This window comes from Mytilus edulis, chromosome 1, assembly GCF_963676685.1.
Source record: "Mytilus edulis chromosome 1, xbMytEdul2.2, whole genome shotgun sequence".
Classification (NCBI taxonomy): Eukaryota; Metazoa; Mollusca; class Bivalvia; order Mytilida; family Mytilidae; genus Mytilus; species Mytilus edulis.
In genome coordinates this window covers 108696005-108840183 of record NC_092344.1, presented here as the reverse complement: position 1 = coordinate 108840183, position 144179 = coordinate 108696005, and the positions used below count along the sequence as shown (strand labels likewise).

General features: G+C 32.0%; 7 protein-coding genes across 13 annotated transcripts in view; 3 read left to right on the top strand and 4 right to left on the bottom strand.

Annotated features, from left to right (window-relative positions):
* LOC139520429 (doublesex- and mab-3-related transcription factor dmd-4-like) overlaps positions 1-453 on the bottom strand; it is a 1920-nt gene extending 1467 nt beyond the window's left edge. The window contains exon 1 of the mRNA XM_071313032.1: positions 51-453. Coding sequence (XP_071169133.1) covers positions 51-402 — 352 coding nt within the window. The 5' untranslated portion in view covers positions 403-453. The remainder of the gene's footprint in view (positions 1-50) is intronic.
* Positions 454-31773: 31320 nt separating this feature from the next.
* On the bottom strand, positions 31774-52317 carry LOC139499309 (glucosidase 2 subunit beta-like). 4 transcript variants are annotated; one of them, XM_071287977.1, is made up of 17 exons: positions 52141-52316; positions 47568-47690; positions 47058-47153; positions 46276-46333; positions 45804-45921; positions 45290-45353; positions 44854-44919; positions 44146-44230; positions 43291-43369; positions 42469-42627; positions 40597-40719; positions 39979-40056; positions 38285-38339; positions 37858-37927; positions 34361-34525; positions 33115-33214; positions 31774-32481 (listed from the first exon to the last, which is right to left on the bottom strand). In XM_071287977.1, exons 1-17 carry the CDS (start codon positions 52238-52240, stop codon positions 32341-32343), a joined length of 1680 nt encoding a protein of 559 aa, XP_071144078.1. In that variant the 5' UTR covers positions 52241-52316; the 3' UTR covers positions 31774-32340. The 4 variants fall into 4 exon arrangements, with proteins under 4 accessions (XP_071144078.1, XP_071144093.1, XP_071144086.1 ...); XM_071287992.1 differs by lacking the exon at positions 40597-40719 and having other exon boundaries at positions 52141-52317; XM_071287985.1 differs by lacking the exon at positions 39979-40056.
* Positions 52318-53897: 1580 nt separating this feature from the next.
* On the top strand, positions 53898-55879 carry LOC139520421 (uncharacterized). The gene is made up of 2 exons (XM_071313019.1): positions 53898-54427; positions 55064-55879. Exons 1-2 carry the CDS (start codon positions 54076-54078, stop codon positions 55519-55521), a joined length of 810 nt encoding a protein of 269 aa, XP_071169120.1. The 5' UTR covers positions 53898-54075; the 3' UTR covers positions 55522-55879.
* Positions 55880-60102: 4223 nt separating this feature from the next.
* LOC139517439 (intraflagellar transport protein 25 homolog) lies at positions 60103-62738 on the bottom strand. The gene is made up of 4 exons (XM_071308471.1): positions 62571-62738; positions 62117-62223; positions 61708-61776; positions 60103-60330 (listed from the first exon to the last, which is right to left on the bottom strand). The coding sequence occupies exons 1-4, from the start codon at positions 62660-62662 to the stop codon at positions 60182-60184; spliced, it is 417 nt and encodes a 138-aa protein (XP_071164572.1). The 5' UTR covers positions 62663-62738; the 3' UTR covers positions 60103-60181.
* Positions 62739-62916: 178 nt separating this feature from the next.
* On the top strand, positions 62917-71619 carry LOC139517434 (leucine-rich repeat-containing protein 42-like). The gene is made up of 6 exons (XM_071308457.1): positions 62917-62994; positions 64541-64983; positions 66489-66607; positions 67609-67697; positions 69763-69940; positions 71206-71619. Exons 2-6 carry the CDS (start codon positions 64583-64585, stop codon positions 71532-71534), a joined length of 1116 nt encoding a protein of 371 aa, XP_071164558.1. The 5' UTR covers positions 62917-62994; positions 64541-64582; the 3' UTR covers positions 71535-71619.
* Positions 71620-77089: 5470 nt separating this feature from the next.
* LOC139499301 (zinc finger Ran-binding domain-containing protein 2-like) lies at positions 77090-97683 on the bottom strand. Its single transcript, XM_071287972.1, has 9 exons — positions 97550-97683; positions 88063-88115; positions 87230-87335; positions 85062-85144; positions 84436-84521; positions 83411-83572; positions 81761-81987; positions 80764-80853; positions 77090-80094 (listed from the first exon to the last, which is right to left on the bottom strand). Exons 1-8 carry the CDS (start codon positions 97600-97602, stop codon positions 80766-80768), a joined length of 858 nt encoding a protein of 285 aa, XP_071144073.1. The 5' UTR covers positions 97603-97683; the 3' UTR covers positions 77090-80094; positions 80764-80765.
* Positions 97684-104215: 6532 nt separating this feature from the next.
* On the top strand, positions 104216-143483 carry LOC139517422 (endoplasmic reticulum metallopeptidase 1-like). Of its 4 annotated transcripts, XM_071308435.1 has the most exons (15): positions 104218-104281; positions 104594-105218; positions 108130-108257; positions 109409-109514; positions 109988-110134; positions 112657-112749; positions 113040-113261; positions 113523-113749; positions 114362-114545; positions 114896-115086; positions 116737-116892; positions 123066-123265; positions 132149-132270; positions 137317-137504; positions 141274-143483. In XM_071308435.1, the coding sequence occupies exons 2-15, from the start codon at positions 104621-104623 to the stop codon at positions 141442-141444; spliced, it is 2733 nt and encodes a 910-aa protein (XP_071164536.1). In that variant the 5' UTR covers positions 104218-104281; positions 104594-104620; the 3' UTR covers positions 141445-143483. The 4 variants fall into 4 exon arrangements, 2 of the variants coding, with proteins under 2 accessions (XP_071164527.1, XP_071164536.1); XM_071308426.1 differs by having other exon boundaries at positions 104216-105218; XR_011663142.1 differs by lacking the exon at positions 141274-143483 and having other exon boundaries at positions 104216-105218; positions 123066-123204; positions 137317-137453.
* Positions 143484-144179: the final 696 nt, after the last annotated feature.

Genomic DNA, 144179 nt, shown 5'->3' with positions numbered 1-144179 from the left:
ATCTTTTCGTATTTAACAAACATGAACAAAATAAACTGATTAAATTTTACCTTTTTCCTGTTTTTCCTCATCTGTTTTTGATTTCTCAGGAGGAGTAATAGCTGAAGATCCCCATAAAGGTCCTTGTGTCATAACTGGTATGCCATGCTCACTTGTGCATGCCCTTAAACCCAAGGCGATGGCATCTTCAGCGGCCTGTTGTCTCTTCAGTGCTACCTGCGCTGCCATAACTCGCTGTCGCTCGGCAATTAGATTACATTTGGCACAAGCACATTCCTTGTATTTACAATGTCGTTTGTGTCCTTTAAGCCATGATACCATACCATGATTCCTACATCGGGCACACTTGGGCTTTCTCGTCCCTTTTTCTGTTACAGGGTACAATGCTGTTATCGGATTCATTATCGTTTCCTATCAACAGCTTCACACGTTTTTAATTTTATCATTCAGCACTGAGATGTTATAACCAAAAGTATAACTCCGCCCAAGTTAGAATTATATCATTAGATTTGTGTTAAATATTTACTTTAGAACTAAGACGGGCTGTAATGTAAACACTTGAGATTCACTGGAAGTGTTTTGGTATTGGTTAGAATATTTTGACGAACCTCCCTGATAGTAATTATAGAACCATATTGAACACACTTGTCATAATAGTCTAATCATTTCTACCCTCTATACACTTCATTTATTTACATTTCTTCTCCTTTGACAGAGTTACAGTGCGCTATTTCACATAATTTGCATTAACTCCAATCTTTTAATCAAACCGAGGAATAAAGATATTCATAACAAATATTAATTAGGTAAATAAACCTTAATTTTCTCAAAAGAATCCGTTAAACATACCTGGTGTTTCATAATAATTTATTTTCAAATATCGAATAACTTCTTTTTAACAACGAATATAAAACTTACTCTTCAGGAATCAAAATGTTACTATTCTTTTCGTCGTAACTTTTTTTAATTGTTTTTTCGTTTCACTGTGTCCCCTTAGTTTTTCTCTTCTAGAAATATTTTTTTGAAAAAGGAGAGGAAAAACGCCTTATTTCAATGAACTTATCTGCAAGCAAGATTAGATTCAAATAATTGGCATTATGGTGATATAAAAATGGAGAAATAAAATTGAGAATGGAAATGGGGAATGTGTCAAAGAGACAACAACCCGACCAAATAAAAAACAAACCATTCCAACTTTTTTTTCCTCCTGTGTGGATTTGATTTAACAGAATTATAAGTCATTTGATATTATTTCTAGCCTTTCTTTATTGACCCGAATATGTTGCTTCAACTTCCGAAAATTTTGTCATTTACGTAAAATATATTGCTTACTTAGAATTTAACAAATAGATTTTTCTTTGGGATTTCTTTTAGTATTACGGAAAGTAAAAAAATATAGCTCGGAATAATTAAATTGAATACCGATATTTTTTCAAATTAGAAGAAGTGATTGCCTCTTTGGGTCTTCTTATTGGTGTTTTTTTCAAATGGATTAAATCGTCTTGTATTATTTTTCATCAAACTTAAAATTTGATTGTGTTTTAATTATTTGAAGCAGTAACAAGCTATCATGCAGCTGATAAAAGTCTCGAATTTGCATATACCGGTTGTGCGAAAATTGCTTATTTCAAAGGTCTTTGACAGTATATTGTTAAATGAGTTTGGATTACTAGTAACAGTCTATAAACTCTGATAGACTACTACAATACAGAATTTACTGTTATCACATGGTCCTCGGAATAAGATAAACGACATGCAAGATTGTTATTCCACCAATTATTTCTAGAATCGTTCAGATTCGTCGGAAACCTATGTTGTAGTAAAGCCGTCATGCATGCCAACATAAGGATCTCACAATTATAATACCACCTACTAATATAAGATTCAACCAATATGTTATTTTCATTCTAAGGCGACATAATATGTCAATTAACCACTAAGTACATTGCCTCTATATCTAGCCGGCTATTTGTCTTATTGGAACACAACGGGAAGGTTTTAAAAAAAATAAATTCATGCAGTAATCAAACTATAACGGGTTTCGAATCGGTCAAAAAATACAATTCCTCTAACGATGCTATCGCACCATCCAGAAGCAAAGAAAATTTGTAAATGCTTTGTAAATTATTATGTGATAGATGCCGTTACATGCTTATAATCAAGTAAGGCGAAATTTAATAAAAAAAAAGGATAAAATTTCCTCTGATGGCAAAATATCTTATTGGTACAAAACGAAAAATAATGTTTAATTTATAAGAACAATCTTCCGATGCTCATCATTGCTAAATTTATAGAATGGCTAAGCAGTTACGAAAGATGTTGCCCCCTCCCCCTTAACATGTTAAAGGTCATAATGATTATGTATTTGGACTTAAAGTTCAGTGGCAAATATACGATACATTTCAGAACAAGAAAATGTCAGAGATATGATTATGAACCCTAACTTTGTATTAGACATTTGTAACTTGAGTCAGATAGTAAACGTGCTAGTTCACACTGTAACAGTTCCCATGAAGGAAGACATATGTCACCCTACCCGAATATATCATTTCGATTCCCAGCCGACTAGTCTTTGCTCTTACTGCTATTTGGCGCGAGACCAACGAGATGATGGGCTGAAGGGAAACCTTAAACTCTTTAACACCATTGATAACTTGCAAACCATCAAATTAATACGACTTAAAATCTCTTTCAGAATACCTCATTCATCCTAAATTTTCGTTGTGTCTAGTAGGGTATGAAATTTATTACATATTCGTAACCATATTTTTACTCCATTGAAAGTCAATGAAAGCATTCAAAAACAGTAGTCCTGTTGAACTTTGTCAAGTATTTTCGAAAAATAAAATTGAGAATGGAAATCGGGAATGTGTCAAAGAGACAACAACCCAACTTGGCCCAATGGCAGTAAACAGCCCAAGGCCACTGAGGCTTCAGCACAGCGAGAAAATCCCATAACCATTTTGTTTTCCATTTGTAAGATACTTGCATTGGAATAGACCAACTACACATATTCATTTCGATATTGCAATTTACAGTTAAGAGCATTCTGTTGCATGCACTGTTTTGTTCTAAAGTGTTTTTAAAAGTTAAGCATTTGTGTTTTCAGTAAATGCCGATAGTCATTTGGGAGCGCTTAAAACAAGAGTCGATTTGATTAGAGTTTACAGAATTATTAACCGTGTAGATTTGAAATTCAGTAAATTTTTCACGTTTTTCCTTACAGAGAGTGCAATACAACTGACACCAAAAAAAGTTAAGCAAATTATAGAGTGTCAATTGAGTATTTAAATAAGTAATACTTTGCGACAGGATACTTTTTATTACTTTATTCATTTTTCACACATCCTAAATACACTGGGCTTGGTTGGGCGGATCGAGTACAATAACCTGTTAGAATGGCGATTCAATACCGTACAATCAGTATTCCAATAAGACAGGGCAGACTTACAAGAGGTTTCAATGTGCAGTTTGTCGTGTATCAATAAATTTCTAAAACGGTTAACAAATTCTCAATGGAGTTTTAAAGAGTAAAATTAAATCTTTTCTTACACGTTTTCTTAATAAAGGGAAGCTTAATTAGATTCTGTGATATCAAATGAGGATGATTATAGTTTTTAGCATTGTGTCATTTTATGTCAAAAATATAATTTTATTTTAATTTAAACACCTGAGCAGGGTTTTAATTCGAATGCAAGATAAACGACAAAGACACAAAAAGTGAAAAAGAACAAAATGCTGAACTTATAGAAGGCGGAGTTTTTCTTAAATTGAGATGTCATTTTGTGTAATTTTGAATATCATATTTTATGTAAAATTTCATATTTGATTTGTTAAATCTAATTAATTTTATCAAATTACAGACTAATGGAACGGTCGCCGGGTGTAACATTAGTCAAAATTATACATTTGATAAATTGAATTAAATAAAAGTGAATTGAATTATAATTTTTCAGAATATATATTATCAAATAAGTCGTTAATTTGATTAAAATAGTACATTTGACATTGTTCAATTTAATTATGAATTATAAAAGGCATTCCTTTGCTTTTATATTATAACCTGTATGCATGTAATACGCCATGACCAATCAGTGGGGATAAAGGTATGATGCACCTTTTACGTTAGTCCACATAATTCATCAAAGGATCGTTCGAGTCTCCTCTTGATTGATGTTGATATCATTACACTAAAACTTTTACACCTTGTATCATAATCAATTTGTATAAATTGTGTAAAATAGGTTGTAATATGAGTGCATATTTGAATTTTTCATAACAACACCGAGGAAAAAAACACCAAAAAAAATGTACCACCTATTTCAATTTCCATATATACGCCAGTTTATTTTCAAAAAGCTTTTGAATATTTTAGTTACATTAACACTGTTAAAGTTTCATACGAATCTTTGATTTTCTGACACGTTTCTGAATTATAGTTATATCAATGTGTTTATTTAATAAATGCACATTTGTACCCAAATGGGATTGAAGACATGCATAAACCAACATAATAATTTTACAATACATCATATAAAAAGAACAAAAGAACAAAACATTATATACATATATGTATCTATCATGCAGTTGTTGAGTCCATAACTGTTTATTGACCGCTAAAAAGTGGTTTCGTGTACTATAGAAATGCCTTTTACTAAAATTCCCAGTATTTCAGTATACTCTGAGATCTTAACATCATTGTGAAGTATACCTTAATATTTGGCTTGACAGTCTGCAGACTCAATAATAAGGATTTATATATTTTTTAATAAGAATAATGTTTCTATCCATAGTAAGGTAATACATTATAAGACGAGAAGAACGACAACCAAGAGGGCGATAACAAACAGTATGTTTAACAAAAATCATCTTTCAGATAAAAAAAATAATGCATTTTGATTAGGTATGAACTTTGCTACAAATTTAAGAAAAGTCCTGTAAAATTTGCAATATCGTATAAAATGTATTCACGTCGCTGTGATGTGTTGAATAACATTTCAATTTCATGGAAATATATGTATATAATTGTTGAGAATCCATTAAATGTTTTGTACAAAGATTCTTCAACATAAGGAAGACACCCTGAATATGCATGAAATGTTTGTCGCTGGACGTTAAGCAATCAACAATTAATCAATCTTAAACATAACATCTGATACTTGTTGAAAGCCATTATTTCACCATTTCTTCAATAGAAAAACTGTTAATGTCTCCGAGTTAAAGTAATACATTGGGACGAGGATGTAATTTTTCTCTGAAAGAAAATAAACCTACATATTTCATACACGGTCATGTATGTACAAGGTGTATAAAAAACATTTTCTATTCATTTATTTTTTAACTACTTTTTACAAATTCATGTTATATATATAAACTTAGACAAAATGTCTCTTTTAAAAAAATAACCTGGAAGTATTTGATATAATCCTTTCCGTTGATATTTAATCTGATACAACATAATGAAATAATACACCTTACTATTTACTTTTATTATATCTTATGCGAATAAACTAATAGTATCAGTATACTGTATGCAGAATTTTCATTTCTTCAGTTTACTTTCAGATCAATTTAATTGATTTAGTGCTAATTTTCTATGTATATAATCTAGGTATCTTTTGTTAAATATTGGTGATTTGATAAATAAATGAGCAGTTTTGGCGCCAGAGAGTTGTCAAACATTTGAAACGCCATTTTAAACAGAATCGGCAAATATTTGCTCATCTTGAACACCATATAGACCAGTTGTAATATAATGGTTGCACAGCTAATTAAAAAACTTGTATCCTACTTAATTATTGGTTCCATTGTCGAGATCTATAAATTGATACAAAAATTAAACATTTAGTATGTTGGTGGCATACTCAATTTCTCGGCTAGAAAATTCTACTAAAATATTGTGATTTAATGACCATGCATATTATTAGAAAATAAATAACTGCTTTTTATAGTAATTTTTTTTTAATGGAAATGTCTTGTCTTTTGAGATATTTTATGTTGTTGAGAAAATACCTAAAAGTGATAAAATAAGATATAGACAAAATTATGTCAAAACACAATTTAAATTATATAATTCAAACTTGAAAAGTAAAAAGAAATTACGGATTATTCTGGGATCCATTGAAGATATTGAGGATTCATATGCCATCGAAATTATTGGAGGACCTATATTATAATATTCTATAATATTATATGAAAGACATTATCAAACAAAGTCATTATTCAAAAAAAGTTTTAGATTGTATCCTTGTGTTTCCGATTGTTTTCCGTAGTATTTTGTTACATTTTTCTTGTTGTTTGTTAAATTATGAGAAGCAAACTTTTACAACTGAGATCTGTGAAAACATGGACAAAAACTGTGGTGAAAACGTGGACAAAAACTGCGGTGAAAACATGGACAAAAACTGCGGTGAAAATTTAAGAAAACAAATGAAATTACAAGAAAAAGATACTGTAAGCTTCCTATGTGTTCCCTGCCGGTAATACAGAAACAAAAACAACAAATTTCGTGAGAATCATATGTGCAATATGTGTGGCCATTTTATGGAAACTTGTTTGGTTCTAATTGAAGTCAATATTTATAGATTGCTGACATGTTTCAATTCTTGAAGACCTATAGGTGAGATTGATTTGAGCCACATGTCCATGTATAAGTATATTGATATATACAGATACAAGAGTTGGATTAAACACATATGAAAACTGACATTTCATCTGATAACATCTCATAAACCGTCTTTATTTACATATTCTTACACCTTTTCAACATTTAATTTTGACAAATAAAAGGGAAAGTGGGTAATATAGATCAAACTAGATTATTAAACACACTTGTGCATATAAAATTTCTCTGACAGGTTTGCTAATTGAGAGATTCTACTTTTAAAAGTAAAACCGTCTTATTCAAGATGTATCATTTAATAAATTAAGTCCTATGATTCAAACCTAAGGTAATATTTTTCATTTTTCATTTGAAATGATACGATGATTGTGCTTATGTTGGTGTCTTTAAATCTAGTTACTTTTTACAGTAAAAAAAGGCTTCACAACATGAATAAAGTCGCTGTATGTAATGGTCTGTGATACATCAACCTTAAAATACAATAAAAACAAAAACAAAAAATTAAGACAGAGGTTAGCATAAGATCTCTGACAGTAGACTATTGTCTTATAATATGTCAAGTCCTATATCAGAACAGTCCAGACAAGTCTGAATTCTAATATTTTTTAAATCGCCATCAATTTCGAGGACAAAAACACAGTTCACTATCGTTTTACATGACGCTGGAATAAACTGACTCTTTTTTTACAGTCACTATGGTTTATATTGACCGATAGATATATCTGTCTATTATGGTTGTCTCTAGATATATCTGGATGTTTAGTCATTTCGGAGGAGATTAGGTGTTGATGGAGTCTTTTAAATTAACACAGAACTTGTAAGGATACGGACGGATAAGGGTGATTTATCACATATAATTAAGTATATTGTTGAAACCTGTGTGTTCACTTCTAGATATCTTTTGTTGTTTTGTCGTTTGGTTTCTGTCTATAGTTGACATTTACCCCATATCTCCTATCATTCATATAGTGTATACTTTAAGACACAAAATTCCAACACGCCCTCGCAACTTATCAAAAGACAAAACATTGAATTGTCGCTTTTCCTGAGGTCAATGTTGCAAAGAAATTTCTTTTGCTATGTGTCTCGCTGTCAAATAGTTGTTTATATTTAGCCAATATACTTTTTTCTTGAAAATTTTATTTGGCTTACTTTTCTTAATAGATTATTCACAAAGGTGATTATTATAATTATTATAATAAATTTTTAACCATCCGATGTTCGTTTTAAACTATCCGTCCAATAATATCTCAAATACATGTATAAACATGGTTACTAACGACACGATTGTTTCTAGATGAACGTCAGTTTTGTGGTATCCACTTATTTTGATTCATTGGGATAGATGCTATACACGAGTAGGTATTTGTTTAATAGTAACTATATGAAGCTCAACTTTATTGCTGATATTGTCTGGGGCTTTGTCCACAGGGACATCAACATTCTTGAAATGAAGTTAATACAGGTTTTCAGCGCTGTTTGGGAAGAGATGGATGATCATAGAAATATCGCACTAAATTCGAATGTATGCATCCGCGACCATAACCCAATCGGAAAGAGAATATTCGTTTTCTTTTTCAAGTTCTGCTCACTATCTTCAACTGCATCCATTTTATGAATTCATGTTGTTCTGTCTTTGATTCGACAAATTTCGTAGATACATTGTTATTGGCACAAGTTAAACCGTTGCTAGTTGGATATTTTTATGAATAGGATACTCGCACTGGTATATTCAGAAGATTTAAACTCGAGACTGTCAAGGCAAAACGTGTTTTTTAGCAATCTTTTGTCTCGTTTCTACAACCAAATTATGACGATAATAAAAGCTTATGTAACTTGGTAAAAAACAAATTCGAGCAATTTGATACCTTCGGTTTCCAAATCCATCTTAGAAACAAAGGAGTTTGATCTTGCATGGAAGGATTTGTTTAACACTGTTTACATAAGCTATGATTGTTGTTTTATCATACGAATCAAACATTTGTAAAAATATTTATTTACTATATCAAAGCAGACTATGATTTTTTTTACATGCAACTTATAGTTTGTATTTAAGCACAATTGGTGTGAATCTTAAGTTAAATAACACTGTTTTTTTCATTGTCATAGTCAAAAATGAAAGCTAATTGTTTTCTCGAAACCCTAAAAACTTGACTTTGTTTTAGATATTGTCGTTCAGTTATTTATTTGTTTCAGCTTGTGTAGATAATACAATTTTCTTGAATTGTTAAATCTGCAAATGGATGGATTTGTTAATAGATAAAACGATATTGTTCCTGTATCGGCTAATAAAATAATAGAACTTCGTCATATGTAAACAAAAACGGAGAAGTAAGGAAATCGTTAATTGATCAGCGGAATGGTGCTTTAGTACATATAGCTTTCTTAATCTTTACAGCTGCTCGTAAATCGAGTCGGATTCTTGTTAGCTATTGAGTAGTCTCGGGGTTTTGTTTACAGATAAAGAAAATTACCTGCTTTAGCCAACTTTAAAATACATTTTTGCTTTATATGCTAAATAAAGTCTCCTGTTATCCCGCTACCATGTTGAGAAACCAGTAATGTCAATATTTCTTTTTGTGTGCCACTTCATTTTGGGGTACTCTTCATGGTCGATTTCTTTGAAAAATCATAGACAAAAATTTGTATTTAAGCAAATAAAGTTACAAGTACCGTTTGTAAACTAAAGGATAAAAACAATGCATGTATATTTTCGGAAATATAAATTTATTTTAGTTTCAAATGACAGTCTTGTGTTATATTGACTTTTTATAATGACCAAACGGTGTGAGCAAAAATAAATTAAAACAACAAATGAATTAATTTAATTTTAAATTCATATTAATGAACTGAGCATTTTGTAGAATATTGTTGAAAACCTTTTAAACGTGTTTGTCATCTTGCCATCCTTATAGACCTACTTGTGGACTTTCACATATAATTCAGTCAGCCCTTGTTTTCCGATTAAAATCTGACTACAGCAGTTGAAATTTTTCTAAGTTGCAGTTATTGGTCAGTACTCCTTGATGACTTACGTTGTTTTCTGTCTTTCTTTGTTGTAGTTAAAAAAATGTGTTTACGCCTGATAGTGAATCTGTTCCTAGATGAGGTTTCATTATGACATTTATGATTGATGTTTTACAATATAAATATCACCTACCACCGTCATTATAATACGCAAGGTGTAGAAATATGTCTATTCTGGTGCTATTTTATTACACTAAGTGATTTTTTATGTTTCAAAACATTCCCCCAGTTTGTAAACTTTCAGTCGCTATCATATACCTGAAAAATGACACAGAGCGATCAAAAGTACTAACTGATGGTGTTCTGTTCACAGTATGAACCTTTTACATTTAAAACATATACAGAAATCAATTGTTTTATATTGAACAGCCATGAAGTTTACTAGTGATAATTAGTATTATTTAAAATATTTACAATTGTATGGTTTAGCAGCTTATCATTTAAGTGTGCAACAATAAACAACTTATCCTAGTTCGTAATGGATTAACGTTGTCATAGAATGATAAAAGATCGCCTACTTTTCATCTTATGTGCATTTAAGATTTCAAGCTATTTGTTTGTTCAATTGCACCTGTACCATTGCTTTAATACTATGGTTCAAATGATATGATGGTTTGCTTGTACTTTTTCATTGTTTCAATTGAACAACCCCAAGGTGGTCTTTTGTTCCTTTTATCATCATACGCTTCTACGGAGAATAGCTTTCATTGTTATAAAATATCTTTTTGACCCTATGGAATAAAGTAAAAAGAAGTGCCAATAAAAAATAGTTTGTTACAATTTTCAAAAAAGGAACCATGTCAAAAAAAATAATAACCTTTTTAATCATATATTTTCAAATATAATTTACAATAGTATCCAAATCGTGTTAATTTTCTAGATAAATTCACTTAACTTTATCTTTATTTATACCGAAAAACATCTGTTATTCTTGATTTACCAACTAGTATCTAATAAAAAAAAAAAAAAACATAAAATTTTGAAATAGTTATTAATATTGCTGAAAAAATTTGTTTTAGCTTTATGAAAATTGTCAGAATTAAATTTCATGTTGCATCTTTTAATTGTGATGATACTTTTATTATCTATAAATGTAAGTCGTCAAAAATGAATAACTTAATAAATTATAAATCAATCAATCAAATCAATCAATCAATATAAAATAAATAAATAAATTATTGAAATTAAAATTGAAATAAAATAAAACAATGAAGATTTCAAAACAGCTTAATGAATGAAACATGTTTTACTACTCATATTTATTGTTCTATTCCTACTTATGAAAACCATTGACCACACCCACTTATTCTGTTCAGTAATTACATTTTGGTTGTTTCAAAAAAGAGGCGGAGGTTATAATTAAAATTCTTAAAACGGAGTCAAACCGACAATGACAAAAGCAGAGAACGATTAAAAGACAATCTACAAACACTACATAGAAAACGAAAGATTGAGCAGCACAAACCCCTCCGAAAACTCGTTTATAAATTCCAACGGTCCGAAAATATAACTCATTTTACTCTATAATTTCTTTAGAATTCGTCATGTTTAACGCAAAACACTTCATGACCATGCAATAAGATAATATTTCATTGCTTCGCAAACGAATGGTTATAAAAAGGAAATAATGAAAACGAATCAATATTTATTATTAATATCACTATAACAATTTATATAGATATATTTGTCGTTATAGACGTATTGTATAAAATATTGACATTGTAGAGCATATTCTATACATTGTTACTGTATTTATTTTCCCCACTGAAATTCATGACAAAAATGACTTGATATAGATATAATAATTGAGGCAATATTTATATAATAACCGGTAAGCTTAATATTAAAAGTCACAGCACGTCAGTCGTTACAGACATATTTACAAAATTGTAGTCATTAAGTCTGTTTGATATTACCCGCCAGAATCTGTTTCCTCACACTATTTCTATAAAACACTTTCCTAACATACAAAAACATGTAACTCGAAACAATGTTCAATCAGATTTTGCATACTAATTTTTGACAAAATAAACTGTCGGTCAAGTGATAGCCAGGCAGACTGAGAACGTGTTGATTTAATGGTAGATAGATACAAAAACAAACACGTTACCTGATATCACTTTGATATGATTTAGACAAAATCACCGGGTTAATCTTTGACGAGTGTATGAAGAACGGATTATAATTTGTCCCATCTTTGACATATAAATAGATATTATGTTTTTGTAATATTGGTAGTTTACATAGCTTTTATATACTGCTGTTTACTGTCATGGTTTCTTTTCAACTGATTTCACTTTGAAGAGGTTGATATTTGGATATAGTACTTATTTAGAGCTACTTCAGAAACAAAATCTGGAAACAGAGGTGACACGACTTATAAACTACACAAATAACTATTATACAATGTCATCTTTGGTATACAATGTCATCATTAGTTCTGTGAGTGGTAAATCTTTGTTCAAACTATCTCCTGTAGAAAATGAATATATTAAGTATAATTCATTCTTATCACAGTAGTTGTTTAAACACTACCATCGTATCTTCAATATATAAAGTTAAGTTCAAGATGTATAAGTTTGTCATGAATATTCTTTCTTATGAGCTATATACGAATAAAAACATGTGAGGTATACTTCATTGGACAGTCACCAAACTCTACTCTACAATAAATCTAAAGAGATATCTAGCGATCAACAACAGTTATTTAAGATAAACACATGTTTGCAACACATGTAAAGGTCTAAAACACTCTGGGTATACACAAATCATCAAGATATTTCGCACATACAATCAGTTTACAGATCTTCTTTTCAACAACAAAATGCAGGGTGTAAACAATAAAAAAATCGTGTCAATCTTTTATTAAAATTCACATTATTACAGATTCATATGAGTTCGTTATGTTCTTTACAACTTTGTTTTGTATTTCCGAACAAGTCATTACATCATATACTTGACTAAAAAAAACTTATATTGGCATTTCGGGGCCTTTTATAGCTGACTAAGAAGTATGAGGTTTATTCATTGTTGAAGGCCGTACGGTGACCTATAGTTGTTAATTTCTGAGCCATTTAGTTTCTTGTGGAGAACTGTCTCACTGGTAGTCATACTACATCTTCTTTTTCCTATTTGATATTTTTTTGGAATATTTTAGCTACTAGTATCATGAAGAAAATGTAGAATAAGGACCTTTTCTCAAAACCGAAATTCCATTTGAAGCAATTATGAATTCTAGTAAATTGTCTTTTAGATACAGTTTTGTTATACATATTTTTCAATGAATAAATTTTCAAAAACTTGTATAATTTGCAAAATATTCCTAAACAGTAATATGAAGCGCAAAGATATATTGATTTTTAAAATGAAAATGTGTAAAGTTGTTTAAAAATGTTATATTTCATTTTGCTAATATACTTTGTCTATATACCTTTTTGTGTTTCTCTGATACATATGACGTGGCTTTGTACTTTAATTACACCTTATGTAGGAATTCTGGGTTTTGATTGGTTGATAGCCAGTGTATTTTTCACCCTTTTTACTGCTATCAAATGAATATCGTTCATTTTTAACGTTGCCGGGGTATATGCAAAAAGGATATGCCTTTTTTACCCTCTCTGCCGTTGTATTTGCAAAAAAATACTCTATCCGACTGGACGCTTGTAACGTCACGATCATCAATGTGTTTTAGACATACATTGTACGGTGTAATTAAACAGATATAGCTTGTTCATGAGGGGTATTTGCGAAAAATACCAGTCTTGAGAATGAATTTCCCTCGCCTTACGGCTCGAGAAATTTAACATTCTCTCGACTGGTATTTTTCGCAAATACCCCCTCCTTAACATGATATATCTGTTCAATACATCCCGTCATTATGTTATTGTGCCAATGTTCTTTTTTACATGAATGTTTGATTTTATAGTGATTAAGATAATAACACAATGTTAACTTCTGTAACCCTATTTTTTACATTTTTTTTCTATTATGTATGTTTGGTATGTTCACATATCGTTGTCAAAATGATGGCATTTTATGCGACAGTCATACAAGTGAGAGGTTTAGCAAGCTACAAATCCAGGTTTGATCCACCTTTTCTACTTTAGAAATTGCCTGTACCAAATCTGGCTATTACTGTTGTTATCCATTCGTTTGATTTGTTTGAGCTTTTGATTTTGCCTTTTGATTAGTGACTGTCCGTTTTGAATTTTCCTCGGAGTCCAGTATTTTTTATCTTACTTTTTATCATATAGACTATTTAGTACATATTCTATATGTTTTAACAAATCTGAGTTCATCCTTGTTTGTTAAACAAAATTGCTAAAATCTATGTCATTTGGGATCATACAGATATTTGTCCCATAGTCCTTCAAACCACATCTTATTTTCATAAAGGAGAAATTTCTCTTCCTGTGTATGTTTGTTAAAGTTATGTATTCTAGAATAAAGATAATCTTTTGTATATGTTGACCAATTAAATGAAAAAGCAGTGATGACAACAATATCAAAAAGTAGCAACAAAACACTATCTCTCAGAATACATGGTAAATGACAAAACAACGAAAAAATCATCGAATTAGGTACATACTGAAAAATCCGTAAAATTGACACATATTTGTGTAAAGACGATGAGGAAACTTAGGCATCAACTGACTTACGAAAGCTATAGTTTCTGTGTTGAGAATGTACTATCATTGACATTGTCATATTTTTTAGATTAACTCTTTGAATTGTTTGTCATACTCAGGATTTTTTTTAATTGTAGAAAAAGATTACATTAGCTGTTCATCAAAACCTTTCCGAATTTTGAGTCCTTAATGCTCATTAACATCGTACTTTCTTTCGCTTTTTTTTTACCTTTTTGATTTAGGCGTCACTGATGAATCTTTTGAAGACGAAACGCGCGTCTAATGCGTCTTGCGTTCACAATTATAAGCCTAGTATCTTACATGAGTTTTTATATAGCCTATCTGACCAAAAGGCCTAATTGGTTGGACACATGACTGGATTTTTCTCACAATGTCACAGAAACATAGTTATAAATTTGCTCTTTAACACTGTTGGGCTAAAATTGAGATTTTGTATTTAAAATTTGTATTGAGATTGGATATGTAATGATTTGAGATTTTATCAGTGGTCCTGTTGAATCAGCTATCAGTGATGTGTTCAGATTGTCACATTTCAAGTTATACTCGTTTGTTTCCTTTACAGGATTTATTGGAATTTTAAGAACGATGAAATGCAATTGTATTATTGTTACGGCGCCAATCTCACAGTTAAATCCTTTAATCTAGACCCTGAAACCTCATTCACCATTAACAGAAGTGGATTGCGGTCACGTGTCTCGACCTATGACATCTGTCAAAGACACTTCATCAGCGCTTACGGTAATCCCCACAGACGATAGGGATAAATGATAACCTCCACTTTGTTAGAATTCAATAAACACAACACTTTTTAAGGCAAACACGCTTGTTTCGAGTGGACTTCACGTCATAATAAAGTCATTATAATCATATCAAGAATTTAAACTGTCACATTGTGTATCGCTTAATGTCTGAAATTCCTTAATTGCGTGTAATCTTCTGTTGATAGTTTCATATGTTTCTATTTGCTCGACTAAATCCTTCAGCACGAAGCTACTTAACGTCAGTTTTCTCTCGATTCTTGCAGAGAAAAGCTAATTCTTTCGCCACGATGACTTTTTCCAATAGTTTATGTTTTGGGGCATCGTGAGAACTGTCTAGATATTCCATTAAAAGGTATGCACTTTTGACACAAAGTATCGTTGTTATCATTATATACCTCCCAAGTAGTAACGCTTTCTGGTAACTATACTACCTAGTGTTATTACAGGAATTAATTCATTTTTTCACCTATTGTAATTGTCAAAAGTCAATTTAAATACTTCTTCATTTGTTTAATCTTTTTATCTACTGTCTTTACTTGAAAGGTTTTCTTTCTTCAATATTGTACGCTCAATTTAGTATATAATATATTGTAGATCATAATGCATCCCAAATTTTGATTAAATGATGTTTCTCTTTTTTTAATGTTTGGATCATTTAAAATCAGTTGTATGTTGAAAGAAGAATAACAGCGACCTTCATATGAATAAGAACTAACAAGACCGATTAACTTTTAGACTCTTTAAGATGTGTGTTGTCGTAACTCTGCTGTAAGATTTATTTACGTATTTTATGAATTCTCATGTTGCTAAATAAGTAAGTCGTTATCTAACACGAGAACCACGAAACTAATGAACAACATTTACTGCATGTATTAGATGTATAGTCTTCTCATTTTGAGGGGAACCAGCCCCGAAGATATAGACGACAGCATAAAATTTTCATACGAGTAACAAATAACTTTTTTTAATCTTTTCTCTTGTTCTAAAAAGAAATAAAATAGTTTTGATTTGGTAGGATGTGTGTCATTATCTCAAATTTGCCACATGCAGTAACACTTTCAGAAGATAACTCATTGTTAAGGATTTGGTAGAAAATCAAAAGCTGATAAAGGATAACAGTTCTTTGTAAATTTAAATACATGTATTGGTAGTAATATGCAACCTTCATTTTTCATTTCTTTTTAAATAAAAAATGTAAATACCGAACTCCAAAGAGCATTCAAAACCAAAAACAAAGTCCCTTATCAAATAACAAAATCAAACGCCATATTTGTTTTGAAGAAGTCTGTCGTCAATTTCCGGGTTGCAATCGGCGGCGTTTCTTTCAAATGTTTTAGTTATGTTTTCTTTGGGTAGCATAAAAATTAGTTTTACCGTATAAGAAGATCTGTCACCGTTGACTTCTCTTTGGGATTTGACGGTCGCCAGTAAAAATTATATTTGCGATCGTCAAATTCACTGTTGACTATGACGAAGTCTTCAAATGTAGTACCGTTATTCTTCATACATGAAACTAAATACTGATATTTATAGTAAAAGAACAAATGTATTAAATGCATCCAGGCAAATAGGTTATGATACCATGGGAAACATTTTCTTTTAAAATAAATTTTAATTATATACAGTTTCAAATATTTAGATTTCCAAGAGGATCAAGGACAGTCAATATCAAAACGTGGATGTGATTTATGTTTATGAAAGTTTAAAAAAAAGTGATATTTTTTTTTATTGCGAATCCAATTTAATTCCAGGTAGTTTACTGTCGATACATTTTCATCTGTCTTTAACATCTTCTGTTTTATTGATTCATTGCTGCTTCAAATTAACAAAATCAGAAAGAAACTGAATGCAAAAAAATGAAACAAAATAAGCAAATTAATAATTATAACACAATAAATTGGCGTGTGTGGTCTTTGATTCAAACTAAGCGAGCATATTGAGAGGAAACAGTATATAAACATGAATATTATGGAATTCATTATCTCAAAATCTGGCAGCTATTGTATGATCGAAACATCCAGGAATATCAAATAAAAAATCTTAGCTTAAAGCTACATGTAGGCTGATGAAACAGTGACATTTTTGTGGAATACAATATGTTTTACACTGCAGACAAACATATGGTAGGAGCTTGATACTGTAAATCAAAATATTTCTTATAGTGGTGATTTGATAAGAGCAATTAGAAAGTTTTGTTTATACATCATTGTATCTGCATTGTTTTATTTTCACAGAATATCCTTTGCTCCGGGTATCCTTTTCGCAGTGCTAAAATTAAGAATAACGGATGTTTATTTTGACTTTAGGCAACTGCTTTCATGTTAGAATTTTAGAAAGCAAAGTGCATCAACCGACTTTGCAATTTCCTGCCACTGGCTTCTGCTTTGTAACGTTTGCCTTGGATAAGTTTTAAATTTTTGTCTACAATATTTATATAAAACTAATAATTGTTAGTGACTGTAATAAAAACATTTTTTTGCTGCAACACATTGATTAAAACAACTAATTAGGTATTTTTTTTCGAAATTTGAAGTTCTATACAAGATCTTTGTATTGTCCTTAACTTTGTAACAATTTTCTCATTCGTAGACAACCTCTTTGACAATATAGTACAATATAATTGAGGGAACTGTGTATAATAATTCGAAGCAGAGACCATTTTAAGATTTATTATACAACGTAGATTTTTAATTCAGATCATGAAAAAAAACAGACTATAAAAATATCAAAATATTAAATATTACAAGCGTTCAAAAGTACAGATTCACAAGTTATATCGGGGAAAATCAACTCATCATAGATACTAGGATTGAAATCTTGTATTTGCGCCAGACGCGTGTTAAGTCTGCTCATCGAATAAAAAGGGTTTAAAAGGTCAAATAAGGTACTATGAGCGCTGAAGACCAAAAATTCTTAATTGTTTTGCTAAATACAGCTAAGGTAATGTATTCTTGAGGTAAGATAAGGCCCAAGTATTTCAAAAATTCAAATTTTTGTAAACATTTAATTTATTATTATGATCATATTAATGATAATTCATGTCAACACAGAAGTACTGACTACTGAGCTGGTGAAACCCTGCGGAATAAAAACTCCACCAGTAGCGGCGTCGACCCAGTGGTTGTAAATTAACTCAGCGTAGATACCAGGATTATAATTTTGTATTTCCAGACGCGCGTTTCTTTTACAAAGACTCAATAGTTATAAACTGCATAGCACTTACTGATGAAAAATTGTTAGTGACTGTAATAAAAATATCTTACATTTTTTGCTGCAACACATTGATAACAAAAAAAAATTAGGTATTTTCTCAAAATTTGAAGTTCTATACAATATCTTTGTATTGTCCTTAACTTTGTAACAATTTTCTCATTCATAGACAACCTCTTTGACAATATCTGAATGACTCAATACGAGATAAATGGTATCCACGAAATTTCTTGCATAAAAGAGTCATACAAATCCGAGAACAAATAAATGATATGCTTCCTCAGTAACAGTTTAAAATTTTCATTTAATTTAAGAAAGAATATAAAGTTTAACATTGGATTGAATTATTTTCATGCTGATGAATCTAATTTTACACTGAAAATAGTTTTGATAACCTTGTGTCTTGTCCCTTTTGATTTTGCCATGTGATTAGGGACTTTCCGATTTGATTTTCCTCGGAGTTCAGTATTTTTTTGTGATTTTACTTTTTTTTTATGTTTTTTCCCTTCAAATTGACATACGTTCAAACTTGTTCGATTTTTTAAAATTCAAATACATGCAGTATCATATAGTACTAATTCATAACTTTTTATACTTAATTTTTAATATTAAAACTATGATTAGATGTGTAGCCGTGAAATATTTCATTCTGTAATGTTTTGGATCAATTTGTAGAATATAGTTGTAATGAGGTTAGATTAACACATTTTTCCGAAAGTAGCTACACTAAAACACAGACTGTATCTTCACATGAATTTTGAAAGATAAGACTTTAGCATAATAATTAAAACACATAAAAACATGATTTTTCAATATTTGCCATTTCTTCATTATTTATAGATATCTAATTTTGCTGACAATCTCCCACAGAGAACTGAGTTTTCACCTTTCCCCCACGTAAAATTATTATGAATCACTCCCAGTATTTACTCAATTGACAGTTGTCTTTTTACAAATGAAAAGTGATATTTTGTATTGATAATGGTCTTGTATTATTACGAGATAGATTTAATGATTGAAGGATACTTAGGCTAAGAACACTTAATGCACAAACGAGCAATTGACACGAAGACCACACAGTAATATGCTATTATCATGTTTTGTGAAATTGATAATATGATATTGATATTGAAATAAAGGCAGTTTTCAATCAGAAAGATCTTTGTGAGTTTATATCGACATTTTTAGTTTATTTATTTGGGATAATAAATTCACTTTTCTTTTTACACCAGAAAAAATAGGAAAATTTGAAAAAAATTAGGATAATTGAAAATTGTTTTATGATTGAAAATTATAAAAACGGATAGGTTTTGTTTTTTTTGTTTTTTTTAAAGTATCCCATTGAAGGCATAACATTACTTTCAAAATGCCACTCATTTTTCTACAAACGAAGAAAACAGACAAATTTAAAAAAAAAAAAGTAAAATAACAAAAACACCGAACTATATGGAAAATTCGAAACGGAAAGTCCTTTATGAAAAGGAAAAATCAAAAGGTCAAACAGATCTATAACGAATGGTAAACAATCGTCGTATTCCTGACTTGGTACAAGCATTTCCTAAAGTGGAAAATAGTGGATTGAACCTGGATTTATAGGCCGATAAACCTCTCGCTTGTATGACAGTCGCAAATAATTCCATTATATTGACAACAATGTATGAGCAAAACAAACAGACATAATGGGTAAAAACGACAAAAATTTGGAAAGTGAGTGAACAGCATATTAATATAATCATAAGAGACAATATAAGAAAAAAAATCTAACTTCACTGGCAATTATTTTTAAATCCATTATCTCCTTGGAAAATGTTTAGATTCAGTAGTAAATATAGTATTTAATGCACCAACTATTGCCATTTTTACACTCCTTCCAATACCACTACGCGAGTAAACAGATTTACAGTAATTCTGTAGACCATCATTGCCTGCGATCAGAATTCATTTTGTCAATTTAATGGACAAGTCAAAATGCCTGTACCAAGTCAGGAATATGTCAGTTGTTGTCCATTCGTTTGATGTGTTCGGTGTGTTTGAGCTTTTGATTTTGCTATTTGATAAGGGACTTTCCGTTTTAAATTTTCCCCGAAGTTCAGTATTTTTGTGATTTTACTTTTTGTAGATCATGCAGTTGAGCTGGCGATGTATCATTGTTTGTACGGAAATTTTTTAAGCTTGGGAACTCAATACAAAAACGGTAAGTACTCAGATTTGCTGTTCAATATAATGTTCAATGAAGCAATAAAGGACTTATGATATGTTTTTTTATGTAGGATTATCTCCCTGCTCATTTATTCCTTATTCAAATACAAGACACTCATAGTAGTAATAAGATTTACTCACAAAAACAGTATCATTTGAAGCTTTGTCCGCAGGAAATAATATATATATCGTGAAGAGATGATAGACATTTTACAGCTCCTTTGTCTTTGGACACAGACTTTGGCCGATCATTCATACGGTCTTTTAACTTGCGAAATGGACGTTTTATCAGAGAACCCATTATGAGAATGTTTCTAGATCAACTTCTCGTTTATCCCATTTTCTGACGTAGTCTTCAATGAGTCCATAATCCTTAATATATTTAAAGTTAAGTTTCCAGTCCTTGTGTACCTTGATGAAAATTGTTGTTGTCTATTTCAACAGCTTATCAGATAGTTTGTTTTTTTTAAATCTCTTTTTATATAAAAACCAGTTCAGTCATTTTGATTCTTTAAAAGCCAACCTATTCTTAATCTAGATTTTGCATCTGATTCTAATAATGACTTTGAAATAACGTCTTCAAAGACAAAACGGAAAATCATTGGGACAAGTTCTTCGATTTCATTTACACTACAGATGTATTGTCCTATCACTCAAATGCCCACATATTTTCAATTGTTTGCGACTCATATATCCCAGTAAACCTAAAATTAAGGGTAGGACCGAAATTATAAAAGGTCGGCTTCATATATTTATCGTTTCTTGATAATTGACAAATATGGACGACTTCAAAAATTAAAACACGATTAATACATTTCGTGCGTCCAAACATCTTTTCTTGATAAACCTTTACCAGCAACGTTTATAGCCAAATATTTGAAAGCCAAGGATTTAAAAAAAAAAAAAGCCAACCAAATCATTTGAATAGCTATTTGACCAAAACGGACCTTAAAATAATAGTTATATCCGTCTTAGGTCAACGTTGCCTGAGGAAGAACCTCTTCGGAGCAGATCGGTTGTTAATGTTAAGTTTCATTTGTTCCATCTTTAAATTAATTTTTCACATTTATCTATTTGCTTCTCTGTGTTAAATTTTTGAAAATCTTCATTAATGTATCCGAAATATATTCCTAGACTTTTAATGTGTTGTTAGTGGGATTCGTTTTGCTTAGTCTTTAGTTTTATTATGTTGTGTTTGTATACTTGTGTTTTTCTTTTTTGGTCTTTTTCCTTTTTTTTTGCCATGGCGTTGTCTGATTATTTTCGACTTATGAGTTTGAATTTCCCTTTAATATTTTCGCCTTTCTCTCTCATAAACTAAATTTAAGTTATAAACGGACAATGGAAGAAAAATGTGTTTTTTTTAAATCATGTCATTACAAACTATGAACGTAATGTTGTCATCTTAGCGTTTTTTAAACATTGCCATATAAGCGGAAGATTTGGCTAGCTGTAAAGCCAGCTTCAACCAAACATAATTTTCTTAAAATGTCCTGTACCAAGTCAAGAATATGGCAGTTATTACAAATAGTCCGTTTCTATGTGTGTTGGCGTTTGTTTTTGTAGCAGTTCAGTGTTTCTGTTGTTCCGTTGTTTTCCTATTATGGTTGGTGTTTTCCCTCGGATTTTGGTTTGTAACTCAGATTTGTTTCAGTTACATCGATTTGTGACTGTTTAAGTGCGGTATACTAGTATTGCCTTCCTTGTATCAAACTTAGACCTATGACATACGTGACGATTTGAGCATGCGCATTGTAAATTACCATTTCTCAGCAGTAACTGTCTCTATTATATTACCCTCTGACCCATCGTATATTGTGTTCACATTATTAATTGATAATGCGCTTGCATGTTTACATGTTTTGGACCTCATTAACACGGTTGGACTTCTTTACAAAATGATGCTTCAGCAGGGTTCAGCATGACTAAAATCGATACAACATAAAATTAACGGTCACCATTCCAAAAAGTAAAATAACAAAAATACCGAACTCCAAGGAAAATTCAAAACGGAAGGTCCCTTAAATTAAATGCAAAATCAAAAGCTCAAATACATCAACCGCATGGATAACAACTGTCATATTCCTGATCTGTTACAGGCATTTTCTAATGTAGAAATGGTGGAATAAAGCTGTTTTTATATCTAGCTTAACCTCTCACTTGTATGGCAGTCGCATAAAACTCAATTATTATACTGACAACAATGTGTGAACAACACGAAGTCACAAAAGAAAAAAATGTCAAAATTAGGGATACAGCGGTAAACATAAGCTTGGTTGTCATATGTCTTAAATCACTAGCGACATGTTTTAGCAGTTAAAGATCTTTATATCTTCCAGTTGACACGACATTTCAAGGCTTTCATTTCTTATAATGATTTCCTTGAAAAGGAGTTGCTGCTCAAAGGAAGCTATATATTAAAGCAAGAGTTCCAAGTGGTGAAGTTGAAATCATCCGTTCGTAAATTTTACGGACGCCATCATGAGTTGATTGACCGTTATGGAATATCGATTTCACAGATGATAAAGAATATCTGTGACCTACCGAATTATACAAACACGAGAAACTCGACGGGTGAAACATGTGGAACAAGATCTGCCTACCATTCAAGATTTCGTGAGATCACTCCCATTTTTGGTTGGGTTTGTGTTGTTTAGTTTATAGTTTTCTATTTTGTGATCTGCGTACAGTTGTTTACATTTGAAGCATTCGTTCTAGCACGTGTGGAGTTCATGCGATTTCTTGATATTATATTTTCCTATTTACAAAATAAAGAAATTATTAAAATTTATTTTCAAATTGGATTTAAACATTGAACTACTGCTGCCTGAAATATATCAGTGTACTAAAGGCTATTTATATTATTAGATGTATTTAGTTCATTTCCATAAAATTTCAACTATCTCTTGAACAACATAATGCTCAATAACAAATAACCCTTATGTTTTGATAGGTGGCGATACCGACATGAAACATGGTTTCAAAGTCAGCCAGGGTTGTGTTTAATTGCTCATCCCATTGTTTGAACTCATGGTATAAAACACATATATCTCGTGTAATCACTCATATGAAATAGTCCGCCTTGGATATTGTCTGTCATTCGATACATATGGTAACTATATCAGATGTTTTTCTATATACGGATGTGTGTTTCGATTGCGGTAAAATGAAGTACACAAAATATCTTTAATTTATCTATGCAATTAAGACACTCAAAAATGCGAGCATACGTCAGTTATGACTTTCGAACGAATTTTTTTCAAATAACATCATAATTTCTTAACTTTTTTTGTTGATGAAATAACGAAGACAATTAAGAATATGAAATTACAAAGTAGCTTCGTACCTGTAAATTATTTGGAAGGTTGTTTCTCTTGAACAACTTGAAAGAAATTCATTCAAATCAAGTCATACGTTTACTCGTATGGCGATTGAAACCTTATTGTGCCGCTCAAAACTGTGCCGTTCTGAATAATGTGTTATAAAGGACCAAATGGTTAGTGGTACAATCGGGAGTACAATACGATACATTATAAGGGTAAATATTGTTAAGCATACTTGAACATGTACAAATATACTTGATGTTATGGACTCGGACATACGCTCGTTTGCTGATTATTATATGTCTATTACTAAGTTATTAATGCCTTCAATGACTGTAATATATTATAAATATAATATTGGTGCTAGGGAACGAAAATGAAATGCAACAAATTGAATATTATTATGATTATATATGTGTAATGAAGCTTAACTGCTAAGAAATAAATTATTTTTGATTATGTTCACCAAAAAGTATAGAAATTCTAAAACATTAGAAACTCAGAAATGCAAATTCCAACTTATTCAAGATGGCGCAATCTTGTGCAAAGCGTCAAGGATACAAGGTATAATATGTTATAAAAACGCATCAATGATAATAAAATAGATTGATTTGTGAAGAAAAAAAAACCAGTCATTGTATTCCAATAGGTACTTAATAAAAGTTCTCAGTAAACCGGCTCGTTCCTGTATTCATATGTCTTGAGTTTCAAGAGTATACCCAGTCTAGTAGTCAGAACTTCTGTGGTGACATGAAATATAATGTACATTTTTATTCCAGTAAAAATGCTTTAAACTATGAGTTTTTCACACAGTAACTTCTGAATTAGCAAATCATAAAGATCAAGAAGACAGGGTTTTTCGTTCTGATTTGACAATTGAAAACTGGGATTGATGACAAACGCAATGAAATAAATTTTCACAAACTGCGTTCAACTGTTATGCACATGTGTAACCTTCCAATTGATGACAGTAATAATAAACCAACTACATCTGATTTGGAGCATATACGAATCTTAGTCAATGTTTTAATTATGGCAATTTCACTTACAGAGATTTAATGTAAATCTTACATCATTTTTATTAAAGTTGCAAAGACAAATGACTTCGTAAGTTCTACAGTCAACATCATTAAAAAGTGAATCGAGCAATCTATCATATATCCTTCATACCCATCATGTCAATTTTGTAAAACGAGTTTTGTAAAATACAGTTCAGGTGATCTATCCAATGGGTAGTGGGTAGTGAAACATTGATATTGAGTGACAGAACATAATCATTATATATGAAAGGGAAATTAAAGAACTGAGTCAGATGAGTTTCTGTTCGTCAATCAAAAAGCCTTTGGTGTTTATGTAGTACAAAAGTATTTTTTTTTTTTAAATAATCGAAACACTTAGGTTTTCCTACCCTCATGTAAAGATTGCTCCAGCTTTATTTGACACAACTTCTTTTTGAAATTCTAGACTCTGAACGTTTCCAATTTCGTTTTTGAATTGGCCTTTGAACTGTTTTAATTCGAGTCTAATAAAGACGAAACTAGCGGCTAGCACTCAGGTATTCACAAATAATAGTCTGGTATCTTCAATAATTTGTACCCAAAAAATTTGTAAGGGTTCCGCGGAACCCAGTGTCTCGCTACTTTTGCTGTAAATTGCAGGATCAACAAAAATGAGGGAAAAAATCAATAAAACTATTCCGCTTGATACCATGTTTGGATTGTAGGAAGCTTCTGTCCAAGTTTGGTAAAAAAAATCCTGGATAGTGTATGAATCTAATAAATGTTTTAAAAACTTTAACTGCAGACTGGATGTAATGTTAACTGGAAGAAAAACTAAGTCCATTTATAAGTAAAATACAGATACACAGGTACAAGATATTGACAAAATTTCCTTCTAGATACTAGCTTTTGATCATAAACAAGCTTCTGTCTTAGTTTGGTACAAATAAAAAATAGTATAAGAAAGTTATCAAATTTTTTAAAAATTTAACCACAGAGTGAATGTGTTGTTTCCTGGCAGAAAAAAGGTCCATTTAAAGTAAAATATGGAAAAAATGGATTTGTCATTTTACAAAATTTACTTCTGGATACTATCTTATGATCATAAACAAGCTTCTGTCCAAGTTTGGTACAAACCAAGGATAGTTTAAGAAAGTTATTAAAATTTTAAAAACTACAACCACAGAGTGATGTAATGTTTTCCCGCAGAAAAACTAAGTGCATTTATAAGTGAAATACGGAAAAAACGGAATTTTATTTTCACAAAATTTACTTCTGGATACTATCTTATGATCATAAATAAGCTTCTGTACAAGTTTGGTAGAAATCCAGAATATTTTAAGAAAGTTATTTAAATTTTAAAAACTTTAACCACAGAGTGTATGTAATGTTTTTCCGCAGAAAAACTAAGTCCATTTATAAGTAAAACACGGAAAAAATGGAATTTTATTTTCCCAAAATTTACTTCTGGATACTATCTTATGATCATAAACAAGCTTCTGTCCAAGTTTGGTAGAAATCCAGTATGGTTTAAGAAAGTTATTAAAATTTCAAAAACTTTAACCACAGAGTGAATATTTGTGGACGCCGCCGACGACGACACCGACGACGGAATGTAGGATCGCTTAGTCTCGCTTTTTCGACTAAAGTCGAAGGCTCGACAAAAAAGTTGTACAATGTCAGTAGTCATTTCGTCCCATTTCGAGAGTATACCCAGCCTAGAAGTCAGAACTTCTGTGGTGACATGAATTATAATATAAATGTTTACTCCAGTAAAAATGCTATGAGTTTTTCACACAATTCCTGTTAACCTCTGAATCAATTAATCACAATGATCAAGAAAATCGGCTTTTGGCAATTGAAAACTGGGATTGATGACAAACGCAATGAAATAAATTTTCACAAACTGCGTTCAACTGTTATGCACAAATGTAATCTTCCAATTGTTGGCAGTAATATTAAACCAACTATTATAATATTACTGCTAACAATTTGAAGATTACATCTGTGCATCAAATTGACACCAACTAAATCTGATTTTGGAGTATATACCTATTTCAGTTGATGTTTTAATTATGGCAATTTCACTTACAGAGATGTAATGTAAATATTAAATCATTTTATTAAAGTTGTAATGACAAATGACTTCGAACGTTCTACGGTCAACATCATTAAAAAGTGAATCGAACAATCTGTCATATATCCTTCATACTCATCATGTCAATTTGATATTAGTACCGATTGTGTCTTCTTCTTGTCTTTGAATAATTACTGTTTGTTACCTTTAGATTCTAAAGACAAAGTGATTTCTTAAAAGCAAAAGATTATTACACTGTTGACGCACCTTATCTTCCTGCATTTTCATTCCCTTTTTAAAGAACATTTATATATCGCTCAACCAAAGGAGTTATAAACGTTTGTCTATAATAACTTACTAATTGACTACTGGTTGATAAACCAATTCTGTTAGAAAAAAAGTATGGTATGAAAATAATCCGATGCACCTACAAAAGGGTCTTTGATCGCATGTACAACTTTATCGCATATCAACCAGAACAAGAAAACATTATCATAAGGGAAAATATCAATTCAATAAGTTCAATTATTTTAAGACAGGGTCTTGTCAATAAATGTTAAAGGACGTGAAGTAACCGAACCAAAGAATTCCATAGATGTGCTTTGCCTGAAGCAATATTAAAGTTTGTAATTGCAATAGATGCAATATTACCAAAATTGTTGCCGACCTTATCCAAACTCATAGATTTTTGAAAAATCGACAAAAGTTTTACACTCATATCAATGATGGTTGACTGGATAAGAACTTTGGACGGAGACTCCACAAGGTGTTTTCAATAGGGAAATTAAAAAAAAATCGGCATACTTGGTTAGCTCACCTTTGGGCCAGGTGAGCTTATAAAAGGTATGTTCTTGAGTCAATAGCTAAGTAGGGGAAAATATTGTAATGTAGAAACGTAAGTATTTTGACATTCTTATTGTTTGAGACGTCATTTATGATGACATTAAACGGTTTAGTGATATGTTTACAACGAAAGACGTTGAATTTCTGAACAACTCCATTAATACCAATTAAGTGAGAGAGTGTACTCAAAAGGAGAGACGATATCAAGGGGTTCTTCAAAAGCCCTAATTAGGAGGAAAACAGACAACACCATGGATAATAGAAACCATGCATGCAATTTGTAACGCCAGACGTGTTACATCTTCACAAAACTCACCAGTGGGGCGACAGTAGTTAACCGATGTTCCTATCATTTTGTTGACCTAATGAAATACAAAGTTGAAAAGCATGGAACACAATTAATGTCGAAAGGTTGTGTCATTACGACTCATGATATTGATGCCATTGCATAATACAAACTGACATACAACAGGGGAAAAAATGCAATCTTGAACAAAACTGTCCGAACACAGGTAGTTAACTAATACACTAAGCAAAAAATTGAATAACGGAAATACTCAGCTCCAAGGAAAATTCCAAACGGAAAGTCCTTTATCTAATGGCAAAAATTAAAAGTTCAAATACATCAAATGAATTGAAAACAACTGTCATATTCCTGACTTGGTATAGACATTTCCTTATGTAGAAAATAGTGGATTAAACCTGGTTTTATAGCTAGATAAACATCTCACGTGTACGACAGTCGCATATAATTTCATTATATTGACACCAATGTGTGTGCAAAATAAACAGACAAAATAGGTTAAAATGTCAAAAATTGGGGTAAAGCAGTCAACATTGTGTTATAGTCTTAATCACTTTAAACAAACACTTAGGTTTTCAAAGAAAAACAAAATGGCATTTAAACTCTAAAGACATAGCACATAAGCAGTAATGAAAAACAAGAATACAAAAAATGACCATAACACAATGGCTGGATGTATAAATACTGAGCTATGTCAAAAAGATATTAACAAAAATGGACTTTTTTTTTTAAAAAGAGACAAAGACAAAGAAAAAGAACCAACATCCCACGTAATTAAGATGACAAACAACGTCAGTACCTATAATCTTTACTTCAAAAACCATGATGTATTATTTGTGAAGCTGATACGGAATATTTATCAACAAGATTTTTGGTATCTTCCGATGATTTTGCGAAAAAGGAAGGGACGTTATTTGAGATGACCCTGGTTCATCTTTCTGCTCAGACGCTGGTTATGTTTTACAAAGTATGAGTTGCAGCTGCAAGCTCTTGAATACCGAATTAATTGTGAAATGTATATTTCATATGCAGGTGAAGTTGTCGTATGGCAAAGGACAATGCCATAGCAGTTGAAACAGCCCAGTTTTTGAAAATAGCACAAAATTAAGCAATCAAAATCAGAGAAATATAATACAGCTGTCTGTCAAAACTAAACCCAAAAACAGCACGACTTCAGTTAAAACACAACAGGAATGAGTTCATAATCTATTAGTTTCACCAGTCGTATTACCCAGACCAAGTTAACTCCGATACAGTATGTGGTGTCACAATCGATTACAAGATGACCGGATGAGAGTAATGAAAAAGTAGGCATATTCGTGGTGATCTATGAATTTACAATTACTGGCAACCAGATCATGATGGCGTCCATAAAACGTTCGAAGGGAAGGCATGAATTCTGTAGGTTATAACTGATGTTATTGTCTTTTTCATTTTTAGCCATGGCGTTGTCATTTCGATTTATGAGTTTGACTGTCCCTCTGGTATCTTTATTCCCTTTTTTAATTCATTACCTAGATGGTACATAGTAACCCTCTTTCGGAAAATGACAAACCCGGGGATATTGATAAACTTGAGATATAATACTTCATATGCATGTAACGAAATTGACATCATCACGCTTATATATTGACATTACATCAGTCAATAGACATATTGAAATATGATTTCCAACATTCTTTGAAGATAATGTTGTACAAATGCGTGTGATATGTGCCAATTGATAGAAAAAAACGCATATTATACTATATTGGATCATTTCTGTTAAATTAATATAGTACGCTGAAACCACATTTTGTCGTTACTGTATGTACAGAACACACCTACATTTGAGTGATTCTTCTTCCCAATCATTCTCATAATGAGATATCTACATTCATACGTAGAGATACTTAGATTAGAACCGTTTTGGCACGAATTCTTACAGCCTTCAAGTAAGAACCAGAGTAAAAATGTTTTTATTTTCCATATTTTCTCCAGACCAAATAGGTTAATGGAAAATAGAACTCTAGTCAAATGGACCTCAAGAATTACATTAAGTTCAGTTTTAATGGCCATCCATATGACTGATCAGGATGGATAAGCAGCTAGTCAGCATCGTTGCAATAATTTGATACACAGTTTTGAAAATTGTCATACTCTCTGTTAAACCCTGGAGTTACTGAGGGGGAAGGCAAGATGTACTGTACGCTCAATGCTGTAGAATTATCATCCTAGATATATTTTGTTTTTGTCGTAGTTGATGTTTTATAGTTCGTTAACATCTTGTAGCAATTATTACAAACTTAATTATAAGTATATTGCAAATGTTATATTTAAGGATGTACACATCTGAGGAGCCAAAAATTTCTAGAAATTAAACTTTTTTGGGTTTATAAGACTGTAACAAAATAATTGGTGAAGAAAAAAATCATATGGTGGTGCACTTCTTTTTTTGCTACAGCCCTTTGAAATGTCCAATTTTGATGTTTTTCCCATTTTTCACCAATTTTTACCTATTTTTGGGCTATTATCGTGAAAAAAATCACAGTTCCACAATTAAACTTTTTTTCATACTTTCTATAAAGATGAAGAGGACCAATCTGAATATATTTTACACAAGAAAACTATAGGTAGGTGTTAATATAAGAAAGTTTTATCATATTTTGACACTTTTTTGTGTAAAATTTACCATGCTGTCAATTTTGTATTTTTGTGATTTTTCTCAGTTTTAAGAATACAATGCATATTATTTCAACTTTTTTGTTATACATGATTGAAAAAATGCATATCTAAGAAATTTGAAAAGACAAAAATGATATGGGATGTACATGATTCTTGTAAAATCATTTTTTGTATCCCTCACCCATTTTCTCAAAACTTTGGCTAAAAATACTGACTTTATTGGTCTTAAAATTTGAAAACTGGATTACTCAAAAACCATTCATTGTAAATACACAATTTTTTCACAGAATTATGTTTGCTTATGATATTTTTAAGATTCATTGATATTTTCCACTTGTATCACATGTTTTTCGAAATTATTCAAGAACGAGATTTAAACGAGACTGAACGAGACTGAAAAGTCAGAAGAATACATCCTTTAAAATCATCAATATATACCCTACTTTGTAGTAGACCCGCACTGAACAAGACTTGGTATGTCCTAGCTTGTAAGGTTATGCTGCTGACAGATATACTACACCACAATAATTAAATAGGTCGAAATGCTTTACTCTTTCATCTGAATACAGCTAGTCTAGAAGGTGAGGAAGCAAACACCAATTTCAAGGAATATAACCTTAGATATGCAACACTAGGCAAACACTTAACCATTCAACTTTCAAAGCAGTACCAATATATTTATCGAAATTTCTACTATAATAAGTGCAAACTGTTAAAACTCGTTTTAGTCCAAGACCTGGATCACTCAAGACAAAACATGGTAATAAAAAATAAAATAACTAGGAAATTTCAAAAAGGAAAGTTGGTTATCAAATGGCAAAATCAAAAACTCAAAAATAGTAAACGAATGGAAAAAAAACTGTCACATTCCTGACTTGGCATATTTAATATAAATCCAACATGTATTGACTATGTTAATTTATATATGCAATATGAAAGGACCACTGAGTTATATGATCAAATGAGCTATTCACTGTAATGTGTGCATTCTTTGAGAATTATTCTGCAACCTTAAGTAAATGATGGTGACAGAATTATAAATTTATATTTCATACTCTGGTAAAACAAATATATTACTACAAAGAATAAATCACAATATCAGAATATTTTTTAATTCAAAGAAATATATCTGATTTTATTTTATTTTCTTCTTTAACAAGTGAATGTTAGTTACCAAATATACTTCATACTGACAATCCCGTTCTATTTCAATTGGTACTTTTCTGAGGTTTTATTTAAAGTGCTATGAAAAAAGAACTAAGTTGGGAAATATTCATGCAAGCTTCTATTTAAAAGAAAAATCAAGATGTATGTACCACTATAAGGAAATTTAAGAACTTCAGTTATTTTAGCACTCAGAAATGACATCTTCACTGCACATGTTATCAAATAAAAATAAAAGTGTTTATCAAGCGGCCTTTACTCACAATAGTTTTTTTTAAATGTACAAAAATTTAAGTAGATTTAAATATCAATATTTTATTCAGAAACAGCCCAAAAAATCCTTTTTTTCCCTCTCAATTAACTTGAACATTCAATTATTTCATTTCTTGAAAGTTAAAATAAACCATAATCAAAATAACTTGTAAAAAATAATAATAATTTTATCAAAAATACAAAAACAAGAAGAAAAACCCATATAAACAAGTGAAAATATTGGTGATTAGAGTTCATCGTGGGGTTGAGCTGTTCCTCCTGAAGGCTGTGAACATCTACATGGAGTTTCAAATTCAAAAGCATATTCACATCTACTGGGTTCACTGGAACTTAATAGTCTGTGCTCCAAACCACATTTTAAATGTACCTGAAATGAGATTAAATCAGCTATTTTACAGTACCTGATGTATTCCAAGACAAATATTTTTAGCCTACATGTTATTTTAAAATAAATTCCCAATCCAGTATTCTTCATTCTTAATAAAAAAACTTACTTTGCTAATTTTCAATTTCTATAAAATGGAAGTATTGAATTGGCTAATTACTTTTTTCTGATAGTGATACAGTACAGATTAAATTTTGTTTCTCAAATAGCAAGAGTTCTTGCTGGTATTTTTTTTAATAAGTTTTCTCATTAATTTGTTTTCTTATAGGGTGTCATCCATTACTTCTGTGATTTTTTTATATAAATACAAAGCTTTCCCTTCTGTGTACATCAATAAGATTAATTAACTGGAACAGTCTCATTATTTAAGCAAACCAGTCTCATTATTTAAGCAAACTTTGTTTTGGTATATGACTTATGCAAATTATAAATCCACTATATATTTTCACTTAAATAGATGGACAAAAATTCATGAGTAAAATTATGTTTTTCCTTTTCATGAACCTGACATTTTAAGTTTTCCTGTGCTTTTTTTATTTTATAAGTGAATACTAGATTGCATAAGTTCAACTTTTTCTTCTGAAAAATTACAGCGAAAAAGACAAACAACTTTACCTTAACAGATCTATCAGGACCATTCCAACAGTTCTGTCCCTTCTCATACAACTGAATAGAATATTTATCATTTTCTGGGCCAGCCCAATTACCCCAATTCCTGAATAAAGGAAGATATATAACATTCATTGATTACAAAATAATGGAATGCGTACAAAATTTAAATCTGACAATGAGGTATTTTGTGGTAAGAATGATTATCTAGCTGAGAAATATACACATTAAACATCAATGGTTAATTAGTTTATGCAAAATAAATGAGTAAGTTGTGCAGAAAGGTTGTCTAATTGTATATGACAAACATATAATATAAAGAATGGTTGATTTAATAGTTGTATGGAACATATTTACCACAAAACAGGTGTATAAAACACATTTTATGCAGATAATTTAAAAAAAACAAACAGAAGTAATTGAATAAATTGCATCAAAACCAAAAGATGTCATTTGTAATGATCAAATTTTTCAGTTTTTATGTATGAGTGAAGAACCGCCACCCCCCCCCCCCCCCCACACACACACATTTTGCTTGCCATGAGTGTAGGAGGCCAGGGGTTTGATCCCAAACTTGGCTGACTCTAGTTAAGTCCATGCCATTTAGTAAGACTATTCACAGGTCAGCTCAGAATCAAGAATAATTTTGCCAAGTATCCTCTTTAACTCAATATTATGAAAACAAATCTACAACACTTTTGACAACATTTAAGATAATTTCATTGAAAAAGATGTTAATTTAGCAGTTTTAGTAACGACTATCTTTTAAGGAAAACCTACATAAACAGATGTTAACATTCCATGTACTGAGGTAGTACAAAATGTTGGAGAAATAGAAAGAGAGCTTTATACCATCTTATCATATGAAAAAAATTCACAAACACCAAACAAAGCATGTAGAAATTCAAGCAACAATGTATATACTAGACAAGGTCTATGCAATACTGTTCAAAGGGGCACAACTTTTGCTAACTTCATACATATTTATCTGTTCAATCTTATAATGTGATAAGTTTAATGAAATTTTGCAAAATGGATGAATTAACAAAACATATGTGTCTTGAATACCTCAAAAAATTGTCTGGGGATGTGTTTTGTGTAAATGTTAAAACAAATGTTTAGAACTATTTTTTTTTTCTGTTTTAGAAAATAATAATTTCATTCTAATCTACTCATAACTTATACTTGTATGACAATCTTAATAGCAGATAATAAATCAATAAGACATTTCATAAATCTAAAGATTACATACCCTAAACTAGTTTCATGTCCACCATTTTTAGGTCGCTGTGAACCCTTTGAAAATGGGCAGTATTTATATGTATATTCTCTATCAGTATATTCAAAACACTGGTCTTGTAAAATTGCATATTCTCGATTTGGTCCATAATCTTGTTCTAAATAAGACTTTATAGATCTGAAAATACATAAAAATATGTAATAGGTTAAACAAGAATGTGTCCTCAGTACACGAATGCCCCACTCGCACTATCATTTTCCATGTTCAGTGGACCGTGAAATTGGGGTAAAAACTCTAATTTGGCATTAAAATTAGACAGATCATATCATAGGGAACATGTGTACTAAGTTTGAAGTCGATTGGACTTCAACTTCATCAAAAACTACCTTGACCAAAAACTTTAACCTGGAGCGGGACAGACGGACGAACGGACGGACGAACGGACGAACAGACGCACAGACCAGAAAACATAATGCCCCTCTACTATCGTAGGTGGGGGCATAAAAATGTGTACAAATCTGGATAAATTGTTTAGAAAATCTCAAACAATAAAATTGAGAATGGAAATGGGGAATGTGCCAAAGAGACAACAACCCGACCATAGAAAAAAACAACAGCAGAAGGTCACCAACAGGTCTTCAATGTAGCGAGAAATTCCCGCACCCGGAGGCGTCCTTCAACTGGCCCCTAAACAAATATATACTATCCTTGTTTTCAAAATTCCAATAGGGAACATACCTTTTATAATTGTATAAATAAACCAATTGTTCAGACGTTTCGGCCATTGGCCTTCTTCAGTTATTTATTATTCCTCTAAACTACATGGCTGACATTTCTTTTTTCAAACATTGAAAAGATGTTATAGATAAATGTCCTTGGAAACGTCATAATACTCTAAACCAGGAAAAAACATCTGGTTAGATACTTACATAGAGGTAGTTAAAGGAGATGTCATGAATGGTCTGAAACAGCGCAAATCAATAAATCTTACAAAGAAAGAAGAAAACGCTCTTAAAGATATTTTACAAGATGATGATATAGTTATACGGCCGGCAGATAAAGGATCAGGAATAGTAGTTATCAACAAAGAAGAATATTTTAAGAAACTAGAAGAGGAAATAACAAACAATGATACTTATTCTGAGACAGAGCAAAACACGACACATCAAATTACAAAAAAGGTAAAATCATTAGTAAATAGAATGAAAAAAGAGGGATCAATTTCTGGGGAAATGAAAACTTATTTGATACCAAAACATCCACATCCAGCAAAATTAAAAGGCAACCCAAAAATCCACAAACAGAACAAACCATACAGAACAATAGTTAATGGGATAGGTACTGCCACTGAAAAAATTGCAGAAATAGCAGAAAAGGAACTAGATAACTATGTTATCAACTCACCAAGTTATATTAGAGATACTACCGATTTTTTAAATATACTTTCAAAAGTAAAACAGCCAATACCAAAAAACAGCATATTGTTTTGTTTCGATGTTGTAAAATTATACCCATCTATTCCTAGAGAAGAAGGAATAAAAGCATGTAAAATAGCTCTTGACACCAGAAGAAATAAAGAAATACCAACCAATGATATCCTAGAAATGATAAAATTAGTTTTAGAGGGGAATAACTTCAAATTGATTGACAGAGATTTTCTGCAAAATGAAGGTGTGGCTATAGGGTCAAAACTAGGAAAAAAATTTGCTTGTACTTATATGCGACAATGGGACAAAGCACTGGAAAAATTCAAAGAGAAACCATTGTTTTATAAACGCTTCATTGATGATGGTTTTGGAATTTGGACTCATGGCGAACAAAAACTCAAAGAATTTATGGACTTTGCAAACTCAATAAATGACAAAATAAAGGTGGAACTTAGGTACAACAGCAAACAGATTGAATTCTTAGATACACTTGTGAAAATAAAAAATAGTAAATTAACAACAGACCTTTATACAAAGCCAACTGATAAACATATATATGTTCACAGCAAATCATGCCATCCAAAAAATGTAAAAAAGGCAATTCCTTATGGTTTAGCATTACGATTAAGAAGAATTTGTGAAAATGAAGATGACTATCAAAAACATAGACAAGAACTAAAATTACAACTGCGAAAAAGAGGCTATAATGGAAAATTTATTGAAAACCAACTAAAAAGAGCAGACGACTTAAATAGAAAAGAGTTATTACAGAGAAAAAATAAAATTAAAAAAACATCAGAACGCATACCTCTTGTTGTAACCTTTACTGATTTACTACCTGATATTCATGACATTGTGAAAAAAAGAATTAATATTTTACATAACTGTAACTTGATGAAAGAAATATTTCCAGAACCACCACTAGTAGCTTATCGAAGAGATAGAAACTTAGCAGACATAATTGTACATGGAAAACTAAATAAGATCACCAAAAAATGTACTAACTACAACAGCAACAAAACAGGTAAAGAAGAATGTGAAGTTTGCGATATTGAAAGACATGAAGAAAAAATTATACTCGGAGATAAAACATTCAACCTCAAAAAGAACATTCATGGATGTCAACTGGTGAACCTTATTTATGGACTTCACTGTGAAAAATGTAACCACTATGTCTATGTTGGAGAAACAGAAAGATCACTCAACGAAAGAATAAAAGAGCATCTAGCAGATATCAGACATGATAGAGATACAGCTGTGGCAGAACATTTTAACCAAGAGGATCATTGTAAAGAGGACATCACAGTTCAGGTTCTGCAACAGATTTACGATAAATCCGCAAATTACAGGAGATATATTGAGGCACAATGGATGCAAAAATTAAATACAATTAGACCATTTGGAATTAACGTTAAAAAGGAATGACTTTAATTGATCAAAACTTATATAATTTAACTTTCATTCATACAAAAGTATTGTGACGTCATGTTATTATGACGTTAGAGTATTATGACGTCATGATGTTTCCAAGGACATTTATCTATAACATCTTTTCAATGTTTGAAAAAAGAAATGTCAGCCATGTAGTTTAGAGGAATAATAAATAACTGAAGAAGGCCAATGGCCGAAACGTCTGAACAATTGGTTTATTTATACAAATATATACTAGTTCAGTGATAATGAACGCCATACTAATTTCCAAATTGTACACAAGAAACTAAAATTAAAATAATACAAGACTAACAAAGGCCAGAGGCTCCTGACTTGGGACAGGCGCAAAAATGCGGCGGGGTTAAACATGAAGTCTGTTCAAATTTGTTAGACAATCTCCTGCAAATCATGATAATTAGTTGAAAAATCCCATAGAAATCATGATAAATTGGTAGGAAAATCACCCACAGATCTGGATAAATTGGTTGAAAAATCTCATATTAATGTTAGTAAATATCCTGTGATCGAGACTAGTGCAGTTTGGCCAGAGGTTGCATGTTTTAAGCTCCAAAAGTATTAACAGACATAAGAAAAAAGGCAATAACTCTGGCATCAGTGCACTGTCTTGGTAAACCTGGATACAAAACTTACGAGAGTTCATTATCTAGTTCTTTTAATTTACTGTTGGCTTCATCATAGTTCTTTCTTGCTTCATCAGCAGCTGAAATGTAATAGAACATTATATTGATTTAACATGCACTTTTAAAAAAAAAATCTAATTGGCAATTTTGTTTTACTTCTTTTTTCTGAATAATTTGACACAGATTGTAAATTTAACATAATTCTATGCCCTTTATGTCAAAATAATTTATATATAACCCATTTGTTCATTACTTGACATAGATATAGCGTTTTTTATTTGAATCAAAGAAATTCATGATTGGTATGACCTTCTTTTGTGTAACTTTTATTTATCATATAGACACCTTTTAGGAAAATCTCTGGTAGTGTAATATCTATATCTCTTATAGTTTTTATTATATCAAGAGTCATTTTCTTATTTGTGAATAATTTTAACCTTCTATCAGTTTCTTTGTTTCTTCATCATATTCTGGCATACTGTCTTCATCCTTCTGAAAAATGCAAAGTATATAATGGTTTTAGGCAAGAGTATGCATATAACATTTTATTACTACCATGAAAGAATTGCATTAACTGGTAAGGAACCTTTCAATTTAAGAACAATGCCTCTATAGCAGTACCTTGTTTAATACATTTTTTACTCTGTCCCTGCCCATAAACTAAAAGTGACCTATATATAATTACATCAACTAAAACATCTCTACAGGTTATTTTCTATTTTTTATTTACACGTACAAGTATTTATAAATATAACTACTGAACCAAAGTTCAAAAAGCTATTTCTGAAATTTGTACATGTATGGTCCACACATAACAAACATTGGCATGTGGACTATAAGAATTATATTCTGCAGCTTTTACATATAATGACAGACAGGACAGATTTAAATGCAATAATCTTTTGTAAAATTCACGTAATAATTGTTTCCAGAGAAGTTTAAAACAATAACCCTAACTATCCTATTTTTTCAACTGAAGATCTGTTTTAAATTTAATTTTGAAATACCAAAACATATAATTATAAATTCTCATGTATATCTATTTTAGCATAAAACAAACTTAAAATTTTTGATTCAAGTCATTTATATTTTTTTTTAAAACAAATAAATTGAAAATGATAAATGTTTTTCAAATTACCTGAATTCTTGTCATTTGAAAACTCTTACAACAACTGACAGATGATTATTAATACCATGCTTATATGTTAACCTCATCATGCATATATATAAAACTACAATGCACATTCTAATCAATGCCAGATTCATAACTAACATTCTTTATTTTTGCCCCAAAAATCTAAATACATTTCCCTTCTTTTCACCACTGCTGTGCCTTTGCTTGAACCATGAGCTAATTTATACTATATCAACTCATTTAGGTCAATCTTTTGATTTTTATATCATGCAGTTATCTTTTTCTTTGTTTCAATCTAATTATTTTATGCAACAATCACATTAGCATACAACTCCATCATGCAGCAAACATCACAGCAGTATAATCAGCAATTCTAAGTTTTGAATTTGAACAGAACAAATCTAAGATTATGACATTTCTCTGCAAAAAAACTGACATTTAAATTATTTATTACTTATTTGTAATTTGCTGCAATAGTTTGTCCTGATAGGATCTATCTGACAAGGCCAATATACCTTCAAGCCAACATACATTCAAAACAAAAAATAACATAACATAAAAGCTGACTTTCTCGACCAATCATGCTGGGTTTGTGTTTCGACTATAGCATCATACAGTTTTAATATAAAGTATTTGTTTTGGAAGCCTTTCAATTTTTATTTTTTTTAAAGTATTACATTTTTGGAGTTAATTTGCAATTCAAATATGGTCAGATCATATGCTTTGGTACTTCAAATGAATTCAAACTATGTGTGCTTCGTTAAGGTAAGGTTCTTTATGGCAGAAAAACCCGTAATGAGAGAACACTTTTCAATACATGGTCAATGTAATGGAAATCATTTCCATAAAAAAGTATATTTATAAAAGTTCTATTTCTATTTCCTATAAAAAAAAACTTTATAAAATAAAATGTCTTTACTACACTGATTGATGCGCATAGTCAAAACACAAATCTGGGAGCAGGCAGGAGTTTCTATCTATCTGACACCATTATACCTCCTCGCTAGGCTTATCAAGAATCAATTCTGGTTCCCCTTCTATTCTGTCAGTAATGGGAACAGTTGGTACTGTTTGCTATTGTACACAAATCCAATGTTATATTTTGAACATTAACTTTGAATATTATACTTTTACATATATATGTTGTATCCTCATTAAAAGGCAATGTATCAGTTATATTTTTTAATCCTTTGTTCAAATTACTTTGAACTGCAACTTGTAGCAAATTCCATTATCATTTCAATTTTCTGTTTGTTTGAACATCTTTATAGTATAAAATAGCACTGTAACAGATGTTTCTGGTTTTTTTTACCATTCCTGTCCTGAATCAAAATTTTAAGCATTGTTAACCTTTAAATCGACAAAACATGCAAAAATTGTAAATAGCAAAAAAATAAAATTATCATATATTATTTTACTTCAATCAGTATCTGTAAACCTAAACCAAAATGTTATGGTGTATGCTCAAGTATAAAACCTCAATTAAAAAATAGGCAAAAAGAAGTCAATAAAATGAATGAATATAAAAAGATTAGTAGCCTTTCCCACGGTTAGTAAGCATTTCCATTTCAGCTGCACATGTGTGTACTAAACTGAAAGTGAAAGTAGACTCACATCATTGACACCTGGTTCATCTACATCATTGTCATCATCTTCATCTTCATCATCATCGTATTCCCCGTCCTCGTCCACCTCATCTGGGGGGGATGGTGGTTGCCCAGGGGCAGGAGGCTCTATCTGTTTTAAGTTATGTTTATAAATAATTGTTTCATACACTGCTGATATAGTTACTGACTGGAGATTAGGTAAATGAGTATTTTGTTTGACCTACTAGACCTTTTTCAATTTTTTCAAGGTCAAACAAAATTAGGCATTTACTTAAGATCCAGTTAATTCCCATTTCTTTATATCCTTCATAAATAAAAATTGCATCTGTAAATCTAGCCAATTATTAACCAATTTTCTTTTTATGGTTATGCTATAAATTGTTCAGTAGTGAAATGTATTAATTTTCCTAAAAGGAATTTCACATCTTTGTTTACCATATTTTGGAGGTCTTAAGCATTGAAAGCAATTTATGTAAATCATATGAGTTAGGAAGATGGCCTAAAAAGTGGTTTTTTTTTTATAAGGTATAACAATTTTTGTTTACATAACATAAAATACGAAAGACATGAGCATGACATCTTTTTGACGACCAGATAAACATTTTGGAAAATAAAATATTACTTAAAAAAAACATATGTAGTAAGGGAAACAACAGATTCCATATTGTCTTAAAGATTACGTAGAAGATGATGACGATGTTGTTTGTCTGAACAGACGTAATATAACTAATACAATTATACATGATTTCTATGTTCTATAATGTATTAATACAAGATGTGTATATATACCTTTTACCAAAAACAGAAAGCCGAACTAAAGGTGTAGTGTATGTATGGTAATGAAAGAACTATGTTACAGGGAATTAATGATTTATATGATGAGTTCATTTTATGTTTATTTTTTTCTCTGATAAAAATCAGTTTTTTTCTAACCAACAAATTAATTGAATACATGCATCAAATCAAAACCATAAGAAATCCAGACCATTTTGTGTTCAGTTACTGCAAATCTTGAGGAAAATAACTATTGACAAACACCTTTAAATTTGTTTATCCACAATATCTATAAATGGGAGACAGCTTGAAAATCATGTTGACTTGTAATGTTATTTTCCCCCATAGAGCATTTATCAAGCTAAAGGGAATAAGCAGAATCAATATATTTGTTCCATTTTTTTTTAAATTTTAGTAAATGAGATTCTGACAATTAAATAGAATAAACATAAAATAAAAACAAAACAAAATACAGAAAACTTGTACTTGTTTATTTTGTATATGGAAAAGGTAGTTCCAGAATTAAACTCATCAGGGTCATGGAAGGTACTATCCTTACTTCATTGATGCTTACAAAATTCTGAGAAATGCAACCACCAATGTTTAATTTATTTCAGTGCCTTTCATCCTCCTGCTGATTAATTTTGGAACAGCTTTAAATATATGCTAATAAGGAAGTGTTTTTTTCCCTTTCATATCTCTCTGAATAGAAACATGTAACTAACTAAATCACACAAGTTCCTTGGAATTCAGTACAAGCAAGTTTTCTGTAAATAAAATCCAACTGCTATTCCACTGAATTGTTTCAGAAAAAAGGTAATTATATTTAACATGAATCATTCTAATTAATTTAAAAGCAAACACAGCTATCAAAGTGGTGTTGTGAATATATTATATTTGAAAGTACATAACTTGTTAACTCATCATTTAACTTCCAAATTAATAAAACACTTCAGTGAAATAGCTCAGTAAAGTGAATCTATCTAAAAAATTAATAATCAACTGATATAACTGTAGACACTACTTCTTTAAGAATGATCATAAACCAACCATGTGTGGATTTTATATAGCTATCACCACCTTCTATGAATGGTAGGTAGTTTACCTGTTCTGTTTGATCCTCCTCTCCTCTTGCCTCAGTTGATGGATCTACCTCTGGTGGAGGTTCCTCTGTTGTAGGTTTCTTGTAAATGTCCTTGACATGAGGCCAAATGTCTTTTGTAAATGTGTCATGATCAACACTTTCCTTATCCTCTAAATGTTCCTGTTTTATAAAATACCAAAGAGTTACTAAATGTTGAAAGTATGCAAATTATCGAAACTATTCAATTATTAGTTTATAATGTATTACCCTGTTAATATATCAATTCTCTCTCATGTTGACAAACCTTAGAAGACCCTCGTGAGGATTCATGGTCTTTAATCCGATCCCTTCCTCCAGAGTAATCTTCTTGTGTTGTTTTAAAAGTTGTACCAAGGAAATAGACATTTTTTTTTTAAATATCTTCCTCCTAGTCTTACTTATAAATTGAAATCTCTTATTTCTACACTTTCATGAAGACAGGATATATAAGTTTAGTATTAAGAGAGGGGGGACAGAGGGGTCCTGATCACGAAATCCCGTGCTTAAAACATGAAATCCTGAAATTTAAAGAAATAGTCATTAAAAATAGTCATTAGATCCCGACATCCCAAAATTCGAAAAAAAAAATCCCAGATATCTAAAGGAGCCATCTCGAAATCATGAGCTTAAAAATACCTGATCACGACGTCCCGAAAAAAAGTCCTGCTCCCTCTCTTAAGACATTTACGACTGGCATATGTGTCCATGGGACCCTTTTCATTGTTTTTAAGATAAAAGTTTATCACAGAAAAACAGATATTCTATATTTAACAATTATTACACTTTTCCTTTAAGTTTGTATACCTTTGCCTCTTCTTCAGACACGACACTATTAGAATCTATATCAAACTCAGGGTGGGCTATGATCTCCTGTAAGTCAATACTGTAATAAAAATAACAAGGTCAATTATTTCAAAGAAATCAACATAGAAATGAAAACAAATATAGTCACTTTTGGCTATAACTTCTAACAAGTTTAAAAAAAAAACATTCTTTAATATACAGCTCCTAAAAGTCAACCTTAGAAATCAAAATAAGTAAATCCCCATTTAACAGTCTTTGCTAATCCCTTTCCCTGCACGAAAACCAAAATACAATATATAAAAAATTAGTGATACAACTGTTGCCCAAAAAGGTTGTAATCTTTAATTGTTTCAGACCAACAAAGATATTCACTTTTTTATCCCTTGCTTTTGTGGTCAATTATTTCAGTAATCACTTACGAAAGTTATTTATTGGACAAATTTCTTAAGGATTTTGATTTGGCAATATAATACAAGAAATCACTTGTGATGTTGATAGACTTGCGAAATCTAAATTCTTAAGTTGAGCAGTTTGAATATTTATAAATTATTGATGGATTTTCAAAGGAGAGCTTGGATCTCAGCTACAATTTCATTGAAGAGCAACAGCCATGAGATGAGAAACATCCTAGGGTTTGAAAGCTATTGATAATTTTTTTAAATGCTATTTAGCCTATGACATTGTTTACATTATATTGACAACTGCACATGCGTCTCTAGTTTCTTGCAATAATTTTCAGAGGAAAAATACACCAAAATAGTGATAAGCATCATTTTTCATATTGAAAATATGTTTTTTTTTTTGCTATAGCTTAGTTAATATATAATAAAGTATTCATTCATTACTATGATTTACCTGTTGTCGCCATTAGTGTCTAATTCTTTAAAAGCCAATGAGGCTGCTTCAACTTCTTTCTTTGCTTGTCTTTCAGCTTTTAGTTCTATAATACAAATTGTTTTTTCTCTCCAGAAATTACAATTTCAGAGTATCAATATATATGTGCAAATATGAGCTGTAGCTTGAACTGTTTGAAGCAAAATCCATTATTATCTTAAAAGAACCTGCTCATCTATTTAACCTCTCAAAACATTGGTATTATTTCTATCTTCCTACTTTAAAATGAGTATAAAGGTACATTTGCATAATTGCTGACAAATAGAATTGACTGAAGCATATTTTTTTTTAATAGTTCAAAACAACTACTACCACATATAAAGCTCCAGTGATGATTAACCAGACCGGGTTTGTCAATCTTATCATGATATACCATTTCTTACATAGATTCTGATCACATCAACACTTTGACTACTGAATTGGAGTTTGTATGGGATTTCCAACTATATTTTACACATTTTTAACTTCTTTCGCTTTATTTTCACAACTAGTCTTTACTCAGGCAATTAGACCTTGACACATGCTACAAACACTTTACATGTACTGTTGAAAACCTTTTGAGTTTTAGATGTTGTCTGGTTTCAATTTCTTTAGTTACTGTCTCATTAACATATATCATCATATTCACTTGAATACATGTTCATCTTATTTATTAACATTACTACTTACCATCCCAAGCTTTTTGGTGTTTGTCTTTAGCTTCTGTTTCTGGACTTTCAGCTTCTAATTTAGCAGCTATAAAATCAAGTTGATTGTCATTTTTACAACCATAAATAATTTACCAATGTTTTTCCAAAATTTATATATAGTTTTCAGAAGAACTATTATCTTTCTAAATTATATCTAATATGAGGCAGGTGTTACCTGTGAAAGAGTACATGTATTACAAATAAAAGTTATCTAAATTTCAAACCATATATTAACCAATATATTTCATCCTTTACTAGGACACATTTCCGTTCTATCAGATTAAGACTGTATATTGGATTCATCAAAAATGACAGTACTTACATTTAAAGTTTACAGGCCTACTTATTTCGAACTACAACAAGTTAAGCAGAAACAAAAATCTGTGGATATAAAAGAGTATGAAGACGATACTTGCTTTCTAAATCTTTTACTGTAACTTCTAAAGTTTCTCTTTCTTTTTCAAGTTCTGCTTGTCTAGCCTAAAATAGATAAACAGTGATAGAAATATAAAGACTAATGCTTCAATGTGAAGATAATATATAGCAAAAATTTTATTCTATTCTATGAAATTTATTCTTAAAACTTGAAAATAATGCTTCAATCTAATGGCCATCTCTGTGGCAATAAAAAAAATAAAAAAAAACAAAAAAACTAGTTCACTGAACGCAGCTGGATACAATCTTAGAGGTTGTGGCCATTAGCTCCAAAAACAATCCCAATCTTCCTTTTGGGGTATTGAACCTTTTCCTTAAAGTTCCTAGAGATCCATACATTTAGATTAAAGTTATTGTCAGGACACCAAATTTCATTTGAAGACAAAGACACCGACGTAATAGCATTATAAGAAAGCAATTTTTTTGTGGTCATATAAAAATCTATTCTAGTCTGGTCCTTACTGTCAGATTAAAATAGTTCTTATAAAAACTTACAATCTTCTCCTCATGAACTCTCTTGCCTTCGTCAGAGAAAGTTTTCTGTTTCTCGAAACCTTCCTGTTGAAGTTTCCTGGTTCTATCCTGTTCTTCTTTCAATTTCTTTCCAAGTTCCCTGTAAACAAATATGTGGTACTAATGAGTTGGAATGATTTTTCAGAAAGCATTCTTTTTAATGTTAATATAGTTTTTTAAGCTTATGTGACTCATGACTTTTTAATTGAATTTTCAAGAATGCTTTGCCGATCAATCATACTGATGTACCAGTTATTAATTAACAATTGTTATCATCATTATTTTTATATAAAGCTTCTGAGCAGAAAAGCTTGCTTACTCTTTCTCAAAATTACTTATCTAAAAATTATTAGATAAACAAATCTTTTCCTGAATGTTCTATATTTTTTCATTTCTCGTGTTCAAAAAATCAAAAAGAAGATTTTTTTATCTTTAAAAAAATGTTTTTCCTTACTTGCAGTTATTGACACATTCAATTCTGCCAGCATCTTCATCTGTACCATCACAACAATCTGTTATTCGAAGAAATAATATATATTTAATATGTGTATTCAGCCGTGTATCGCCTTCACTGGTGATACAATGGATAGATCTGTAGAAGAGTTGTCAATTGTTTAGACATACTTATCTGTAATCCAGAGAAATGATTTATATACATTAATCATAACATTGAATAAAACGTCTGACTAGGTTAGAAACTCAAGATTAAATAAATTCCAAATATCTGCATTTATTTCTTGGACTTACCACACAAGTGTGTTTTATTACGGAAGTACAATTGGTACAAATAGTTTTTGGTATAAGAAGGCAAAGATTGATCAAATATTTCTTGATCTGTATATTTCTTAAAATTTGTCCTTTCATCTGTAACTGAATCTTCTATGCTATATTATCATGATAATTAGTATTTGCACTTAAATATTAATTTACTTCTTTCATATGCATAACATTTTTGATTTTGAAGAAATGTTAAGCCTCCATTGCCAGTGAACTTGACAATGACCTGTAGATGTTCTTTAGTTATGATCTTTGGTTACGACCTTAGGTTGCTGTTATATTGATTTTTTCCCTTTTATCTTCTTTAATTCATGCAGAAATGATGATTTCATAGATAGCAAAACATGTATCATGTGTATCATCAAAAACATCAATCAGTTAAAAAATACTAAGCTTAATTATTTATGATACAATTTGTAATTCTAAAAAAAACTTCTTAGACATGTTATCATAACTCACCACAAACCCCATCATTCACTCTAGATGACAATATGTTAGATGGAACATATCCAGCATTGGTACAATGAAATTTACCATTAGGACAAGCAGAAGTACCTATAAAGGAATAAAAACAAATAAATGTCACGACTAGAGGTAACAAAATCATGACATGTATTTCGAATTGATACTCTGTGGAATTTACCATTACAGCAAGACATAGTCTGTTAAACTTTAAAACAGCATATTATGTAATTATTAAAGTCAAAACTTATATTGAGAGAATGTGCTACAACTTTTCTTTCCTAGATTTAGATATATCAGTTTTATACAGGAAACTCTACGCTAAAATATATATTCATGGATATTTGATTTTTTGGCTTGATCAAGGTGTACATACAAGCCTGTATAAAAATTTGAATTTCGTTAAACATTTAATAAAATTGTCACTCAAAAATAATAATGAAGCCGCTGCCATAGTAAATGATTTTGATCATCATTATTATTACTTTGACACATTTTCAATCATACCTGGTTCATCGGTGCCATCATTACAATCACAGTAATCATCGTTAACATACTCATATGGTATTTTTGATGATCCATCTAAACAGGTAAAGGTTCCATCTTCTGCTGGCTGATACAATGATGCCACTGTAAAAGAACATATCCTGAATAAGTCATGTAAGTAAATGTAAAACAATTTCATTCTTTGCTAAAGGAGAGTAATATACATTTAACTTTAGTTCAGTGCCAGATTTATTGTTAATTACTAATGAAATCAACTCTTGTATAGAATGTTTACCATTCTGATTGCTTTAATGTGAGAATATTGAGTTAATTTCATTTTCTACTGGCATAATCTTTTTTTAAGATTCAATATGGATTCTAAATTTACATGTGAAACTATACAATTAGATTGTAAATATGGACACATCTCCCAAATAAACACAGAATGTAAATATTTGCCTGATTTTTAATTAGACAAAGGTGAACAAACTATCATAATAGGTGCATTTTAGGTACCATCATATATTTTGAAGATATATTTTATTAGATTATTGGTTATAAGCAACTTTGTTGAGACCATGTATATACTGTATTAGATTAGTAGGTGGGGCTTATTTCAATACACGGTTACTAGTGGTGTTACGTCCCTTTATAAAAAATAACACAGTGCTGAGGAAAACCTTTATAAAAATAACACAGTGTTGAGGAAAAATCTGAAAGGGGTCAACAGACGATGGAGTTGATGATGAATGATTGAAAATAAATTCACAAAACACATTTAAAGCTAACAAGTTGTTATTGTTAGCATTTGTTTTTGTAAAGACCAATGAAAGTAGGTTCTTAAAACTAATGGTAATGAAGACTAACAAGTTCACTTTGATAGGCCACTTGTCTAAATACCACATGTTAAGATAGTTGGTAAGATAAATTTGTTACTTAAGTGTGCTAGCGACCTAATACAATATATTTGGGGTCAGTAAATTACATATGGGGATCACTCCGACCCCTTATGGAATTTACTTACCCCATTTATATCGTATTAGGTGAGGGGGTTAGGGGGGGGGGGGGGGTAGGAGGGGTCCTAATCCCGAAATCCCGGGCTTAAAAACACAAAAAAAAAAAAATCCCGACATCCCAAAATTGGAAAAAAAGAATTCCCAGATTCCAAAAGGGTCAATCCCAAAATCCCGAGCTTTTAAACACCTGATCCAGGAGTCCTGATAAAGGTCCTATCCCCCCTCTTAGGTCACTAGCTCAATAATAACAATATATTACTAATGATATCTAGGTTTATATATGTTAAAGTCATATGAATAGTGAACGGTGAAAAATAATGTTATTCCAAATTTAGTCTTCTGTGCACAATTTAATAATTTTTTTCGCATAAATTTTGTATAATCGTCAATTTTTTTTCAATCGGTCAGTGTTGTTTTGCAAATATGGCAGGTAATGAAAGTTTGTGTTTCGAAGCTGAAGTTTAACGATTGTCACCTGTTTGTCAACAATCAACATAAAAGCATGGATATTGAGCACATGTTTAACATGTACAATCAGATAATAGTTTATTTTAAGGACATCCATGTGTATTGCGATCACTGGATTTTTACAAGATGAGTCACACTGAGGTCACTTTGCATCTTCTAAATATGAACAAATTAAAGAATTTTCTTCAGAAAAAAGTATATGTACATAAGTTTTATAACGAAAACCATCCATTGAGTTATAAAAACATATGCATTATTTTTTTTTAATTTGAGGTTTCTTATGACTTTAATATCTGGTTATGTGACTCTCTGCAGACATCTAAGGTCACCCCAATGGTTGATTAGACAGTGTATAGACTAAAATACAGACGAAATGTTGATACACACATGTATTATTGAGCCTATGCATTGTAAAATGTTTATATCATATGCAACTATTCCAGTCATAATTAGGTTCGATAACTCTGTATGTGACTGGTTTAATTAGGATTATGTAAAATGTACTGGTTACCCGTGTAATGATTTCAAAATATATATATATATAGATATTTCATCTTTGTTACCATCCATCCGTGGTTTCCTTTTGTTAATATAAAATATCATAATAAAATGATTTCATAAACAATTGTATAATACTAATATATATTATATATATTAGGTCTTGTCAAAACTTCATCGTGATTAGGCCACGTTGCCATGTTTGTTTTCTTTGATCACGTTGATGACTTAATTAATATCTCTACAATCTAGCTTTATCCTTGATTATCATACGAGTTACAATAACGTGTCATATTTAATTGCAATACAAACAGTTACATCTTATTGAATTATTTGCATGTGCAAAATAAGTGTCGAACATCGTCTACGTTTGAAAATTATTTGGTCGCCATTTTGTTATATATATGTAACTTCGAAATTTTATCAAAACAAATAGCATGTATCCACTTTAACAGAGGGAAACAATGTTTAATTCTATGCTGCATTAAGGTAAGACAATTATTGAAAAGACATGCATCTAACAATTTTTTGATTTTCACCGTACAAATCTTCAAAAATATATATTCCCATGTCGCCCCAAGCTAACAATGTACATGTAAACTGCATGGTCAGTGCATGTAAATCTTTATTTTTAGTGTGAGAGACTGTTTCTAATAAATATATTGAAGAACATGTGAAAAAAGAAATTTCTTCAAAAAGACACCCTTTGATAAATTTTTTAAATATTACTTTTTGATTTATAACTAAATTAATACCGGCATGTCGTGTCGTTGTGAACCCTCAACAGTGGCCGCCATTTTGAAAATATTACTGAAAACTGCCAAAATATGAACTTTTCAACCAAATTTCGAAGCAAAAAGTTTAATACCTGAACTGATATGGTTTGCGATTTCATTTAAATGAATATGTTGTCGATCTTTTAAAGGGTTGGTAGGATATAAGTAACAATAAATTAGTTGAGAAAATTGATTTTACAAAAAGGTCCCATTGCAATTTTATCGAGTTTTAACGAAGATGTCAACGAAGGCTGTGTGGCTATGTCACCTCAATTTTCAAACTTATTCCGAAGCACGAAATCATATTTCTGAACTGAAACTTAAAACATATTTAATTGTAAAAAATTATTAACTGTAAAACGCGTGGTTGGGAGGGAAAATATACATTATAACTAAAAAGTTATGACCGTTTTATCTATGTACCCTGTTCACTTTCATTGATAATCAATCGGCCATTAATGATATACAACTTAAGTGTAAAAGTCACGTGATGACAGAGATAGTTGAATATGTAAACTTTCTATAAATTGGATGTATGTTATAAATCAAAATATGATAATTTGAGTCATATCAGTAAACATGACTTTGACAGCTAGTGCCCCTTTCAGTGGTTGATTGATTGTTTCTGCATATCGTCGTGTCATATGTTTTCGTATGTCATATGTTTTCGTATCAACCACATTTCGTCGGTTTCGACTGCATACGCGTACATTGTGGCATGTTTTTCTGTTTCTATATTTAGAACAACAACACCACTACAACTTGATATATTTAAAACATATTCAACGTCGCTTTTTAAAGACGTTAGAACAAATTAAATAAAACTGACCTATTTAGCCATTTTTATTTAATGTCAAAAATACGCATCACTAGAATAGTTGTGGAAAAAAATTCTGAAGGGTTAAAATAAAGTCCAGATATGTTTTTTGCAAGTCAGACACCGGATCTTCAAGACATATGACTGTCATGTGTTTTTTTGGCCGTTTTAATTACAAACCATCGAGTTAAAATTAGCAGGGTTCTTATATAAAATGGTTGTTCAAAATCCAACTATTCAATATTTCATTGACAATTTTTTTTTATACATCCTTGATACATGAAGATGAAAACAGTCTTAACTTTTTATATTTAATCATAAATTTTGAAAACTGCATTTTATTTTAGAAAAAATAATGTATTTTGTACAAACCAGGTGCCAATCTGAAAATTAATCAAAATTCAAAAATTTCATCACACGAAACACCAACCTTACACTATTTACTAGTAATTTTTAGTACTGAAAAGTATTTAATAACTTTTTTTATGATTCAAGCGATCACCAGAACCACGACTTTAGAAAAAATTTATTTCCGGATTTTGTAGTCATTTCCTGTCCGTGTACTGATCCAATTTTTATTTCATACGAAAACATATGACGCCGTTTTTTTGACATACAAAAATCGCAAAGTAATCGGAAACAGTAAAAAATCGTAGAAATCATTGACAAAAAAACTAGATACCTAAAATCAATCTACAGGACATGCTTTTTAAATCTGAGTAAACACCTAAATAAAAACTCAACAGTAAAAACCGTAAGCAGTGAAAATTGTTATTAGTACGAAAACACATTACACGATGATAATGTCCAGTGGCAAGTATATGACAAATATTCAGGCTGAAGTCTAAGGCACAGAACATAGCTCCTTTGACATTCAGACAGTAAATGGTACAAGCTAGCAAGGTGTGTAGGGGATCATACTTATCACTAAAGCAGAATCTACCACGTTTATGTTTTTGTACAAAGTGACCACCCCCCCTTTTACAGAAGAAATTGAAAAACTGTCAGCGGATTCTCACTTGAAATAGAGACACCCCTTGGTCTACCAATTGTGGCATTTGTGATACTGGAACACAATAACTGTGCCAATATAATGAAAAATGTGTGCAGTGTTCTCATTTTCTTTCTTCTATTAATCAGTTCACGTTGCCGACATGGAAAACACCGATTGGTTTAGAAGGACTAAAGGGAGATAATTTCAGGAGTTTAGTCAAACTTGAGTACAAATGACCGCAATAATTTGAATGCGCCCACAGTGAATGCGCTAAGGGAGCTACCATTTGAATTTTATGGGGGGGGCTAGGATGAAAAATATTGTCCTGCATTTTTTTTTAGTTGTAATCTCTGTCCTGCCTTTTTATTTTTCACTCTATTCGGTCCTGCCTTTTTTTTTTTAGTTTATCCTGACTTTTTTTACCTAAATTGCCATCCTGACTTTTTTTTTTTGCAAGTGTCTCATCCTGCCTTTTTTTTTTTACTCAAAACTCCTGTCCTGCCTATTTTTTTCAAATTTCATCCTAGCCCCCCCATAAAAATCAAATGGTACCATTTGATTTTTAGGGGGGGGGTGGGGGGGGGCTAGGATGAAATTTGAAAAAAATAGGCAGGACAGGAGTTTTGAGTAAAAAAAAAGGCAGGATGAGACACTTTGCAAAAAAAAAGGCAGGATGACAATTTAGGTAAAAAAAGTCGGATAAACTAATAAAAAAAAAGGCATCACCGGATAGAGTGAAAAATATCAAATGGTAGCTCCCTAAGTATCTTTTACAGGACAAAAACCTAAAATTTAAATTAGAAGGTAATGAAATAGAATGAGAAGACAAAGTTAAACTTTTAGGTGTAACAATAGATTTTAAACTAAATTTCAATGAACATGTCACTCAGTGATGTCACTATAATATGTAAAAAAGCATTCAATTTAACAGCTAAATGTAATAAAAAGAAGAGGAAAACACCTAACAATTTATTATTCTTTCATAATGTCCTACCTAAATTACTGCCAACTAGTTTGGCACTTTTGTGGGGAGGTTAATACAAAAAAAGATAGAGAAAATTCAAGCCAGAGAGCACTAAGGGTGTCTTATTGGGGGGTTCTGATCCCCGATCCCGCGCTTACTGTTTTGTCAGATTCCCGTATCCCGCTTACACTATGTACGTAAGCAATTTTCATTTTTTTGTCATTTCCCGGGTCCCGCTAGCCCTCATTTCCCGTTTTCCCGACACAATAATTTGACTTTCACGTGTCACGCTTACAAAAAATTGGCAATCCCGCGTCACGCTTAGACCCCAATGAGACCCACCACTAAGGTTTATCCATGAAGACTATTCAGCAAGTTATGAACTGAGGTTATGAGAGTCTTATGAAGATCATCTATTCTGCAAATCAATATTACCATCTTTAAAGATAAAAAGAAGGCATCATTGGCTATTGAAGTTTTCAAAACTATTAACAAAGGTGTTCCTGTATGTCTCCATGATTTAATACACCAGTTAAAGGAAAACACTTACCCTTTCAGATACCAGAAAACATGCAGCTGGCCTACCACATGCATGTAAGAACAACTGCATATTGTTACGGCCTACACTCTTTAAGGTACGCGGGTGTTAAGCTTTGGAATGAGCTGCCAGATGAGCTACGTAAGCAATCATCATGGCTTTAAATCAAACTCAAGAATTTGATTAATTCCTGGTCTGGCAGCTCATGCCATTGTTTTGCCTGCAAAACCAGTTAATTTCTGTTCATTATTTTTGGTTTAATGCTTTATTTTCAGCATGATGTTTGTTTGTCTGTTCTGAAAGCGCATAGCCAAACTTTGTTGTCTTTGTTTATTCATATCCTTGTCCATTTTGATATCGGATAAGGACCTGAGATTACAATGGTTGTACTGAATATCCTTAAAATTTCATGTTAACCATTATCATATGACTTACTTTTGGACAAAGGTTATGACAAAATGGATATCAAGTACGTAATAGTTTTGCTCTTTTCTCTAACAATTGCTACGTCTACAAGTCAGCATGGAAACTTGATTGGTAATAACGATGAACAGTCGGAGAAAATTTCAAAACTCGAGACAATCGTGACTAACCTAATGGTAGAAATAGGTCAATTGAAGACTCAACTTTCCGACCTGAAGGATGACACCAACAGAAATTCAAAAGAAACCCTATCATTAAAACAGACACTAATACCTGGCAAGAGCGTGACGAACAGTATCCTACAAGCAGAAGGTTCGAAGTCGCCTGAACTAATTGATTCAAAAAGAGGATTGGTGCCTGTTTCAATGAACGACCATATTGAAAGAGGTTTGTACAATTATAGTTGTTACTACCACTGGGTCCATAACTCTCTTAGTAGAATGTTAGCACCCTGAGAGTATCACCTTCCAAGTAGTCAGTACTACCATGAATAAGGATATTGTGTTATAAAAAAAATGGTGTTTAAAAATTCTAGAAATTATTATAAATAAAGAAATATATATACCTCGCTATTCCTTGCCCGGCTTTGGCTTTAGTTTTTGTGCTGTTTGATTTATAATTGCTCTTTAATATTTTTTAATTTAATAACTTTGAATTTCAAAATATTTTGGCTACAAGAATCACTGATTAAAATGCCCCTCTAGTCTACAGAGTCAACATTAGAACCATATAAATAATACAAGATATGTTCATTTCCTACTGCATGTGTGAATATCTCAATGCAAAATATGGGTGTTGGGGAAATCTGCGTAAATTCATATAGTATCAGTTAACACAAGTTTGAATTGATTCTAGAATAACATTCAACAGTTTTCTGTTATGTTATCCTATTATATATTATAGTCATTTCGATACTTAAGTTCTCTTTTTTTATACAGTTTTGATGTGTTTTGTACAAACCATTTATCGGAAACTCATCTTTTGTCTTTAAACTTAATTTTTAGCACTGCCTTATACTTTCAGAAACAAGACTTCTTTTACCTGGTAATACAGACGACGGAAAACGAACAGCTTTCCATGCCTTCATGGGGTCAAACGAACCAGTGGCAGCACATAAACTAATAATATTTAGTAATGTGAGGATAAACAATGGACATGGATACAACAATAATACTGGAGTCTTTACGTGTCCAGTCAGTGGTCTCTATGTGTTAACATATACCCTTTATCCTTATCTTAGTAGCTGGACGACTATGGAGCTAATTGTTAATAATTCTGTACATTCAAAATCATTTGTTGATGGGTCTGAGGACTACCAGGTCAATGGAGTTACTGCTATATCATTGGTATACATGACAAAAGGAGGCACTGCGTATGTTAGAACAGGAACATCCACAAATTCCCATCTTCAGAGCGTTGGTTCCATAAGAAGCGATGATGATGTGTGGTCTACGTTTTCTGGGTGGAAAATATCCGATTAATAAAAAAGAAAAAGAGCTTGATTTCAGTTTAGCATTACATGTACAATACTATGATCATTTCTCATGCAGTTTCTAGAAAATCATAATGGTATAAGATTTTGAGATTTTTCTATATATTACGTTTATATTTAAGTTTTCTTGTTTTGTTTATCAATAAAAAGTTTTCGTCTTATACTACATGTAATATGATGATGGGAATGCATCAAAGTAAGGTTGAAACTCATATTTAGTATTTGATTGATCATCTAGACACTACTGTGCTGCACAAATTGTAGTCTAATCTATATGGTGGTGTGGAGGTAAGAGACGCACCCAGTCTAACTCTTGCTCCCTTTCGAGTTCAAGTAATTCACTCAGTCAGAGACAGTGGCAGATCCAGAAATTTTCATAAGTGGGGCCCACTGGCTGCATAAGAAGGGACCCGATCTCGTCACGCTTCAGTGGTTCCCTATATAAGCAACCATTTTTTTTCTCAAAACGGGGGGGGGGGGGTCCCGAATCCCCTGCCCCCTTAATCCTCCTCTCATGTTAGATAAATGCTTTCAGACAGACAGTGAAATTTGATTATAATAATTGAAAAATTATGGACACATTAAACCCAACTTAACATTGACAAATGAACCAAATAAATAGCAAGGCCAGATGGGACCTGCCAGACTGACATGCACCCATTACATACAAAAAATATAGTTTTGTGTGACCTATTGTATGGGGAAAATAGACTAAAAAAAAACCAAAACTTCACATTAACAAATGAACCATGCAAATGAAGTCAAGGTCAGATGAAACCTGCCAGACTGACATGTACCTAGTACAGACATTCCATACACCACATATATATAGTTGAACTAAGTACTGCTTATAGTATTTGAGAAACAGACCTAATCCCGTATAACAGATCCATGAAAGGAGGTTGAGGTCAGCTAAACCTGTCCGACAGACACGTAGATGTTGCCACGACTGACTAATATACTAAATATGATTATCCTAGTACTCATAATGATTGAGCCTGAAATTCAGATGAAAAAACAGGTCAAGATAACTTTATTAGCACTAACACATTGACAATAAATGGTTATGGCAACAAATTAAAGACTAACTACAATAACATATATATACAATGAAGGTCAAGTACATAGGGGACATATGAAAGACGAAAACTTCGTAACATAAGGTACCTGCAGGCAAAATATGAAGCATCCAGATCTTCTAGCTTTTGAAATATAAAGCTAGAAACTGTTTATTAAGGATATTGCAAACTTTATTTCCACATCTGTACCTAGTGCTCAAATGTATAGCATTCTAAATTAAAACTGGAATCCACCTAGTTCTTTCTTTTCTCATAAACGAGAAATGTTAAAACACCGTCGGCTTCTTATATTCTTGGCTGCAATATACCCCATGGATTGTATATTCAACTTCAAAAGACGGAATTTACTGCTATTTTTGTGATTTTTTTCGCTACTGACGACAACCCCGGACAGTTTTAAAAAAAAAATACGTTCAGAATTGGGTAAAGCAAATGGTGAACACAGAATGTTAATCACACAAACAAACAAAAAAAGTACCACCAAACAGCCTTATTAAGATCACAAGACTTTACCAGCATACATGATAAGACACGTTAGTGGTATAGATGCAAGGGCTGATACAGCAATTGCAAAACGGGTAGCTACGATCTGTAATTAAATAATTAAACTAATCTAAAAAGTGTTTTTTGAGTAAACCATATGCCGCATGAACAAAAAGTGTGCCAATTATTGAAAAACATATGGTTTGGTAAAACAAGAAAACCTCTCTAATGTTCAAAAACATTTCTCCCCCCCCCCCCCTCTTCAAGCTCTGGATCCGTGCCTGAAACAAATAGTTAACGCCTCCTCCACCGCTGGACAGTGAATACCTGGGAATATGTATGCTCCTAGTAATACCCACAGGCACTTGTCTCAGAATTTTGTTTCCAATATACCTTATATAGGGGTGAAAATCTGAGACGAGTGCCTGTTGTAATACCAATGTCTCTCATACTGCGACTTTCGTCACAGGCGAAACAAATCGACTTCGTTGTGTGGTTTAGTGATAATAATTGTAGAAAACTATACCGGTAGCAATATGAGAGAAATATGGTTAACTTATTATTGTTACAGGAAACATGATATAACTGATGGCAACAAAATTAAATAAATAAAACATATATCTACACCATTTTCATTATTTATTGCACATAGTAAGAAAACAATCCTTGCCATGCTCGTTTTCATCACTTTACCGGATTTTAAATGTTTTGGCTTATAGTGGCTTATAGTGGTAAGAGTATGACTATATTACTCTTGGTAATTATATTATTGTTCAACTGTTGCATCTGACGAACCTTAATTTCCTTTATTATAATGCAAAGCAAGATTTGTATTTTTCGTTTGTTTTTCTACTTGAAATGTAGCTTGTTTTAGGCATTACACAAAATTGTGTCTTTCTATTCTGTTGACGTTGCTGTCTTAGATCTTTTGGGAAGTGCAGCCAACAATATAAGAGTGTTAGCTGGGAAGATATTTGTAAGCAGTTTGGGTACTTTGAGATTGCTTTCAGTACCTGCCAAACCCTCTTTCAGTATGCTGTAGTTATACCCCTGCTAAAAAAAAAAAATTTGAGAGTATATATAGGAATCGCTTTGTCCCTTTTGTCTACCCATCTCTCTTCTTGTCCAGAATATAACTTTTGTTCAATGGAACTTTCAATGATAAAACCTGGTATGCACATTCATCGTATTTTTGTTAACTCTGACCTTGAGTTTGACATTTGACCCCATAGATCCTGGTTCAATTCATATCCAGTTTTTAACTTTTGCACACAAACTTTGGTTAAACAAAACTAGATACAATGTATGCATTTGCAGCATGGGCTGTATGTCTGTCATATCAATTATATCGAAGTTAGGTCATTGAACTTTGCCGCCTATGGTTGTAAAACCTTGTCGGATTTGCGTTTGGCTCAAAACTTTTGTATCATAACTTAGGTTGACATAACTGGGAAGCTGATGCAACATTAGATGGGGTTTATCATATATCACTCAGTCAACGTCACTCTGACCTTGACAGCTATGTTAGTGATACATTGTCCTTTTTGTGTACAGTGCATGAATTTTGTATTATAGCACTGAGATTGACAAAACTTTGCTTGTAGATGCATCATAGTATCGAGATTTGTGAAATACCAAAATAATGTCACTCTGACCTTGACCCCTATAACAGTTATTTGCATTTGAGCACAACTGTTCTCTAGAGAACTTATGTTAACAAAACCCTTAGACTTTGTTCAAAAGCATGTATTATTCTGTCAAACTGACACAGCAGAGGCAATGGTTATATAAAATGAATGACCCGCTATGCAGATAGCTCTAGTTAATCATTGTTTTGTTTGTTTTGATTTTGTCTGTTTAAGTATTATCATAGGGTTAAATGCCTACCTTTACTAACTCTTGTTATAGTGTTCTCTTGTGTATCTTTTGCTGGTGCACTTGTTTGGAGGAGAGGTTGAGATCTCAAAGGGTGGTTTAACCATGCTGCTTGATAGTGTGTCTGTATTGGATAAGGAACATGGCAAAGGGTTGTTGGTTTTTATGTCAATGTGTTTTTGTCATTTTGTTGAATTTGGTGTTCATGGTGATGATGGCCAACATTTGGTTATCTATGTATTTTAAATGTTTTTACAATTTTGTTTATTCTGCAATTTAGCGCTGGACATATTGTAAATAAACCTATCTTATGTTGAATACTGTAGGCTGATATCTAAATATATTTGGTTACATTACCTAATTTCGGTCATTTTGAGATAACTTAAAAGTTGGTGCTTTTTTTCAAAGAAATGATTGTCAAAATCTTGGGTTGATGTTTCATTAATGCATACCCTTTGTCTTTTTTTTTTATCTATAAAATTGAGTATGGAAATGGGGAATGTGTCACAAAGACAACAACCTGACCATAGAGCAGCCAACAGCCGAGGATGTTTATACAAGGAAAAATAGCAGATGCATACAGTGAAAATTGCAACAAGTAGATCCTATCAAACTAACTTGAGCAGAAAACTTAACATGGAAAAAGGTTAATTAATCTAAAGTCACTGGACCATGTCCTAGGTGCAGGGCATCAAAATAGTAGTCAAACTATGTACTGATAGTAATGCCACTTCATACAAAATATTATTAATCTATCACAAATGGTCCTATCAAACTAACTTTAGCAAAATTAATCTAAATTCACTGGACCATGAACTAGGGGGCAGAGCCTCAAAATAGTCATACTCTGATATGTACTGATAGTAATGCTACTTTATATTAAATATCAATGATCCATCACAAGTAGTTCCTATGAAACTAACTAACGCCATCATCCTCATTTGAAAGCAATCCCTTTTCTCTCACTTTACACAACTTTTGTCCCAAGCTAGACAAAAACGTATGTGTTTCCTATTTTTAAGCAACTGTCTACAGATTATTTATCATATCTTTTTGAATCTTACTATTAAATCAAAAATGTGAATTTTCTATTTCCTTATTGAAACATTTCCAATGAAACCAGAACAACAATAAAATTTATAACAATTTTGTTTATACGCATAAATATTACACCATGGACGGAATGTTAATAGTTCAAATGACGGATTTATATTAATGTGCTGCTGTTCCGTCTACATGTAGTCTATAAACAGCTGCAAAATGGTCATATGCTGAATCGATTACAACACGTAAATGTTGTGCCTGTACATTGCCTAGATTTATTTCTTCTGACTGTAGTTGACCATCGTGAGAATTCATCTCTGAAAAGGAGAGAAAAATAATTTTGTATAATGATCATGAGAATTCATCTCTGAAAAGGAGAGAAAAATAATTTTGTATCATGATCGTGAGAATTCATCTCTGAAAAGGAGAGAAAAATAATTTTGTATCATGATCGTGAGAATTCATCTCTGAAAAGAAGAGAAAAATAATTTTGTATCATGATAATGTGAAAATATACCCAAGTTTGAAAGGATGGATATGTATTTGCCTGAAAACTGCATTAATTATTTGTATATAATAAATATATTTTCACCCCAAAAACAACTTCATTACCACTGAATTGTCAAGACTATAATAAATTATTTGAAGGTACAATCAGAAATGCATGCAAAATTGCTTCCATTTTAAAAAGTCATTTTATTTGTCTGAATTTATGTAAACATAAAACAAACAAAGATCAGTCAGTTTCAATATATGTGTTTAGAGTCTGAGAATTACTATTATTAGGAAAAATCTTTAAATATCCCAGAGAGTAACTGTTTAGATTTATCTGTTCATTGTTCAATGTTAACAGACAGTCTTGTAAAATTGCTATTTGGCCTGTCAATTTTCTATTTATATGAAGCCCCAGTCCCACTACACCACGATCGCACCATGCTCACTGTGTTCTTAAATTTATTCAGATCATGGTGAGGTCGCGGTATGAGCGGCATGAATACATATATATCTACACGATCCCACTACGATAATCAAAATTTTCATTTTTTTCACAGATCGTAGTGCGATCGTGGCCTAGCGGGACTGCGATATTACAGTACTAAAAAAATCTTAAATTTCATTGATGGAAAATTTAAACGAATAGTGTATTTTTAACTCTTGATGTTTAAAACATAATCATGGGTTTGTTATGAATGACTATTTTGCTGGCCTTTTGTTCTTTTATGGATGTGTATCTTTGAGTTTGAATTACCCTCTGATTTTTTTTTATATTTGAAATGTTTGCTCTTACAGTCTTTTACCACTAGGATTATGTCAAAATCTGCATACAACAACAAACATTCTGAGAGTACTGCATGGCAATACATAGTCCCCTAACAGTAAAAAGTTCTTTGTGCTGAACAAAATGCCAACTTGATCTATAACTTGTCATGGTGTAAACTATATATAACAAATATCTGGTCAATATGTTCAAGCTGAAGCATGACAAAAAAAAGTGTGTAAAACTAATTATTTGAGTGAACAAATTGGAACCTGATCTGTAACTCGTCTCGATAAAAGAATACACCAAATATCTTATCCATATCTTCATGCATGAAGAAAAAAGTGTGGAAAACTGATTTGCCGATTGACAGACAGAGTGCAAACCTAAATTCCCCTTCGACTTAGTTTGTAAGGGACTAAGAAATGAAACATACCTATTTCTTTTATTGGTTCAAAATTTAAAGGTTCACTGTCTGTACTTTTCTCTAAGATCAATCTTCTAACTAAAATAGAAATAACATTTCTTGTATTAAAATACCTTTGTAGAATGAAAAAGTATTTCATTTTATCTTCAAAGAATTTCTAATTCAATAATATTAACTGTTGGAATGAGACACAAATTGAGTACTTTTTTTTTTCTAGTTGCTGTAAACATGGTAAATATCTAAAAAGATATTATCACGCTTTTGACTACATATCAGTTGTTCTTTCAGTTCATTTTTCTAGTTATTGTAAACATGGTATATTTTTAAGTATACATTATCAAGTCTTTAACTTTATCAGTGGTTCTTTTGGTATAAGATAAAACTATCAATATTTTTTTCAATATTTATATAAACTTACCATTACATGAAGCTAATTCTACTTTCGACATGTTCATCATTGATGTGAATTTTATGACAAATTCCTGTGGAAATAAACCTGTTGTTGTCCAGAAAGTTTCTGAATCCCTGAAATAAACAATGTTTTAAAGACTCAAATGACTGGATTGGACACAATAAAGGATAATCAATAATGTAGGTTTATTTTTGTGTATGGAATTGTAGAATGCATGCTAGGATAATAGTGTATTTATTAAACTTTGTAACATACATGTACACGTAAGGCATTAGTATATGTAAATGTTTTCCACACAGGATCACACAAAGAAAAAAGGTACATTGTTTTACAAGGCAAAAAGTATTTTTCTATTTTTGGTATAAATTGAGCAAGAAACAATTATTTATGCAAGTGTCGGTGGGTGAGAACAGTTTTCTTTTATAATGCAGTGTACTCAGTGGTTTAAAATTGAGATTACCCGTCTATAATATTTTCAGGAGGATATTTATCATCACTTGAAGTTGCTAACACAACCTGGGCACCAGCAGATTTTAAGGCAACATCAAACATTTTTAACTTCGTTAGGAATGTTAGGGCTGTTCGGAATATTTATTGTTGTCACCGCAAACAAGTCTTTTCATCCCGACCCGACATCCTGAGAGAGATGATATTGAAAATAAAATATACGTATCAAAAATTAAAAAATAAGTCGGAAATAATTAAGATATAATTAAGATATAATAAAGTTTATCATCAAATGCAGACAAATTCGGTCAACAATAAAAGTAATTGACTGTGGTTAAATTTTTTGACCGGAAATGATAGCCGCCTTTTAAAAATCCGTTCGGAAACTTTCCCCGCCAAATTCCAAATCACTTCATACAATATTTAACAAATAACATGTAAGTAACCATAGGCAAGGACGTATAACTAACACTGTAATATACGTCCTTGCCATAGGTATTAAAAAACTTGTGTTGAATTTTTGAAAGGGTGACACAAAATCATAAAATATACAAGTTGTCTTTTCAGAGGCCTTGAGGCTTTAACAATTTAAAAAACAAAACAAAATTTGAATGAAATAAAAAACACAAGATAAAAATATTTAATGAATGGCTATTTTTTATGGGTCAATAAATTCAAAATAAATTATTGCCATTCATTATAAATAAATTTCTATCAAAAATAAGGCTCAAAGAACTTTTTATATTTTTTATATTAACAATTACAACGTACACACATGTTGGCGTATGAATACACAACGTCAGAGTGGGTGCATCACCATAAAATTGACAACATTGAAAATAAAACTAATACTTTTAACCAATCAGAAAACAGTAGATACACCAAATTTATTTATTTTTAATTACAATTATTCAATTAGTTACTAGCAAATGTTCTCTGTTTTAGCGCTGCCAAGAGAGGCTGGCACATGAGCTGCTGAGGAATCCATGTCTGTTTGCTTAAAATCATGTTCGCTCTCATTACTGAGGGTATTAGATACAAAATGGTTAAATTTTACTGTGATTTGTCAAAATATCCTTATCTTGATTCGGCAGAGGTCTCAAATAATTATTGTTACTGTTATTGTTAATTTTTGAAAAAAATTAACTTAAAAAAATAACATGATTTGTCAATAACACCTGATTTTTTTATCATTTAAAAACAAGTGTACATTTTATCGTCATGCACTAAAAATTACTGTTAACATCAATTGTCAATTATTTATTTGTGATGAAGGTACCCCCATTACCACCCTCATACACATTCACCCAAAGTCAGGTTCACTCCCATACATGTTCCACCTTTCACGCTGGCACCCTACATGTTTAAACGCTGGTTCAGTTCACACACTACACGGTCACAACCTTTTAAAGTGTAGTTCATACAGTGATAGTACTATATATTTATTGTGCACAGAACACTATATGGTTGATAACAAAAGTTCTTGAAAACTTGATTAAATCATATAATAATTATTCCTTCTTTATGAAATAATTTCCTGGAGTATATATTATCCTCTTATAACATGTATAAGATCCAACTGAGTTACTCAGAATAATTCTATACAATGGCATTCTTTACAAAATAATTATTATGCCCAACATTGAACATGTTGAACTAGCAGCTTACATGTATTTTGATTATCACTTATATGAAATTTCTGTTTGTTCACATGATTAACATAATTTTATTATGTAACACAAGTTCTAATACTTTCATTTTATTGGTAATCCGTATATTTTCCCTTTGATTTTACTGCCTAATATTTTCGAGTACCAACGTACTGGCTGTATGGCAATGGATAAAATATTATCTGGTGAAAGTTCCCAATAGAGCTTTTGTTATGTAACAAAAATTCTAACAGATAAAAGGTGGAGCCTTTGTTCTGTCATGTAAGGCATTCTGAACAAATAGATTAGCAATGTATCTATTTTCTCTTTTTAGGTACAGTATAACTTGAATAATAAATAATTATTTTGAAATGATATGAATGGGAAGAGACTTAAGACACATGATATATCTGAAGAAAGACAAAAAACACCAAAACGTTTGTTGTCACAGTGCATACACTATGTAGCAGACAATCTGTGTTATGTTGACTCTTTTTATGGATTGCCAGATTTGATAGCAGAACAGATATTCAGAAAAGCAGAATCCTTAGACAAGTTTGATTTAGATGACAAAAACAGCTTTCATGCACTTTCAATATTTACTACTGTATATGAGGACCTTATCATTTCAAGTTTAAACCTCTGTAACCAATACCTTGGAGTTAATTTCTGTCAGGATCGTTTAAATTTGTTGACATCCCTTAGAGAAATAGATTTGACTGGTTGTAGACTAGGAGATGAACATGATTTCTTGAATGATTTGGGACAACTTCAGAGGTAAGATTCTCCACATAAAACTGCAGTTTGACAGAAAATGTACATGTATGAGGGGCTTGATGGGTTATTTTCGTTTTTCGTGATCAGCGCATTTTCGCTATCGTGATTCGTTTTTCTACAGATTTTTTTTCTCTGAAAAAATCAACTTGTGAATCGTGATGCGACCCCCCCCCCCCCCCACCACCAATCAGGCCCCTCATGTATGGAGTTCATAGGCTTATGAGTAAACACTTGTAACTGCGCTTATCCATTTGGTCAGTTCTAATTGATAGTGCAATAAAATATCTGTTTACAATCTGTGGTATACTTTATCCCCATATATGTCACTATAGTTTCTATTTACTTATTGAAATTTGGAAGTTGAGGTACATAAAGATTGAAAACACCATTTAAAAAAAAAAACTTAACCAGATGCTCTGCAGGGCGCAGCTTTAAACAACCGCAGAGGTCGAACTCTGAACGGTTGGGGCTAGTATGGACACAACATTCAAGCTGGATACAGCTCTGAATTTTGATTGTGATTAAATAGTTGACACAGCATAGGTTTCTGACACAGAATGAATGTGGTCTAATAAACTTAAAATATTTTTTTTTGCTTTTGAACAATTCACTATGCTGTTGAATATTAATTCTCTCAAAAAAAAAATATTTGAAGAAATTTTCTTTTTAATTGAGTTGAGACAAACTTAAGTTAAGAGAACAGAAACTAAAAGTTCTTCAATTTTTCCATTTGTAAATGGGCATAACCCTAGAATGGTAATCAAAGTGCTTGTCATCACTGAATGGTAAAGACTGCTTTAATTTATCAGTTTGTAGTAAAGTGAATATTGCATTGTATATTGTATATAGCATTGATTTAAGTTGATTCAACTACTATTCTGGACAAAGAAAGATAACTTCAATTTTCAAAGAAGATTTCATAAAGCATTAGTTTTAGGTGATTCAACAACCATTCGGGACAAAGAAAGATAACTCCAATTTATTGTCTTGAAACTACAAAAATGCTTGTTTTGGCCCCTTTATTCCTAGACTGTTGCCCCATAACCCACAAAATATATCCCAACCTTCTACTTATGGTATTAAACATTGTGGTACAATTTCAGAACAATTGAAATACTTATACACAACTTTTTGTACTGACACTAGACAAATGCTTGTTTTGGGCCCCTTTAGGCCCCTAATTCATAAACCTAAGGGACCATAACCCCCAAAATCAATCCCAAGCTTCCTTTTGTGGTTATTAATATTATGTTAAAATTTTATTGATTTCTATTTACTTATACTAAAGTTATTATCTGGAAACCATCCGTCTTCGGACGACGCAGACGACGACTTGATACCAATATACGACCGCAAAAATGTTTGCGGTCGTATAAAAAGCAATATGTTATGTTGAAGATAATTTGTATGAAAGTTCTCTGAATTTCATATTAGCCTTGCTGTATTTTAACTCATTCGACAACTTATTACACTTATTATGATATGTACTTGCACTTAATTTGAAGGTTGGAGATATTGTGTCTGAGTGACAACAGTTTATCTGATAAAGGGATCCAGAGATTGACTTGTCCTTACAGAGTGTGTGGTCAGGGACCAGCAGGATTGACTAAGCTGGATGTATCTGGTAAATAGAGTAAAAATATACAATATTGGATTAGAAAAATAAAAATAAAATGATCTGTGAAACATTTAAGTTACCGTATTGAAACTAAAGAAAAATAGAAATACACTCATTCATAAAATAGAGAATGGAAATGGACAATACCCGACCAGGACAAAAAGACAACCAAAGTCCACCACAGCAAGAAAATCCTGCACCGTGAGGTAGACTTCAGCTGGCCTCTAAATAAAATGTGTACTAGTTCAGTGAAAGTGGACTTCACACTTAACTCCTGAACATAATTGAACTAAAATTTTAAAAAAATTCAAGACTAACCAAGTCCAGAAACTTCTGACTTGGGACAGGCGTAAAAATGACAAGGTTTAAATATGTTTAGTGAAATTTCCACCCTCCCCTATACCTCTAGCCAATGTAGATTAGACATACACAGCAACATACTACATGTACCTTGAATTCAGTTTGTGTGAGGTTATATTGTTTATATTACACAAGTTATACAGTTACTGTAAAATGTAACCAGAAATAATGAAAATAGTGACAAAGGACATTTACCAGAACAAATATGCTGTCATTCCAAAATGTATAGATATTAATGGGCTTATTTGAATGTTGACCAGTGTTAACCACAGTCATCGTAAGGATGTTTAAAAAATATATATCTGGTATAAAAAAATATGTACATGTACTCTGAACCTGGATTTGGTTTCACAAAAATCGTATTACTAAGATTGATCATAAGTCATGAACAATTCAGTATACTTACGATCAATCTAAGTCATATTCTTTTTAGTGAAACAGAAACCTGGATCATATTTTTTTAATTACAAGATATCTTATTAAATTCAAAATCCCGTGCAAAGCAATTTGATCAGAAAGCTTTTTCGGTTGTTTTCATGATAATAATTATTGAAATGTTTGTGCTATGATGTTGACATAATGATGTCACATGTATAAAAGATAGTCAATTTACCAACATTATTTATGGATAAATTATATTTGTACAGATAACTGGGAGGTTACAGGAAAATGTTACAAGTATCTAAATCCATTTTGTAAATTGACAGTAATTGATGTCACTTCAACACAGGTCAAAGTAAGTTCTCATCTATGTATAAATTGTTATGACTGTGGATTCATTATTATTAGTTGGATACCAATTTTGTGGATTTCGTGGGTACAGACTAACCACGAAATTATATTTTCAATGAATGACATATTTTCTTTAGGGTTGTATGCAGGTTTCGGCAAAACAACGAAATCAAATATCCATGAACATTTATGATTTCCTTAATCCACGAGAAATGGTAACCACGAAAATAAATGAATCCACAGTATATTAGAAATTGTAAGTTTTGAAAAGAACAACAATCCATCAAAGACAGTTTGACATAGTAAATATAAAAAAATACCACTTGGCATATTGTATGTCTTGATATTATTTCCTCACCCAAGTGATCAAGTAAAGTTTTCCTTATATAAAGGTTCTGTGCACATTAGCATGCTATATAGTCTAAAATTTTAAAAACATATTTTTAGTAACAAAGAAGAAAGGTGACAATTTTTCATTTTTTATCACCTGTATGAATAAAGTTGATTTCATGGGAAGATTTTGTAGTCTATTGCTTGTGAGAACATGCTTGCTCTTTATTACCAAATCAAATCAAATCAAATCAAATAATTTTATTGGTGTAAATTCCTATACAGAAATGATACCAGCCGACATTTACAAAATACAAATACAAAAATAAACAAACAAACAAAAAAAACACCAAAAAAACCCATATTTTCTCAATGATAAGAGATACATATTTTATATTTACATTGCGTGGAGGTGTCATTGGTACAATATTATTAATTTAAGCTATTACAATCAGCTTTGATACTATAAAAGCTCTTAACAAAATTATGTTTGCTTTAAATGAATGTTCAAATCATACATATCGCTTATTCCAGGTACACAAACAGTACTAATGTCCGTATCATTACTTTTTATAATGAAACTAAACTTATCTTGTCCACACATATTAACAAAAGATGGAACTATATCACTTAAGTTACAAAAGAGTACATTTCTATTAAGTTCTAACGCTTTACATTGAATGAGGAAATGGAACTCATCTTCAATTCCATCCTTGCAAATTGGACAAATTCTCTGTTCTAAAGGTGTTCTAGTATACATGTATCTACCAACTTCAATTAGTAATTTGCTATTACTAACATGACTAATTCTAATTTTTACCATTTTAGAAATAACACTTTTGTTAAGGTCCAGTAGAAGATATTTTTCTAATTCAAAATTATTTTTAACTTTGCGATATGTTCTTAGTTTATTACCATGACTATCTTTATTAGAGTCACAAAAAAGAGCTTGTTTCCAGTATTTTTTCTTTGACATAGTATTTTGATTTTCCCAGACATGCTGAAAACCAAGTTTACCTAATAACACTTTTAATTTACTACAAAAACCATTAGGAAAGTTTTAAGTTTTCATTGTATGCTTTCTTTACCATACTCTCACTGTCCATATTAATGATTTGAAGCCAGAAATTAATTGTATTTTTAAGGGCTGACAATGAAAGTAGAAATAAACCTAATACAGAAAGTACAGTATTATTAACAGCACCTTTATTTACACCCAATAAAAATTTAGCAAATTTTATTTGAATTTTATTTGGACTGAAGTTTTCATCCATAGTATGACTCGATGGTAGTATTTTGTTTCACTAAACTAATAGTAGCCCAAACTTCACTGCTACATAACAGAATAGGTTTAACGCATGAATCAAAAAGCTTTAAATGTGGTAGTAAATTCATCTTTTCAGAAAATAATAATTTTCTAATACAAAATATAGCTTTTAATTTGCCAGCCTTTTTACATAACTGATCAATTGCTGTAGTAAAAGATCCAGATGGTTTAAAAGTTATACCTAGATACTTGTATTCATCAGTTAACTCCAGTAATTTTCTATTATAATAGAATTTGTGCTGTTTAATAATTTTCCCTGCTTTATTGAATATTATAATCTTGGTTTTATTAAGATTAACAGATATATTCCATTTTTCACAAAATATATTTAATTTATCTAAAGCATTTTGTAGGCCAGATGGTTCTTTATAGTCTTTTAAAGATCTGACTTATAATTTGTCATTTGTTTCAGGGGAATCAAGAGCTTCTTCAAACCTGGAAATTTAAGCCAGTAAAAGATGATGGTACCTTGAAAACAATATCCAATGTAGGTTGGGCTTCAGATGTGGTTCAAAAATGGATGAAAACAGCTGTTTATAAGGCAACTTGTGTAAAAGTGAAGAAGGAACTAACAAAGACACAACAGTTCTGTAAGTTATTTGTCAATCTGTTTGCTCTATAGACATATTTATTTATCTTTTTGTTATTTTTGCATAAAACATATTGTAAAACTGGCCAGTCTCCAAGAAAACAAACCAAAATGGCTCATCTCAAATTCAACATCAACCTATCAGTTTGAACAGACATTGTTTCTTGGCAAATACAAATCAAATTAATAATGGTTGTTTTTCATCTATCATATTAAGAGATGGTTTGTAAAAGATACATATGAGCAAGGTTATGAAAGATACTTTTGTAATTTCATGCAATTTACAAAATATTTCACTTTAAGTCTTCAAATCCATTGAGGAAATTCGAAAATTTAAACTTTTATATGACTTAAAGCAAATATTGAGTATATGTTGAAGACACAGCAGCAAGCTAACAACACAAAAAACCCACAAAAGACAATGATTAGCGTAAGTTTCATCAACTGACAAGTATCTATATCATATGTCTAGCACTTTGATATATCACCCAGAGTCTAGACAAGTGAATCGATTTATAAGAGACTACCAAAGTTCTTCAAACAACATTTATGAAAGGACAAACAATGCATGTACCTTTAGATAACCACTGATGAGGTTCAGGAGTTTAAGGCAAATAAGATATGCTAGTTGCATCAGCCTGAATAAAAGTTATTTTGTCAAAGAACACACTTGATTGATAGAAGCATCATTTACATGAATATTTCACCTAGTTAGCTCACCTGTGTCATAGAATTATTATGGTTCATCCAAAAAAATTGAGAAACATATACATGAAGTTGTTGCTTTTTCCGTGTTTCATTCCTTCAGTATGTTAAACATGATACAGACTGTCAAAGGCTGAAGTCATTGTCTCTAAAATTATTTTTGAGGTTAATATTTGTGTCTAGATATTATCCTAAATATCCCTTGAAGGATTGGCATAAATCTTATTCAGATGAAACATCTAAGGAAGGAAAAGAACCAATCAATATTAGGATCATGGAGTCAAAGGTCAGGGTCTTTTACAAAAAATATATATATGTTTGGAAAAAAAATATTTTTTGTTTGTTTGGTAAGTTCAAGGTTATATATGCTTAACATAGACAGAAAATACAGAAATATGATGTACAGTTTTTGTGTCTGTGTGATCACAAATTCTCTTCATATGAAATCCTGGTTTTGAAGTCCCTTTGTTTTTGACATTGGACATAAACTTAAAGCAATACAGGCTTTTGAGCCTCAAGTTTCAATTATTCTAATATTATTTCTTTTCTGACAAATTTCAGATTCAAAGAAGAGAAAAAGAAGTACGGAAGACAAATTGATTGACACCGAGTCAAAAGATATCAGAAAGGTATCTGGATACAGACTGCATCTAGTCAGACTGGAAATAACCAGTAAAACAGTACCTGACGACAATAAACAAACAAATTGTAGTGATGTTGATAAACATTCCATAAACAAATTAAAACAACAAAATCAGTCAAAAAATAACAGTGATGATATGGACAATTCAGACACTGATTTGCTCAGTATGTATGGAAACCCAGCTCATGCAAAAAAAAGTGACCAAAAGATGACTCTGCAGTCTTCCCTGAAATTTGGGGCTTGGTAAAACACAACAAAATTACATAAACTGCAATAGAACTGAGTGGAAGAATATTTGTAAAAATTATTTAATTAATAAATATATTTATGAATTTTATTTTTGAATAATATAGCTAAGAAATTGATGATCATTATATACAGATTTTTTTAACAGTTTGTTTGTGTCTCCCTGGTTATATGTAATGTTTATGACCCCACTGTGCCTTGTCTGTCTGTACATTCCAAAATTGGCCTCTGTTTACTTCATAGATCATTTTTTTGAAACTGATACACAAAGCGCATTACTCCCAAACGCAGATCACATTTGAAATTTGGGTGGTGTCGCTTTCACTATTCTTGAGTTATGTCCCTTTATACATGGAAAAATTGCAGAATTTGCTGTTTGCTCATTTGGACTTTTCTTTGCCTCAACCAAATGCTTATTACCAACAAACACAGATCAGGTTAGAATTTGGATGGAGACATTTTCATTGTTCATGAGTAACCTCATTACTGTTTTCTATTTAACAATGAGAGCACGGACCCCAAGGAAATCTCTAACAACAACATACAGGAACAGATGCCTTTAGGAAAACAAAACGTTGATATGTTTGAATTAGTTTATATTTACATCACATTATAATGTTCTCATCCTGAATATGCATTTGATTGACCTCTGAATGTTAAACAGTCATCCATCATCATCATCTACCAGAAATATCTATAATTCATGAATAAATCTTATAAGAATTGTTTAACAATGTTAAAATTTCAAACTCATTGATGCATTACTAATTGAAACTTAGGACCTTATATTCTGCATGAAATGTAGTTACAATATTATGCTTAAACTCTCCAAATATCAATAATCACTAGAACATCTTATGCTGCATGGATGATATGACTGTAAATAAATGTGAAATATGTTATTCTGAAATGAACATCATCAGAGAATGAGACTTAGTAATGTAACATGTCTAACTTCAATACTTATTTCACAAGCTAGACAAAATCTATGTATATGACTTATGTTTCAAGTGATGTGGAAAAGCTTGGGGATTTGATGAGAAAAATTAAGCCTTCACTATATAGTGAGCTTTTTGAGGGCCTAGCATACTAAAAACCAGATGCTCCGCAGGGCGCAGCTTTATACGACCGCATAGGTTGAACCCTGAACGGTTGGGGCAAGTATGGACACAACATTCAAGCTGGATTCAGCTCTAAATTTGGATTGTGATTAAATAGTTGACACAGCATAGGTTTTGGACACAGAATGAATGTGGTCTAATGAACTTAAAATATTTTTTTTGTCTTTGAGCAATCACTATGCTGTTGAATATTAATCCTCTCAAAAAAATGTTTGAAGAAATTTTCTTTTTATTTATGAAATCTGAAATGAGAAAAATTAAACCCCACCCCCCACCATTTTTTTTCACATCCCCCTTTCCCTTTTTTCAAAACTGATCTCAATTCAAATTTCTAATGGAGTTTGCAACAAGAACTACTCATATAAATACATCATAAAATATTAAAATGTAACAAAAAGTGCTTGTTATCACTGAATGGTAAAGATTGTTTTAATTTATCAGTTGGTAGTAAAAGTGAATATACATTGTGTATTGTATAAAACAATGATTTAAGTTGATTCAACTACTATTCTGGACAAAGAAAGATAACTCCAATCAATTGAAAATTTCTTGCTATTGCACAATATTGTGCAATTAGATATTTCTTGCTATTGCGCAATACTGTGCAATTGAAAATATTTGCTATTGCACAATACTGTGCAATTGAAGATTTCTTGCTATTGCACAATACTGTGCAATTGAACATTTTTTGCTATTGCACAATACTGTGCAATTGAAGATTTCTTGCTATTGCTGAATACTGTGCAATTGAAAATTTCTTGCTATTGCACAATACTTAATATAATAATTTTGGATCCTGATTTGAACCAACTTGAAAACTGGGCCCATAATCAAAAATCTAAGTACATGATAAAATTCAGCATATCAAAAAAAGCCAAAGAATTAAATTTTTATTAAAATCAAACTTAGTTTAATTTTGGACCCTTTGGTATTTAATGTAGACCAATTTGAAAACAGGACTAACCAGATGCTCCGCAGGGCGTAGCTTTATACGACCGCAGAGGTTGAACCCTGAACAGTTGGGGCAAGTATGGACACAACATTCAAGCTGGATTCAGCTCTAAATTTGGATTGTGATTAAATAGTTGACACATCATAGGTTTCTGACACAGAATGAATGTGTTCTAATGAACTTAAATTTTTTGTTTTCTCTTAGAGCAATTCACTATGCTGTTGAATATTAATCCTCTCAAAAAAATGTTTGAAGAAATTTTCTTTTTTATTTATGAAATTTCAAATGAGAAAAATTGAACCCAATTTTTTTAATCACATCCCCCTTTCCCTTATTCCAAAACTAATCTCAATTAAAATTTCTAATGGAGTTTGCAACAATAACTACTCATTTAAATACATCATAAAATATTAAGATGTAAAAAAACTGCTTGTTATCACTGAATGGTAAAGATTATTTTAATTTATCAGTTGGTAGTAAAAAGTGAATATACATTGTATATTGTATATAACAAAGATTTAAGTTGATTCTGGACAAAGAAAGATAACTCCAATTAAAAAAAAAATCTTGCTATTGCACAATATTTTGCAATTAGATATTTCTTGCCATTGCGCAATACTGTGCAATTGAAAAGACTTGCTATTGCACAATACTTAATATAGTAATTTTAGATCCTGATTTGGACCAACTTGAAAACTGGGCCCATAATAAAAAATCTAAGTACATTCTTGGATTCAGCATATCAAAGAACCCCAAGATTTCAATTTTTGTTAAAATCAGACTAAGTTTAATTTTGGACCCTTTGGACTTTAGTGTAGACCAATTTGAAAACAGGACCAAAAATGAAGAATCTACATACACAGTTAGATTTGGTACATCAAAGAACCCCATTTATTCAATTTTTGATGAAATCAAACAAAGTTTAATTTTGGACCCCGATTTGGACCAACTTGAAAACTGGGCCAATAATCAAGAATCTAAGTACATTTTTAGATTCAGCATATCAAAGAACCTAACTGATTCATTTTTTGTCAAAATCAAACTAAGTTTAATTTTGGACCCTTTGGACCTTAATGTAGACCAATTTGAAAACTGGACCAAAAGTTAAGAATTTACATACACAGTCATGACAGTTAGATTCGGCATATCAAAGAACCCAGATTATTCAATTTGGATGAAATCAAACAAAGTTTAATTTTGGACCCTTTGGGCCCCTTATTCTGTTGGGACCAAAACTCCCAAAATCAATACCAACTTCCTTTTATGGTCATAAACCTTATGTTTAAATTTCATAGATTTCTATTTACTTATACTAACGTTATGGTGCGAAAACCAAGAAAAATGCTTATTTGGGTCCCTTTTTGGCCCCCAATTCCTAAACTGTTGGGACCTAAACTCCCAAAATCAATACCAACCTTCCTTTTGTAGTCATTAACATTGTGTTTAAATTTCATTGATTTCTATTTACTTAAACTAAAGTTATTGTGCGAAAACCAAGAATAATGCTTATTTGGGCCCTTTTTTGGCCCCTAATTCCTAAAATGTTGGGACCAAAACTCCCAAAATCAATACCAACCTTCCTTTTGTGGTCATAAACCTTATGTCAAAATTTCATAGATTTCTATTCACTTTTACTAAAGTTAGAGTGCGAAAAATAAAAGTATTCGGACGACGACGACGACGCCAACGTGATAGCAATATACGACGAAAATTTTTTCAAATTTTGCGGTCGTATAATGAAACAATTTCAAGAAAATATCAGTGGCCTGTATTATGCTTGAAAAAGGCAGGCAACAAACAATGGCAACCACTGAATTACAGGCTCCTATTTGGACAGGCACATATAGAAATATGATGTGTTTATACATGTTTGAGTTCACTTAACTCACCCCTGACAGTGGCGTAACAGCACATCAGAATGACAAACTATCAAATTCTTTTTGGAAAGGTTCAAATTAACAGATAGGCACTAACCCAACAAAAATCCAAAAAACTAACAAAAAAACAAAAGCATATGGTATTGACCAAAGGGAACTTGCAGTTTATATTGAAAGATAATTCTGTCATACTTCAATAAACAAGAGTGCACACGCTAAAATGTACCGCCTTCTTTACTAACCATTGATATTATGTTGATAGTCCTAGATATGAAGCTTAACTACAAGTATCCCATAAACTTAACATGATCCAAGAAAATGAGGTCAAGAAAACATGGACACCTTACAATCATTCAATTCACTAAATATAGTTGACCTATTGCTTATAGTTTCTAAGACACAGATCAAACCATGAAAATGAGGTCAAGTTCAGATGAACCATGACAGACCGACTTGTACAGCTTACAATCCTTCCATACAACAAATATAGTTGACTATTGCTTTTAGTCAAAGAAAAACAGACTAAAAACACAAAAACGTAACACTGAGCAATGTACTGCATAAATGAGGTCATATAACTATAACTCAAAAATTTCACATTGACCACTGAACCATGAAAATGAGGTCAAGGTCAGATGACACCTGCCAGTTGGATATGTACACATTACAATCCTTCCATACACCAAATATACTAGATCTATTGCTTATAGTATCTGAGATATGGACTTGACCACCAAAACTTAACCTTGTTCACTGCTCCATGAAATGAGGTAGAGGTCAAGTGAAATCTGTGTGACGGGCATGCAGACCTTGCTAGGTATGCACATACCAAATATAGTTATCCTATAACTCATAATAAGACACAAAATTAACATTACAAAAAATCTGAACCTTTTTTTTCAAGTAGTCACTGAACCATGAAAATGAGGTCAAGGACAATGGACATGTGACAGACAGAAACTTCGTAACATGAGTCATTTATATACAAGTATGAAGCATCCAGGTCTTCCAACTTCTAAAATATAAAGCTTTTAAGAAGTAAGTTAACGTTGCTGCAAAATCACTATCCCTATGTTGAGCTTTCTGCAACTAAAATCATTATCTCGACAATAAAAACAACGTTTTCCAAGACTTTTTGTCATTTCAAGGTCTTTTAAAGCTTGTTATGTGGTACGAGTTTTGCTCATTGTTTAAGTCAGTATGGTCGCATGTGGTTGCTAAATTTCAAGTAATTTGGTCTCTGGTTGAGAGTTGTCTCATGGTTATCATACCACATCTTCGTAAGTATACTGATGAAGAACTAAAAGTATAGTTTTTTTTTGACAATTTAATACACAGCTTCCTGTAAAAATTTGCTAAACAAGAGAAAAATTCTGATGCTACAATACAAAATCACTAGGTCATGAGTCACAGAATCCAAAATCTTGAACTTGTATGAACATTTTTTGGTGTATAACAACAGGAGCATCTACAAAATTAGTGTAGCAATTAATTGAATAAAATTTACTTCAACCAATTTTCTTGCATCAAACTTATTTGGGAAGAACTCTGGTTTATGATTGCTGAAGAGAATCTAAAACCTCACTACAATTCATTCCAAAGAAGATCTAATTCAAATAGTTTATTTGATTATTATTGTCTAAATACAGTTATTAATTCTGGCACATGTAAAATACAGTTATTTCATTAATGATCGACAAATTCATCAATGCATGCAAAATTAAGCAGTAAAAAAATGTGCAGACAACTAAATCACCTAGAACAATCACATTGTCCGACTGGGATACAGTCACTTACCAATAAAATCACACACAAGTATTACTAGAGACTTGGAAACAGTTACTAAACAATAGCATTACATACAAGTTTTACTGCAGACTGGGATACAGTCACTTACTAGCATCATACAAAAGTATTGCTGCAGACTAGGATACATTTACTTACCAATAGCATTACATACAAAAGTATTGCTGCAGACTAGGATACATTTACTTACCAATAGCATTACATACAAATATTACTGCAGACTGGAACAGTCACTTACCAGAAGCATCAAATAATATTAGTTTTATGATCTGGAGAATAGCGGCTGACTATCCTACCAATATTGGTCTTACTGTTGTATTAAATAGATTCAAATAATCTGGGTCCTTACCATGTGCAAACTAAATGAAATATTTAAAACCATGGTTGAAATGTTCACATTATTTTTTACTTCATGAATACTTGTTCATACCTTTTCATTCAGATTTCTTAAAAAAAAAGTTTCATTTAAAAACTGACCCCTGGTCCCCTGGTTCTGGGGGTCGAATGAGAACCCCCAGTTTTTTACAATCAATGCTTTTGAATGGGGACTTATCCTTGGTTGGAAACATCACCCTTCGTAAAAAGTCTTGATCCACCCCTGTGTAGTCTATATAGTCATCAAAATCTGCTCATAAAACTGATCTTATCTTGCTTATAAAAAGAGTGATTCAGAGATGGACAAATAGTATGGTAACTTTGTCATTGAAGAACATATATTTACCTCCAAATGTCTCTTGGTTTTGTTGTGTCACTAAGTTTCATCAACAATTTAATCAAATACATGTACCACCTCCTTTTATACAAATAACACTTACCATTTTTTTTTTACATAATTTGAAATCAAAACAATCCTTTTCAATACCTACCTTTTTGCAGCACCAAAAATATTATTCTTAAAATATAAAATGCTCAAAAAACAATACAAAATGAGCCAAAATCTACTTTCATAATATAATTAAAACACAATCTAAACAGCTTCAATCCAATAACAAGAAAAAATCTGCTATAGAGATGTTAAAGTAAATGCATTTTGACAATTCCATACCTTTGAAAGATGACATTTGTTGACATAAATTAATACTTAGTAAAATACAGCAATAAAAGAACAGTTCCTTGAACAATTCTGATCTTCATTCTAAAGTTCAAAATGATTCAAGTGAGCTATAGTTCTGTATCCCTTGAGCTAGGTTATTGTCAAGAACCATTCTTTCTACAAATGAACACTTGGTGAACAGTCTGACCTAAACATCCCCTCACTCTAAAAACTAGATCAGTTACTTAACACATGTCATATCTCTAATCTATGTAGGTCTATATATTACTGGTAAAAATGTCACTCATTAAACAAATGTAACAAAAATATATAATAAAACAATCATAATTAGACAGACAATAATGTGTATGACAAAATTACAAAACAATTATACTCTAGTAAATATATTCATATTTTTATTATAGTAAATCAAAGCGTGTCTGACAGCATTTTTCTTTCACCTAACCATGTTTATTTTATTTTAGATCATGTCTTGTGTGTGACTTTTTGGAAACAGGTAATATCCCCTGAAATTATTAAATTGATTGGCCGTCAAGACTTATTTTTTCATTCATGGAAAGGTTATTTCATTTTTAGGGACAAAGATACAAATGTTGACAGTAAATTGATATTATTTCTGTCCCTGCCAATAGATATATGACATACCTTGACAATGATGTCTGTTCTTTAGTATTTTTATTTTAATGAAATGTATCACTTGTTTTCACTTTCCTTGCAATTCCTTCAAATATGTAACTTATTTTTATTCAGTTGCAATCCAATAATGAGTAGCAGATCAAGTTTGGATTTTGGTTTTGACAAACACCTCTCCAACAGAATTATGAGTTATTGATTTAGAAAACTTTATATTATTCCAACTTCTTTTTCACTATGCTTTGCAGATCTTGAACTAATTTAGTTTAGTATATTGACCAGTTACAGACCAACTATGTATTTCATACCTATGACTAAAACTTGATCAGGTGAGGTTTTGATTTCATGAATTTCTGTCTATCTAAATTAATCTTACCACACCTAATTAAACATAATAATTTAGCAATCAGAGCGTATTCTCAATACAATGCAATAAAATATATACTATATATTCATTGGAAAAACAATTTAATTCATGTAGTGAAATATGCAATATAATGTAAAAAAACTACTCCACAAGAAATGTGTAGTGTATCTACAAAACCATATCAACATGTACATACCAAATCACTAAAAATTGTTATAAATAACTTGCTTATACAATTTTTTACAAGTTTTAAAATTCCCTGTTAAAAAATACTTAGATTAATTGATTATAAATCTTTCCGTTCTGATTAAGTAAGTTTAAAGAGTTATTGGTTTCATTTAAATGACAACCATTTTCCAAGAGAAAAAAAATATTGCTCAAAGTTTCAGGTTTTTAAGAAAATTGCAAGCAACATATTGTAATTATACCCAATAAAGTAAAGGGAAATAAGTAGGGTTTTTTTTTAACAATTATCCCCCTTTTTCACAAATGGTCAAAGCTGTTACGATATAAGAATGGATATCTAAAGCTGGTTGTCAACATCATAACAACCCACACAAATAAAGAAAACTGTATAGTTATAAGTATGGAGGAAAAGGATACCGGTAATATTATTGCATATTAAAATGGCAAATGTCGTTTTAAACTTATAACTGGTCATTTCAACAATAAGACAACAAAGCTTCTTTGATATTATTCTCCAATAATGTCACTGGTTCTTTCAATTTTGAGCTGTTAACTTTCATACTATCTAAAAAGAAAAATGAAATTTTTCTTAAAAACTAGTTATAATTGTTCTAAACTTAAAGCAAATTATCATTATAATGATTTTCTCTCGTCATCTATAAATGTACTTTAATTGAAAATAGGCTCTTCTTGGTAATAGTTGGTGTGCTTAAATTAACTTCACATAATAATTACAACATTTAGACTTTCAAACTTGTGTGTATACTGCCACAGAATTGATCTAGTACATTTTTGTACTTATGAAACTTAAATGTGAAGCAGGAAAATTTTACTTTAAAATCAATTTCCTGAACTATTAAACCAGCTAACCAAGATATTAAAATTTAACTTCATCGTTTAAAACTAAATTGCAATATGAACCAATCTCTGCTCTTGTTTTGTGTCCATAACACATGCAGGAACTATTTATCTCACATTTGAGTTCATCATTCATTGTTTGATCCTTGGTCTTCTGCCATTATTTTATTGATCAATAATTTTCGTTTTGGTTTTGTCTTGTATATAATTTTTAAGAATGACATATTTTATCTAAAACTTTATAATTTCTCATATGTATTACAATCATTAGGCTTAACTCATAATAACATTAAATAAACATATCTATATATATAGAAAAGAATAATAAATTCAGCTGAACATATGTCCTTTCAAAAGACACATTTTATCACCAAACCTCTACCGCCTTGATCCAGATTTTCTTTTCTCAGATGACGATGATCTTGATCTTGACCGTCTGCGTGTTTTAGGACTAGGTGATCCTGACCTGAGGGAGAAAATATTCAAACAATGAAAATATTCAAACAAATAAAATATTCAACTCATTTAAAGAAAAAAAAAAAAAGAAACTTCTAAGAAAGATACATTCACTATATACAATATATTATGAATGGACATAAAAGTTACTGTTACAAGTTATTTTTTTCTCTTAAAATAGAAAATTTAAGAATGAACATAAATGTTATAGGTCAGTTTTTTCTCTCTCTAAAAATATTAAATTTCAACCTGCCATTCATATATTCAAAGAAAAATATAATTAAATTTTTATTTAATTTTTATTCAAAGATACTTTTCACTTATAGATAAGATTAAAGACAACTGAAGTTTTGTACTTCAACTTTAATCCTAAAAGAGAACTTTTAGAACTAGCAATGGTGAATTAACTTGAGTGAAGTGCTATTTCAAATGTCAGTCATACTAGTGGATTTGTTAGTTACACACAAGTATTTGGAAGTAAATACAGATTTTAACAAGTTAATCTGTGAGCTACTGCTTACTAATGATACCCCACCCAGCTTAAAGTATAAGGTTAACAGTAGGTTGTTGAGTGATGAATCTGAAAACCCATCACATGTTATAGCTGACTCGTATAAACCCTGAAACCAAACTTCAGAAATCCTTGCCATGTAGTTCCTTAGAAAGATGCTCTGAAAAATATTCATTAAATGGATGGACGGACTGACAGATGGACAGAGTTAACCAGCATAACTCACTTTTTTAAAGGGGGTATAAATATCTAAAATATTGTTTATACTAAGGTCCTGTGTGTATACATTTACTTACCTGTGAATCATATGATACCCTTTGCTTACTATACATATAGATCACATACAATAATAGTACGTAAATTGATAATGACCTTTTAACCTTTACCAATGTAACCCTACTGTTACCTTGACCTGGACTTTCCACTTCTTTTTCTTTTTGACCCTGATGATGACCTTGATCTAGACCTTGACCTTGATGAAGAGGAAGACGATGAGCTTGATCTTGATGATGAGCGTGATTTAGATCTAGATGACCTTGACGATGACCTTGATGATGATTTACTTTTCTTGCCGTCCTCATCAGAACTTCCTTCTAGGTCATATTTGCTTGCATCACCACCATCATCATCATCCTGTATTAATTGATAAAGGGTTATATTCTAATTGCATATAGTTATCAAAGGTACCAGTATTATAATTTAGTATGCCAGACAAGTGTTTCGTCTTCATAAGACTCATCAGTGACGCTCATATCAAAATATTAATAAAGCCAAACAAGTACAAAGTTGAAGAGCATTGAAGATCCTAAATTCCAAAATGTTGCGCCAAATTCGGCTAAGGTAATCTATGCCTGGGATAAGAAAATCCTTAGTTTTTCGAAAATTTCTATTTTTTGTAAACAGGAAATTTATAAAAATTACCACATTATTGACATTCATGTCAACACCGAAGTGTTGACTACTGGACTGGTGATACATCATATAAACTAAACTAAATTACAAAGATAACAAGAATGCACATGTCACCATGTAAAGTATAACCTTGAACACAATTATAAGTATCAGAAAAGTCTGACTGTGCCATTCTATTTATTATTTCTGTTCAGTAGTTTAGAAAATATGTGTGATGAAAAATGTTATATTCATTCAACATATTGGAAAATTCAAAGTATTTTCAAACAGGAAGTGGTATTCTGGCAGATCTGAAAAGTGCTGAAATATTGCAACTCATCTAATGAGCTAATATGAAATTATTCTGATTAGTATTACCTGAGAAAATGTGACAGTAATATTTGTTGAAAGAGCTGACAGACAAAATGATGGGCAAGATAAATGCAAAATATGTATGAGGTATAATTTCACTTTTTCTACAAAAATGAAGAAATAACAAGGATTTTTTATGAGATCTTCAAGAATGGCCTTTTAAACTTTTAAATATTACATGTAATAAATAAATGAAATGAAACTAGAAGCTCTTAAATTCGTGATTCATGACAAAATTGTGTTTTGGTGATGGTGATGTGTTTGTAGATCTTACTTTACTGAACATTCTTGCTGCTTACAATTATCTCTTTCTATAATGAACTTGGCCCAGTAGTTACAGTGGAAAATGTTAGTAAAAATTTACAAACTTTATGAAAATTTAAAAAATTGACTATAAAGGAAAATAAATCCTTAAGGGGTCAATTTACCATTTTGGTCAAATAGACTTATTTTTAGGTCCTATTTTGCTGTACATTATTGCTGTTTACAGTTTATCTCTATCTATAATAATATTCAAGATAAAAACCAAAAACGGCAAAATTTCCTTAAAATTACCAATTCAGGGGCAGCTAACAATGGTTGTCCGATTCATCTGAAAATTTCAGGGCAGATAGACAATTTTACCCATGTCAGATTTGCTCTAAATGCTTTGGTTTTTGAGATATAAGCTAAAAAAGGGATTAGCAGGCAAATTTCTTATTGTCATCTCACGGATAACTTACAGGATTTTGAATTTCTGACAAAGAGTCAAAAATAAGAGAAGCAAACATTCTTAACATACTAGAAATCTAACCTCATCAGAATCTAGCTGGTATTTAGATACATCCTCATCATCGTCATCATCCTCTTCTTCATCCTCCTCCTCTACCTCTTGTTCCTCATTTTCTTCATGCTTTGGTTCTGGTTCAATTACCTTGGTTTCAATAGAATTTCTTTTCTTTTTCTTTCTACCAAACTAACCAACAACAAAAATGCAATAAGTCAACATTCACAATTGTATTCAAATGAATTACATGTACAAATATGAATAAATATCTTAAAATAACTGATCAGACATTTTGAGTTACATCACTATGAGAAGTTTAAATGTATATATAGATTCTGTATATAAATTTAGAGAGTAAAATAATTTGACTTTACTTCAAAGTCACTGGAGTATGTCCGAGGGAGCAGAGCCTCAAAATGATTTTAATTCAAAGTCACTGGACTATGTCCCGGGGAGCAGAGCCTCAAAATGACTTTAATTCAAAGTCACTGGACTATGTCCCGGGGAGCAGAGCCTCAAAATGACTTTAATTCAAAGTCACTGGACTATGTCCTAGGGAGCAGAGCCTCAAAATGACTTTAATTCAAAGTCACTGGACTATGTCCTAGGGAGCAGAGCCTCAAAATGACTTTCATTCAAAGTCACTGGACTATGTCCTAGGGAGCAGAGCCTCAAAATGACTTTAATTAAAAGTCACTGGACTATATCCTAGGGAGCAGAGCCTCAAAGTGACTTTAATTCAAAGTCACTGGACTATGTCCTAGGGAGCAGAGCCTCAAAATGACTTAATTCAAAGTCACTGGACTATGTCCCAGGGAGCAGAGCCTCAAAATGATCGTCAATATCAAACTGATATGTACTGATTGTAATGCAACTTTTAATTAAATAGCAATGAAGTAGTTGCTATTTAAATAACTTAAGCATAAAACTTATCAATTGTTGACACCATCACTGGAAAATCAATCCCTATGTCGCGCTCTCAGTGAATAGTTACAGGCAAGATTAAAATAAGAATTATAAATAAAAGTTTCATAGATAAAAAAAAAAATAACCTCATCAACTAAAGAATCATCTTCTTCAACATCCCTGTGTACATACTCAACAACCTCATCCCTCTCCATATAACCTCCTCCAAATCCTGCAAAACACACACATTAAATCAGTATTGCATATTTCAAAGCTGTAATCCTTTGAATAATTGAAGATATGGATAATCCAAGTAATATATGTGCTATGAAAAACCCTAAAACACAGACAGAAAATACAGCAAGAGGTCCCAAATGCCAAATACAGAAGAAAGAAAAAAAATGAAAAAAAATGAAAAAAAAACGATGAACATCTTTTGCAGTAAAACACTTGACATAAACCAAATATTGTGAAATCATACATAATCAATACCTATATAAGTGAAAAATCTAAAACTACACACTGGCTATAATTATGATAGATCAATACTAATACATGTGTTAGTAAATCAAATTATACAAGATTACAATTCATGTTTATGGATGAACAATACAGCTTGCTTGTAAGTAAAATACACAAAACTGATGTTCAATCAACTTATGGTAAGACACACAGAACTTTGTCTTCATGTATAATATTTCTTTTAGATATAGTTTTTCAAAATGTCTAACGTTCTAGCAGAAAATGTGAAAACAAAACAAACTTATTGTACCTGTTCTTTGCTCTGTTTTTCCATACTTAGGAGCATTACATAAATTGCATGTCATTCTTCTGGCCCAGTTTACATTCCCACAACTACAAAATACTGACTTTGTTACATTTCGCTCAGTCTGGATTGTTTTGAAAATGTGTATACATGTATATGCTTAAAAGTATATATATATATTTTTTTTACATGAACAATTCAATTGTTCTGTTTGAAAAATGACTTAGAACTCTATAAATCAACAATTGCAACTTCACAGTAAAACTAGAGGCTCTCAAGAGCCCGTATCACTCACCTAACTTTTCTTGGGTTTTTGAAATTATATAAAAAAAAGATAAAATTTGGCTACAAAGTAACAACACTTGGCCATCACCTCAAAAGGAAAGGAACAAACATGTTTGGTTTCATTCAATTCAGTGGTTCTCTAAAAGAAGAAATTTGTATGTATTTTCCATAGGGTCCTATGTTAAACTAAGTCCCCCGTTGGTGGCCATCTTGGATGATGGATCGGCTACACAGTAACAACACTTGGTCAGCAACTCATAAGGGACATTCATGCTATGTTTGGTTTCATTCCATTCAGTGGTTCTCTAAAAGAAGTCATTTGTATGCATTTCATATAGGGTCCTATGTTAAACTAAGTCCCCCGCTGGCAGCCATATTAAATGATGGATGGGCTACAAAGTAAAAAAAACTTGGTCAAAACCTCATAAGTAACATTCATGCTATGTTTGGCTTCATTCCATTCAGCGGTTCTCTAAAAGAAGTCATTTGTATTCATTTCCCATAGGGTCCTATGTTAGACTAAGACCCCTGTTGGCAGCCATCTTGGATGATGGATCGGCTAAAAAGTAAGAACACTTGGTCAGCGCCTCATAAGGAACATTCATGCTTTGTTTTGTTTCATTCCATCCAGTGGTTCTCTAAATGAAGTCATTTGTATGCATTTCCCGTAGGGTCCTATGTTAAACTAAGTCCCCTGCTGGCGGCCATCTTGAATGATGGATGATGGATCGGCTACAAAGAAACAACACTTGGTCAGTACCTCATAAGGAACATTCATGCCATGTTTGGTTACATTCCATTCAGTGGTTCTCTAAAAGAAGTCATTTGTATGCATTTCCCATAGGGTTCTATGTTAAACAAGTCCCCCGCTGGCAGTCATCTTGGATGATAGATCGGCTACAAAGTAACAACACTTGGTCAGCACCTCATAAGGATCATCCATGCCATGTTTTGTTTCGTTCCATTTAGTGGTTCTCTAGAAGAAGTTTGAAATGTAAAATGTTAATGACGACAGACGACGGACACCAAGTGATGAGAAAAGCTCACTTGGCCTTTCAGGCTAGGTGACCTAAAAATAAGCTTGACATTAATTTATTTACACCATTGTAAAATCTGGAATCAAATAACTTTGTGATCTTTTTGGTCCATACTTTTTGATGGAAATGCTAGTTGCTAGAATTTACAACTCTTTTCATAAATGATCTGACACATTTTAATTGGATAGCATATAAAATACACAAAATTAATATGAATTATGAGTACTGCTATGCTCACAAAATGATATATTGAGCCTCTGGTAAAGAAAATCTCCTCAATAATTCCAATAAAAAGCAGATATGGTGCACAATGGCATTATATGACCAAGATTCTGAGAAAATTTCAATAAATTCTAATAACAGGTTTAGGGGTTTAAGATGGATTAAAGTTACAGGATGAATGGCGAGACAAACTTTCCCATCATTGTATACCAATTGTTTTAGGAGTCAGATGATATGATTATTTCAGATGGTTTACTCTCAAAAAGCAGCGTAGAATTGTTATCTAAATTGTATCAAAATTTATGAGAAACAATAAGAATACTAAGAGCAATCTAGTAATTGTAAACTTTACAAAAATGTCGAGGAAATAAAGGGGTTGCTGTACAAATGATTTAATTCAAAACCAAAGGTACAGTAAGAAAAATTTTAAAAGTGTGATTAGTAATGATATTTAATATTTCTTTTATTTTTGGTGAATTTACCAGACCAAACAAGACCCAAAATTCACTATCTCCTTTATAGCTTATACACAATCAACACTTATAAATCACTTATACACAATCAACACTGATAAAATCCCTTATACACTGTATGTATATGAGCAGGTTTTTTTAGCACCATTCTTTTTACCTTTTACACTGCCAGTCATCAGCACTAAATAAACCTTTACTTTTTTCTGCCAATCCTTTTCCAATTTCTGTTCCTCCCTTCTTAAAAATCAATCCCTCTTTCTTGTCTGTAATAAGAAATGAAATATTACAGTAGTTCAAATTAAACAATTTTTCATTTACTCTGCTCTCAGTCTTGCAAACTGGTCTGTGTTTTCTGTACATGAAAATTTGCCTGTTGATCATATATACATGTATGAACTAACTTAATGGACTAAACCTATTGGAAATTTCAAAGCAGAAGGCTGATGAAAACACAGCTCAACTCATCATAAAAAGTTCAAGATCAAATAATGAATCATTCTTTTATATAGTTAGAGAAATGTCATGCTCTATAGGTGTATCATATAAATTCAAAGTATTTTAAACAGGAAGTGCACTGCAGATCTATAAATTAATAACAGTGACAGTACAATTTTTCATTTAAGGGTAATAATTCCTATATGAATTTGTCAAACAATTACGATTTGAACAAACAAAAAATAGATCAGATTTTATCTGTGTATTGTGGTTTGCAAGATAATAGAAGAAGCTTGAATGTTACCCTATGTTCTATTCTAAACCATGTCATCCATCAGTCAAATGAATATCAAATGATGCTTGTGTCTGAAAATAGTTTAGTCAGATTTGGTCATGTAGTTTCAGATGAAGATTTTTTGTAAAAGTTAACAGACCACGACAGACAATGCCATGCAACTGATGAGAAATGCTTAATATGCAGATGGATGGACAACTGTATACCAAATTATGTCAGTTATGTCAGTCAATGAAAAGTAAGTAAAAATTATAAATTACCTTTGCCACATTTGTTACACTGAGTTCTTCTGGAAAAGTTGACATTTCCACATCTGTAATATAGATATTGCAGTTACATATACTGATATACATTTAATATATACATGACATATAACTTTAAGTTTCATAATCAACAAATAGTTGAGAAAAAAATTTATTCTGCAAAAGAAAACCATATACATGTCAGTGCTATAGGGAATATTGACAAAATAATTGACAAACAATCAAATACCACAGCAAGATATCGTTTGTACCATTGAAAAATATTAATTGTTTTCAAAGATTCCAGCCTCCTGGGTATAGTAACCAGGTAAATAACAACATAATCACTTCTTGTGTACAAGCTTAAAAGGTGTCAATTCAAATTCATTAGAACATGTTGTTATTTACCTGGTAAACAAATAATTCATATTTAATAACATGTAACACTGTAAAATTCCATCTCTCATATTTGAAATTAATCGCCATTAAGTATTAAATATTTCTCTGTAATACACATTTAGAACCTGCAGAATCCATAAATTAGATGACAATAAGTATTCTGACATTTAATTCTTCTTTATTCAAAAGTGGAGTGCGATGGTAGGCCTTTATTCAGTACAGCTGAATTCTTTTATTTAATCAATGGGATAAAACTCCTAATCACAAGTTGGCAGACCTAGGCCTATATTCAATGAGATTGCATCTTTTTTCACTGTCTATGCTAACAAAAGTTAAAAGTGGGAAGAGATGTCATGCCTAATTCATCATGGTTTTTCTATTTTTCATAAGCATGATAAGTGTCCAGGGCAAGTTGGCAGACCTTTATTCAGCGGGATTTAACCCTGGATCTCTTGTAATTGGTGATTATAATACTGGCTGGGCCCCCCTTTTATGGGAAAAATTTGGTTGATTACAGGGCTCACGCTACCAGGCAACTAGGGCAAAGAAGTCGCTACTTATATCATAAAATATATTTAAAATATTTAATAGATGAAAAAAATGTTAGATAAGATTGGAAAATTCCCTTCATTGCCCTTATTTTTTTCCAAGTAAAATGAAGGACATTTTCTGTATAACCTAATTAAAACATGAATATTGAGTTCCCATTACTTATAACATTTTCCTTTTATAATAAAAGACGTGGACATTTTTACCTAGGAATACTAATGACATAGACATGATTTCCTAGGAAAATTAGTCTGGGGACATAAATTTTATTTAAAAAATTGATACACAACTCTTTAACAATATTAAAACATATTATACATTTATATTCACCTTTTAGAATTAGGGCATGGACATTTTAACCTAGAACTATTAATGACATGGACATGATTTCCTAGGAAAATTAGTCTGGAGACAAATTTTATTTAACAGATTGATACACAACTTTTTCGTTTTGTCTTTAGCAATATCAAAACATACATTATTACATTTATATTCACCTTTTAAAATTAAGGGCATGGACATTTTAACTTAGGACTATTAATGACATGGACATGATTTCCTAGGAAAATTAGTCTGGGGACATGAATTTTATCAAAAATATAACTATGCAACTCTTAAACATTACTTAAACATAACATTTATAAATCAAATTTCCATGGTTTATATGTAATAGACCACTTTCGAGTTCATCCGTCACCGGAAAAAACTCGTCAATTATATGCGCCTTTATGAAGTCATTTTGCCTGTATCCCTGCACTATTTACGTTCATCAAGCGTCTTAGTGATAGTCATTGTGCAGGATAAACAAGAAATAATGGTTGTTCTGTAGGTACTTAATGACAATTCCCTAATGACAGCAAAGCTGATTGTCAATTTTGAGAATTCAATTTGCCGAATAATTGGTACAATATAGAATTATAGTTTTCCAACCACTCGCTCAACGTTGGAACGGAAGTGACAAAGCCCCTTAACGCACAGCATGCTAACGCACAAATGACGTTCACTAAAACCAGAGTTTTTGACGGAAATGCATCGAACTCGAAAGTTGTCTATTGGATTTATTATATGATTTTAAAGAACCTGATTACCTAGGAAAATTAGTCTGGGGACATATATTACTAACATCAGGGATCTCCATGGCCTGTTTAACGATGGCGCCCCGCCATCGTTCAAATGTCTTGCGCCATCGTCAAATGACTTGCGCCATCGTTAAATTGTCTTCCGCCATCGTTAAAAACTTCATCGTTTTTTGCAGCCCGACGCCATTTTTTTATCAATTATAATCAAATGCATGTAATTGCATAACCCTTAGGCTTTTTATGTTATAATCCAATACAGTTCTAACGCCTGAGGGATATCCGGATTAAGATCGCTAATCACTTGTACCTGAGCTTGTACAGGTAGATCAACAAACCACACAGGAGAATACTATCTGAGGATAGACGATCCATTTGTCGAATTAATCAAATGATTATGATAATTTAAATTAAATAAAAAAATTAATAATCCAGTTACAAAGAAAACAGTTTAACAAGTCGAACACGTGCTTTATTTTGACTTACGCAATCAGCATCCCCCTTTTTTAAGAAGTACAAAATAAGACGCAAAACAGTAAATATTATTTCATTGCAAATAACTTGAATACTGCTGTAACGATAATTTAGAATTACTTTAAAAGTTTAAAAGTAAAAACTTAAATATTTCCTGTAAAGAAATATCGTATCGTAATTCCGAATTCATTTCGTATATTACAATCAAATTGATACATTCGCATTTCCGGTTTCTATTCAGACTCGAAAGATGCATGTTGCACAGCATCAATTTGACAGATAAAGTCATTAATAACGTTTTCATTTGTCAATGTTTGCTTTACAAATCTCTTTAACCTTTTACATAACATGTACGAATCGTTTTGTTGTTGCTGCAAATCAGCCATACCGGTAATGGGTTCTGAATATGACAACTGTCCATGAAAAATAAGCTCCACATCATTTGATTTTTAACCCCATAACAATTACCAAAAATACAAGAAATCTACATCATGTACATGGGGACCTTCATGACAGCTTTTGGTCATTCTCGACTAAAGGGGGACCATGAAGACTTGGCATTAATTGAATGGTTAAAAACGGCAATAAATGAAAATATTGATACATCTAATTCTATAATGAAAATTCAAATAAATATAATTTAAATAAGCAATGATTTAGCATGTTCACCACAGACATGTGACAGAGTTGTCAAGCCACAACTGGAGATTTGGAAATTTTCAGCTGGAGTTTGGGCCTCATAACTGGAGATTTTTTATCGACATTTTTATCGACGTACGCAATGGTTTTTTGGTGTTCTATCTACATAATACTTCTTAACTTCAATATGTTGAAGATTACAAGAAGGCACATACTAGGGAAACAAATTAACTAAACATATTTACATTAATTTCAAAAAACATTTTTTTTTTAATTTTTTTGTATATAGATAAAAACATGGTTTGGTTTAGCAGTACATATGTGGTTTTGCACCAGACTTAAAAGCTTCTAAGTCTGGGCTACAGGCTACTTGGTATGGTAGGGAATTCCACAACCTTATTGTTCTAGGAAAAAATGAATATAAATGATAGTTTGTGGGAGAGAATGGCTGTATAAATTTATATTCCTTAGATGGTATTAGGTATGTATTTACTGGGATGGAGACTAATTGGTGTTGGATTTTATATAGCATGGTGACGGATGCAAGATTTCTTCTTTGTTGTAATGTTGGCCATCTTAGATGTTCAAGCATGGCTGTTACACTGCTTTGATAGCTGTATTGGTTGAGTGTATACCTGGCAGCTCTTCTCTGTACCATTTCAATTTTATTTATTTGTTGTTTCTGCCACGGGTCCCAGACGACACTACAGTATTCTATTTTTGGTCTTACGTATGTTTTGTAAGCCAGTTCTTTTGTTTTTATGCTGTTTGTTTTTACATTTCTTTTAATAAATCTCAGTGATGCGTTTGCTTTGTTGGTGATGTCATTTATATGAGAGTTCCATGTCAGGTCTTTTGTGATGGAGACGCCAAGATATTTTGCTTTGTTTGTTGATTTTAGAATATGATTATGTAATGTGTAGTTATAGATGATAGGTTTATGTTTTCTTGTTATGTGGATGATTTCACATTTGTCTGGGTTAAAGGACATAAGCCATTCTTGCTCCCATTTTTCCAGTTTATGTAGGTCTGATTGAAGGGTGTGACAGTCATCTAATGATGAAATTGTTAGATACACAATAGTGTCATCTGCAAAGAGGCGAACATTACTTTTGAGGTTGTCTGGCATGTCATTGATGTAAATTAAGAACAGACATGGCCCGAGAACAGAGCCTTGGGGGACGCCTGACAATACAGGACAACTATTTGATGTGCGACTGTCAACCACCACTTTTTGGGATCTATGTGATAACCATGCCTCTATCCAATTTGTTGTTTTGTTATTAATTCCCATGCGTTTCAGTTTTAGGATAAGTCTTTGGTGGTCCACCTTATCAAACGCTTTTGAAAAATCCATGACAACTACGTCAGTTTGTTTACCGTTTGCCATGTAATCAAGTATTTGCTGTGTAAAAGTTAAAAGTTGTGTTTCACAGCTAACTTTAGATCTAAAACCATGCTGCAGTGGGTATAGTAAATCGTGAATGTCTAGATGTTTCATTATGGATGATACAATTATATGTTCTAGTGATTTACTAAGAATACAGGTTAGAGAGATGGGCCTATAGTTTTCAGGTTTAGATTTTGCTCCCTTTTTGAAAACTGGTGTAACCAAGGCCTCTCTCCAGTCGTTTGGTACTGTGCCTGTATTTACTGATGAGTTAAACAAGTCAGATATTATAGGTGAGATTTCATGATGAACTTCTTTTAGAAAATGAGGTGATATCTTGTCTGGTCCAATTGCTTTTGATGGGTTTAAGTTTTTTAGTAATTTAGATGTTCCTTCTGGGGTGATGTTTATTTGCTTCATTTCGAATTTATGTGTTTCTGATTTTAATGATTTTAGTTCACAAATGTGAGATAATTTCAAAGGTTTTGGTGTGGTAAATGCTGAGTGAAACTGATGGTTTAGTGCTTCAGCCTGATCTTGGGGGTTTGTTTTTGTAATACCGTTTACCTTTAGTGGGGATACACCCATATTTTCACTTTTTTGGTTTTTTATGAATGACCAAAACTTTTTGCTTGGTTTACTATCTTTCAGTTTGCTGTCTTCAATTATAATGTTTTCTATATAGTTCCAATATGATGTTCTAAGCTTTTGTTGTACTTGGTGTTTTAAGGATCGGTGCTTTTTGATGGTATCCGATTTTTTTTCTGATTTTGTTGCCTTTATTTTCTTATGTATTCTGTCTCTTTTTCTTATAAGTCTCTTTATTTCTGGTGTTAACCAAGGAATATCTTGTTTTTGTTTCATTATTTTTGATGGGATATTTTTGTCTGTTATTTCTTGTATTTTGTTTTTGATCAGTGTCCACTTTTCTTCTGTGGTGTTATTAGTTAGTGTTAGAGAAAAGTATTCGTCTTGGAATTTTTTTACTTCTATGCGTATTTTGTCCCAGTCTGCTTTTTTGTATTGACTTATTTTCCTTGGTGTTTTCTTTTTTCTACCCATTGTGATGTTCATTTCATGGAAGACAATGTCATGGTCTGATGTTCCGAGACTTGGTAGTGTTTTTATGTTTTGTACGAGTGAAGGTTGGTTTATGTAAAACAGATCTAGTGTGTTTTCCTGTCTTGTTGGTATATGTACAACCTGTTCAAGATTATGATCATTCATTATATCAAAAAAGTTATTATATGTATTTGTAAATTTACAATTTGGTTTCAGTTCTTGTTTAACCCAGTCATAATTAGGGAGGTTGAAATCTCCAAGTAGCCAGATATTACTGTGTGTTGGTATTCTTTGTAATGATCTGCTTAGTTCAGCGACACTTTCAGTGTCGTTTTCCTGTGGTTTATAATAAGCCCCAATGTAGATTGATTTTACTCCAATTATATCTACTTTTGCCCATAGTAATTCACAATTTGTGTCTAGTTCTGGTTGTTCTGATGACAAGATATCAACTGATATTGCTAAGAAGACACCCCCTCCTTTACGACCCGTCCGGTCTTTACGATAAATACAGAACAAGTCTTTAGGGAAGATTTCGGAGTTACATATATCTGGCGTAAGCCAGGATTCTGTACCTACTATAATGTCTGGTTTGACTTGGTCAATTACTTGGTGGATGTCAGCTACTTTTGATTTTATCGACTGACAGTTTATATGTTTAAACTGCATATTTTCCTTTTTTGTTAATGATTCTATAACTCCATAGCCATTTTTACTTGATAGAAATAGAAGATAAGCTTAGGGTTTTTTAATATTTATTTATTATATATAAAGTTCAAGATAAAGTAATCAGCCATCATACATAGTAGGTAAAAAGTATCTCTGCTTAATCTACATTGTCAATTTTGGTACCACTACTGAACAGTGGTGTTGCATTGATAGAGTTGTGAGCTTTCTGGTTTGCTGTCTCCATATGTGTGGTCAAGTCATAAGGGTCGCCATAGTCAGCTTTGCACAAGTGTAGAAGGCATACATATCATATTTGAGATCATTAAGACATTTGTCTTGAGGTTAAGTAAAATGTAATATAACTGTTCAATGTTTTTAACAGCATCACATCAATTAAAGTCGTTGTTTATACAACTTAAATTAATCCATTGTCAGTATTTCACTTTTAATCATCCAGGCATGTGCCTTAAACTTGCTAGTTAATCACCAGGTAATTGCCAATACTCTTTTATTGCTGTATATACAGTCTAATCCTTAACATCTTCATAGATCACTCGAGGCTATTCACTGGCCCAAGACCACAATTAATGACCCCGCTTTTCGTTGTCCACGAATATAGTTCCTTTTAATTAGAGTGTATTTTTCCTTAATTTTTTTTCTTTCCCTTCCTCACTCATTTCTTAGATTTTTTTGGGTGGAAATGAAAGAAGAGAGGTGAAATAAATTTTTGGATGTTGTATTTAAACTGATTTTGATATGGAATGAGTGATTAGGCCAAGTGCAAAAAGGTCATATTTACAGTTTTCGGAACATCTCTTGACTTGTCAATAGGGGTATGGATGTGTATTGGCTAAATTTGTAAAAGTGATTGCTACAATATTAATCTTTCTGAATTTTGGATATATATTTGGAATAGGGCTATACATTACACACACAAAAAATTTGACAAAACTGCATGGTGCAATTTTTTTAATGATACAAAACGTTATAAAGAACTGATAGAGGAATTAATTGTGGTCTGTGGCCCACTGTTTGACATCAAAACAGTTAAAGGAAACTTCCGTTTTTCTTGGACTTTTCCGATATCAATTTCGAGTTTCTCTGACTTTTTCTCTGTCAGAGTATCAATTTTGTTAACAAAAATTTCTACTGAAAATTTTTCGAGGTTGACATTTTATAAAAGCGGAAGATTTCAAATTTTAACGGGAGGGACGGAAGAGGGTCTTAAAAACGGGAGATTTTGACTTCCGCCGGAAGAATCACATATATGTCACCATTCCTTGTATAGAGGGATAAAATACTTCTGATCGCGCTACACTGTACAGCGTAGACACGGTTTGTGATGTGAAAGTTCCTCCATCGTTCAATTTTCATCCATGGAGATCCCTGCTAACATCGGACTAAATATACTAGTAAATTCTGTAACCATGGACTTTTTATACTAGTAATGATTGTCCGCCCAGACATATTTTACCAGGACAAATTTATCACTTACAGAATCACTGAAGCATAATTGGAGCGGGACCCCCTTTGGTCAGTCAGCAGGCCCCCTCCTTGTGAAAAGATCTGGATCTGCCACTGGCCATTATATTTTTTACAACTACATGAGATCTTGAACCCTTTTCATTAGAGGGACGAATTGTCAGACCTGAGTCCAATGGGATTTGGGTCTCTAAAAACACCGCAAAGGACCTCCTTTTTGCACAAAGGAGCACAAAGGACCCTAAAAAAGTTTGATAAAAGCACAAAGGACCTGAAATTCCCTTTAAAGCATAAAAATATTCTGATTCCTGAAGAAAAATGTAAAAAAAATAAAATAATTTCAATAAAAATTGCGATTTTTATAATGTACGATTGGATGTTATCACCGATATCGGATTGGAACCGACTTTATATCCGGGAAAGTGATAGCTCATGTATGTAAAATTTTATATAGTTGTAATATGATATAAATGATAAAAACGTCAATTATTATTCTTAATATTTTGTTGTTGTAATATATTTTAAGATAACAGACTTTACCAAAACTACGAAAATTATGTAAGGATACCGATGTTTTGCTTTCATATTTCATCATCAGCTAGCTTTCTTATGTATGGTAATATGTCAGTATTGCTATGACGAAAACGTTTCTAAAGGCACAAAGGGAATACTATGGCAATAATTATAAAGGTAGGTAATTAGTTTAAATTTGTCAATCCGTATTTCATAAACTTCAAAATACACTATGTTTTTATAGTGTTTTAAATTGGCTGTTTATGTATTGGCACTGGTATAGATTCAAGGTTTGCTGTATTGGCCTCGAGACCCGTAGGTATATTATTATTGTGCATATGTCTATAGTTTTCTTTTGTTTTTTTTAAATATATTTATAATTCAAAAATACATATTTTATTATTTTCTGAATGTAATTGTTTTTAAAGACAGTCTTTTAACGCTAATAATTAACTGTAAAGAATTTATAACGTTTTTTCATCCCAAGTGCTATCAAGTCTTCATGAAACAATCCTTATTAATGCTCGAGTCGAAATCTTGACGAACAATGTTTGCTTTATTTTTGTTCGGTTTATTACCCAGTCTGTATTTATATCATATGTCACTTTGTGTTTTCTCAATATTTTCTAATTCATGAATGTATTACTAAGTAAAATCTTATAGAAAAGGGTCGTAATATTATGCATATCCGTACCCATTACAGAACACATGACTGTGCAGTTCGTATATCTTCAACTTTAATACCAATTTAACTTAATACATATTTTTTTTCTTAAAAAATATTACAACAAAATATTAAAAATAATAAATGACGTTTTTATCATTAATATCATATTAAAACTATTTAAAAATTCACATACATGAGCTATCATATAGCCCGGATATAAAGTCGGTTCCAAACCGATACCGGTGATTATACCAAATCGTACATCATAAAAATCGCAATTTTTATTGAAAATATTTTAATTTTTTTACATTTTTCTTCAGGAATTATAATATTTTAATGATTTAAAGGGAAATTAAGGTCCTTTGTGCTCTTATTAAACTTCTTTGAGGTCCTCAGTGCTCCTTTGTGCTCCTTTGTGCACAAAGGAGGTCCTTTGCGGTGTTTTTAGAGACCGATGGGATTTTACCCTTTTACATATGCAGGGCGAGTTGGTAAGCAAGAGTGGGACGATTTTCCAGTGGCCAAGTTGTCATAGATTCGTATGCTATAGATGTTTTTCTGCTAATAATGCATGAAATTATATACTTGGTATCGTTGCAAATCCAGTCGCCTTCATTAGGTTTAAATCTCGACGACATTATTATGTGAATAGATGGCTATCAAATGCTCGTCCTTGCAAAACGCCTTGCTGAGTGCTGATTGCCGCTTGTAACCTTGAAAAATAAAATTTATGTCTTTTGATTCCGATCAATATTTTTCATTTCTTTTTAAAACTGTAAAAAAAAATAAAATAATATCAACACCTCTAAATCCAACGTTTAATGGTAAATATAAAACATTTGAAAATTTTAAACACGTTAATAATTGAAATATATGTATATAAGCAAATGTTACTGGCTATTTATCATATATTATTTGAAAAGCATTTTCTTGGTTTTAGTATTTCACTTAGTGCTCACCAATATACCCGATACAGGATACAGACTTCTATCCTATACTTCCTTAAATTTATTATCCTGTATCCTGTATCGGGTTTATTATGTATACAAATCCTCTTATAGTTGATTTGTTCCCCTCTGTTTTAGTTGTAACCTGGATTTGTTTTCGCTTAATCGCTTTATGACTATAGAACAGCGGTATACTACTGTTGCCTTCACTGTAGATCACTGTATATAATGTCAGTATCCAAAATGACAGCATCCACGGGCAACGATTCCAAAGATCATGCAAGAAAAAGGACCACTAACATTAATAATATTTCCATTGACACATCAGGGAGAAATTCGGTCCGAGAAATTCTAGTGACAGTAGTGTTGAAAGCACTAAAGCACGTAATAAAACACAGATAAATGCCCTGTTCATTTGGCCAACAGTGGTCATATTATATACAGCCACCTATGTGTGTTTGCATGAAGTGAAATATAACAAATATCCAGAGCCTAAATACTCAACAACCTATGCAGAGAAGGCCGCGTATAAACGTTAACATCCATGTTTGGTAAAACAAAGAAACAAATAAGCTGACACAAAAGTTCACAAATATTTACAGCAAGTCACTTCATCACATTATGGCATATACAAAGTCATCCTATTTTAATCTCTCGTCTAATTTTAACAGAACTGCTCCGCTAGTCTCACTTGAATGAAAACATAAATTGTTTCTTCTTTCTGCACTCGCCATTACTTTGCACATTCGTCCCAATTTCGAGTACATCATAAATCCAGTCAACATTGTGAACTCGGTTACCTCCACCAGCTATAACGGGGCTTTCTTGTGTGTGTCTTAGAACTATGTCATTATTTCGGATCTACGTATCCGGGATCGTAATCCATGTTGCCCGTTAACATAGGGAACTAGCTATTGTAAAGTTTCTCCGTAAGCTCACTTAGTACTGTCTTTATAACGAAGTCCATTTAATGTTCACATGTTTAATCATATATATATAATCTTTATATAACAGTACATGTATAATAAATATTCTTAATCATAATTTCCAATTAACGTTCGTACATACAACTTGGTACTTCAAGCTACTACTCTCATATATCTGACCAATACATAAAGTTTCTCACAAGATCCAGCTATAAACACATGTTCTTAATTTATGTAAGCAAAGGCATTGATTAATGGTCTTAGATTATTATCTCACCTGGTCCGAAGGGCCAAGTGAGCTTTTCCCATCACTTTGCGTCCGTCGTCCGTCGTCCGTCGTCCGTCGTCTGTCGTCCGTCGTCCGTCGTCGTTAACTTTTACAATAATCTTCTCCTCTGAAACTACTGGGCCAAATTGAACCAAACTTGGCCACAATCATCATTGGGGTATCTAGTTTAAAAATGTGTGGCGTGACCCGGTCAACCAACCAAGATGGCCGCCACAGCTAAAAATAGAACATAGGGGTAAAATGCAGTTTTTGGCTTATAACTCAAAAACCAAAGCATTTAGAGGAAATCTGACATGGGGTAAATATGTTTATCAGGTCAAGATCTATCTGCCCTGAAATTTTCAGATGAATCGGTCAACCCGTTGTTGGGTTGCTGCCCCTGAATTGGTCATTTTGAGGAAATTTTGCTGTTTTTGGTTATTATCTTGAATATTATTATAGATAGAGATAAACTGTAAACAGCAATAATGTTAGGCAAAGTTAGATTTACAAATAAGTCAACATGACCGAAATGGTCAGTTGACCCCTTTAGGCCCTTTATAGTCAATTTTTAACCATTTTTCATAAATCTAAGTAATCTTTTACAAAAATCTTCTCCTCTGAAACTACTGGGCCAAATTAATCCAAACTTGGCCACAATCATCTTTGGGGTATCTAGTTTAAAAATGTGTGGCGTGACCCGGTCAACCAACCAAGATGGCCGCCACGGCTAAAAATAGAACATAGGGGTAAAATGCAGTTTTTGGCTTATAACTCAAAAATCAAATCATTTAGAGGAAATCTGATGAGGGGTAAAAATGTTTATCAGGTCAAGATCTATCTGCCCTGAAATTTTCAGATGAATCGGTCAACCTGTTGTTGGGTTGCTGACCCTGAATTGGTAATTTTGAGGAAATTTTGCCGTTTTTTGTTATTATCTTGAATATTATTATAGATAAAGATAAACTGTAAACAGCAATAATGTTCAGCAAAGTTAGATTTACAAATAAGTCAACATGACGGAAATGGTCAGTTGACCTTTTAAGGAGTTATTGCCCTTTATAGTCAATTTTTAACCATTTTTCATAAATCTAAGTAATCTTTTACAAAAATCTTCTCCTCTGAAACTAATGGGCCAAATTAATCCAAAGTTGGCCACAATCATCTTTTGGGTATCTAGTTTAAAAAATGTGTGGCGTGACCCGGTCAACCAACCAAGATGGCCACCACGGCTAAAAATAGAACATAGGAGTAACATGCAGTTTTTGGCTTATAACTCAAAAACCAAAACATTTAGAGGAAATCTGACAGAAGTACAAATGTTTATCAGGTCAAGTTCTATCTGCCCTGAAATTTTCAGATGAATCGGACAACCTGTTGTTGGGTTGCTGCCCCTGAATTGGTAATTTTAAGGAAATTTTGCTGTTTTTGGTTATTATCTTGAATATTATTATAGATAGAGATAAACTGTAAACAGCAATAATGTTCATCAAAGTAAGATTTACAAATAAGTCAACATGACCGTAATGGTCAGTTGACCCCTTTTGGAGTTATTAATTGCCCTTTATAGTCAATTTTTAACCATTTTTCGTAAATCTTAGTTATCTTTTACAAAAATCTTCTCCTCTGAAACTACTGGGCCAAATTAATTCAAACTTGGCCACAATCATCTTTGAGGTACCTTGTTTAAAAAAATGTGTCCGATGACCTGGCCATCCAACCAAGATGGCCACCACGGCTAAAAATAGAACAGGGGTAAAATGTAGTTTTTTGCTTATAACTCTGAAACCAAATCATTTAGAGGAAATCTGACAAGGAGTTAAATTGTTAATCAAGTCAATATATATCTGCCCTGAAATATTCAAATGAATTGGACAACCGGTTGTTGGGTTGCTGCCCTCCAATTGGTAATTTTTAAAGAAATTTTGCTGTTTTTGGTTATTATCTTGAATACTATTATAGATAGCGATAAACTGTAAACAGCGATAATGTTCATCAAAGTAAGATCTACAAATAAGTCCACATGACCTAAATGGTCAATTGACCCCTTAAGGAGTTATTGCCCTTTATAGTCAATTTTTAACAATTTTCATTAATTTGGTAAATTTATGTAAATTTTTACCAAATATTTTTCTCTGTTACTAATTGGCAAAGTTCATTATAGATATAATTGTAAGAAGCAAGAATGTTCAGTAAAGTAAGAACTTCAAACACATCACCATCACCAAAATACACTTTTGTCATGAATCCATTTGTGTCCTTTGTTTAATATGCACATAGACCAAGGTGAGCGACACAGGCTCTTTAGAGCCTCTAGTTTGGATAAACTTGTAAATGCTATTGCAGTTCAACTGTGCAACTAATGTATCGTATAAAGTGTCACATTAAACAAGATGAAAGATCATTAGACTGATTAAGAACTGACCATCAAATCTTAGATGGAATTGATTACGCCACAGTGTTACAAAATCAACCAATGTCAATTTCAGCATGCATGTTTAGTGAATGTCAAGTCTGAAGCGTAGGACAACTCGTACACTTCTGTTTCAAATTTGACAATGTTTTAATATTTGTTTTTACTGTTATGTTAAAATAGATAATTATTCACCTTGAGCGATGTATTATTGTTCACCATTCGAGATTCCTTTTTGCGAACCCGTCTTTAGCGTAATATGTGATTTTGATATTACTACGCGGGCCTCAAGGGATTACAAATCGAAACTTTGATAAATGCTAAATATGTTAGTTTTTGTCTCTTTCAAAACACAAACAATATACAGAACTAATTGCAGGATAAAGACAATAACTGTTTAGTGTCTTTAAATATCAGCTGTATTTGTACTAGGCTGGAAACAGGTGTAGTAGCTCGCTAAAAGCTCGCATACACCTTGTTTCATAGCCTTGTGCATATACAGCTGATATTTAAAGACAATAAACAGTTATTGTCTATATATATGGAAAAAAATTCTGAGACAAGTGCCTGTGATGGAAGGCCTGTACTATAAGGAAGAAGGAAGAAGGAGAACCAAGAAAAATATCCTGAACAACTGAACAAAATAAAACATAGTAAACTTACACGAGATATAAAGTTTCAAGAAATTCCATCAAGTAATATGGGAGGATATACAGCACAAACAACTATAAAAATATTTAAAAAAAAACCACCAAAGTCCAAAGAGTCAGTGTCTATTGTAGAATTTGTGCAAACTGAAATTTCTGACAATATGCACATGTTGACTTTGTGATGCAACACTTTTCTAGTTTCATTTTATGAGAATCCATATTTGTTCAAGCAGTAACAGCAAACAAATATTTTCAAAAACTTGACAAACATGAACTAGATTTACCTATCTGTTTAATTAGTATGCTTGTTTTGATAAGCATGCACTTTTGTTGTGATAACTACTTACACCTATTCCTGGAACGCCAACATAATTTTACAGGAAAATTGTCGGTAGAAGGAATGCCTGTATGTTGAAGTTCTGGCAAACGGTACGAGAAATCGTGCTGTGTGTACGTCCTCTAGCTACCGATGATGTATTTGTAGCTCCAGCGTTGGTATTGCTACGAGGCCATGTACTATTCTGTACATCATACTGCTTTGCATTTAGCCCTTCTCTCGGCTAGTGGTTGAGATGAGGATACCAATGCCATATCTTACCATCAAGTAAATGTCAATGAAAGTCATCTTGGTCCAAATTATTTTGGCTTAACTTTAAATTTGTTGACAAATCAGTAACAGAAATGTACAGCGTCAATATTAAATCGCAAATTTTGTTGTTGTCAATGATACGAAATGGTCTTTGTTGATGGTAAATAATCCCCCCCCCCCCCGCCATTTTTGTTGAGCCTGCGACTAACAGCAAAAGTAGGTGAGACACTAGGTTCCGCGGAACCATTACGAATTTTTCTTATTCCACTCTTTTCTGGCTCAACAGTGATATTTTTTTACTGAGTATATAATTAAACATTTGCTATACTCCACAGGATCCGAGTTGGATGATTTACACTTTTTACTTATTATCTCATTGAGCCAAAATTCCGCTAATATTTTTTTAAACGATAATAATAAACATAGACGAAAATATGATCGTTAGCTTTTCATGTTCGATGTCATTTGGTCTCTTGTGGAGATCTGTCTCACTGGGATCACACCCCATCTTCTTTGTAATTTTTATTGACGGAAGATACTATAATATGATAGTTCGTGTAACAATATATAGTGATAATCCAATTAAAAGATTAAAGTGAAATGTTTATTTAGACTAATGATCCAATTCTCACCTAATATCAATACAAGGTGTGAATTGCAACCGGCACACGTGCATGTGATCACATGATTTATGGGGAAGCAATACTATTATTTTCATTTTAAGTTTAAGACCTGGTTTAATATATATTAATGCAGTTTAAGCAAGTTGAATTAGTTTGAATAATTTCAACGGGTAATCTTTGACATCATCAACGAGGTATTTTGTATTCGTATATATACATGTATAAATATATATAGTCATTCGTTCTCTTCAATCGATTTTTGTCTAAAATAAAAACAGATAGAAACAACAATATTGTGTACGTGAGTTTAAATAAATCTACGGTACCCCTACGATCCATTCCCCGACAAGGCCCGAATTTTGAATCACAACCATTTTCGATAAAATTCATTTCAATGATCAATATATTATACCTTTCCTATAACAAAATTCATATTTCAAGGAGATTGTTTGAAAACAGTTAAAGAACTTGAATAAATCTGACCGCGGTCTTTTCAAGCAAATTTATGTTATTTAATTTTCCGTTCAGGTCCGAGTTATGACACCCAAATGATATTTTTCATATTATTATTTTTTAATTTTATCATTAAACTGAACTTTTGGTTTCACAAAATCAAAAGTTGAAAGATAACCACTGAATATTAAAAAAGTTATTGAAGTTAGAATTAGTTTGTTTTTAATTTGAAACATTTAAATTTTAACGAAATATGGATATTTACAATTAATAAAATTCCAACTTAAAGAAATTCCATCCAATAATAAAAAAGTTATTGCAATTTGAATAATTTAAGTCGTATATTTTCAGGTCCATTTTCAGGTCTTTAGTGTAACCCCTAAGGGAAGCAACTTTAGTTGTTTTACAAAGGGGCAAATTTGACAGGTCAACGATGCAAAATTAGCAGGTGCCGTCGCAGATGAGATATCTAGACCCGTCTCTATTTATCAGGGAAATGGCTTTTCACAATAATCTTCCTTGCAAAACGCCTTGCTGAATGCCGCTTGTAGCCTTGAGAAATCAAAATTATGGCTTTTGATCCGATCAATTATTTTTATTTCTTTAAAAAAAATATACTATTAACAATTCAAACTCAAACGTTTAATGATACTAATAAAATATTGAAAATGTAAGACACGTTAATAATTAATATATATGTATATACACAATGGTTATTGAATATTTATAGTTTATCTGAAAAGCATTTTCTCTGTTTTAGCATTTTACTTCCTTAATCTGTTTTAATATGACAGCCTCCACGGACAACGATTCCAAAGCTCATTCAAGAAAAGGGAACACTAACATTAATAATATTTTCGTTGATACATCAGGGAGAAATTCTAGTGTTGAAAGCACCAAATCACGTAACAAAAAACAGATAAGTGCACTTTTGATTTGGCCAACAGTGGTCATATTATATACAGTCACCTTTGTGTTTCTGCATGAAGTGAAATATAACAAATATCCAGAGCCTAAATACTCAGCAATCTATGCAGAGAAGGGTCAATTTTTTGAAGATGAAGCACGTAAACATTTGCTGGAACTGTGTAGCTTTGGACCTAAGCCTGCTGGAAGCAATGCAAATGAGGTTCAAACTGTACAATATATTGTTAATCAAATAGATATTATAAGAGAATCAAATCAAGAACATTCACCAGTGAATTCTTTGACAATTGACATTCAAAAAGTCAGTGGATCGTTCCTTTTGAAGAATTTTGTACAGACAAACTATTATTCTGTGTATGAAAATCTTCAGAATGTAGTGGTATTGCTTGAACCACCAAATACATCCAAGTCAAGCCTTCTCATTAACTGTCATTTTGATTCAGTGGTTGACAGCCCAGGTAATATTACAGTAATAACCAGACCTGGGGTAATCAAAACTGTTACCTGTAATTATTACCAATGTTATTTCAACTGATCGGGCGGAGCTTACGTTTTAATTTGCATGAGGACAGTCGATTTGAAAATGTGTGTGATTAAGATGATTGCCATAACAGTTATTACTGATTTCTAATCACCTATCAGTGACCTCAAAGGAATTTACAAAAGAATTACTGGTTAATGCATTGATGAATGTATCCTAAAACACCTGTCTATAGATGGACTGGTTTACTATGAGCGAACTGGATAAACTCCGCCCAGTCAAGTGAAATGAATTGAGTAATACATTTGTAATTAGGATTTGAAAATAATTTAAAGTACAGTAATTAATGTGTAATTAAGTATATTTTTAATTACATGTAATTATAGTTTAACTAATCAAAGAATTCAAATAGAGAAAAATATTCAACGAGTGACCGAACAACACATTAAATCACGAATTCGCGTAACGCATGAGTTAATTATCAGTGTTGTTCGGTCACGAGTTGAATATTTTTCGATATTTGAATTCTTTGATTAGTTATACTTTTAATTACATTGGTAAATGGCTTTTTTTCTGAGATTGAAGTAGAAAATGTAAGGAACTATATCGTTTTTGAAGCATTCACAATTCGTTTTGATCCGACGTCGTGACAACGCTTATTGTTGTATGAAGTCAGAGAAGTGAAATAACAAAGTTTATTTCACATGTGAAATTAATGTAATTCATTGTAACCAATGTAATAAATTACATGTAATTAAAAATACACTTAATTACACATAAATTACTGTACTTTAAATTATTTTCAAATTCTAATTACAAATGTAATTACATGTACAGGTATCATGGGTATTATTAAATATTGTTTTTATTGGTTTAAATATTGATTTTGTTATCAGTAAATTAAAAGCTAACTAAATATTACTACATGTAGTATGTTATATACATATACATATTCATGGATCTACAATCTGTCGATACCTGTAACTTGGCATTGCACAAGGTCATGTTTTTCTCTGGCTGTTTATGACGTCGTTACACTAAATCCATTGGATGTTGGAAGTGTACGAATTGATAGTTTAGTCTTAGATGCATGATTTTTTTATTAGTTGTTAGTGGCTTTGAACTAGCTGTCAGAATACTGCGAGTACTCTCAGATCTGTTCATTGCGTCTTTTTGTGTCGGGATGTATAAGTACCCGGCCACGTCTACTTGTATTTTTGTCCATCTGATGAATTAAGCCTTTTTCAACTGATTTTTATAGTTCGTTCTTATGTTGTACTGTTATACCACTGTCCCAGGTTAGGGGGAGGGTTGGGATCCCGCTAACATGTTTAACCCCGCCACATTATTTATGTATGTGCCTGTCCCAAGTCAGGAGCCTGTAATTCAGTGGTTGTCGTTTGTTTATATGTTACATATTTGTTTTTCATTCATTTTTTTTACATAAATAAGGCCGTTAGTTTTCTCGTTTGAATTGTTTTACATTGTCTTATCGGGGCCTATTATAGCTGACTATGCGGTATGGGCTTTGCTCATTGTTGAAGGATGTACGGTGACCTATACTATAGTTGTTAGATGTCTGTGTCATTTTGGTCTTTTGTGGATAGTTGTCTCATTAATATTGGCAATCATACCACATCTTCTTTTTTTATATTAATTACACATTAATTATATGTAATGCATTGTATTGCTTTTTTGGCATGCCATTATTTATTATAATAAATAAAAAAAGAATAAAAAAATATTATAGTGTCACATATTGATTGACAAAATATTTACATATCACAGTATTCAATAAAACAATCAATACCCAGTCAAAAATTTGACTTATGAGACACTTTACATATGCTATGTACATATCAATATAGTTTCACAATAAAATTATCATCAAAAAAGTTTAAACATGTTAATGATTTTAAAAGCATTATGTGTCATTGCAAGTTGATGATGTAGTTGACATGAATTATTTGTGAATTACATTCAATACCATTGTACATGTAGTTTTAAATCATTTGTTGTTTCTTTGAACCACTCACACATGTATTATGTATTTTTTTTAAAATTTGTATGCATTAGTTACTTTGAATTGGATTTCTTTTTATACTTTAATTGTTAATAATTTTAATGTGTAAGAAAATGTCATTGCTAGATACTGCAATTTTTTTTATAGAATGTAATAATCTTGATTTTCATTTAATTTATCAATCAATTTCTTCCAAATATTAAAAGCAATACCAATTCTTTGACATGTTATTGTTTTGTAATAAATTAAAGATTTAGATTCAAAACATTATGTAGCTGATATAGTAGATATACTGCTTTAATAAGCCCATTAATGTAACTGGCCATCAAATGATCAATATGATCAAAAGAAAACCAATTTAATATTTTCATACTTATAACATCAACATATCATTTACTTGCTTGTGTATGATATATTTGCCACTGTACACCAAGTATCCATCCATCAACCAATCAGTCCAATACTGTCAAATCCACACTTAACAGGTGATTACTGCAATAGAATAGATAATGAAACTACACCTACACCTACATGTACCTATGAAACTTAATTTTAAATAAATATTATCCAGGTTTGATGTGTACATGTAAAGAAATCAACTTGAGAGATTTCATTCTTAAGACATAATGTTTTAAACTGCAACAGCCATATAAATATGTACATTTGTGAGTCTGCTCTAATTATAGATATAACATGAAATTTATTACACTGTTGTTTACAACATTGTACAAAGCAAAAGCAGCACGTCATATTAGAAAACATATTTTACAATACCTTAAGCAATATTTTCGATAACTTTTATAACATGAATAAATTATTGTTCATGTTTTTTTGTGATTAAACTTGTGAAATATATTTTTTTCAGGAGCTGGAGACAATATTGCTAGCTGTGCTGTTATGTTAGAACTGCTGAGAGTTTTGTATATATCAAAAGAACCTCTCAAACACAACATTATATTCTTATTTAATGGAGCAGAAGAAAATATTTTGCAGGTTTGAACGTAGAAACAATTCATTTAAGCTATTAACATTCATTGCTTTAATTCTGTCTTTGGAAGGGATAAGTTTGATACAGTACATGACACGCATGATTTAGCCTTGTAAATAAGCAGTGCATTTGGTACAAATCCAATCTTTCATCTCCCATGCACGTAAATACATATCGACTGCATCATGTGCATTGGTGATAAATATGTATGGTATGGTATAACAATCTTTTAAGAACTGCTGGGTAAAGAAGAAGTTAATTGTAAATTTTTATGCTTAAATTTATGTACATGTTCATGTTAACTGCATACAATTGTGGAATGCAATGTTGAAGTGAAGATTAAATCTTCTTTGAAATCTGGGTTGGCAGTTTATGGACGGTCAAAGTTAAAAGTCATTTTGATACAAACAAATGTGCTGAATGATAATGTTCACTCATATATATACTAAGTTTAAACTATAATATGTTTCTGTTCAAAATTAAACCTTTGGCTGGAATTTGTAACTATAAAATATTCCTTTCTGCTTTCATATACTTCTCTGACTGGCACTTTTTTAAAGCAAAGTTTTCTTTTTCCGAGTCATGTAGACTTCTCACAGTTTCTGAGTCAGCACTTCAGATTTTAATTTATGTTGTGGCCTGGACAATTTTATTTATTGGTCAGATATACTTATATGTCTCTGATCATCTGATGAGATTTCTTAATTTTGATGAGTGTTCAGTTAAATCTAAATTCGATAGGTTAATCATAGTACATGTTTCATGTATAATATAGGTAGAAAAATATACAAATGTTGCTCAATTTGATTCCATTTATTGCCACAATTAATGGTTTATACTATCAGATTAAAAAAGAGAGTGGCACATTTATAATTGATACCTTTGCAAAACTGTAATGTGGTGAATTGATTTTTGTCAATTATAATAGGGTTACATTGAAAAAAACCCATATCATAATAAGATGACAGACACAGACTTTGTACAGAGAAAAAAAAAATTGTAATAGAGAAAGATATTCAGAACATCTATTGTCAGAGTCAATACAAAGTTAAAAAGTTAAATAAAATGTTCAGTTATAATTGAAGCTTACAGTTATTTTATTAGAAGTATTTGCAATATTTGGTTTCAAGTTAATCTTAAGATACTATAATTTTAGGCAAGTCATGGTTTTATAACACAGCATCCATGGGTTCCATCCATCAAAGCCTTTATAAACTTAGATTCAGCAGGAGCTGGAGGTTGGGAAACAGTCTTCCAGACTGGTAGGTTTAATGGGGTAAAGATTCTTAGCAGCAAACTGGTGACTTTTTTTCACCTTGTGAGAGATACTTGCACAGGTGTGCCTCTTGTTAGTACACTTGTCACCTAAGATAGACTCTTGGAAGTCACATCTTTTGGTGGAGGTTCAAACAAAATATACAAATGAGACACAGATTCTTTAATTCTATTACTCAAGTTCGTAAGTGGATACTGATTTCAAAATCATTTCCTTGGGTGCCATCAATAAATGTAAAGAATAAGATATTTAGAAAAAGTGATTTAGAATTATTGGTGTCATTTTGGGGTATATATTGATTATTTATAATGACAAATTTAATGAATGAAAAACAAACTAAACCATGTAAACAACAACAAATAGATTATTGGAAGCACTGGAAATAAAAATTATTTTAATATCTTATTTATGTCACCACAACCATAGTAATACTTTAACTAGTTGATGTTTATTTTCTAGGGCCAGAACATCCATGGTTAGTCAAGGCATATGCTGAGTCAGCATTATATCCTTATGGTTCCATACTTGGTCAAGAGCTGTTCCAGAGTGGTGTCATTCCTTCTGATACAGATTATAGAATATTTAGAGACTTTGGAAATCTTCCTGGTAATATATAATGTTTATGATCTGTAGGTCAACTTAAAACCTTCAACAATGAGAAAAAGCCATATTGCCTAGTCAGCTATAAAAGGCTCCAAATACATATTAAATGACTTACAATTGTACAAAATATGAAAAAAATGCATTGAGTAGTAAAACAGCCTTGATAAAAAAAGTTAACCAAGAGTTTTGTAAATATATACCATTTTTGCTTGATGTTTCAAGGCTACAATGACCAATTACCATCACTTATGAATCTGTCAGCTAAATGCCAGAAATTTTTACTTGATCTGAAATATCACAATTTATCTATTATATAGATTCATTGTTTAGTAACAAAATGAAAGGTAAATGTGTGATTTCCTTCACGCTATACATATCTCAATCATGAGTTAATTTCACTGAAAATCAGGAGGGTACTCAGGGTTTCCGCTGGCGGTCGCCATTTTCGCAATTTGCGAAAAAATAATAATTGTGGCGATAAAAATTCATCATTTGCGAAAGAATTTGGCGAAAGAAATATATAAAACGATTTATTTTCCTCCATCTTGTTAATTTACTTTAATTTTTTGTCGAGTTTCTCGGACTTTACCCGATCAGACAATACTCGGAATTCACCTTGACCTCATTAAGATTTTGACAGAAAATCAATAATCAGCTGATTGCATTTAAAAGCTATCGACAACAAAGGACTAATTAATAAGGGTGTTGATTGAATTGTTTGACAAAATGATATGGTTAAATGGCTTCCGCTAAATGTCACATACAGAATTTATTTACCACCTTGCGACGCACGTGTTTGAAGCAAACTTTTGACGTCTCCTCTCCTTTTAAAGAAAGTTAAGAAAAGAAAGCTGTTGTTGTGACGAAAAATGTTCAAAAGCAAGAAAAGTCTCCGATTTAAAACTTTAATTATCATTTGGTTTTAATATAGGTAATTGATTAGGGAGACTACTTTAAAGTCGTTTGAGTGACACGCGTGTTTCAAGCATAGTTTTACGTCTCAACTTTTTCATTTACGATGGTCAAGAAAAGAAAACTGTCGTTATGAAGAAATCTATCCAAATTCATTTAAAATAAAATAAGTTTGAGGGTATAATCATAGACACAATGGAGCAAAGTCATCTTATTTAAGGGAGGGGCGCGGGTGGGTAGAAAAAAAGGTAAATTTTAAACGAAAAATATAGTTATGTTACTTGGCGAAAAAAATAATAAAGTGGCGAAAAATATATTGTTTTGGCGAAAGAGGTGGCGAAAAAAATAATTGACCATGGGGAAACCCTGGTACTATTTGTATGATATGACGTAGTGGAGTATTAGTTTTGATTATGAAATTCACAAACCCCTTTTAATAAAACTTATTTATAATTTAAACTTAAACTTCACACTATAAAATCTGCACTGGGGGCTAAGCTGGGTTAACTATCCTGAAATTAATTACCCCAGTTCACACTCGCTTTTGAGGAGTTCAATCACAAACAACCGCTTTCCCTTTTTTTTTAGCTCCCCTGGCCCAAAGGGCCAAGTGAGCTTTTCTCATCACTTGGTGTCCTTCGTCGTCGTCCATCGTCGTCGTTAACTTTTACAAAAATCTTCTCCTCCAAAACTACTGGGCAAATTTAACCAAATTTGGCCACAATCATCATGGGGGTATCTAGTTCAAAAAATGTGTCCAGTGACCCAGCAAACCAACCAAGACAGCCGCCATGGCTAAAAATAGAACAAAGGGGTAAAATGTAGATTTTGGCTTATAACTCTGAAACCAAAGCATTTAAAGCAAATCTGACAAGGGTAAAATTGTTTATCAAGTCAAGAACTATCTGCCTTGAAATTTTCAGATGAATCGGACAACTGGTTGTTTGGTTGCTGCTCCTGAATTGGTAATTTTAAGGAAATTTTGCTGTTTTTGGTTGTTATCTTGAATATTTATAGACAGAGATAAACTGTAAATAGCAATAATGTTCAGCAAAGTAAGATCTACAAATAAGTCAACATGACCAACATGGTCAGTTGACCCCTTAAGGAGTTATTGCCCTTTATAGTCATTTTTTACTAAATTTACTAAAACTCATTCAATATTTGACGTCACATTTAAGCAAACATCATATATGTCACTATAGCAACAACCTCACATTAAGTTCACTTTGCATTCACACTTAGAAGTGAGGTAGTTAATTGGGGTTTGCCCCACATTAACTCCACCTCAAATGAGATAAGGCGTTCACACTACCTAAATTTAACCCGTATTAACTAATTCGAGTCGAACTCGGTTTAAAAAGACATAGTGTGAACGGGGTATTAAATATTGCTCTGTTTGGAAACATCTAGTTACCTTCCTACAATCCATTAGCAACAATATTATACTCCTCATTTTCCTGTCAGAACCAAATCCAACAAAACTGATTTTATATGAAGTAAACATTCTGTATATATGCATTATGTTTTATTGCACAATTAATGATGGTTAATGGTCACAGACTATCTGGATCCCAACCAGTAGTGTAGAGAATTCTTCATTAATATTTCAGGTTTAGATATTGCTTATATTGCTAATGGCTACATTTATCATACACAACATGATAAACCACAGTATATTCCATCAGGCAGTATTCAGAGAGCTGGTGAGTACTTATTAGTAATATTTCATAGTGATAATGACTGGTGAATTATAATTACTATAACAGAATGATAATTATATTAGTGATACTGACTTGTGAATTATAACTATTTTAACAGAATGATAATTATATTAAGACAAATTGACAAGTTGACAGGTTGCAAGCATTTGTATTTGATAAGTCATTTCTGATCATATTTAAAAAGCATTCTTACTGACTATTTAAAAGAAGGAGCATCCATCATGAACGTTAAAATATACATTTATCTAAATGTTCTCTATTTGTTATTGTAGGAGACAATTTGTTGAGTGTGATAAAACACCTGTGTTCCAGTGAGAAACTTGAGGACCCTGGTGCAGATAAGCATGGAACTATGGTGTTCTTTGATTTTTTGGGACTCTTCATGATTCATTATCCTAGTAGAATAGGAGCTGTATTTAACTGTGGTCTTCTTGTGATTGTAACAGTGACTCTACTGTTGAAATACAAGATTAAGACTAAAAGGATCTTAAGTTGTGAGTTTTACAAATCAGTACTGAAATTCAGAAATTATTGCGATGTTTTTATTATTGCAAAAAATGTGACAGGGTTATAATCACAATAATTAAAACTTGCATTTTGATTTTTTTATATGAATTAAACTGGATTTTTCTCAATATCACAAAAATAAAAATCCCTTTCTTGTCTAATATCATATGTTTACCTTCCAGTAAACAGAAAATACTGTGTCATTTGGTCTTTAAAGAGAAGGTTATATTAGTGATTATACATTACAGATCAAGATGTATCCACAGACAAAACCTTACTACAAGCCTTAGTTCTGTCATTATCATGTTGGATATTGTTGTCTGGGGTGGCAGCCATTGTTGGTGTTACAGTTGACTTACTGGGACAACCTATGTTTTGGTTCTCAAGGCCATACAATATCATACCTGTGTATGGTATCATGTCAATTACTATCATCTTAGCCTTCCATTATCTGCTGAAACATACAATTTATAAGGTAAAAAGGGTTCTTGAATAATCACAGTCTTAAACTACAAACCCAAAAACAAAGTACATAATAAGATTACAGTAAGTATCATTTTATAAAATCTAATAAAATATGGAGGAGCTCAAAACTGACTTGCAGGTAAGTGTTTCACATTTTCATGTAGGGTCATTTTTTAGCTGACTATACGATATTTGTTTTTATTTAATATTGAAGGATGTACCGATTCCTTTAATTGCATTTAACTTTGGTGGATAGTTGTCTCATTGGCAATCATACCACATCTCCTTATTTTTATATTAGAATAGACATACAGATTTTGGGGTGAATAAACTACTTTTATGTGCCAATTTTTAGTAATCTGCACTTACATATTTTCAAGGTGAAATTTACCTTTATAAACTTCATCATAATTAAAGTAAATACCTAATGGTTTGTTCTATAAACATGATAGATATTTTTTAATAAATATAAGAAGATGTGGTACGAGTGCCAATGCGACAACTCTCCATCCAAGTCATAATTTGTAAACCAATTGTTTCATCCTATGTTTTGTTTGTGACATCACTTGTATCATGTTTTGCTAAGTATGTTAACCTTGTAATTATGGTATATCTATTGCAGACTACACCAGATTGGTATGTGGAATCTCTGTACCATGATGCAACAATGATCATATTTAGTTTGATAACATTATTTCTAACTTGCATGGACTTTGCATCAGCTTTTTTGCCAATGTTATGGATATTAGGACCATATTTAGCCAGATATGTTGTTGTGCCCTTTTTCAAAATAGATAATACTCAAGGTATGTATTATTTGTAAATATTAATTTGCAACATCTTTTTGGGGTCAAGCTTCATTTGGAAATATTATTTAACTTTGTTCAGATAATTAAAACATCTATTGTCATAGGTTTAGGTTAAAGTATATAAAAAAAAACAGGATTTCAAAGAGAAATGTGTACAAATATATTACAATCCAGTGTTTATAATATAATTCAAAGAGAAATCTTGTATAATTCATCTATTTCAGAAAGAATTTTAGGGGGAAACAACTTTTTTGTCATATTGCAATTCGTACATTTTGTCCTTACATGAATTATGTTATAATTTGTTATCTAAAATTTTAATTAATTGGATTAAACTTTTTTTTCAGGTCCATCATTTTCATTTGTATTTATAACTTTACTGGGTCAGCTGTTCCAACTGCTATTCACACTTCATACAATAGAAGCTGTTTATACATTGTTTATACCCATAGCAGGAAGGGCAGGAGGCAATTCGTACCCAGATATATTTATAGCAATGTTAACAGCTTTTACTGTTCTAATATGTATGCAGTATTTAGTAAGTACTAGTATAACAATTGTTGTAAACAAAACTTGTATTTTGTATATTGATAGGAGATATTAGATATAAGAAGATGTGGCTTGAATGCCAATGAGACAACTCTCCATCCAAGTCACAATTTTGAAAAGAACACCATTATTGGTCAAAGTACGGTCTTTAACACAGAGCTTTGGCTCACATCGAACAGTAAACTATAAAGGGCTCCAAACAAATGACTATTGTAAAACCATTCAAACAGTTAAATTGTATGGATTCTTTGATGTTTATGTAATGAAGAATGAGGATATTTTATTAGTTCTTTATAGAATAGAATGATTTAAGAATCATAGAAAACAAATGTAAAACAATCCAGTGTAAATTAATAAAAATATGAGCTAAGCCTACCGGGAACAACACTAAAACATGTTGAAATGAAGAAAAAAAAAGAAATACCCAACTCCTGTATTTAAAGCCAATAGGAAAGAAACTTAAATTCAATTGTCTTCAAGAAAGTATTGGTGCTATGCTTATTTGTTCAGTGCTGATTATTCATCATATGTAAGGCATGATATTAAATCATTGTAAATATCAGAGTTGTGATGATGCATTTGTTTGTAGAGTCTTATTTCAAAACATCTCAAATTTTAGTGCATTTAAGCTTAGTCTACACACATTCACACACATATACTCGTCTAAACATCAACCCAACAATGTTAGATCTGTAAATTTGCTTTCACAAATATTTTGTTTTTCCCTTGCCGGGATTCGAACTCATGCATATATATGTAGGACTCTAAAGTGCTATGGTACTCTAAAGTGTGATGGTCACGCTAAAGAACGATGGTGTCTCACGCTAAAGTGTGATGGTTGTTTTTTGTTAAAGTACAATGGTATAGCAAGCTAATGGAACAATAGGGTAATGTTTAAGGGCTAAAACATTAAAGTATATAGATGTTAAAAACATTTTTGCAAAAGCTAGTATGCTAAGGTATAACATATGATGTGAAAGGCTTTATGATTTACCGGTAGGCTTAATTGTATCTAAATTTAGAGGTTTAACCTCATAATGAAGGTAAATAATGTCATATTTTAAACTTTAATTTAAGTGAGAGTAACAGCGGTGTTTAAAAGCGTCAGTATTTCAACAGGGACTGCAAAGCAAACTGTAACACAAACAATGCTTTTAATGTATTAGTTCGCTTCCAATAAAAGCAAGATACAGGATATTTATGCAAAATTAATACTATTTTGTATCTAAATATAGTTACATGGTTGACTACACGATACAAGTCCGTTTTCTTGTGTGAAACAAACACAATCGCTTCAGATGACAAATCACAGTTAGGTTTTGATTAATTAAGTTATTGAATACTGGTTTTATTTATTTAAAAGTTTTTAATCAATATTTGTAATTTATCTTCTGGAGCGTTCATTTTTAGTTTGTATAAACGAATGTTAATTAACGTCATAATCCAACTATACGTTTGATGTCTATACTTTTGCGAACGATCAGACTTTAGCGTATGGAGGCATCACACTTTAGCGTATACCATCGCACTTTAGCGTCCCCATCGTACTTTAGCGTCCCCATCGCACTTTAGAGTCCTACATATATATATATATATATATAAAAATGTAATTTAAAACAAATGACTATTTGTATTGTAGGTTGGTTTTGTATATTTATGTTCTAATATGAAGCCACTTCTTGCTGCATTAAGTGTGATACTAGTTAGTAGTCTTCTACTTACACAGTTTACTAGTCTTGGATTCCCTTACAGTGGTAATGTGGAGAGTCCAACATCACAGAGAGGACTGTTCTTTGTAAGACATATTTTTTCTTAGCCCTGTTTTTATACGCCCGTCAAAATTTTGACGGGACGTATTATGGTATACAAATGTCCGGTGTCCATCCGTCTGTCTTACCGTCTGTCCTGCGTAAACATGTTGCACCGTAACTTGAGAACGACTTATCCAAATTTCATGAAACTTAATATAGTTGTTTGTTATGATGGTCAAATGATCTGTATACTTTTTGGTGAAAATAAGATTTAAACTTTTTGAGTTATGGCACTTTGTAACTAAAACAGGGGTGTGTTTTTTTTCACATGTCGTGTCGTATCTCAAAAACATTTCTTGATTATTGCTTAAAACTTTACACACTTCTTAGTTATATTAATCTTTATATCTGTATACATTTTGGTGATGATTCAAAATTTCATTTTTGAGTTTTTGAGTATTTTGTAAAAAAGGGGGAGGGTTTTTTTTACATGTCGCGCCGTATCTCAAAAACGATTTATGATTATTGCTTAAAACTTTACACACTTCTTTGTTATATTAATCTAAAGATCTGTATACTTTTTGGTAATGATTCAAAATTTCATTTTTGAGTTATTGAGTATTTTGTAAAAAAGGGGGAGTTTTTTTTTACATGTCGTGCCGTATCTCAAAAACAATTTATGATTATTGTTTGAAACTGTACAGACTTCTTTGTTATACTAATTTAAAGATCTGTATACTTTTTGGTTTGATTCAAAATTTTATTTTAGTGATATTTGTAAAAAAAAAACAGGGTGGGGGGGGGGGGGGGGGGATGTTTCACATGTCCCGCCGTGTCTCAAAAACAATAAATGGTTATTTCTTAAAACTTCCTCAGAAACTATTTATGATTATTGCATAAAACTTCCACACAAGACGTCGGGCGTATCATGCGCTCATGGCGCAGCTGTTTATTATTTAATTCATCATATGATAGAGATTTGTTATAAATTAGTTGTTTCTTTTGACTGGTCTTATTTCTCTTTGTTTTTTGGTGGAAGAAGACTTCATGTCTTCTGAAGACCTATGGTGTTGACTTTAAAACCATATACCACCTCCGTATGCCGCATCCGTTTCTGTGCATTACAATTTCATAACAACTTCCGATTCTTGACACCGATTTTTACACATGATTAAGCATCTGAATCATTTAATTTGTAAATTAGGATTGAAAAATACAATCACTATCGTAAATATGTACCCTTTTATTTATGTAAATTATTAGATTTCACACAGGCACTATTATATATGGACACTATTTTCTTCCAATTGCCAATATTTTTATACTATTGACAGAACGTCTAGTGCCTGTGGATTTCATCTCATCTACATGAACGTTGTTTGTTTACTTGAAACCGGATGTTTCTAATGTAGATATTTGTAGTACGCATGCGTGAATTTAGTATCGGGTCGACTCGCCCTGTTTACATGTTCTCCCTTGGTCTGTTCGTCCTGAGTTCTTTCGACCATATAGTACGTTCGCCCTGTGTTCATTCTCTTTACTCTTATCAAGACGTTTTATAATACATCCTTGCATTTATTAAAAAATATTAATATTAAGGGTATCGTTAATAAAACCTCTAAAACATGATTTAGTGAAAATCATCTGTTCCTTATTTTGTTCCCAAGGTAAGAAAATCGTGTTCAGCCAATCAAATTCTGTGTTTCTCATGATCAAATTAATAAGCCAATCAAAAACGTTTTCTCTGAAGATTATTCTAACATGCTAGATTTTGAACTTTGTTGTTTTCATCTAGTTGTAAATCGTGAATATGGCACTGCCGCAGGTGAATCTTCATCTGCAAAAGGGGTTCTTACACAGCTTAAGGATAAAAGCATGGCTGATTGACAAAATTCAATGATGCAGTACTACCATAAAGATAATACTGAATAGTAGTTTTTTCACTAACTTATTGACATAATACTTGTTGTAACATATGTTATTTTTGTATTCAATTAAATCATTTAAAGCACAATTTACTATTCTTTTTTTCACAAAGACCAACAAACAGGTTGGGACACCTCCCCCTCCCCATTATGAGTGTAGTCCCTTAAATGAGGGACTGTCCCTAAAACAAGGGGTCATTTTACTGTAACAGTTGAAACAAAAAGTAAAGAAAAATTTAAAGATTTTTAACCGTTCAAAAGTGGGAAAATTCATAATATTTGGAACAATTTTTCTAAATGAGGGGGCAAATTAATAAAGAAGAATAAAGTTTAGAAACATCACAAAATTCTTCTGACATGTTTTGACCATTTAATACTTGATAGATGCATAGTTCTTGGGGAAAGTTTCATCAAATAATATGAATATAAATGTGCTCATTTTTTACAGTGTGTTGTTATGTTCTTCCAATGAGGGTTACCCCTAATTTGGAGTGTTGTTCCCAACCTGTAAAAGGTCCATCTTTGTGCATAATTCAAAATTGGAAATTTCAACAAGCATCATATATTCTTACACAAGAAAATAAACCCTGGTCTGCTAGCTACATGTTCATCATTTCTACTAATTTAATAATTAGAATCATGCAAACAGACTTAAGAAAAAGGCATGTAAGCTCATCATACAAATATGACACTTTTTCTAGACAATCCAGATTGTGCAAAATACTTCGCTAAAAATTGTAACCTTTAAAATTGTTGTCGCTCGAGCACTAAAAACCCCCATGGGAACTTTCAAAAGTTGGCAGGTATATAACAGGTCTTACTATTTTTATGTCCCATTTATGGGCATTATGTTTTCTGGTCTGTCCGTTCGTCCTGCTTCAGGGTAAAGTTTATGGTCGTTGTAGTTTTTGATGAAGTTCAAATCCAATCAAGTTGAAACTTAGTACACATGTGTTCCTTATGATATGATCTTTCTAATTTAACTGCCTAAATAAAGATTTTACCTAATTTTCACGGTCCACTGAACACAGAAAATGATTGTACGGATGGGAAATCCATGTACTTATGATACATTCTTGTTTGAAGAAAAAAAACCACGTCATAACGATAATGGAACAAAGCAGGCTGGGTTAGTAGAATTGCTTTTATGGTAATTCAAGTTACCTTTTTTTCACCTTCTTCCACCTCAGAGCTATCAGCTCTTTGATTATATGAATATGTTCAGTTACCCCATTCAAGGCATATGATGCATAAAGGCATGCTGGTAATCCCTGTATGATCCCTGAAAGTATCATCTGGTGACGGCCATGTGATGCCTGAATGCATCATGGAACGTGGAAAATGCACTGCCAACTTCCAGTTTTAATAAGAGATCAATTTAAGTAAAGCTGTATGTTACTGTAGTATGTTAAAAGGTTTCAAATTTTGATATTATGTATAAATTTTGAAAATAAAAAATCATAATGATGTCATTTCTTCGTATTTTCGATTAGCGTTTATGTGCCGCCCTTTTCAAACTTTGTCTGACATGTGCAGTCAATATCAATGCTTTTAAAAATGAAAATTCATTACCTTACATGCGAAATATTTAAACCATTTGTGTATCACTGTTTAAAAAGTTAATTATCTGTACTTAAAGAGTGTTTAATAAAAAGATAAGCCGTTATTCTGTCTCTTTCTGTCTCATCTTGACATGTTTTTTATTTATGCTCTGTTGACAATCGGAAGTTTATGGTTTTTGTCGACAAATAAATTTCACACAACCTGAAGGTTATGAAATCCAAATTTTTGTGCAGCCAACCAAATTTTCTAGGCTACAAGTCGGTCCCTTAGTCAGTCCCGTAGTAAAACTGTAGTAAAACATGAAGTGAAGTGAAAGTCTAAGTGAAAAGCATAAAATGTCGGAATCTTCAAATGAAGAGTTTGAAGGATTTTCCTAAAACCAAGTTGATGCTGCTGGCACTGCACAGTGGTACAATCAGAGGCTTCAACAAATTGGGATAGGTGAATTAGATGCAATTGGAAATGAAAATTAATTTTCTGTTGATAATTATACCCCATGTTAATAAGGCTGGTGACTGTCTTACTGAAACTGATGGGTGGCAAGATAATTTTAACTATTGTGAAAGGGGTTTACCTTATTTGTTTCAAGTACATGATAATACATGTCCTACTACAGTACATTGTAATAGAGCCAAATAAAGTGCCTGTTGATTTTTTTCATGAAAAGGATAATTTCTTGCAAATCATGAGGTACATACAAGGTTAAGTTTTGGTGGTCAAGTCCATATCTCAGATACTAAAAGCAAAAGGTCTAGTATATTTGGTGTATGGAAGGATTGTAAGGTGTACATGTCCAACTGGCAGGTGTCATCTGACCTTGATCTCATTTTCATGGTTCAGTGGTTATAGTTAAGTTTTTGTGTTTTGGTCTGTGTTTCTTATACTGTATAGAATAGGTCAATTATATTTGGTGTATGGAAATATTTTATGATGTACATGTAAGTCTTGCAAGTTTTATTTTACCTTGACCTAATTTTCACGGTTCATTGCTCAGTGTTAAGTTTTTGTGTTATGGTCTGTTTTTCTATAACTTTAAGAAATATGTTAAGTCTGTTTTTAGATACTATAAGCAATATTATACTGCAATCAGCTATTTTACTATACAGATAAAGCTACACGTATAAACATTAGCTTTATACGTCAATGACCTCAACTAACCTATAAGCCCCGCCTACTTACTGGAACTACTGTATTTCATCAACAACGTCACGTCACAACCATAACAACGTGTAATAACAATGGTAAACTTTTATGAATTTAAACTTGTTATGTCTTCAAATAGGTAATTTATATACCATGTTTATTAAATGTTATTAATTAAGTTCATTTTCCCTTACTAGTTCCTTAAAATGTCAATGTCTTACCACCTGGACTACACTCATAGGGAAATACCCCAAAATAATACCCCAAGAGGGATATTCCAAACACTTTTTAAAAAAAATATTTGTTACATATTTTAATTTTTTTTTTTTATTGTTTATCTATTTCAGTATAAAAACAATATACATATAGTGTCTTGAAATATGAAATTTATTTGTATTCTGCACGAAACGGGAAAATGCTCAGTAGAACCTCGCATTTCCCCCCGTTTCTAAGCCTCATACAAATAAATTTCATATTTCAAGACACTATACGTATATTGTCTAAGTACATGTATTTCTCCTTTTGTTGATATGACCTTGGCCTCCTTTCCTAGGATCACTTTAAGTTTATGTGATAGTTTAAGTGAAGCTTTATATTTAGGCCTATTAACATAATATAAAAAAACAAATACATGTATGCCTAAGAGGTCTTTTCCAAAATTTGGTTATCAATGTTGATGGAAAGATATTTATATTAGATCTAAATTAAATAGATGTGAGAAGAACATCACAGCTGCTTTAACACTCTTGTTAATTTAAAAGAAAAGCTAAAGAAAATATATCCGAAAGACCAGCTAAGATCATATGTTCGGAGCTATTCCATCATCAAGAGGAACATCTACAGAAAAATGACTTGAAGTGCATAAGACAGTCTACATGGTCTATGTACAGAGAGAGAAGATAACTGTACCCTGCCCAACCAAAAAGTTCAGTAGAATTTCAAAATTTTAAGTGAGGTAGAGTGATCATAAATAAAGAAGAAGAGTTTGTTTTAGTAAATGATATTGAAAGTGGCATTGTTATTCTCTGTTGTGAAGCTAACTTGAAATTTCTTTGTATGCGGGGCAGAAGATGTTTTTGCCTATGAAACATTTAAGTGTTGTCCGAAGTATTTCCAGCAATTGTATACAATACATGGATTCAGGAATGGACATTTAATTCACATTCCACTTTTAGATTGCCTTTTGCCTTCCAAATCAGGAAACTGTATTAGAAAAATGTTTTCTTTGTTTAAGGAATGTTTTTCTTTAAATTGGCGCAATCGTATATTTTATTTTTGGCGCAAATGATACCATGTAATTTTTAAACAGGTGGCGCAAACGTAGCATTAGAGAAAAAAAGTTGTGGCGCAAAAAGACGCATTTTTGGCGCAAACAGATCTCTCCCGATACAACAACCCGACCATAGAGCAGAAAACAGCTGAAGGCTACCAATGGGTCTTCAATACAGTGAATACCAGTATTTTCTATTATAATATGCCTTCAAAAAGACTATTAAACTTGATATGGGATCATAAAATAACTTGGGAATTCCGTCATTCTATTTGAATTTAATAATATGAATCAGCTGAATCTTCTCTTTTTTCAGCATATTAACAGAAACTTCCACAACCATGATAGAGGTATAAATAGGAGTGATTCAGGGATATGGTATTTAGAATTTGATCAAAATGGTGCCAACTTAATGCAAGACAATCCAGTGATCCGTGATAGTCATTATGTCAAGTGTGAGGGTAACTACTGTGGCATGCCATACATGTACCCGCTTATACATGTGATTGACGCTAGGTGGGTGTGGGATATTAAAATGCATGTTCTGTTATTGTGGCTTTATGTAAAATGTTACTTGTTTTGTAAATTGTCTGCGTTTCAAAGTATCAATGATTTTTATTTTTGTGTTGCTGCATATTTTGAGAGTCCAATGTACAAAGAGTGGTGTAAAAGTACTTGAAGAATAAAGTTTTTTTGCTAGAAAATAAAGAAAATATCACATTATAAAGAACTTAACAATGAATGAGTTAAATTAGCAGTTTTGATTTTAAGCAATAATCAGCAGCTGTAATAATCTGATGTAGAAAAGTTAATATCATTGATGGAATAAAGACCGGCCGTACTTAAGGTGGTACCCAATACTTTCACTAAAATGAATTTGGCTCGTTTAATTTTCATAAAATTTTGACAAAGTATTTACTTTGACCCTTTGACAAAAATATAAAATTTTCAAAACATTTTAACCAAGCATTTTATCATAAAAATTACACTGGTTATATAGCAGTTTGACAAACACTGATTTTGATCATTGAGAAGCTTAATATTCCCTTAACAACACAACGTAATTAAAACGTTTAGCTGATTTTACAGAGTTATCTCCCTGTAGTGTTAGGTACCACCTTAATAAAAAGACTTAGAGCCACAGAAGTCCACAATAACTCCTATTTCTCTACTTATAGAACCTAGAACTTAACACATGATTATAATCACTTTAACAGAGGCTTTATAATGTTTTATAATAATTGTATGAACTGTTTTGTCATATTATAATCCACACCGCTTCCATATACACACTGTCCCTATACTGACATACATGCTCTTACAGACCATCTATTTACTGGTAGCTAAAGGAAACATATTTAGTTAAATTAAGTTGCATGCATTTTTTTGTTATCACTAGCTTAGTTGATTCCACACATTATTTATATTTACCAGGAAAAAGTCCAGGATTCTTGTCAGTGGTCACTGCTTACAACCATACATGGTTATATACTTCAATTTTCACAAATTTTGAGCAATTATTAATTTTTAAAATCTTAACAAAAACCAAATTTGTGTTGGAAGGAATTTAACAAAAACATGTTACTAGAAATTTAGTACAATCCAGAATCCCCCTATAGGACTCTCCTTGTAAAAATTTAGATATCCCAATTTCTACTAGAAAATATTGCATTGGTATTCTGATCTGAACTTGATCTCAATTAGTGTAAATTAGAATTCCTATTTCTGCTGGTAGATATTTGAATTCCAATTTGTACTTGAAGAACTCTGGACTTTACTGGATTCCAATTTGTACTTGGAGAACTCTGGACTTTACTGGATTCCAATTTGTACTTGGAGAACTCTGGGCTTTACTGGATTCCAATTTGTTCTTGGAGAACTCTGGGCTTTACTGGATTCCAATTTGTACTTTGAGAACTCTGGGCTTTACTGGATTCCAATTTGTTCTTGGAGAACTCTGGGCTTTACTGGATTCCAATTTGTACTGTAGCTTCTAACATGCCAATGAATTTGGCAACCACATGACACAAAAAAAAAATATAACTGTCTTAAACATACCAGTTCAACTCTTTTTAAAGTGTTTTAATCATTCATGTAAGGGGATTACTCTATTTTGGGATATGGGATATTTGGGGTTAATATTTCTGTCAAGATTTTTAGCTCACCTGGCCCGAAGGGCCAAGTGAGCTTTTCCCATCACTTTGCGTCCGGCGTCCGTCGTCCTGCGTCCGTCGTCGTCCTGCGTCCGTCGTCGTCCGTCGTCGTTAACTTTTACAAAAATCTTCTCCTCTGAAACTACTAGGCCAAATTAAACCAAACTTGGCCACAATCATCATTGGGGTATCTAGTTTAAAAAATGTGTCCGGTGACCCGGCCAACCAACCAAGATGGCCGCCATGGCTAAAAATAGAACATAGGGGTAAAATGCAGTTTTTGGGTTATAACTCAAAAACCAAAGCATTTAGAGCAAATCTGACATGGAGTAAAACTGTTTATCAGGTCAAGATCTATCTGCCCTGAAATTTTCAGATGAATTGGACAACCCGTTGTTGGGTTGCTGCCCCTGAATTGATAATTTTAAGGAAATTTTGCTGTTTTTGGTTATTATCTTGAATATTATTATAGATAGAGATAAACTGTAAACAGCAATAATGTTCATCAAAGTAAGATTTACAAATAAGTCAACGTGACCGAAATGGTCAGTTGACCCCTTTAGGAGTTATTACCCTTTATAGTCAATTTTTAACCATTTTTCGTAAATCTTAGTAATCTTTTAGAAAAATCTTCTTCTCTGAAACTACTGGGCCAAATTTAACTAAACTTGGCCATAAACATCATTGGGGTATCTAGTTTGAAAAATGTGTCCGGTGACCCGGCCAACCAACCAAGATGGCCGCCATGGCTAAAAATAGAACATAGGGGTAAAATGCAGTTTTTGGGTTATAACTCAAAAACCAAAGCATTAAGAGCAAATCTGACAGGAAGTAAAATTGTTGATCAGGTCACGATCTATCTGCCCTGGAATTTTCAGATGAATCGGATAATCGGTTGTTAGGTTGCTGCCCCTGAATTGATAATTTTAAGGAAATTTTGCTGTTTTTGGTTATTATCTTGAATATTATTATAGATAGAGATAAACTGTAAACAGCAATAATGTTCATCAAAGTAAGATTTACAAATAAGTCAACGTGACCGAAATGGTCAGTTGACCCCTTTAGGAGTTATTGCCCTTTTTAGTCCATTTTTAACCATTTTTCGTAAATCTTAGTTATCTTTTACAAAAATCTTCTCCTCTGAAACTACTGGGCCAAATTAAACCAAACTTGGCCACAATCATCATTGGGGTATCTAGTTTAAAAAATGTGTGGCGTGACCCGGCCAACCAACCAAGATGGCCGCCATGGCTAAAAATAGAACATAGGGGTAAAATGCAGTTTTTGGCTTATAACTCAAAAACCAAAGCATTTAGAGCAAATCTGACATGGGGTAAAATTGTTTATCAGGTCGAGATCTATCTGCCCTGAAATTTTCAGATGAATCGGACAACCCGTTGTTGGGTTGCTGCCCCTGAATTGATAATTTTAAGGAAATTTTGCTGGTTTTGGTTATTATCTTGAATATTATTATAGTTAGAGATAAACTGTAAACAGCAATAATGTTCATCGAAGTAAAATTTACAAATAAGTCGACTTGACCGAAATGGTCAGTTGACCCCTTTAGGAGTTATTGCCCTTTTTAGTCCATTTTAACCATTTTTCGTAAATCTTAGTTATCTTTTACAAAAATCTTCTCCTCTGAAACTACTGGGCCAAATTAAACCAAACTTGGCCACAATCATCATTGGGGTATCTAGTTTAAAAAATGTGTGGCGTGACCCGGCAAACCAACCAAGATGGCCGCCATGGCTAAAAATAGAACATAGGGGTAAAATGCAGTTTTTGGGTTATAACTCAAAAACCAAAGCATTTAGAGCAAATCTGACATCGGGTAAAATTGTTGATCAGGTCAAGATCTATCTGCCCTGAAATTTTCAGATGAATCGGACAACCCGTTGTTGGGTTGCTGCCCCTGAATTGATAATTTTAAGGAAATTTTGCTGTTTTTGGTTATTATCTTGAATATTATTATAGATAGAGATAAACTGTAAACAGCAATAATGTTCATCAAAGTAAAATTTACAAATAAGTCAACTTGACCGAAATGGTCAGTTGACCCCTTTAGGAGTTATTGCCCTTTTTAGTCCATTTTTAACCATTTTTCGTAAATCTTCGTTATCTTTTACAAAAATCTTCTCCTCTGAAACTACTGGGCCAAATTAAACCAAACTTGGCCACAATCATCATTGGGGTATCTAGTTTAAAAAATGTGTCCGGTGACCCGGCCAACCAACCAAGATGGCCGCCATGGCTAAAAATAGAACATAGGGGTAAAATGCAGTTTTTGGGTTATAACTCAAAAACCAAAGCATTTAGAGCAAATCTGACATGGGGTAAAATTGTTTATCAGGTCAAGATCTATCTGCCCTGAAATTTTCAGATGAATTGGACAACCCGTTGTTGGGTTGCTGCCCCTGAATTGATAATTTTAAGGAAATTTTGCTGTTTTTGGTTATTATCTTGAATATTATTATAGATAGAGATAAACTGTAAACAGCAATAATGTTCATCAAAGTAAGATTTACAAATAAGTCAACGTGACCGAAATGGTCAGTTGACCCCTTTAGGAGTTATTACCCTTTATAGTCAATTTTTAACCATTTTTCGTAAATCTTAGTAATCTTTTAGAAAAATCTTCTTCTCTGAAACTACTGGGCCAAATTTAACTAAACTTGGCCATAAACATCATTGGGGTATCTAGTTTGAAAAATGTGTCCGGTGACCCGGCCAACCAACCAAGATGGCCGCCATGGCTAAAAATAGAACATAGGGGTAAAATGCAGTTTTTGGGTTATAACTCAAAAACCAAAGCATTAAGAGCAAATCTGACAGGAAGTAAAATTGTTGATCAGGTCACGATCTATCTGCCCTGGAATTTTCAGATGAATCGGATAATCGGTTGTTAGGTTGCTGCCCCTGAATTGATAATTTTAAGGAAATTTTGCTGTTTTTGGTTATTATCTTGAATATTATTATAGATAGAGATAAACTGTAAACAGCAATAATGTTCATCAAAGTAAGATTTACAAATAAGTCAACTTGACCGAAATGGTCAGTTGACCCCTTTAGGAGTTATTGCCCTTTTTAGTCCATTTTTAACCATTTTTCGTAAATCTTAGTTATCTTTTACAAAAATCTTCTCCTCTGAAACTACTGGGCCAAATTTAACCAAACTTGGCCACAATCATCATTGGGGTATCTAGTTTAAAAAATGTGTGGCGTGACCCGGCCAACCAACCAAGATGGCCGCCATGGCTAAAAATAGAACATAGGGGTAAAATGCAGTTTTTGGCTTATAACTCAAAAACCAAAGCATTAAGAGCAAATCTGACAGGAAATAAAATTGTTGATCAGGTCACGATCTATCTGTCCTGGAATTTTCAGATGAATCGGATAATCGGTTGTTAGGTTGCTGCCCCTGAATTGGTAATTTTGAGGAAATTTTGCTGTTTTTTTTTTCTTAATTTACAATAGGTCAACTATATTTGTTGTATTGAAAAATTGTTAGCTGTACATGTCTGCTTTTATTAAAAGGACATCTCCCTTAACAGATAAACAAGGCCCCACTGATTAAAATGCAAAAGTCTGTTAACAACCGGTTTTCTGGTCTGTTTTTTTCTCTGAAAGAATAATGGAAATTATTTCTAAAGAATAAAGAATGTCATGTGGCCCCTTGTTATACAATAAGAGAAGCTAATTCTTAACCAATACGACATAATAGCCACATGGGTGTCTCCAAATGGGAAAGTGAAAAACCAGATCGATCACATACTGATTAATAAGAAATGGAGGTCATCATTATTAGATGTGAAAGTGAAAAGAGGTGCAGATGTATACAGCGATCATCACCTAGTCATTGGAAAGATCAGACTAAAATTAAGAAAAAATAAATGCAAAACACCAAGCAAGATCATAGACTTTGGAAAACTTAAACAACCTGAAATACAACAAAACTTCAATATAGAACTGAAGAACAGATTTGAGGTCTTACAACTTGAAGAAAATGAGATTGACATAAACTCTAAATGGCAACATATGAGTGAAATTTATTTAAAAACAAGTGAAGACATCTTAGGTTACAAGAATAAAGAAAGAAAGGAATGGATATCTGAAAAAACCTGGGCTCTAATTATGGAAAGAAAACTGTTAAAATCAAAAACCAACCAAGCAACAGGAGAACAACAAGAGAGAACAAAAGATCTATACAATAGTAAGGAAAAGGAAGTGAAAAAGAATGCTAAGGCAGACAAAAAGGCATACATAGATAAGATTGCAGAAGAGGCTGAAAATGCATCTAAAGTTGGAGATATGAGAAAGCTATATAACATTACAAAACAGCTTAGTGGCAGAGTAAATACCAACAGTACTCACATCAAAGATAAAGATGGTCAGACAATATGCAAATTTGAGAAACAACTGGAAAGATGGAAAGAGCATTTTGAAGAGGTGTTGAATAGGCCTGAACCAGAAATCTCAGTTGACAGGACAGAGGAAGCTCCACCACCAATAGAAATAGAAATGGGACCCATAACAGATGATGAGATCAAAGCAGCCATTAAAAAACTTAAAAACAACAAAGCTCCTGGGGTAGATGGCATACCAGCAGAAGTACTAAAATCAGACATAAATCTCAACGTGAACATCCTACGTGATTTGCTGAATGAAATATGGGAAAAAGAAATACTACCTACCCAGTGGAAAGATGGTATCATCATAAAACTACCAAAGAAAGGTAACCTTACAGATTGTAACAACTGGCGTGGAATTACTTTACTATCAGTGCCTGGTAAGATACTTTGTAGAATAATTTTAGAACGAATCAAAGACAAAATCGATACCATTCTACGGGAAGAACAAAGTGGATTTAGAACAAACCGTGCATGTATAGATAACATCCTCATACTGAGAAATATTATAGAACAGGCACTAGAATGGAGGTCACCCATATATATAAATTATGTGGATTTCGAAAAAGCCTTTGATAGCGTCCATAGAGAGTCACTCTGGTACATCATGAGTATGTATGGAATTCCACAAAAAATAATTAACATCATTATGGAAATGTATGATGGTTTTAGATGTGCAGTCAGACATGATGGAAAACTATCAGATTGGTTTTTAATAACATCTGGAGTAAGACAGGGATGCATAATATCTCCTTTTCTCTTTATATTGGTGGTTGACTGGGTAATGAAGAAGACAACAACTGAAAATCATGGTATACAGTGGGGACTAACAACATTTTTGGAGGACATGGACTTTGCTGATGATATCAGCCTCTTTTCTCATACACATGAACACATGCAGAAAAAGACAGATAAAGTAACATCAGAGGCAGCAAAAGTAGGACTGAAGATAAATGTAAAGAAAACTAAGGTGATGAAGATAGGTACAAAGAACAATAAAGCAATAACAGTGAATGGAAAAGAACTGGAACAAGTAAACTCATTTAATTATCTTGGTAGTAGAGTAAATGCAGAAGGAAATATTGAAGAAGAAGTTAACATCCGTATTGGCAAAGCAGCTTCTGCATTCAAAAACCTGAATAACATATGGAAAAACAACAAAATATCCAGAAAGACAAAGATCAGATTGTATGTGAGCAATGTAAGATCAGTTCTGTTGTACGGTTCAGAAACATGGAAAACAACCAAAAAAGTAGAAAGTCGAATTAGAGGATTCGAAGGACGCTGTTTGAGACGAATAATTAACATCAGATGGCCAAGTGTAATTTCAAACAGTGAACTATCAGAAAGAACAGGTGTGAAGAATATAGTGAATGAAATCATGAGAAGGCGGTGGAAATATATTGGACATATACTGCGAATGGATAACAACCGGCATGTGAAAAAGGTATTGACATGGACACCGCAAGGGAAAAGAAAGCCTGGAAGACCGAAAGGCACATGGAGGAGAGATATAGCAGCAGAGATAAAAAGACATGGATACACCTGGAAACAAATAGAAAGAATCGCGAAAGATAGAACGAGTTGGAGGTCCCTTGTTGATGCCTTATGTGTTCAAGAACATGAAGAGGATTAAGTTAAGTTAAGTTTGTTATCTTGAATATTATTATAGATAGAGATAAACTGTAAACAGCAATAATGTACAGCAAAGTAAGAACTAAAAATAAGTCACTATGACCAAAATAGTCAATTGACCCCCCTAAGGAGTTATTGCCCTTCATAGTCAATTTTTAACAATTTTTCTTAAAATTTGAAGATTTTCAATAACATTTTCCACAGAAAGTACTGTTAGAGATAATTGTAAGCAGCAAGAATGTTTAGTAAAGTAAGATCTACAAACACATCACCATCACCAAAACACAATTTTGTCATGAATCCATCTGTGTCCATTGTTTAATATTTACATAGACCAAGGTGAGCGACACAGGCTCTTTAGAGCCTCTAGTTTTGTTATTATCTTGAATATCATTATAGATAGAGATAAACTGTAAACAGCAATAATGTACAGCAAAGTAAGAACTAAAAATAAGTCAGTATGACCAAAATAGTCAATTGACCCCCTAAGGAGTTATTGCCCTTCATAGTCAATTTTTAACAATTTAAGATTTTCAAGTACTGTTATAGATAGAGATAATTGTAAGCAGCAAGAATGTTTAGTGAAGTAAGATCTACAAACACATCACCATCACCAAAACACAATTTTGTCATGAATCCATCTTTGTCCATTGTTTAATATTCACATAAACCAAGGTGAGCGACACAGGCTCTTTAGAGCCTCTAGTTTTTCAGTTCCTATATTATGGGATAAATGAAATTAATATTTGTTCAGCAGCTTGACAGTTATGAGTTGTATCATACTTTTGGTTTGCCAATAGTGAATACTTTGAATATTTCAATATATGTTAAATGATTTAAAAAAAAAATGTCAAACTTTTTTCAAGATCTACAAGAATTACTTTGTATTTAGTCAGCAGTTTATCCACTATCATTTATACGTTAATAACTAAAAAAAAATTGTTTATTATGTATGTACAAAGTATATGTATATTGTATAATCAGTCCTTCTCTGTATTAATTGTTTTTTTAATTGATTCAGAAAAAGTGTAGCATAAAAAATATTTGTTGCTTTTAGCAATACATTTTGTGGATGATAATTTAACAATAGACATTTGTAAATTAAAACTATTACAGAAATTGGTTCTCTGAAAATACACATTATTATTCTTTGGTAGAATTTTTTTCCAGCCTTTTTCAGTTGTCTATTTTGTATTTTTCAGGCTTTCGTTATATAGTTTAAAACCACCTCCAGTTATTAAAATTCCTGTGACTGTAACAATGACAAAGAAAATGATTGTCAAGGACCGTCCAAGAATAGTCCGATTTCACATTGATGTGACAGGTTAGTATCTTGCAAATGGTTCTTAAATTAGAAATAAAGAAACCAATAAAGTAATTTAACTCAAAGCCAGGGAAAACATTGAGAGAAAGAAACAATTATATATATATTTAGGAATGTAGGTGTAATTGATATGCTGAAGTGTGATAGTCAATCTGAAGTGCAAAGATTTGGAAAGATTTTGGTCTAGTTGACCCATGATGGCTAGTTTACAATCTGCACCGATGCTATGTATATGTATGGTTGAAATAAAGAATCATATGTTAAGGAAACATCATCCTGCAATCAGCCTGTTTACTATACATGCTATACAAAACAGGATCATGTACTTATTGTATATGGTTTAAATGTCAATTGTTAGAACCCTGCTTATATTATACTTTTATTTTATCTAACGTCCATCTGTTTGAATGATGTTTGCGACATTTGAAAAACAAGAATATTTTTTATATTTTGTATGTCCTTATTTACAATTTCATGATAAATGCGTGATTGTCCTCTTTAATTTTGGTGCAAGTGAACATAGTTATGTGTTAACAGTTTATTTTAAATTTGTTCCTATAATTAGTTCAATGTTTACTGTAATATTAGTATACTGAGAGTCTGTCTGCTGCCCTGTAGGACTTATATAATGCCACACTTCAGTGTACTTAAATAAACAAATAAACATTATACACACTGTAATATTATTAGCTCACCTGGCCTAAAAGGCCATGTGAGCTTTTCTTATCACTTGGCGTCCGTCGTCGTCGTCGTCGTCGTCGTTAACAATTTTTCAAACATCTTCTCCTCTGAAACTACTGAATGGATTTGAATGAAACTTAACATGATTGTTCCTTAGTATATCCTGCACAAAATGTGCGCTTCGATTTTTGATCCGTCAAAAAACATGGCCGCCGTTACTTAAAATAGAACATAGGGGTCAAATGCAGTTTTTGGCTTATATCTCAAAAACGAAAGCATTTAGAGCAAATCTGACGAGGGGTAAAAATGTTCATTAGGTCAAGATCTATCAGCCCTGGAATTTTCTGATGAATCAAACAAACCATTGTTGGGTTGCTGCCACTTAATTGGTAATTTTAAGGAAATTTTGCAGTTTTTGGTCATTATCTTGAATATTATTATAGATAAAGATAAACTGTAAACAGCAAAAAAGATCAGCAAAGTAAGATCTACAAATAAGTCAATATGACCAAAATTGTCAATTGACCCCTTAAGGGGTTATTGTCCTTTAATGACAATTTTTCACAATTTGTTCATCATATTTGCTAACTTTAAAAAATCTTCTCCTCTGAAACTACTGAATGGATTTGGTTAAAACTTAGCATGATTGTTCCTTAGATTATCCTGCACAAAGTGTGTGCTTTGATTTTTGATCCGTCAAAAAACATGGCCGCCGTTACTTAAAATAGAACATAGGGGTCAAATGTCGTTTTTGGCTTATATCTCAAAAACGAAAGCATTTAGAGCAAATCTGACAAGGGGTAAAAATGTTCATTAGGTCAAGATCTATCAGCCCTGAAATTTTCAGATGAATCAAACAAACCATTGTTGGGTTGCTGCCACTTAATTGGTAATTTTAAGGAAATTTTGCAGTTTTTGGTCATTATCTTGAATATTATTATAGATAAAGATAAACTGTAAACAGCAAAAATGATCAGCAAAGTAAGATCTACAAATAAGTCAATTTGACCAAAATTGTCAATTGACCTCTTTAGGAGTTATTGCCCTTTAAAGACTTTTTTTCACAATTTGTTCATCATGTTGACTTACTTTAAAAAATCTTCTCTTTTGAAACTGCTGTATCAATTTCAGCCAAACTTAGGCTAAATGAGTTTCAGAGTTTCAGAGTATCTAGTATAAATTTTATATTTCATTTCCTTGTATGTCAAGAAACATAGCTCCTATGGCTAAAATAGAACATAGGAGAAAATGATTTTTTTTTGCTTTTGAAGAAAATAGGACGATTCAAAGAACATTTAAATAAATTGAAAAGCCAAAATAATCATTGATGAGAGATTAAACCAAAAAAATTCAGGTGAGCGATTCAGGCTCTTGAGAGCCTCTTGTTATACTGAGAGTCCGTCTGCTGCCCTGTATGACTTATATAATGCCACACTTCAGTGTACTTGAATAAACATTATACACACTGTAATATTATTATACTGAGAGTCCGTCTGCTGCCCTGTATGAGTTATATAATGCCACACTTCAGTGTACTTGAATAAACATTATACACACTGTAATATTATTATACTGAGAGTCCGTCTGCTGCCCTGTATGACTTGTATAATGCCACACTTCAGTGTACTTAAATAAACATTATACACACTGTAATATTATTATACTGAGAGTCGGTCTGCTGCCCTGTATGACTTATATAATGCCACACTTCAGTGTACTTGAATAAACATTATACACACTGTAATATTATTATACTGAGAGTCCGTCTGCTGCCCTGTATGACTTATATAATGCCACACTTCAGTGTACTTGAATAAACATTATACACACTGTAATATTATTATACTGAGAGTCCGTCTGCTGCCCTGTATGACTTATATAATGCCACACTTCAGTGTACTTGAATAAACATTAATTTATACACACTGTAATATTATTATCACTTGGCGTCCGTCGTCGTCGACGTCGTCGTCGTTAACAATTTTTCAAACATCTTCTCCTCTGAAACTACTGAATGGATTTGAATGAAACTTAAAATGATTGTTCCTTAGATTATCCTGTTCAAAGTGTGTGCTTCGATTTTTGATCCGTCAAAAAACATGGCCGCCGTTACTTAAAATAGAACATAGGGGTCAAATGCAGTTTTTGGCTTATATCTCAAAAACGGAAGCATTTAGAGCAAATCTGACATGGGGTAAAAATGTTCATTAGGTCAAGATCTATCAGCCCTGAAATTTTCAGATGAATCAAACAAACCATTGTTGGGTTGCTGCCACTTAATTGGTAATTTTAAGGAAATTTTGCAGTATTTGGTCATTATCTTGAATATTATTATAGATGAAGATAAACTGTAAACAGCAAAAATGATCAGCAAAGTAAGATCTACAAATAGGTTAATATGACCAAAATTGTCAATTGACCCCTTAAGGGGTAAATGTCCTTTAATGACAATTTTTCACAATTTGTTCATCATATTTGCTAACTTTAAAAAATCTTCTCCTCTGAAACTACTGAATGGATTTGGATGAAACTTAGCATGATAGTTCCTTAGATTATCCTGCACAAAGTGTGTGCTTTGATTTTTGATCGGTCAAAAAACATGGCCGCCCTTACTTTAAATAGAACATAGGGGTCAAATGCAGTTTTTGGCTTATATCTCAAAAACGAAAGCATGTAGAGCAAATCTGACATGGGGTAATGTTTGCCTGGCATGGTTCAATATGTTCAATAAGGCATTGTTTACCAGGTGAGCGATTCAGGCTCTTGAGAGCCTCTTGTTATACTGAGAGTCCGTCTGCTGCCCTGTATGACTTGTATAATGCCACACTTCAGTGTACTTAAATAAACATTATACACACTGTAATATTATTATACTGAGAGTCCGTCTGCTGCCCTGTATGACTTATATAATGCCACACTTCAGTGTACTTGAATAAACATTATACACACTGTAATATTATTATACTGAGAGTCCGTCTGCTGCCCTGTATGAGTTATATAATGCCACACTTCATTGTACTTAAATAAACATTATACACATTTTACAAATAAAGGTTGCACTTCTGTAAATTAAACAACGCAATTTCCTATAGGAACTCCCTTTACTGCCAAAACAGTGCCACTTTTACTATAAAGTTTTGTAGAAAATAATATCCTAGAATGGAATGTTGATATGAACTACTTTTTTATTCAAAGGTTTAAACATGGGACTGTGTGGCATATTTTCAACATGTATATGCCTTGAACTACTAAGAGTTTAAACATATACTAAAATTTTGTACTACCCCTTCCTTCACTTTGGGTCTTTCCAAGAATTCCACATAGTGTTTGAGATGGTGGCAAGTGATGGAACAATAATGGAGCAACTGTTAAGAGTTCAGTGGCGGATCCAGAATTTTTTGTAAGGGGGCCCGCTGACTGACCTAAGGGGAGGCTGCACCAGTCACGCTTTAATGATTCCCTATATAATCAACCAAATTTTTCCCACAAAAAGGGGGGGGGGGGGCTGGATCCGCCTACGGAGTTATAGTTTGTGTCCCTACCAAACATTTCTTATTTCTCCAGTTGCAGTAAAAACTATCCATAATCTATCTTATTTCTTACTCTCATTCAGAGCCGCTGAATAGATTTGCTGCTTAAACTTTATTTCGTTCAGAATTATCAAGTAGTTTTTGCATTCAAACAACTACCACGTTTTTCAGTCATTGAAGTTTGTTCTGGTTTTAATAGGGGAAAAAAATGTGCAAGTATCATCTGTAATGCATAGGGTCAATTTCTGAACAATTATAAATTTTGGCTAATTTTTGTCTAAGCTTGCTAACTACTTTACAGTTATGACTGGAACTGCAATGGCTTTTGATAATGACTGTTTTGAGATAAACAAGCTATAATTAAAACCTGAAAAATTTTTGTTATCAATTTAACAAATCGACTTCTACTTTCAACTTGCATTTTATGTAATCACACACTTCTGTGTTACCACCAAAGTACTTCAGCGTGACCATCATGGTTTGGTGTACCATCTTGGGTCAAAGTCCTGCATATATATATTTATCAATGATTGAGGGATAAATTTTATAAATTCAAGAAATGGGAGATAACTTTTGATGTTATAAAAAATGAAAATTGTTATAACTCGATAGATATAACAGTTCATCTGTAAACTGTGATACTGTAATTAAAACTTCTATGACATTAGGTTTATATTTACCTACGATAAACAATACCTTGAAATGAGTTTTAAGAGAATAGTTGATAAAAAAATGAGAATGGCATTCTACCAGGATTTAAACATGTGTTAAGTACCGGTATATAGAAAATTAATACGCTTCAAACTTGAATAAATCGATTGTTTTATACTTATAGGACCAGATCATATGTCCATATATATTACTCCAGTCCCCGGTGCTAAACTTACAAGATGGTCTATAACGAATGATTTTGATCTCTATCCAACAAGACTGCCATCAGGTGTTTCAGGATCCACATACTTCATTTACTACTCTTATGGGATAAAACCAGATCATCCATGGAGTTTCTTTGTTGATATAAAGGTATGTAATATTGTAATTACCTATAAATTATCGTTGGTCATCTCAACAAGATTGATTTTCATGCTTGATCAAGTATGGCCAACTTTTTTTAGTGAGAAAAGCAAATGAGTTGAGATGAACAATGATAATCTGTTTAAAGATAATTTACCCATGACCACGTTGTTAATTTCATTGACAACGGGACATGTGCCCTTAGTTTTTTATTTCATTGACAACGGGACATGTGCCCTTAGTTTTTTATATCACTCTACTGTACTGAGAAAGGAAATTGTCAGTCAGTAAGATCAAAGGAAATTTTGTAAAATAGCGAAAATATTAATTAGTTTAAAATATAAACTCATGATTTTCAGGCTTATGATACAGACTACAAACTCCAGGTAAAATTTAATAACACAATTCACTTTTGTCATTTATGACTTAAATTGTTATTGCAACTATATAGTTGGTGGAAAATTTTGTCAAAGGTGTTTTACTCAAGTTCTGCTTGACTTTTTTAACTCACCTGGTCCGAAGGGCCAAGTGAGCTTTTCTCACCACTTGGCGTCCGTCGTCCATCCTCGTCGTTAACCTTTTACATTATGAACTTCTTCTAGAGAACCACTGAATGGAATGAAACACAACATAGCATGAATGTTCCTTATGAGGTGCTGACCAAGTGTTGTTACTTTGTAGCCGATCCATCATCCAAGATGGCCGCCAGCGGGGGACTTAGTTTAAAATAGGACCCTATGTGAAATGCATACAAATGACTTCTTTTAGAGAACCACTGAATGGAATGAAACAAAAAATAGCATGAACGTTCCTTACCAGGTGCTGACCAAGTGTTGTTACTTTGTAGCCGATCCATTATCCAAAATGGCCGCCAGCGAGGGACTTAGTTTAACATAGGACCCTATGGGAAATGCATACAAATGACTTCTTTTAGAGAACCACTGAATGGAATGAAACAATACATAGCATGAATTTTATTTACAAGGTGCTGACAAAGTGTTGTTACTTTGAAGTCGATCCATCATCCAAAATGGCCACCAGCGAGGGACTAAGTTAAACATAGGACCCTATAGGAAATGCATACAAATTTCTTCTTTTAGAGAACCACTGATTGAAATGAAACCAAATATTGCATGAAAGTTCCTTATGAGATGCTGACCAAGTGTTGTTACTTTGTAGCTGATCTATCATCTAAGATGGCCGCCAGTGGGGGACTTAGTTTAACATAGGACCCAATGGGAAATGCATACAAAAGTCTTCTTCAAAAGAACTACTTAATGGAATGAAACCAAACATAGCATGAATGTTCCTTATGAGGTGCTGAGAAAGTGTTGGAACTTAGTAGCCAATCCATTATCCAAAATGGCTGCCAGCAGGGGACTTAGTTTAACATAGGACCTCATGAGAAATACATACAAATATCTTCTTTTAGGAAACCACAGAATGGAATGTAATATTAAACCAAATTTTTATCTTTTTTAGCTCACCTGGCCCAAAGGGCCAAGTGAGCTTTTCTCAGCACTTGGCGTCCGGCGTCCGTCGTCCGTCGTCTGTCGTCCGTCGTCTGTCGTCCGTCGTCTGTCGTCCGTCGTCGTCTGGCGTCGTTAACTTTTACAAAAATCTTCTCCTCTGAAACTACTGGGCCAAATTTAACCAAACTTGGCCACAATCATCATTGGGGTATCTAGTTTAAAAAATGTGTCTGGTGACCCGGTCAACCAACCAAGATGGCCGCCATGGCTAAAAATAGAACATAGGGGTAAAATGCAGTTTTTGGCTTATAACTCAAAAACCAAAGCATTTAGAGCAAATCTGACATGGGGGTAATATTGTTCATCAGGTCAAGATCTATCTGCCCTGAAATTTTCAGATGAATCGGACATTTCGTTGTTGGGTTGCTGCCCCTGAAATGGTAATTTTAAGGAAATTTTGCTGTTTTTGGTTATTATCTTGAATATTATTATAGATAGAGATAAACTGTAAACAGCAATAATGTTCAGCAAAGTAAGATCTACAAATAAGTCAACATGACCAAAATGGTCAGTTGACCACTTTAGGAGTTATTGCCCTTTATAGTCAATTTTTAACCATTTTTCGTAAATCTTAGTAATCTTTTAGAAAAATCTTCTCCTCTGAAACTACTGGGCCAAATTTAACCAAACTTGGCCACAATCATCATTGGGGTATCTAGTTTAAAAAATGTGTCCGGTGACCCGGCCAACCAACCAAGATGGCTGCCATGGCTAAAAATAGAACATAGGGGTAAAATGCAGTTTTTGGCTTATAACTCAAAAACCAAAGCATTTAGAGCAAATCTGACAAGCGGTAAAAGTGTTTATCAGGTCTAGATCTATCTGTCCTGAAATTTTCAGATGAATCGGACAACCTGTTGTTGGGTTGCTGCCCCTGAATTGGTAATTTTAAGGAAATTTTGCTGTTTTTGGTTATTATCTTGAATATTATTATAGATAGAGTTAAACTGTAAACAGCAATAATGTTCAGCAAAGTAAGATTTACAAATAAGTCAGCATGACCAAAATAGTCAGTTGACCCCTGAAGGAGTTATTGCCCTTTATAGTCAATTTTTAACCATTTTTTCGTAAATCTTAGTAATCTTTTACAAAAATCTTCTTCTCTGAAACTACTGGGCCAAATTAAAATAAACTTTGCCACAATCATCATTGGGGTAATTTGTTTAAAAAATATGTGGCGTGACCTGGCCAATCAACCAAAATGGCTGCCACGGCTAATAATAGAACATAGGGGTAAAATGCAGTTATTGGCTTATAACTCAAAAACCGAAGCATTAAGAGAAAATCTGACAGGGTTTAATTGTTTATCAGGTCAAGATCTATCTGCCCTGATGTTTTCACATGGATCTGACAACCCGTTGTTAGGTTACTGTCCTGAATTGGTAATTTTAAGGAAATTTTGCCGTTTTTTGTTATTATCTTGAATATTATTATAGATAGAGATAAACTGTATACAGCAATAACGTTCAGCAAAATAAGATCTACAAATAAGTTTACATGACCAAAATAGTGAATTGACCCCTTAAGGAGTTATTGCCCTTTATAGTTAATTTTTAACATTTTTCATAAATTTTTGTAAATTTGTAGAAAATATTTTCCACTGTAATTACTGGGCCAAGTTCATTATAGACAGAGATAATTGTAGCAACAAGAATGTTCAGTAAAGTAAGATCTACAAACACATCCCTATCACCAAAACACAATTATGTCATGAATTTATCCGTGTCCATTATTTAATATGCACAAGACCAAGGTGAGCGACACAGGCTCTTTAGAGCCTCTAGTTTATATAGTTTCAAAAACCCAAGTAGAGTCAGGTGAGCGATACAGGCTCTTTAGAGCTTCTAGTTAAACAGCTATTGGAAAAATGTAATTATTTTTTATCACACAGTATGCAAATAGGTGTTTTGACGATAAAATTGAAAATAGAAATGGTGAATATGTCAAAGAGACATCAACCTGACCAAAGAGAAGATAACAACTGAAGGCTACCGATGAATCTTCAACACAGCAAGATAATCCAACTCCTGGAGAGGGGCTTCAGCTGTCCCCTATATAAAAATGTGTCTTTAATAGTTCATTGAAAAAGGATGTCATACTAAACTCCTAAACTTATAAATGATAGTATGAATTAATTAGTAATTGTATAACTAATAATATATACTGAAAATGATCTTTACCAATAGTATTAGTTTTACTGATAATTAGTAGCTCTGAGCAGTTTATCAGAGTTTTTGTGTTTGTAGGCACCAGTTGGATATCCAGAGGACAAGCCATTGGTTGATATTGCCTTTAATGGCCACTACTCACATGGCAAAGACAAGACATCTCCTGAATTAGATGATTTTAAGAAGAGTCTACCCGACTGGGTGGTCACCATGTCATGGATATGTTCTTATGATTCATATTTGTTTTGAAAATTGCTGTGTTTTATATATCAGTATTCAGTCTGTTACAGCATTTTTCTCTAGAATTTAATGTTTTTTTTAAATTGTGAATTCAAATTCAATTAGACTAAGCTTGATTCCTGTATCAATTATCAATTTCATAAATGAATCAGTGGGTACCATTGTGTTATGTAAGGTTAATCAGCATGAGTTTTATAGATCACTGTTGTTTAGAGTCATAAATCCAACACACGTATACATATCATTACAATTTTGTACTTTGTCAACAATCATAATTGAGTGATATATATCTACTATTGTCTCTTTTCCCCCATTTTTATGCCCCCATTCTAGGGGAGGGGGCATTAAGTTAATGTTTTGCCCTTGTATGTCCAGACAGATCCTTAAATATTGACAATCACTGACAAGAATTTTTGTTAATTTAACGTAAAAATGTTAGGGGTAAATGTAATTCATAAGATTTTATATCTTAAACACTAATTAAATAATAGTTTCGAGTGTAATTTTTGTGGAGCCTGCAACTTTTGTTGCAGAAAGCTGGACATAGTGATAGTGATCCGGCGACGGCGTTAGCTATTAAACTTCTTAAAAGCTTTATATTTTAAATGATGGAAGACCTGGATGCTTCATACCTTGTATATAGATGCCTCATGTTACAAACTTTCCTTGCAAGGTATATATGTGAATGAGACAGTTTTCAATTGACCTTGGTCTCATTTCATGGATCAGTGAACAAGGTTAAGTTTTGGGGGTCAAGTCCATATCTCGAGATACTATAAGCAATAGGTCTAGTTTATTCGGTGTATGTAAGGACTGTAAGGTGTACATGTCCAACTGGCAGGTGTCATCAGATCTTGACCTCATTTTCATGGTTCAGTGGTTATAGTTAAGTTTTTGTGTTTTGGTCTGTTTTCCTTATACTATATGCAATAGTTTGATTTTTTTCTGTTCAATCAATAATGAAAGTGAAATAGTGAAATAACAATTCGCTTTTTGCAGCCAAAAAGGTTCAATTTTGTCAAATTACGCTAAGAAACATTGATAATTAGTTATTCACTTGCAAGTGAATGAGTCGACCTCTTAAAATCCGTATTCATGTGAACTTCGATTTAACCCCTAGCTAGAGATTGACAACGCATGCATTGTACGTGTACTGGTTATTTAAAGAAAAAGAATGTCAACAATGAAAGTGAAACTACGGTAAATCATTTGATTACTAATGCGATGCACATAAAATCATTCTTATAAGGTTAAAAACAATGAGAAACATCTATTTTTAATCTATAAAATAAAATCGAACAGATCTATAAAAATCCAATTGCACGTGTTAGTTTAATCTATTCATATCTTTATTTATGTTTACATCGCTTATATGGTCATCTGAGGTCAAATCGATAATTAATTAGATGTTGTCTGGACTAAAATACACACGAAACAAACCTATATATTATCTACCCCATGCTCTGTAAACTGTTTATTTTAGACTTTTGATAGTTTGGATAAATGTTTTACATTGTTATAAATCAAATATGAGAATTTTAGTCAAATCGGTGACCATGAATTTGACAGCTAGTGCACCTTTAAGTATTTGTATTTTGGTCTTTTTTTCTTAATTTACAATAGGTCAACTATATTTGTTGTATTGAAAAATTGTTAGCTGTACATGTCTGCTTTTATTAAAAGGACATCTCCCTTAACAGATAAACAAGGCCCCACTGATTAAAATGCAAAAGTCTGTTAACAACCGGTTTTCTGGTCTGTTTTTTTCTCTGAAAGAATAATGGAAATTATTTCTAAAGAATAAAGAATGTCATGTGGCCCCTTGTTATACAATAAGAGAAGCTAATTCTTAACCAATACGACATAACACTGAGAAGTTTACAAGTCCCAATTTCCTGAACACTAATACTGACAAGTTTATAAGTACCAATATTCTAACATTGAGTAGTTCATAAGTCCCAATATCCCATACACTAATTCTGAAAAGTTCATAAGTCCCAATATCCTAAACACTAACATTGAGCAGTTAATAAGTCCCAATATCCCAAATAATTACACTTAAGCGTTCATAAGTCGCAATATCCTAAACACTAATAGTGAAAAGTTCACAAGTCTCAATATCCTAAACACTAACACTGAGCAGTTCATAAGTCCCAATATCCCATACACTAACACTGAGCAGTTTATAAGTCCCAATATCCTAAACACTAACACTGAGCAGTTTATAAGTCCCAATATCCCATACACTAACACTGATTAGTTCATAAGTTCCAATATCCCATACACAATATAGGCAATACCCATTCTCCAGCTGCCGTCTCTACCTCAATGTTTTTGTTAGTAATGCAAATACTGTCTCCATTAGTGTGATAGAACAATTTCAATGCATAACTTTTTATAAATAGTGCCTACTGTTCATGACACAGGTGAAATGTTTATGCTGTTTTATTTATTTTATTTATTAGATTTATCATGTTGAATGTGATTTTTTTAAAGTTTAAATTAAAATTTACGTGTATAGTTGCTTATAAAATTTGATATTCATGTTTAGTTAATTATATTTATATTGTGTTCATATCAAATTTGTTAGAGATTTTTGTATAGTGCTAACTGTATGTAATAATGTTGAATTTGAAATATATTTTATAGTAAGAATGCATTTGTAGATTTATTAGAGGTAAATGTGTTTTTATTCAAAATAGATAACTTTCTGAGTATCTAAATTATATTGGGATGCTGAATAA

Coding starts and splice junctions, on each gene's coding strand:
- LOC139517434 (XM_071308457.1), top strand. CDS start 64,583: ATGAATGGGAAGAGACTTAAGACACATGATATATCTGAAGAAAGACAA. Junction 64,984..66,488: donor GATTTGGGACAACTTCAGAG/GTAAGATTCTCC, acceptor CTTAATTTGAAG/GTTGGAGATATTGTGTCTGA. Junction 66,608..67,608: donor GACTAAGCTGGATGTATCTG/GTAAATAGAGTA, acceptor ATATTTGTACAG/ATAACTGGGAGGTTACAGGA.
- LOC139499301 (XM_071287972.1), bottom strand. CDS start 97,602: ATGTCGTCGAGATTTAAACCTAATGAAGGCGACTGGATTTGCAACGAT. Junction 85,145..87,229: donor GATGACTGGCAGTGTAAAAG/GTAAAAAGAATG, acceptor AGTATTTTGTAG/TTGTGGGAATGTAAACTGGG. Junction 83,573..84,435: donor ATGATTCTTTAGTTGATGAG/GTTATTTTTTTT, acceptor GTTGTTGGTTAG/TTTGGTAGAAAGAAAAAGAA.
- LOC139517422 (XM_071308426.1), top strand. CDS start 104,621: ATGACAGCCTCCACGGACAACGATTCCAAAGCTCATTCAAGAAAAGGG. Junction 113,262..113,522: donor GACTAAAAGGATCTTAAGTT/GTGAGTTTTACA, acceptor TATACATTACAG/ATCAAGATGTATCCACAGAC. Junction 137,505..141,273: donor GTTTCTTTGTTGATATAAAG/GTATGTAATATT, acceptor TTGTGTTTGTAG/GCACCAGTTGGATATCCAGA.
- LOC139517439 (XM_071308471.1), bottom strand. CDS start 62,662: ATGTTTGATGTTGCCTTAAAATCTGCTGGTGCCCAGGTTGTGTTAGCA. Junction 62,224..62,570: donor CCTGAAAATATTATAGACGG/GTAATCTCAATT, acceptor TGTTTATTTCAG/GGATTCAGAAACTTTCTGGA. Junction 60,331..61,707: donor TGAACCAATAAAAGAAATAG/GTATGTTTCATT, acceptor TCTCCTTTTCAG/AGATGAATTCTCACGATGGT.
- LOC139520421 (XM_071313019.1), top strand. CDS start 54,076: ATGGATATCAAGTACGTAATAGTTTTGCTCTTTTCTCTAACAATTGCT. Junction 54,428..55,063: donor GAACGACCATATTGAAAGAG/GTTTGTACAATT, acceptor TTATACTTTCAG/AAACAAGACTTCTTTTACCT.
- LOC139499309 (XM_071287977.1), bottom strand. CDS start 52,240: ATGAGAACACTGCACACATTTTTCATTATATTGGCACAGTTATTGTGT. Junction 43,370..44,145: donor GACACTAATGGCGACAACAG/GTAAATCATAGT, acceptor TTTTTATTACAG/TATTGACTTACAGGAGATCA. Junction 34,526..37,857: donor GAACTAGATAATGAACTCTC/GTAAGTTTTGTA, acceptor ATGTATTTTCAG/ATCTATAAAGTCTTATTTAG.